Here is a 140,288-nt window from a genome sequence, read left to right as displayed (position 1 = left end):
TGTTCTGTTTTGACACATTCTGTCTTTTATTTCGCATTGCCTCTTTTGCTATGTTGGATGAATTTCTTTGATCCATTAATGTCCAGTAGCTTTATGCAATGTCCAGAAGTGTTAAGAATGATTGTGTCACCTCTGAACATGTGAATTTTTATTATGCACTAACCCTCTAATGAGTTGTTTCGAGTTTGGTGTGGAGGAAGTTTTCAAAGATCAAGAGAGGAGTATGATGCAATATGATTAAGGAGAGTGAAAGCTCTAAGCTTGGGGATGCCCCGGTGGTTCACCCCTGCATATATTAAGAAGACTCAAGCGTCTAAGCTTGGGGATGCCCAAGGCATCCCCTTCTTCATCGACAACATTATCGGGTTCCTCCCCTGAAACTATATTTTTATTCGGCCACATCTTATGTACTTTGCTTGGAGCGTCGGTTTGTTTTTGTTTTTTGTTTTGTTTGAATAAAATGGATCCTAGCATTCACTTTATGGGAGAGAGACACGCTCCGCTGTTGCATATGGACAAATATGTCCTTAGGTTCTACTCATAGTATTCATGGCGAAGTTTCTCCTTCGTTAAATTGTTATATGGTTGGAATTGGAAAATGCTACATGTAGTAACTCTAAAATGTCTTGGATAATTTGATACTTGGCAATTGTTGTGCTCATGTTTAAGCTCTTGCATCATATACTTTGCACCCATTAATGAAGAAATACTTAGAGCTTGTTAATTTGGTTTGCATATTTGGTTTCTCTAGAGTCTAGATAACATCTAGTATTGAGTTTTGAACAACAAGGAAGACGGTATGGAGTCTTATAATGTTTACCATATGTCTTTTATGTGAGTTTTGCTGTACCGTTCATCCTTGTGTTTGTTTCAAATAACCTTGCTAGCCTAAACCTTGTATCGAGAGGGAATACTTCTCATGCATCCAAAATACTTGAGCCAACCACTATGCCATTTGTGTCCACCATACCTACCTACTACATGGTATTTATCCGCCATTCCAAAGTAAATTGCTTGAGTGCTACCTTTAAAACTCCATCATTCACCTTTGCAATATATAGCTCATGGGACAAATAGCTTAAAAACTATTGTGGTATTGAATATGTACTTATGCACTTTATCTCTTATTAAGTTGCTTGTTGGGCGATAACCATGTTTCTGGGGACGCCATCAACTATTCTTTGTTGGATATCATGTGAGTTGCTATGCATGTCCGTCTTGTCTGAAGCAAGAGAGATCTACCACCTTCATGGTTGGAGCATGCATGTTGTTAGAGAAGAACTTTGGGCCGCTAACTAAAGCCATGATTCATGGTGGAAGTTTCAGTTTGGACATATATCCTCAATCTCATATGAGAATAATAATTGTTGCCACATGCTTATGCATTAAAGAGGAGTCCATTATCATGTTGTCCATGTTGTCCCGGTATGGATGTCTAAGTTGAGAATAATCAAAAGCGAGAAATCCAAAATGCGAGCTTTCTCCTTAGACCTTTGTACAGGCGGCATGGAGGTACCCCATTGTGACACTTGGTCAAAACATGTGCATTGCAAAGATCCGGTAGTCCAAGTTAATTAGGACAAGGTGCGGGCACTATTAGTATACTATGCATGAGACTTGCAACTTGTAAGATATAATGTACATAACTCATATGCTTTATTACTACCGTTGACAAAATTGTTTCATGTTTTCAAAATAAAAGCTCTAGCACAAATATAGCAATCGATGCTTTCCTCTTTGAAGGACCATTCTCTTTACTTTTATGTTGAGTCGGTTCACCTATCTCTCTCCACCTCAAGAAGCAAACACTTGTGTGAACTGTGCATTGATTCTTACATATTTGCATATTGTACTTGTTATATTACTCTATGTTGACTATTATCCATGAGATATACATGTTACAAGTTGAAAGCAACCGCTGAAACTTAATCTTCCTTTGTGTTGCTTCAATACCTTTACTTTGATTTATTGCTTTATGAGTTAACTCTTATGCAAGACTTATTAATACTTGTCTTGAAGTACTATTCATGAAAAGTCTTTGCTATATGATTCACTTGTTTACTCATGTCATCACCATTGTTATGATCGTTGCATCCACTACATATGTTTACAAATAGTATGATCAAGGTTATGATGGCATATCACTTCAGAAATTATCTTTGTTATCGTTTTACCTGCTCGGGACGAGCAGAACTAAGCTTGGGGATGCTTGATACGTCTCCAATGTATCGATAATTTCTTATGTTCTATGCCATATTATTGATGATACCTACATGTTTTATGCACACTTTATGTCATATTCGTGCATTTTACGGAACTAACCTATTAACAAGATGCGGAAGTGCCGAGTTCTGTTTTCTGCTGTTTTTGGTTTCAGAAATCCTAGTAACGAAATATTCTCGGAATTGGACGAAATCAAAGCCCGGGGCCTATTTTCTCACGAAGCTTCCAGAAGTCCGAAGGAGAGACGAAGAGGGGCCACGGAGGGGCCACACCATAGGGCGGCGCGCCCCCCCTTGGCCGCGCGGCCCTGTGGTGTGGGGCCCCCGTGCCGCCTCTTGACCTACCCTTCCGCCTACAAATAGCCTCCGTGACGAAACCCCCAGTACCGAGAGCCACGATACGGAAAACCTTCCAGAGACGCCGTCGCCGCCGATCCCATCTCGGGGGATCCAGGAGATCGCCTCCGGCACCCTGCCGGAGAGGGGAATCATCCCCGGAGGACTCTACGCCGCCATGGTCGCCTCCGGTGTGATGAGTGAGTAGTCTACCCCTGGACTATGGGTCCATAGCGGTAGCTAGATGGTTGTCTTCTCCCCATTGTGCTATCATTGTTGGATCTTGTGAGCTGCCTAACATGATCAAGATCATCTATCCGTAATTCTATATGTTGTGTTTGTCGGGATCCGATGGATAGAGAATACTATGTCATGTTAATTATCAAGTTATTATACATGTGTTGTTTATGATCTTGCATGCTCTCCGTTTCTAGTAGAGGCTCTGGCCAAGTTTTTACTTTTAACTCCAAGAGGGAGTACTTATGCTCGATAGTGGGTTCATGCTCGCATTGACACCGGGACGATGATGAGAAAGTTCTAAGGTTGTGTTGTGCTTGTTGCCACTAGGGATAAAACATTGGCGCTATGTCCGAGGATGTAGTTGTTGATTACATTACGCACCATACTTAATGCAATTGTCCGTTGTTTAGCAACTTAATGCTTGGAGGGGTTCGGATGATAACTCTGAAGGTGGACTTTTTAGGCATAGATGCGGTTGGATGGCGGTCTATGTACTTTGTCGTAATGCCCAATTAAATCTCACTATACTTATCATGTCATGTATGTGCATTGTTATGCTCTCTCTATTTGTCAATTGCCCGACTGTAATTTGTTCACCCAACATGCTTTTATCTTATGGGAGAGACACCTCTAGTGAACTGTGGACCCCGGTCCATTCTTTAATACTTGAAATACAAATCTGTCTGCAATACTTGTTTTTACTATTTTCTCTGCAAACAATCATCTTCCACACAATACGGTTAATCCTTTGTTACAGCAAGCCGGTGAGATTGACAACCTCACTTGTTTCGTTGGGGCAAAGTACTTTGGTTGTGTTGTGCGGGTTCCACGTTGGCGCCGGAATCTCCGGTGTTGCGCCGCACTACATCCCGCCGCCATCAACCTTCAACGTGCTTCTTGGCTCCTCCTGGTTCGATAAACCTTGGTTTCTTTCTGAGGGAAAACTTGCTGCTGTGCGCATCATACCTTCCTCTTGGGGTTGCCCAACGAACGTGTGAAATACACGCCATCACTGTGCGCATCATACCTTCCTCTTGGGGTTCCCCAACGAACGTGTGAAATACACGCCATCATGCACCTATACATCTGACAAGTGTATTAGGTGTGTTGGGGACACAAGAGACTTCTTGTATCGTAATTGCATGGTTGCTTGAGAGGGATATCGATCTTTGACATCTACCTCCCTGAGTTCGATAAACCTTGGGTGATTCACTTAAGGGAAACTTGCTACTGTTCTACAAACCTCTGCTCTTGGAGGCCCAACACAGTCTACATGAATAGAAGCGTGCGTAGACATCACTGCTGTTCAACAAACCTCTGCTCTTGGAAGCCCAACACTGTCTACAGGAATAGAAGCGTGCGTAGACATCAAGCTATTTTCTGGCGCTGTTGCCGGGGAGGTAAGGTAAAAGGTATTCACATCCCCCGACTACTAAGCTATTTCCTAGCACTGTTGCCGGTGTGTGAGTGCTCGAAGCTATCTCCTTTAGATTCTGCAATTGCATCTTTTTGTTTCTTGTTTTTATTTTCACTAGTTAGGCTTAATGGAAAACAACAAAAAAATTAGAGATCTTTATGAACTTTATATTGAATTAGGACATGATGTGTTTGAAGAGAGAATTAAAAAACCCATGGAACTTTGTTTGCAAAATAGTTGTAGCAATGTTATTAGCATGAACTCTTTGAAAACTATTATTGCTAATGCTATGGAAGAATTTAAGCTTGGGGAAGCTGGTTGTGATATTTTTAGTCCCCCAAGCATGGAGGATAAAATTTTCTTTGATAATACTTTGCCTCCCATTTATGATGATTATAATGATAGTGGTATTTTGGTGCCACCTACTATGGAGGATAAAGTTTATTATGATTACACCATGCCTGCAATTTATGATGATTACAATGATGGTTGTGATAGTTTTACTCCCACTATTACTAATAAAACTGATTATGCTTATGTGGAGAGTAATGATACTTACATGTGAATAAGAATGTTTTATGTGATAGTTATATTGTTGAGTTTGTTCATGATGCCACTGAAAGTTATTATGAGAGAGGGAAACATGGTTATATGCATCTTAATAATATTAAGTTTCCCCTCTTTATGTTGAGAATCTTGAAGTTGCGCTTGTGTTGCCCTTCTATGCTTGTTGCTTTGTGCTTACATGACTTGTTTATTTACAAGATTCCTTTTCATAGGAAGTGGGTTAGACTTAAAAGTGTTTCATACTTGCTTTTTGATGCTCTCTTTTGCTTCAACTCTTATTTCTTGCGAGAGCACCATTAAAATTACTGAGCCCATCTTAATGGCTATAAAGAAAGCACTTCTTAGGAGATAACCCATATTTTTATTTTGCTACTGTTTTGTTGTGTCTTGGAAGTTGTTACTACTGTAGCAACCTCTCCTTATCTTTATTTTATTGCATTGTTGTGCCAAGTAAAGTCTTTGATAGTAAGGTTGATACTAGATTTGGATTGCTGCGCAGAAACAGATTTCTTGCTGTCACGAATTTGAGTAGACCTCTCTGTAGGTAACTCAGAAAAATCTGCCAATTTTCGTGTGTGATCCTCAGATATGTACGCAACTTTCATTCAATTTGAGATTTTTCATCTGAGCAAGTTAAGTGCCCCTGAAAAATTCGTCTTTACGGACTGTTCTGTTTTGACAGATTCTGCCTTTTATTTTGCATTGCCTCTTTTGCTATGTTGAATGGATTTCTTTGTTCCATTAACTTTCAGTAGCTTTGTGCAATGTCCAGAAGTGTTAAGAATGATTATGTAACCTCTGAATATGTGATTTTTTGATTATGCACTAACCCTCTAATGAGTTTGTTTTGAGTTTGGTGTGGAGGAAGTTTTCAAAGATCAAGAGAGGAGGATGATACAATATGATCAAGAAGAGTGAAAAGTCTAAGCTTGGGGATTCCCCCGTGGTTCATCCCTGCATATTTCAAGAAGACTCAAGCATCTAAGCTTGGGGATGCCCAAGGCATCCCCTTCTTCATCGACAACTTATCAGGTCACCTCTAGTGAAACTATATTTTTATTCCGTCACATCTTATGTGCTTTACTTGGAGCGTCTGTACGTTTTTGTTTTGTTTTTGTTTGAATAAAATCGGATCCTAGCATTCTTTATGTGGGAGAGAGACACGCTCCGCTCGTTCATATGAACACTGGTGTTCTTAGCTCTACATTTAATGTTCATGGCGAAGGTTGAAACTGCTTCGTTCATTGTTATATGGTTGGAAACAGAAAATGCTTCATGTGGTAATTGGTATATTATCTTGAATAATTTGATACTTGGCAATTGTTGTGCTCAAATAGATCATGTTTAAGCTCTTGCATCATGTACTTTGTACCTATTAATGAAGAACTACCATAGAGCTTGTTGAAATTTGGTTTGGATGATTGGTCTCTCTAAAGTCTAGATATTTTCTGGTGAAGTGTTTGAACAACAAGGAGATAGTGTAGAGTCTTATAATGCTTGCAATATGTTCTTATGTAAGTTTTGTTGTACCGGTTCATACTTGTGTTTGCTTCAAACAACCTTGCTAGCCAAAGCCTTGTACTGAGAGGGAATACTTCTCGTGCATCCAAATCCTTGAGCCAAAAACAATTCCATTTGTGTCCACCATACCTACCTACTACGTGGTATTTCTCCGCCATTCCAAAGTAAATTGCTTGAGGGCTACCTTTCAAAATTTCATTCCTTGTCTTTGCAATACATAGCTCATGAGAAAATAGCTTAAAAAACTATTGTGGTATTGAATATGTTACTTATGTATCTTATTTCTTATAAGTTGCTTGTTGAGCGGTAACCATGTTTCTGGGGACGCCATCAACTATTACACCTTTATTGAATATCATGTGAGTTGCTATGCATGTTCGTCTTGTCTGAAGTAAGGGTGATTTATCATGATCAAATGGTTTGAGTATGCATATTATTAGAGAAAAACATTGGGCCGCTAACTAACGCCATGAATCATGGTGGAAGTTTCAGTTTGGACATTAATCCTCAAATCTCTTATGAGAATATTATCTGTTGGTGAATGCTTAAGCATTAAAGAGGAATCCATTATCTGTTGTCTATGTTGTCCCGGTATGGATGTCCTTAGTTGAGATCTATCAAAAAAGAGAAATCAAATGCGATCTATCTCCTTGGACCTTTGTATATGTGACATAGAGGTACCCCTTTGTGACACTTGGTTGAAACATATGTTATGCAATGATAATCCATGTAAATCCAAGCTAATTAGGACAAGGTGCGAGCACTATTGGTATTCTATGCATGAGGCTCGCAACTTATAGGATGTCTTATGCATAACACATATGAATTATTACTACCGTTGACAAAATTGTTTCTATGTTTTCAAAATGAAAAGCTCTAGCACAAAAATAGCAATCCATGCTTCCCTCTGCGAAGGGCCCATTCTTTTACTTTATGTTGAGTCAGTTTACCTATTTCCTCCTATCTTAGAAGCAAACACTTGTGTCAACTGTGTGCATTGATTCCTACATACTTGCTTATTTGCATTCATCATATTACTTTGAGTTGACAATTATCCATGAGATATATCCATGATATAAACATGTTGAAGTTGAAAGCAATCGTTGAAACTTATATCTTCCTTTGCGTTGCTTCAAAATTTTCTACTAAGAATCTATTGCTTTATGAGTTAACTCCTGTGCAAGTCTTATAGATGCTTGTCTTGAAAGTACTATTCATGAAAAGTCTTTGCTATATGATTCAGTTGTTTAAGTCATTGTCTTTACCATTGCTTCGAATCACTTCATTCATCTCATATGCTTTACAATAGTATTGATCAAGATTATGATAGCATGTCACTTCGGAAATTATCCTTGTTATCGTTTACCTACTCGAGGGCGAGTAGGAACTAAGCTTGGGGATGCTTGACACGTCTCAAACGTATCTATAATTTCTTATGTTCCATGCTAGTTTTATGACAATACCTACATGTTTTGCTCACACTTTATAATGATTTTATGCATTTTCCGGAACTAACCTATTAACAAGATGCCACGGTGCCGGTTCTCGTTTTTCGTTGTTTTTGGTTCCTGAAAGGCTGTTCGGGCAATATTCTCGGAATTCGACGAAACAAAGGCCAAACATCATATTTCACCGAGACGGACCAGGACACCGAAGGGGAGCCGGAGAGGAGGCCCAGGGCCCCTAGACCATAGGGCGGCGCGGCCTGGAGGGGAGGGGGGCGCCAGCCTATGAGGAGGGAGCCCCCTGGCCCCTCCGACTCCGCCTCTTCGCCTATTTAACCCCTCGTGACCTAAAAAATCGACACCAATTGACGAAACTCCAAAAAGACTCTAGGGACGCCGCCGCCATCGCGAAACTCCGTTTCGGGGGACAGAAGTCTCTGTTTCGGCACGCCGCCGGGACGGGGAATGGCCCCCGGAGTCATCTCCATCGACACCGCCGCCATCTTCATCGCCATTGCTGTCTCCCATGATGAGGAGGGAGTAGTTCTCCCCCGAGGCTGAGGGCTCTACCGGTAGCTATGTGGTTCATCTCTCTCTACCATGGTGTGATCTTTATGTGATCATGAGCTTTGTATCACTATTAATCTATGTGCTACTCTAGTGATGTTATTAAAGTAGTCTATTCCTCCTCCATGATGTAATGTTGACAGTGTGTGCATCATGTAGTACTTGGCGTAGGTTATGATTGTAATCTCTTGTAGATTATGAAGTTAACTATTACTATGATAGTACTGGTGCGATCTATTCCCCCTTTCATAGCTATTGTTGACAGTGTGTATGCTATGTTAGTACTCGGTCTAAATTGCAACGGTCTATTATGAACTCTAGAGGTTACTTTAATATGAACTCCGGAATTACTCTCCACGGTGTGACGGTGACAGTGTGCGCATTGTGTGTGATTCCTTTATGAAGTTGTGGAGCTTGTTTACTTCGGCTTGAGGGTGCTCTTGTAGCCCTACACAATGAATGGTGTTTGTTATCCAAAAAGAGAGTGTTTGAAGTAGCACAAGTGAAGAGAAGTTATTTATTTATGTGATCATTGTTGAGAGTGTCCACTAGTGAAAGTATTATCCCTAGGCCTTGTTTCTAAGCATTGAAACACCGTTTCCAACAAGTTCTGTTACATGTTTGCTTGCTGCCATCTTTATTTCAGATTGCAATTACTACTTACAATTATCCATATTACTTGTATTTCACTATCTCTTCGCCGAAGTAGTGCACCTATACATCTGACAAGTGTATTGGGTGTGTTGGGGACGCAAGAGACTTCTTGTATCTTAATTGCAGGGTTGCTTGAGAGGGATATCTTTGACCTCTACCTCCCAGAGTTCGATAAACCTTGGGTGATTCACTTAAGGGAAACTTGCTGCTGTTCTACAAACCTCTACTCTCGGAGGCCCAACACTGTCTACAGGAATAGAAGCGTGCGTAGACATCACCGGGCAGGTATGAAGTTATGTTCGATGAAGATGACGTTAGCAAGGTTACCCTTCCGACTTGGCCTGGGCAGGGTTATCGACGCCATCGTTTATCTTCGGGACTCTTAGTCCAATTTGTATCTTGTCCGTACTCGGACGTATTTGATCTTCTGTATGATTTGAATATTTTGTATGTATCTATTTGTATGTTGACTTGTTGGAGTCGTTGTTGTAATATATATTTCTTGTGGGCTTTATTGTAAACCTGTTGTAATGTTACTGCTCGTGGTAATTCCTCTGGCATCACGTGTGTGCTTCGTCGCGCACGTCGTGTCGGAGGGCGTCTCTGAATCGATATCGTGCGGATTTTGGCGGGATCGCTGGAATCCTCATTCTTCCGGTTCCGGGGCATCACAGCGCGCGGGTCAACGCGCTAGTGGAGACGAGCGAGGCGTGCATCAGCGATCGAGCGGCAGCGATGCGGCTGGGCTAGGCGTGAAGCGGCAAGCTGGCGTGGGGGCAGCCAGCAGGCGAGGCCCGGGAGCGGGTGGAGTGGGGCGCGGGATGGGCCAGCAAGGCAGCGATCCAAGGCGGGCTGAGCAACAGCTAGGTTGGAGGAGGGAGAAAACCAGGCCAGCCGGTACTACCGGGCCCGATACCGGTCTGGTACCAGAATAGGCCCCTGGACATGCAGATGTTCAGCCGGTACTGGGCCGGAACCCAAGTGGTAGTACCGGCCCCTTTTTCTTTTTCTTTCTTTATTAAACCGCAATACGGAAAAAGCAATAACTCAAGATAGGAAACTCCGATTGCAGTGAAACCAATTATGCTAGAAAGATGACGACAAGAGATACCTCCACACATGGTGAAAACATGAAAAAGAGTGGATGATGATTTTATTATGGTCATAGAGGTGTAACCTCTCAATATGGTAAAACGGGGAAATCATCACCCTCGAACATGCAACATGCAATGCATCCGGAATCTGTTTCCGATGAGCTAGAGCTTGTCATGAGAATGAACACAAGCTCTAAAACATCTCAAGGATAAGAACCAAGAACAACCAATAAATATGATGCAATGCATGAAAGGTTTGATCTCTCTCCGATGATGCGACACAACTATCCTACCGAGCACAAACCTTGACCTTGCGCGTTCCACTCGAGCTGGCAAGCTCCGTCTTCAGCCTCTTCAACCTTATACATGCCACCGTCTTCATCCAAAATATACGTCACATTTTTCATCCATCTTCTACGCACATCACCATCATCATCTCTTCTACATCGTCTTCGTCCCCCTTCATCTTCTACACCGTCTTCAACACCGTCTTCATCCGTCCTCTACATCGAACTCGATCTTCTTCATTGCAACCTTGAGACCAACATATGGCTATGGACACGACCTAAGATAGATTCTCAATACAACCATTAGTCCATAGGGATTGTCATCAATTACCAAAACCACACATGGGGGCTCCATGTCCTTTCAAGCGAGTCGAGCCCAACTTGGAGCGAGCCGGGAAAAGCTCGGGCCAAGCTAAAAACTCGGCCCATACATCCACCCTTAGTAAGACCCGATTAACACACACTTGGCGTCATTGTTTTCTGGTAGACCCACAACATCATCGACAACATCGCCATCGCCTTAGATCTGCGCGTCGTCCAAGCCATGGCGCGTACAGCGTCGCTGTCGGTCTGATCAGCTGATAGCGCGCACATCTGCCAAGCAATTCCCGAGCACGTGCCTACCATCGATTGAGCTACAGTTCACCGATGCATCGCCCCTTCGGGCCGCAGCGCCGCCGCCTTTTGTCCATGCTGCCGGCCCCCGCCACGCCTTCCGAGGCGTGTACGTTGCTGGTGGCCTCCAGCAGTTGCCTCAACTCGCGCCATGCAGCAGCACTGCCCATTCGGGTCGTGACGTCGCCGCAGGCAGTCTACTTCGCCGCCCCGCGCAACGACGTTCCAGGCCACTGTCGCGCCACCTCCCTAGGCGCGGGTCGCCACCTTCCGCTCATCGTCTTCTTCACATCGCCTGGTTCGTCTTCGCCTACTTCGAGACCGCACCCGCACTTCCACATGTAACTTGCATGGCCACTCCTGGCCGTCGCAGGTCTCGCCGACTACCTCTACGACAGTCTAGGCGCCCGGCATGACCACTCTAGGCAGCCGTTGGTTTCGCCACCTTCTACGTCTTCGTCCACCACGACCTCGTCGCCAGTGTCGTCATCTCGTCCCCGACTACTTCGTCTAATACGACAACCGCGGACTGCATCGAAATCTCTCCCTCTTCGCCACTCAGCGACTTGCCACCATCCTGGAGACCTCCTCTGCTTGTCCCCCTGACACTGACGCATGGTCCATGATGGTCCCTGCCCTCGCACGCCCGGTATTGGCAACACTGGTACGTTCATTTGCCCCCGACGCGTCCTCGGGCCTAGCAAGCTCGGATCGGTGCCTCGTCCTCATCGGCTTCGACAACGTCTTTCTCAGCATCGACTCTTCTACGACTGCCTCGACCGCGTCGCCGACTTCATCTTTGCGTACTCGGTTCTGGCAAAACCGGAGTATGCTTCGTCCCCGACGTGCAGCTAGTTCTGGCAAAACTAGGGCCGCACCTCGTCCTCGATAACTCCGACTGCATCGACTTCGGCAACGACAACCCTCTTCAACGACTGCCTCAACGCATCTCCGTCTCTCTCCATGCGCACCATGCGCCTGCGACTTCATGTGTGGCTACCTCGACACCGGCACCCGACTACGACATCGACCACAACATCCCCTCGTGTGGCTACCTCGACCTAGGTTGCAGCACCCACGCTCTCGGCTACCTCGACATCGGCACAAAGGACTATCACCTCGCATGAGCACCTCGGCTTCCTCTACAGTCCAAGCATCCGCGACATCGTCCACGACGCTACCGCTACGACTGTTGGGGAGTGTCATCCCGTTGGTTCCTACCTTCGGTTTCTCTCCAGTCTGTCCGTCCACGATGCTTTCATTGTTCACCTCTACCGCTACGACTGCGGGAGAGTGTTAGAAATATATTCGGTACATGTATATTTAGCAGTATATAATTTGTAATCATCTTCTGCCTTATCTCTAGGATAGCCTTCTTGGTCTCCATGTTCTCCTATATATACTCGCCCGAGAGACTCAATACAACATCCATCATATTTCGTATATCCCTCTCTATCGTTCTACAGAAAGTACTAACCATTTCTTACAGAATTTTTTTCCTACTACTCATTGTATGATCGAGTTCCGAGTCATTATCTTTTATCTGATTATGCAAAGAAAGCAGGAAACACTAACTGTGTTGTTATGCTAACACATGTGTAGTTGTTTGTGCTTGAATTTAATTAGTAGCTTCCTAATGGTCAGACATAATAAACTCAGTTATTGGTATGCCCCTGTTCAAAAGATTTTGGCATGAACTATTCTATATGTGCAAAATATATCGTGGTTTAGATATTAGGTATAATCTCACTTTCTTGACGATAGCTACCCTTCATTCTTCATGCAGGTTAAAAGGAAAAGACCAATAGATGACTTGGTTATACCACAACCTCATCCGACAATGTTTATTCTGATTTGTATTGTGGAACCACTTTGAGCGTCGACTACAACATTATGTAGTGTTGGTTGGATTGAAATGTTTATCACGCTTGCCGTGCAATGATCTTCAAAGCATTATTATTTAATCTTCCGCCAGTTTTTCTCTTTTATTAGATGGGAGTAACATGGTCTATCTGGGATTTTTTTGTATCTAGCAAAGTATCTTCAATTGCTGTATCTAAAACCCAATTATTAGCAATGCATGGTAGAAAAATTAGATAGGAGATATGCAACTTTTTTTTTTGGAGAGCAACCACATATTTCATTAATAGAAAATCAAGTTACATGAAGCAACACATGTGGAAACTAAAAGACAAACCGGGATAAAATGATTATCCTGAATTTGCAGATAAAATCCTAAAAGATCGAAAAATACAAAACGATCCCTAGGGTTTCCTGCAACCACCGTAGCCAGCGGCCGCCGTCCAATTCCAACACCGCCGAGACGAACGCAAGAAGAGACGCCGAGCCTCCACCATTGCAAGATCCAAAAGAGCACCATCGCCAACGAGGCTTTGTGAGTCGATGAACAGGCCTGCTGTAAGCAGCGAGGCACATGTCGCTGTGGCACGTCGACCGGGGGACGTCCCCGTGCTGTCTTGGACCAAGATACGCCGCCTCCCATCGACGAAGTCGGAGAAGAACGGCATATCCACCACCTCCGGACCAACATATTTGTTCCAGAAGAACCACCTCGCCCCGGCCCCCAGCGCCGTCGTGGACAACGACAAACGCCAGTGACACGTCGAGAAACAGATCTCGCCAGATCTGAAGAACGGCGAGAAGACCAAGCTGCCGACCTGAAAGATCGATAAGCACACGTTGCCAACAACTCCGAGACGCCGCCGTGAAGGTCGCCGCCGGTGTGGGAGTGGAGTTGAGGCAGATTTATTTGCCCGGGCGCCGCTCCCACCACCCCAACGACGCACCACAGCAGCCAAGCCCAAACTACAAAACGGAGGAGAAACGAGGTCCCCTCCCCCTCCTGCCGCCGGAGCGGCAAGCGGAGGGAGAGGGGCCCAGAGCTCACGCCGGTGGAGATGGGATCTGGCCGCCGCCGCCTGGGAGAGAGGAGCGGGGACGAAACGTTTCGCGTGTGCTCGCTCTCGTTCCTTACTTCCTTACTTCCTTTGAGATATGCAACTAAGGCTGGCTCAAATAGAATATGGTATTTTGGGAATAGTGTTCTTTTTCTCTACTACTTAAAAAAAGGAAAATGCTTAGTATCACCCGGGGATGAGTCCTCCCGATCCCCCGCTTTCTTTGCCCGCCGCGTGTCCACGTACGTGGAGAGATAACAAGGGGGCCCACCTTATCGTTCTGCCCAGAGTAGTCTACCGGCGCTCGTCGGCGGCTTCTTCGCGCACTGGAAAACTACTCCAGTTTTCGTCCCCTTCGACGCGCCTCCCTCTCAGATCTCCTCTCTGCTAGCGTAGCTCCGTTCGCCGGCCGCCAGCGCTGCTACTGAAGCACCCCGCTGCTCGACGCCCTCCTCCAGGCGCGAGATTGCTGCTGCTCCCAGCCAGAGCCATGCGCCAGCCGCAGCTCCGGCCGCCGCCTCGTGGCCAAGCAAGGTCGTAGCCAGGACGACGGTGAGATCGGCCGCCTCGAGGTCTAGATCGACGCCGGCAAGCCCATACCGGAGGCCTGCTGCGCTAGACGTCCGTCGAGGCACCCCCGCTGCTACTAGCGGCGCTCCCCGTTGGGCATTGCTACAATCGGCCGACGATTCTGCTACAACCACTCGCCGGCTCTGCTACAACCCGCCGGCTTCTCTGCTACAATCTGACGCCGGCTCTGCTACAACCTGGCGGTAGCTCTGCTACAAGCCGCCGCCGTCTTTGCTACAATCGTCCGACGGCTCTGCTACAACCCGCCGGCGTCCCTGCTACAACCACTCGCCGGCTCTGCTACAACCTGCTGGCAGCTCTGCTACAAGCCGCCGCCGGCTCTGCTACAACCCGCCGGCGACGGCCATGCTACGACCGAGGACGATGTTGCTGCGAACGTCGACGACATTTGCTGTCAAGGGCGGCAATGGCGATAGAAGTTTCTCTGCGTGAGTGGCGGCGATGCTACCGGGAGCCTCAACGTCGCCGGCGTTGCTTCAAGCGGGGGTCGCGGGCTCTGCCTAGATCCCCTCTTGTTCCTCAGGGGGCGGGAGGAGGGAGGAGGAAGACGATCCGCATTTTTTCCCTTTTCTTTTTTGTGGGTTGTGGCTGAGCCCGTTGACCCAAATCTGACGGTTAGCCCCATTTCAATCGGACGGCTCCCGACCCGGGGGATCGGAGGATTTGATCCCCCGGGGGACGCTCAGCGCTTTCCTTAAAAAAACTAAACATAATCCCTATTCTCCCCACTTTCGTCCGTTTCAACATTTTGGTCGTCCGCCGGTCCATCAAAACAGGGAAAGTCAACCTGAATTTAAGCAATCCAGCAATCAATTAGCCCAATCAGCTGGGACATATAAAGAATCAGCAGCACATATCAGGGAAAGAGAAAATGCTGGAACAGACGCATAAGGGAAAGCAATCAATCAGCCTAATCAATGCTGCAACGGACAAAAGTGGGGGAGAATAGGGATTAAGGAATCAGCCGAGACGTATAACGAATCAGCGCTTCATAGGAAAGAAGCAGATTGCTGCCATGGACGCGGACGGGACGGCGGACACGCTGGAGTACGGCACAGGGATGGCCTCTCGGGGATGCGGTCTTGTCGCAAAGTTGTTGCCTGATGTTGCCTTGACGTGCTTCGGTAGTGTTGAGCGGCTGCAGAAGGAGCTCTCCATGCCTCTATCGATCTGATATTTTTTGCTTCCAGGATTTGGAAAATTGTGATGCTAATTTTGATTTTGACAGGGTCAATGTTGAGTTGGTGGCCACCACCATATTCCCCACCGCTGGAAGCCCTGCCCTTACCACCACGCGATAGAGTGAACGAGAATCGAATCATGGTAGTCAGCGCTGCTGCCAAGTAGTCTCCATGGGGATGGAGAGCTGGACTGGATTTGGATTCAATGGTGATTCGATTTGTTGCAGTAGCCATACGCGTGATTGTTGATAGCGCTCCATTACAATACCAACACCTGTGGTGGTACTTTTATCTTCGCCTGAATCACGGTTTCTCTGATTCTTTGAATTATTTGACAGTTGAAAAAGCTCACAGTACGCTCTCATAATTCCTTACATAGAACAGTCCTGAAGGTTTGTTTTGTTTTTATAAATATGCAGTTGGTTTCTGCTAAGTAAATTATGTCGAAAAAATGTAGATAAATGCAAATTAGATAATTTGAGATATCATTTCTTTTGTAGATGGAGAGAGTACTGATAATATATTACTGTGGAGTGCATTATATTCGGTTCAAATTTAGATAGAGGTGTCATAAGAATCTGTATGGAGCACTTTATACACTTATCTTTTACAAGAGTCAAGAGGGAAACCATGTTGAGAAATATGTCTAATCAGGCCCTCTTGCAAGGTCATCATCAATTTACATATCGTCATGCCGAAGCACGGTTAGTCCTAAATTGCATATTCTATTTTGTTGATGCTGTTGGAGAATCTTTGCCTGACTCTTTTTTCGTTTATATAGGGTACACCAGTGAGTTTGAGTATGTTGGCGAACATGGGTCTGGCGAAATCGTGGTCGAATTGAATAGCAAGCTGAACAAGGTTTTGTCATTAGTCGTTGATTTCATGTTGGTGTCAAGGAGATTGTGGGATGGACTTTGAGGCTTCTTCCATGTCGACAGGTCAGTTGCTTGATTTATTTTACTACTGTTCGCATTGTGTATGGAACCTGTCGTCCCAAACTGTTCTGTACAGCATCTTAGATATTTTGATCTTTGATATTTAACTGGAATTCTTATCACGTCTTAAAAACTATCTCGTCAACACTTCGAGTGTGAAATACATGAGTAAGCATCTTGTCTATGAGCTTGGACTTTATCATGTCTTAAAACTAACTTCCCATCACTATCAACGTAAACAACATGAATATGTTTACTGTCTACTGTTCAGATATTTATAAATCCTCATCTTAGTATTATGAACTCTGCCGCAGGTTCTTTTTGTTGCCTGTTGTAATATGTGGCTGTTTTGTTTTATTTCAGCAATCGATTTGGTTGATAAATGAGCTGTAAGTTTTTCATATGGAGATAACATTAAAATTGAATGCTCTGGAGGAGATTGGCCATTCTCTTCTAAACTGAGGCTATGTCAAGCTGGAGGAGAAGGTGCAAGTAAAAGACATGGTCCTGATGTGGGAGTGGAGGGGTGTTCGCAACAAGGCCAATGCGGGTGAGGCTATGGGGAGTGTGTCACCCTGTGGAGAGACATATTATGGACTTCTTGTCAACCCGACAAGCCACCAAAACCACCGGATATACAGAAATGGTTCAAACTTCCTAAGAACTTCTTGAAGGTCAACTTTGATGGGGCTTTTGACAGCAAGAAAGGAGATATAGACTGGGAATACATCATATGAGATCCTGAAGGCAAATTTTCAGCAACATGAGTGGGGAAATCAATTCTCTCCGAATCTCTTTACACTCTGAAGCGGTCGCCTATCTCCCTGCTGTCGAAGGAGCTACAAGGCTGGGGGTGAAATGTGTTGTTTCAAATCTGATACCTCCCAACTTGGTTAAGGCTCTCAATTCCTGTGAGTATGATTGGTCCACAATTGGGGTGTTGGTGAACGAAGCCAAGATGAGTTGGAGTCTGAACTTTGATGGGTTTGTTGCTTCCTTCAACTATTTGTCCTGTATAAAATTGAACATTATCCATCATGGTTTATTTAAACCTTGCTGGTTTGTAAGGAATGACGTACTTGCTGGGTCTTGGAGCTAATGTCAAATGAGTTGTAAGAAATGATAATGGCTGATGTCCTGGTGTCGTTGCCTATTCGACGGTACCTCGGAGGAGGGATCCTCACGAGGGGGAGAAGAAGTAGGGGCCATAGGGCGGAGTGTCCTCAGGACGGTGGTTCGCGATTTACCAAGCTTCGGAACACCTGCACGATGATAGGGCCTATTGCTGCTTGTCTGAAATTATCTGGGCGCTTTCGCGTTGTTACAATGAGTTGTGGTTGTGCCTCTAGGCCTCCCAGGATCCGGCTTATAAATGCGCACGGATCTAGGGTTTACACGGAGAGTCCTAGCCGAAATACAAGTTGCCTAACTACGGAATATTACATTGCATGCACGTCAAGGATCCGCCTTCCATCAGTGTCGCACTGGATCCGGATACTTCATGGGCTTTCACAGATCCGGCCTCCTCCGTAGGTCGGTTAAGATCCGGCTCCTTGCTCCTGGGCTGGACCTCATCCACCATGATCTACAGCAACTGGGCCGCCCGATGGACCGCATGTCACATCACCACCTTTGGGCCACCCGGGCCTGCCGGATCTAGGCCATGCTGCTGATATACCCATAAAGTATACCCACAACACCTGGAAGCCGCGAAGACGCTGAAGGAATGCAATGCTGCTAGCTTATTCTGAGTTTCAGCCAATGGACGTGTCTTATTTCTTGAGGATAACTAATTAAAATTTTAGAAATCTGTTTGTCTTCGTTGATGATGATATAACATATCACCCCATATGGTTTGAATCTGTTCCAGAATAAAATTACAGTTGTTACAGGAAATGGCAATTTTTATGAAAGTCATGTCCTTTTGCAGGTTAATCATTGGTTTACAATAAGAAATAGTGCTATTATTATGGCATTATTATTATCCAATGATGGATTGCTTTTCTGTTTGAGCAATATTCTCTTCTAGAAACGATTATTCAGTTTATTATTTGTCATGGTTCGGAGCAGATTCTTGAAGATAAAAAAAAGCATGTTTTGGTTGTAGATTGCAGTAAGATGGAACCCTTGGTAGAGAAGAGCAACAAAACCTAAGGGGTGTTCGGTTATCATCTGAGAGTGGTAAAACAAAGAGAAATTATATCGCAAACTCACTTATTGTCAATTAAATGAGGCCTGAATTGTGCTCAGGATGTTTACCCGGACGATCTTCAACCTACGGAGTTACCATGTCGGTACAATTTTGCCTTGGATGCGCCTACTCAAAGAGGATAATGGCAGCAAGACTGAACCCTCGCTTCGCCTGGAATCCCCCCTTGTAACTTCTTCTTTTCTAACTGCATCAAAGATACACTTGTATGTCAGCACATTATGCAAATCACTAACACATGTGTTCCTCTCATTTCTCAGACGTATTAGTTTCAGATTTGTTAAAGACATGCACATATACGTCGATGGTTGGGTGACGATGGCGAAAATTGTCACCGCCCGAATTAAATTGACTCAGATGGAAGTTCTTATTTACCGTGCCATCATAGCTGATTATGTGGACTATATAAGGATTTTTTGGACTGTACTTATTTTAACTTCACGGCTGAGATTAATTCGTAAATCATGTTCAAATAAAATGTACCTAATGATGTTTTCTTATCATAAGAATGCTTTATTAATTTCAATGTTGCAAATTTATATTAATAATATAAAATATTTCACTATCGTTGAATGTTGTGGGACGAAGAGTTTAGGTGTACGTGCACCTCCTGTAATGATTCATAAATGTGTTGTGTAAACTCTATGACATCTTTCTAGGGATGTTTTCTGATGATTGATGTTTATATTTTAACTATTTTTTATTTCTTTATTTATTTTTTTACCTGTGGCAACGCACGGGAATTTTACTAGTCTTCTTAAATACTTCTACAAATAATTTTATTTCTAATGTCTTATATATACTCTTGGGTCTAATGGAACATGCTTAATATAGACAATTCAACACACCCGCTTTTTGCCCGATGATCCACAGCTAGGAAGATGCTCTTCAACATTCCGACTCTATGTTTTTTCGTCATAGGTCGCCATTAATAACAATAAACTTTATGGTGCTATTAGACCATCATTTCGTGGAGCAACATGATTCTCTGCTGCAACGCGGGGCGTCATCTAGTTAGATCTATAACAAAAGCAATTTTAGAAACTTGTCAATAAAGCAGGAATTAGCATCCGCGCCGTAATGACAAACTACCAACGTTGAGACTGGCAAACAGTCTTTAGAAACGAGTACATGAACACGCACGCATGAATTGGAGAAAGTCAGCGAATGACAAGATCCACTCCATAAAATAATTAAGAGCTCCTTATTTATAGAAGTATAACCTCGTGCTGACTGGAGGTGCAAGGTTACGATTTGATGTGACACCCCTCTAGCTACAAGTGTATTACAGTTTAATCAAGTTGAATCCTTTATCTCTTCTTACGTACGGCCGGTTCTGAGTCCTGACTTCGTCAAGATTCCCAGCAACAAGCACGAGGTCTTGGGGATACAGACGGGAGAGCATACCAACCGAAGCAGCACGTACGTACGTACGCGCTCCCCGGCTATATAATCATCATGCATCCGTTCCATGGTTCAACGTACTCAGCCACTGCCAGCAATTAACCGAGCTAGCCTTCTTCTTTCTACTACTCGATCATTTCTGAAATTTCTCCGTTTCTCAGCTTCACCGTAGTTCCCTGCAGGCTGCTGCAACCTGCAAGCGCTTGATCGAGATTGGCGTTTCTTTCCACAACAAGATATGGCTGGTTCTTGGGTCGCACTTACCCTTCTCCTCTATGCTGCTCTTGTGTCCACCGCCAATGGCGACCACAAGCTCTCGGCCAGGTACTACGATAAGACGTGCCCCAACGTACAGCGAGTCGTGCGGACGGTCATGGCGAACAAGGTCGCTGGCGATCCGACGGTGGCACCCGCCATCCTCCGGCTCTTCTTTCACGACTGCTTCGCCAACGTACGTACCTAAATACGTATTACCATCACGTACGACCTCTACTCATGGTAATGCCTAGCTTGCTAATTACAGTGTGCGAAATGTCAGGGATGTGACGCCTCCATTCTCCTGGATAGCACGCCCTTCTTCGAGAGCGAGAAGGATGCGGTGCCCAACACTTCCGTCCGCGGATACGAGGTGATCGACGAGATCAAATCTGTTTTGGAGCACGACTGCCCGGCCACCGTATCCTGCTCCGACATAATCGCCCTCGCTTCCCGCGACGCCGTCGGCATGCTCGGAGGACCCAGCTGGAGAATGCCACTCGGCCGCAAGGACTCACGCACGGCGGACATGTACGGCGCCGAGAACCTCCCGACCCCACATGACAACTTCACCGCGCTCGTCTCCACGTTCAGAGACAAGATAATTGCCGTATCCCAGTTCCGTCTTTTGCAGTGGTCACTAGGACACATAAAATGACGCCACGCGGCTCCGCTCGATTTTTTGGCTCCGTTTGCTTTGCCAACTGCGCAAAACGGGGCCGCCGGGATCCTGGATTTTACCAAGTGTTAGCCCATGTATGCGGAAATCGTCAACAACGGGTACATCCAAGGTTAGCCAAACCTTACATCACACTTGTACACATATGTTATGGGCATATGCAAGTTTTCCAGCGATTCCGACGATCCGATAGTCTGTATCTTGGGAAACCCTAGGGCGGGGACCCCGCAGATCTACCCCTATAGCTTTTTCCGTGCGAGGGTTTACCAATGGATTTTTTTATTTTCTTTGCTTTGTTTAGGACATATGCACATGGAAACCATAGGTTTGGAATAAAATAGGCCACAGATGAGCCGTAGCAGGGAGTTTCCACATACAAATCCCGGATTTTACCAAGCGTCGGCCCATGTATGCGGAAATCGTCAACGCGGGGTACATGCAAGGTTAGACAAACCTTACATCACACTTGTACACATATGTTAGGGACAAATGCAAGTTTTCAAGCGATTCCGACGCTCCGGTGATCCGTATCTTGGGAAACCCTAGGGCGGGGACCCCTGCAGATCTACCCCTATAGCTTTCTCCGTGCGAGGGTTTACCAATGGATTTTTTTATTTGCTTTGCTTTGTTTAGGACATATGCACATGGAAACCATAGGTTTGGAATGAAATAGGCCCCGGATGAGCCGTAGCAGGAGTTTCCACATACAAATCCTGGATTTTACCAAGTGTCGGCCCATGTATGCGGAAATCGTCAACGCGGGGTACATGCAAGGTTAGACAAACCTTACATCACACTTGTACACATATGTTAGGGACAAATGCAAGTTTTCAAGCGATTCCGACGCTCCGGTGATCCGTATCTTGGGAAACCCTAGGCCGGGGACCTTGCAGATCTACCCCTATAGCTTTTTTGGTGCGAGGGTTCACCAATGGATTTTTTTAATTTCTTTGCTTTGTTTAGGACATATGCACATGGAAACCATAGGTTTGGAATGAAATAGGCCCCGGATGAGCCGTAGCAGGAGTTTCCAGCGATTCGGACGCTCCGGTGGTTTGTATCTAGGGAAACCCTAGGGGGCGGGGACCCCGCAAATCTACCCCTAGGGTTAGGGTTAGGGTTAGAGTTAGGGTTAGCAATGGACTTTTTTCCTTTGTTTTAGGTCATGTGGTGGCAAGTATGGATCCATGCTATCTAAGGTTTTCCTCCGGTTCACCCCACCGGTGAGTTCTGCCCTATACGTCCAGGACATGCCTAAGTGCTGTCAGCGCATGTGCGTGTAGCCGAAAGACCCCGGGGGTACAACATTAGACAAACAACACCACACCATGCTGGTGGTGGTGTTTTGTTGGAGAAGAACACATGGGTATATATAGGGAGGCGAGGGGCTGAAACGGCGAGAAAAGCTGGCGGGAGAAAATGGCGGGAAAGATTGGGCGGGAGAAATGGGCGGGAAAAAGGAAAAAAAAGATGGATGCTAAGCCGACGGTGCCCCTCGGCATAGGCTAGACAGCTGACGTCATTTTGGCGGGAGGGGCGGGAGGATTCGGCGGGAGAAATTGGCTTCAGCTACGCCGACGGTGGCCCTCGGCATAGGCTTCACGCCGTCAAGGTTCAGTTAGGGCATGGCCGCGGGGCGATGGGACGGGGTCGCACCCTCAACCTATGCCGAGGGCCGCCGATATGCCGAGGGCCACCCTCGGCATAGCCTGCCATACGCCGAGGGTGGCTGTACGCCGAGGGGCGCTTCGAGCAGCTGGGCTGACCGGGCAGTACGCCGACGGCCCCGACATTTGGCCGTCGGCGTACGCCACGGCCGTCGGCGCAGCGCGCCATTCCTGTAGTGAATGCTCGCGACATGACTGCGCTCTCCGGCGCGCACACGGTCGGGATGGCCAACTGCGAGAATTATAGAGATCGCGTCAACGATAATGTCGACATCGACGCCTCCTTCGCTGAGACCAGGCGGAAGACGTGTCCAGCCAATGAGAGTTATGGTGGCATGGCGCCTTTTGACGAACAGACTCCCATGAGATTTGACAACGCCTATTACAAGGATTTGATAGCGCGGCGTGGCCTTCTCAGCTCTGACCAGGCGCTCTACGGCGCGGGTGGGCGGCAAGATGCTCTCGTAGAGATGTACAGCAAGAAGGGTGAGATGTTCACGAGGGACTTTGCCAAGGCCATGGTAAAGATGGGTAACATATCGCCATCCGAGAAGACACCGGTGGAGGTTAGACTCAACTGCATGATGGTCAACTGGTGATGATTAATGACCGACGTTAAGGAACACAGTCGAGTCATGGTTGTAACACTCATTCGTTAGTGAGGATTTCGCCTTGGCATGATATGTTTGTAACCGTTTATTCATTTATTTGTTTATTATGTTGTTCTGTACGTATTAATTCCTATTAATGAAGAGATATATTGGGTACATGTATATTTAGCAGTATATAATTTGTAATCATCTCTTAACTTATCTCTAGGATAGCCTTCTTGGTATCCAAGTCTGTTCTCCTATATATACTCGCCCGAGAGACTCAATACAACATCCATCATATTACGTATATCCCTCTGTATCGTTCTACAGAAAGTAATAACCATTTCTTACAGAATTTTTTTCCTACTACTAATTGTATGATCGAGTTCCATGTTTTTATCTTTTATCTGATTATGCAAAAAAAAAAGCACGAAACACTAACTGTGTTGTTATGCTAACACATGTGTAGTTGTTTGTGCTTGAATTTAATTAGTAGCTTCCTAATGGTCAGACATAATAAACTCAGTTATTGGTATGCCCATCTTCACAAGATTTTGGCATGAACTATTCTATATGTGCAAAATATATCGTGGTTTAGATATTAGGTATAGTCTCACTTTCTTGACGATAGCTACCCTTCATTCGTCATGCAGGTTAAAAGGAAAAGACCAATAGATGACTTGGTTATACCACAACCTCATCCGACAATGTTTATTCTGATTTGTATTATGGAACTACTTTGACCGTCGACTACAACATTATGTATTGTTGGTTGGATTGAAATGTTTATCACACTTGCCGTGCAATGATCTTCAAAGCATTATTATTTAATCTTGCGCCAGTTTTTCTCTTTTATTAGATGGGAGTAACATGCATGGTCTATCTGGGATTTTTTTTGTATCTAGCAAAGTATCTTCAATTGATGTATCTAAAACCCAATTATTAGCAATGCATGGTAGAAAATTTAGATAGGATATGCAACTAAGGCTGGCTCAAATAGAATATGGTGTTTTGGGAATAGTGTTCTTTTTCTTCTTAAATACTTCTACAAATAATTTTATTTCTAATGTCTTATACCCTTGGGTCTAATGGAATATGCTTAATATAGACAATTCAACACACCCGCTTTTTGCCCGATGATCCACAGCTAGGAAGATGCTCTTCAACATTCTGACTCTATGTTTTTTCGTCATAGGCCGCCATTAAGAATAATAACTTTATGGTTCTATTAGACCATCATTTCGTGGAGCAACATGATTCTCTGCTGCAATGCGGGGCGTCATCTAGTTAGATCTATAACAAAAGCAATTTTAGAAACTTATCAATAAAGCAGGAATTAGCATCCGCACCGTAATGACAAACTATGAACGTTGACACTAGCAAACAGTCTTTAGAAACGAGTACATGAACACGCACGCATGAATTGGAGAAAGTCAGCGAATGACAAGATCCACTCCATAAAATAATTAAGAGCTCCTTATTTATAGAAGAATAACCTCGTGCTGACTGGAGGTGCAAGGTTACGATTTGATGTGACACCCCTCTAGCTACAAGTGTATTACAGTTTAATCAAGTTGAATCCTTTATTCTCTTCTTACGGCCGGTTCTGAGTCCTGACTTCGTCAAGATTCCCAGCAACAAGCACGAGGTCTTGGGGATACAGACGGGAGAGCATACCAACCGAAGCAGCACGTACGTACGTACGCGCGCTCCCAGGCTATATAATCAGCATGCATCCGTTCCATGGTTCAACGTACTCAGCCACTGCCAGCAATTAACCGAGCTAGCCTGCTTCTTTCTACTACTCGATCATTTCTGAAATTTCTCCGTTTCTCAGCTTTACCGTAGTTCCCTGCTGCAACCTGCAAGCGCTTGATCAATCGAGATTGGCGTTTCTTTCCACAACAAGACATGGCTGGTTCTTGGGTCGCACTTGCCCTTCTCCTCTTTGCTGCTCTTGTGTCCACCGCCAATGGCGACCACAAGCTCTCGGCCAGGTACTACGATAAGACGTGCCCCAACGTACAGCGAGTCGTGCGGAAGGTCATGGTGAACAAGGTCGCTGGCGATCGGACGGTGCCACCTGTTGTATGTGATCCAAATTCATATACTAAAGGGAGGCTAACTTCTGACGAGCGGAGCGAGGCCCGCGGTACGGTACGGATCGTTTGCACCGCCTATATATACATCTTGTAAGCCGCCGGCTAGGGTTTATCAGATTATAAGATAACCCACGGCGTTTGTAAACACCTCCCGATATAGTGAAGTTTTGCTGGCTGGCGCCCGTGGTTTTTTCCCCTTCTTTGTTGGAAGGGGTTTTCCACGTTAAATCTTGTGTCCCCTGCGTGTGTTCTTGTTTCGTTCTTCGTTATTTGCTTGTCGCTTTTATAACAGCACCCGCCATCCTCCGGCTCTTCTTTCACGACTGCTTCGCCAACGTACGTACCTAAATACGTGCTACCATCACGACCTCTGCTCATGGTAATGCCTAGCTTGCTAATTACACTGTGCAAAATGTCAGGGATGTGACGCCTCCATTCTCCTGGATAGTACGCCCTTCTCTGAGAGCGAGAAGGATGCGGTGCCCAACACTTCCGTCCGCGGATACGAGGTGATCGACAAGATCAAATCTGTGTTGGAGCATGACTGCCCGGCCACCGTCTCCTGCTCCGACATAATCGCCCTCGCTTCCCGCGACGCCGTCGGCATGCTCGGAGGGCCCAGCTGGAGAATGCCACTCGGACGCAAGGACTCACGCACGGCGGACATGTACGGCGCCGAGAACCTCCCGACCCCACATGACAACTTCACCGTGCTCGTCTCCACGTTCAGAGAGCGCGGCCTCAACGCCCGCGACATGACCGCGCTCTCCGGTGCGCACACAGTCGGGATGGCCAACTGCGAGAATTATAGAGATCGTGTTAACGACAATGTCAACATCGACGCCTCCTTCGCCGAGACAAGGCGGAAGACATGTCCGGCTGGTGATAGTGAAGGTGGCATGGCGCCGTTTGACGAACAAACGCCCTTGACATTTGACAATGCCTATTACAAGGATTTGATAGCGCGACGTGGCCTTCTTAGCTCTGACCAGGCGCTCTACGGCGCGGGTGGGCGGCAAGATGCTCTCGTGGAGATGTACAGCAAAAAGGGTGAGATGTTCACGAGGGACTTTGCCAAGGCCATGGTAAAGATGGGTAACATATCGCCATCCGAGAAGACACCGGTGGAGGTTAGACTCAACTGCAGGATGGTCAACTGGTGATGATTAATGACCGGTGTTAAGGAACAGAGCCGAGTCATGGTTATAACACTCATTCGTTAGTGAGGATTTCGCCTTGGCATGACAAATTTGTAACCGTTTATTCATTTATTTGTTTATGTTGTTCTGTATGTATTAAATCTTCCTATTAATGAAGGGCCAACACATTTTTTTCTTACATTCATTAATTAAGTCAGTCACGCATATTTTTCTTTAAAAAAATTGCCACAACCTTGCTAGACATGTTCATCTTCCGGCTATCAACTTTCTTCTGTTCATGTCTCCACAATCCCCATAACTGAGGTCAACCCGCTTCAAATATCAAATATGGATTCTGGTAATGCAAGGGAGTTGGGTTGTCATATCGATCGATCCGAATGAACTAGCCTTTCTACAGAGGTAAATTTGTGTCTGCACCCTCTCTAACACATGCAGCTTTTGCTTGACAAGTACGTGTCTTAAGACTGACGAATTAAGTGCTTATGGTTGATGTGTGACACGTAGGCTACTTCAGAACCTACTATATTTTGGTATATGTGTAGCTATCATCAATATATGGGTATGTGCTCGAAAATCTCTTAGACTAGTCACAATGGGAAGTATCATACACTAGTATCATGCACATGATACTAGTTTATGATACTACCCCACAATGCATAGTATCATAATATAGTATTATAGTATCATCATATTTAATGTTTTGTAGAATCTCAATGCAAATTGGTGTACATGATGTGTTTGCTATTGAGTTTCTAGTTTTACGTGCTATGATACGGTATCATATTATGATACCAATCTCATCTCTCATCCCATTAATTGGTGTGCCACATCAGATTTTTGCCAACATGGCATGCGTGATACTACTTATGATACTCCCATTGTGGCTAATCTTAATATCGATTTGCTCAGAAGCATCTATGTTCCGTTGTATGTTGTGTAATAAAAAGTTAAAACTATAATTACTACTAGCTCATACATATATCCATAGCTGCGCGATGACTTAGATCGAGCTCTATGACCTGGCCAAATTCCTGCAAGAAGAACAAACACCGTGTTGAAAAAGTACCACACATCACTTGTACTAAAAAAGCAGTGAGAAACGGTAGAATGGACGCCTCGCTACTTGTCGGTCCTAACTGGCAACGGGTTTTAAATCCGCATTTCACATATATACACAAAGTCGCGACAGACAAGTAGACAGAGATGTCGCGAGTTTTTGAATCCACGCAGACACCTACGGACACGAGCCAGCTCGGGCTGGGCTCGGGTCGAGCCAGCGTTTAGCTCGCTACAAATTGACTCGGTTCGGGCTGGCTCGTTTGCCTCTCGGTCCCGAAAAATGGGCTCGGCTAGAGCCTTGCACAAACTCGGTGCAGCTCCGAGCAGCTCGCGAGCCAACCATGGTTGTGTCACTGCCATGTCTGCAGCGGAGAAGCATGGCAGAGGTGGCCGGACGTCGAGTGCGAGCACAACACCTAAGCAGGGAGGGTGCAAAGGCAGGGAGAAGCATGGCAGAAGCAGCAGGGATACAAAAAGAATTTCGTCGAATAATTTATCTGCAACTATTCGGAGAAGACAATGACATATTCAGTACTAGGAAACTGCATATCTGTGGCGCATGTTTTTGGAATTCCGTGGCGCATATTCCATGAAGTCACGACACTAAATTTTATTTCTTTGACGCCCATATCTATATGCGGCACAGAATTCTCACATTTCTGTGGCGCATATCACCACAGAATTCTCTAAATTTTCAAAATTTTAAAAATATAAAAAATCAGGAAAAATAAAAATGAAATAGTGTTGAAAAAATTAAATAGTTTCCGCTAGGTCATCCATCCTCAAACTCGTCCAACCTAAGCACATTTAACTTTTGAGTTCTATTTGATTGACCTCCCCTTGTAATGCTAAAGTTCTTATTGATATTAATATCATATCAACCCTCTTAAGACTTATTTGTGTATATGTGTGTAGATGTGTGTGTAGTTTATGTTGGTATTTGTATATATATGTGTGTTTTAAATTTCTCAAAAAATCCAAAATTTCAAAAGCATTGACAAATTTCAAACAAATCGAATTTCAAAAATTCAGAAGATTTCAAAAAAATACAAATTTCAAAAGAAATAAAAATTAAAAGAAATTATAAATTTCACAAAAAAATCACATTTAAAAATGTACAAATTTCATGAAATTCCAAAAAACAAATTAGAAAATTTCAAAGAAACAATTTTTTCCATAAAAACAAAACAATCCTTAAAGTTCAAAAAATGGAAAAGAATCTAAAAATTTCTAAAGCTTCAAAAAAGTCTAAAATTTTAAAATAAAAAGACCATTTAAAAAAATTATAAATCAGAAAAATTATAAAATCAGGAAAAATACGGAAATGCATTTGTACACGCACGTATGGGTGCACGAGGTATCTTGTCCATCCACAGAGAGAGCTTGCTTTGAGATCAGGAAAAAGTATCAGTTGTTGAAAGTTCTAAAATATTGATGTGACTAGGAGACATGACATAAAGTGACTGTTCGTGGACTGGAAAGCGTAATGTTTTCACCCATTCTTCTCGTCCATGGGCAAAAGCTGCTGCTGCTAATGGCCGAGCGGGTTGACTCCACCTTCACCGCAACATGCAGGATGGAGTAGCCGCGCGCCCGCATCTCGACAACGTGCTGGAGGAGCTGTTGCCGGCAGGAGGAGGGCGCCTCGCTCGACCTCCACTTCCTAGCGCGCGCCAACATGAGGTGCCGGAACTCGTGCTTGAGTGGCCTCCAACATGGCTCGCTGCGCCTCCTCCCGCTCCTACCGGTCCAAGACCAAGCCGCCGCCGCCAGCTCGTCACCTTCGCACGCGCGCTCCTCCCTGTTGCCCGCTCCTCACCGACCCCGCTCGTTCATCACCCGCCCCAGCAGCACGCCTTGGGCCCCTTGGCTCAGCTGCCAGCGCACGCTCCGCCCGTGCCTCGCCTCGACGCTCCTGCTCGTGCTCGCCCCGACCGTCCAGACCAACAGCTCCGCCTGTCACCTCGCGTGTGGCCCATCGCACCCACGCGCCGTCGGCACACCACATAGCGGCGCTCGCGCCACAGGTGCCCACAGGCTCCCGCCTCGCTGGCGCGCCCCACCGTGCCTCGCTCGGCCACCTTACGCTCATGCGCTTGCGCAAGGCGCGTCGTCGTCTCCCTGTTCGGCTGCCAAGTCCCGCCTCCCCGCGCGGCTTCAGGCACCATGAACTCCGCGTGCCGGCGCCTCCCATCAGACAATCGTCGGCAATGCCGCTGCTCGTCCGGGCCGTGGAGTCATGGGCGAGGCCGGGGAGGCGACGGCCGTGGCGGGGAGTCACGGGTACGGCCGGGGAAACGGCCTGCGGGCTGCACGAGCGTCGCCAGGCCGAAGCGATGGGCTAGGCTGCACGAGCGCGGCCAGTCCGGAGCGACGTGCGTGGCCAGGCCGGAGCGGCGACGAGCGCGGCCAGGCCGGAGCGATGAGCGCGGACGGGCTAGGGAGGCGATGGGTGCGACCGGGGCGGGGAGTCGCACGTGGGGGACCAGATCAGGGGCCTCCTCGCACCGCCCGCCGCGGGGCATGATCTCGTTGGCCAGCGACCCGCGGGGCTCCATCAACAGGTCGTATCTGGCGCTCCCGTCCGCCGACACGCATGATGTAGGGCGAGCTGAGGCCGCGGAGGATGCTCTGCTCCTTCTTCAGCTCGGCCAGCCATGTTGGTGGAGCAGCCGCACCAGCGTCGCAAGCTGGCGGCGCATGCGGGGGCGGACAGAATTGCGGCGAGTCTGAGGATGCCGTCACAATAATTTGGGGAGAGGGGAAATTGCGAGACGGTTCTCTTCTGGGGACTGCTGAGCGTCCCCCGGGGATCAAATCCCAGATCCCCCGGGTCCCCAGCCCTACGATGGGTGTGATCGGACCGTCTAATCACGGGTCAACGTTTGAAGCTAGGAAAAAAACACAGCCCACGGGCCATGGGTCAGCGTCATCTTCCCCAGATTTCTGTCGCCCGCACACACAACAACCGCTGTCGATGGTCTTTCAGCCTTGGCCTTGCGTCGCCGGAGACCAAGCCCTGCCGTCGCCGGAGAACCACGCCATGGCTTCTCCAGAGAAATCCCGCCGTGCCATCGCCGGAGAACTCCCGTCGTGCCTTCGCGGGAGAACCAGCCATGGCGTCACCGATGCAGCAGCCACATTCACCTCACCGCTCTGCCTTCGTCGGCCACGGACATCGCCGGAGTGCCTAAGACGGCATCGCCGATGCAGCAGCAACACATATGGTATAGGGTAGCGGCTCCGATGTACCTTTGTAGCAGTCCTGGCAGCAACGCCGCCGCACCATGGTAGCAAGTCAGATGCACCTTGGTAGCAGCCCCGCCGTGGATTTGTAGCAACACCGACAGCTGCTAGCAGCAATGTCGCCACGCCTTGGTAGCAACCCCGACATGGATGGGTAGCAACGCCGGCGGTCATTGGTAGCAAAGGCGCCGCACCGTGGTAGCAACCCTGCCATGGATTGGTAGCAACGTCGACCGTCGTTGGCAGCAACGGCGCCACGCCTTGGTAGCAGCCCTGACGTGGACTGGTAGCAACGCCAGCGGCGGTTGGCAGCAACGCCGTGCCATTGTAGCAAGTCCGGCCGCCCCCTCGTAGCAAACCCGTACACCTCTGGTAGCACGTCCATCCCTGCAGCCCACCGCCCAGCTCTGCAGCAAGATTCATGGCGGCAAAGGCCTTCACGAGCTGAGCGCGGGAGCTGGTGAGCCCGGGAATGGAGCACGCGACCGCTCACGAGGAGAGGTAGCGGCGACCTGGTTCCCGCCGTTTGCCAAGCGCGAGCTCTGTGTGGCGAGGCGAGCGAGCTCTGGACTGGGAACGTGCGGCGAGGCCGACGAGCTTCAGGAGTAGGAAGCGCGCGGAGGTGGGCGACGCAGAGCGGAGTTGGGCGGCGCGCGCGGGCTGGGTTGGGCGGCGCGGGGCGGAGTTGGGTGGCGTGCGGCGGCGAAGATGGCCGATGTGCTAGATGCTCTCGGGGCAGATGGAGGAGACACGATGGGGAGAGGATAAGATTCGATGAGAATGTGGTGGGCCCTATTCTCTCTCTCTCTCGTTCGGTTCAATAGCCAGAGGGACACGTACGTGGTAGCCTGGCCAGCTGTCGACCCGGACGATCAAACGCTTGATCCCCCGGGGGAATAGGAGCGTTTCCCTTCTCTTCTTTTCCTCTTCTTTCCGGTGCAGAGACGGAATCTCCGTGTCGGGCGGAGCAAATGACGGGACCAGCAGATTGGCCGTGACACGTACGGGTGAGGAATCTATCTGTACCGTTCAGACTACCACGGATGGTACAGATTACTCACACACCCATCCGTGGGTGTACAAAATCCACACTCGGAAAAATATATAATATATTTTTTAAAACTTTCAAAAAGAACTAATTTTAAAAATAAAAAAAATCCTAGAAGTTGAAAAATTGGAAAAGATTCTATAATATCATAAAATTCGAAAATTTTAAAAAATTTAGATTTTTTTAAAAAAATTGGTGGCGCATATAAAAATATATGCGCCAGAAAATTGTGTATTTCTGTGGCGCATATCAATATGCGCAACAGAAATGTGCATTTATATCAATATGCGCCATCGAATTGCACATTTCTGTGGCAGTTTGCATGCGCCACAGAATTCCAACAATAATTCTGTGAAGCACATTTTTTCATGCTCCAGAGAAATATTTTTGTGGAGTACACTTTTTTAAATACGTCACAAAATACATTCCTACCTATAAGGGGTTTTTCTAGCAGTGATTTACCTTCATCATTTGTTTAATGTAACACCACACCCATATTTTAAACTGTTATGAACATGCAATAGCGCAATATTTTGTCATAAGGAGGTGTAGGTTGCTCGGAACCGAGCGGCATGCCTTCTGCTGTGGTCCCTGAGTTCTCACAGAGAATAGAAAGGACCATCTTTCGGGTTGAACCGAGCCAAGCTTGCCGAGCCACAATCTCGCGGCCGTCAAGATTGTTGGGCTCGACTCGGCCACCTTCAACAACGATGAATGTACAAGGATATCGCCTAGAGGGGGAGGGGAATAGACGGGTTGTAAAAACTTCTACTTGAGCGCTAAACAAGGCGGAATAAAACTACTTAAGGTTTACTTGTTTAGCTCAAAGCCTATCAACTAGGGTTTGCCTATGTGTACCAACAACCTATGCTAGCATGATGAGCAACAAGGTGATAGCTAACTAGATATAGCACATAAAGCATGAAGGCTATCACAATGTAAAGAGCATAAGTAAAGGAGCACGGGTTGAGAAGTAACCGGTGCACGAGGAGACGATGATCTACTCCGAAGTTCACACCCTTGGGTGCTACGTCTCCGTTGGAGCGGTGTAGAGGCACAAGGCACTCTAATGAGCCACTAGAGCCACAGTATTCTCCTCGAGCCTTTCCACCAAAGGGAAAGCCTCGATACACTAAGAGACTGATACGTCTCCGACGTATCGATAATTTCTTATGTTCCATGCCATATTATTGATGATACCTACATGTTTTATGCACACTTTATGTCATATTCGTGCATTTTCTGGAACTAACCTATTAACAAGATGCCGAAGTGCCGCTTCCTGTTTTCTCGCTGTTTTTGGTTTCAGAAATCCTAGTAACGAAATATTCTCGGAATCGGACGAAATCAACGCCCGTGTTCCTATTTTACCCGAAGCATCCAGAACACACGAGAACCGCCGGAGAAGGGGAGCAGGGCCACCACACCACACCCCGGCGCGGCCAAGGGGGGGGGCCGCCCTAGGGTGTGGGCCCCCGGAAGCCCTCCCGCGCCGCCTCTCCGCCTATATAAAGCCCCCGACCTAAAAACCTCGGGGCGTTCGACGAAAACCACGTAAACCTTCCAGAGCCGCCGCCATCGCGAAGCCAAGATCCGGGGGACAGGAGTCTCCGTTCCGGCACCCTGCCGGAGCGGGGAAGTGCCCCCGGAAGGCTTCTCCATCGACACCGCTGCCATCTCCACCGCCATCTTCATCACCGCTGCTGCTCCCATGAGGAGGGAGTAGTTCTCCATCGAGGCTCGGGGCTGTACCGGTAGCTATGTGGTTCATCTCTCTCCTATGTGCTTCAATACAATAATCTCATGAGCTGCCTTACATGATTGAGATTCATATGATGATGCTTGTAATCTAGATGTCACTATGCTAGTCAAGAGAGTTTTACTTATGTGATCTCCGGAGACTCCTTGTCCCACGTGTGTAAAGGTGACAAGTGTGTGCACCGTGTGGGTCTCTTAGGCTATATTTCACGTAATACTTACTCACTGTTATGAATGGCGTAGTGAAGTGCTTATTTATATCTCTTTATGATTGCAATGTGTTTGTATCACAATTTATCTATGTGCTACTCTAGTGATGTGTTATTAAAGTAGTTTATTCCTCCTGCACGGTGTAATGGTGACAGTGTGTGCATCCGTGTTAGTACTTGGCGTATGTTATGATCACGATCTCTTGTAGATTGTGAAGTTAACTATTGCTATGATTGTATTGATATGATCTATTCCTCCTACTTGGCGTGAAGGTGACAGTGTGCATGCTATGTTAGTACTTGGTTTAGTCGTGTTGATCTATCTTACACTAAAGGTTACTAAAATATGAGCATTATTGTGGAGCTTGTTAACTCCGGCATTGAGGGTTCGTGTAATCCTACGCAATGTGTTCATCATCCAACAAGAGTGTAGAGTATGCATTTATCTGTTCTGTTATGTGATCAATGTTGAGAGTGTCCACTAGTGAAAGTCTAATCCCTAGGCCTTGTTCCTAAATATCGCTATCGCTGCTTGTTTACCGTTTTACTCGCGTTACTACCGCTGCGTTACTACCGCTTGTTTACTCGTCCCGGGCAAAGCACTTTTCCGGTGCCGTTGCTACTACTTATTCATACCACCTGTATTTCACTATCTCTTCGCCGAACTAGTGCACCTATTAGGTGTGTTGGGGACACAAGAGACTTCTTGCTTTGTGGTTGCAGTGGTTGCATGAGAGGGATATCTTTGACCTCTTCCTCCCCGATTTCGATAAACCTTGGGTGATCCACTTAAGGGAAACTTGCTGCTGTTCTACAAACCTCTCGCTCTTGGAGGCCCAACACTGTCTACAAGAATAGAAGCTCCCGTAGACATCAAGCACTTTTCTGGCGCCGTTGCCGGGGAGGAAAGGTAAAAGGCACTCATACTACGGTCCCAGGTAAAGTATTTTTCTGTTGCCGTCGTGTGTGTGCTCAAAGCTATTTCCTTTAGATCCTGCAATTGCATCTTGTTGTTTCTTGTTTACACTAGTTTGGCATAATGTACAAGAGTGAGCTTCTTATTCTATTTCCTGATTTAAAACATGGATTGTTTGATGCGAAAATTAAAAAACCTATGAAATCTTATTTGCATGCTCGGTAGTAATATTAGTATGAACGTTTCGAACACCATTGTTGATAATGATATAGAAAGTTCTAAGCTTGGGGAAGCTGGTTTTCATGATATTTTTAGTCCCCCAAGCATTGAGGAGAAAATTTTCTTTGATGATACTTTGCCTCCTATTTGTGATGATTATAATAATGGTCTTTTGATGCCACCTACTATGGAGAGTAAATTTTGTTGTGATTATACTATGCCTCCTACACTTGATGAGAATAATAATGATAGCTACTTTGTTGAATTTGCTCCCACTACAACTAATAAAATTGATTATGCCTATGTGGAGAGTAATAATTTTATGCATGAGACTCATGATAAGAATGCTTTATGTGATAGTTATATTGTTGAGTTTGCTCATGATGCTACTGAAAGTTATTATGAGAGAGGAAAATATGGTTGTAGAAATTTTCATGTTACTAAAATTCCTCTCTATGTGCTGAAATTTTTGAAGCTACACTTGTTTTATCTTCCTATGCTTGTTACTTTGCTCCTCATGAACTTGTTTATTTACAAGATTCCTATGCATAGGAAGCATGTTAGACTTAAATATGTTTTGAATTTGCCTCTTGATGCTCTCTTTTGCTTCAAATACTATTTCTTGCAAGTGCATCATTAAAACTGCTGAGCCCATCTTAACGGCTATAAAGAAAGAACTTCTTGGGAGATAACCCATGTGATATTTTGCTACAGTACTTTGTTTTATATTTGTGTCTTGGAAGTTGTTTACTACTGTAGCAACCTCTCCTTATCTTAGTTTTGTGTTTTGTTGTGCCAAGTAAAGTCTTTGATAGTAAAGTGAATACTAGATTTGGATTACTGCGCAGAAACAGATTTCTTTGCTGTCACGAATCTGGGTCTAATTCTCTGTAGGTAACTCAGAAAATTAAGCCAATTTACGTGAGTGATCCTCAGATATGTACGCAACTTTCATTCAATTTGAGCATTTTCATTTGAGCAAGTCTGGTGCCCTTTTAAAATTCGTATTTACGGACTGTTCTGTTTTGACAGATTCTGCTTTTTATTTCGCATTGCCTCTTTTGCTATGTTGGATGAATTTCTTGGATCCATTAATGTCCAGTAGCTTTATGCAATGTCCAGAAGTGTTAAGAATGATTGTGTCACCTCTGAACATGTTAATTTTTATTGTGCACTAACCCTCTAATGAGTTGTTTCGAGTTTGGTGTGGAGGAAGTTTTCAAGGATCAAGAGAGGAGTATGATGCAATATGATCAAGGAGAGTGAAAGCTCTAAGCTTGGGGATGCCCCGGTGGTTCACCCCTGCATATTCTAAGAAGACTCAAGCGTCTAAGCTTGGGGATGCCCAAGGCATCCCCTTCTTCATCGACAACATTATCAGGTTCCTCCCCTGAAACTATATTTTTATTCCGTCACATCTTATGCACTTTGCTTGGAGTGTCGGTTTGTTTTTGTTTTTTGTTTTGTTTGAATAAAATGGATCCTAGCATTCACTTTATGGGAGAGAGACACGCTCCGCTGTAGCATATGGACAAATATGTCCTTAGGCTCTACTCATAGTATTCATGGCGAAGTTTCTTCTTCGTTAAATTGTTATATGGTTGGAATTGGAAAATGCTACATGTAGTAACTCTAAAATGTCTTGGATAATTTGATACTTGGCAATTGTTGTGCTCATGTTTAAGCTCTTGCATCATATACTTTGCACCCATTAATGAAGAAATACTTAGAGCTTGCTAATTTGGTTTGCATATTTGGTTTCTCTAGAGTCTAGATAACATCTAGTATTGAGTTTTGAACAACAAGGAAGACGGTATGGAGTCTTATAATGTTTACCATATGTCTTTTATGTGAGTTTTGCTGTACCGTTCATCCTTGTGTTTGTTTCAAATAACCTTGCTAGCCTAAACCTTGTATCGAGAGGGAATACTTCTCATGCATCCAAAATACTTGAGCCAACCACTATGCCATTCGTGTCCACCATACCTACCTACTACATGGTATTTATCCGCCATTCCAAAGTAAATTGCTTGAGTGCTACCTTTAAAATTCCATCATTCACCTTTGCAATATATAGCTCATGGGACAAATAGCTTAAAAACTATTGTGGTATTGAATATGTACTTATGCACTTTATCTCTTATTAAGTTGCTTGTTGTGCGATAACCATGTTTCGGGGACGCCATCAACTATTCTTTGTTGGATATCATGTGAGTTGCTATGCATGTCCGTCTTGTCCGAAGCAAGAGAGATCTACCACCTTCATGGTTGGAGCATGCATATTGTTAGAGAAGAACTTTGGGCCGCTAACTAAAGCCATGATTCATGGTGGAAGTTTCAGTTTGGACATATATCCTCAATCTCATATGAGAATAATAATTGTTGCCACATGCTTATGCATTAAAGAGGAGTCCATTATCTGTTGTCCATGCTGTCCCGGTATGGATGTCTAAGTTGAGAATAATCAAAAGCGAGAAATCCAAAATGCGAGCTTTCTCCTTAGACCTTTGTACAGAGCGGCATGGAGGTACCCCATTGTGACACTTGGTCAAAACATGTGCATTGCAAAGATCCGGTAGTCCAAGTTAATTAGGACAAGGTGCGGGCACTATTAGTATACTATGCATGAGACTTGCAACTTGTAAGATATAATGTACATAACTCATATGCTTTATTACTACCGTTGACAAAATTGTTTCATGTTTTCAAAATAAAAGCTCTAGCACAAATATAGCAATCGATGCTTTCCTCTTTGAAGGACCATTCTCTTTACTTTTATGTTGAGTCAGTTCACCTATCTCTCTCCACCTCAAGAAGCAAACACTTGTGTGAACTCGTGCATTGATTCCTACATACTTGCATATTGTACTTGTTATATTACTCTATGTTGACAATTATCCATGAGATATACATGTTATAAGTTGAAAGCAACCGCTGAAACTTAATCTTCCTTTGTGTTGCTTCAATACCTTTACTTTGATTTATTGCTTTATGAGTTAACTCTTATGCAAGACTTATTAATACTTGTCTTGAAGTACTATTCATGAAAAGTCTTTGCTTTATGATTCACTTGTTTACTCATGTCATTACCATTGTTTTGATCGCTGCATCCACTACATATGTTTACAAATAGTATGCTCAAGGTTATGATGGCATGTCACTTCAGAAATTATCTTTGTTATCGTTTTACCTGCTCGGGACGAGCAGAACTAAGCTTGGGGATGCTTGATACGTCTCCGACGTATCGATAATTTCTTATGTTCCATGCCATATTATTGATGATACCTACATGTTTTATGCACACTTTATGTCATATTCGTGCATTTTCTCGGAACTAACCTATTAACAAGATGCCGAAGTGCCGTTCCTCGTTTTCTGCTGTTTTTGGTTTCAGAAATCCTAGTAACGAAATATTCTCGCAATCGGACGAAATCAACGCCCAGGTTCCTATTTTACCCGGAAGCATCCAGAACACACGAGAACCGCCAGAGAAGGGGAGCAGGGCCACCACACCACACCCCGGCGCGGCCAAGGGGGGGCGCCCCCCTAGGGTGTGGGCCCCCGTAAGCCCTCCTGCGCCGCCTCTCCGCCTATATAAAGCCCCCGACCTAAAAACCTCGGGCGTTCGACGAAAACCACGAAACCTTCCAGAGCCGCCGCCATCGCGAAGCCAAGATCCGGGGGACAGGAGTCTCGTTCCGGCACCCCGCCGGAGCGGGGAAGTGCCCCGGAAGGCTTCTCCATCGACACCGCTGCCATCTCCACCGCCATCTTCATCACCGCTGCTGCTCCCATGAGGAGGGAGTAGTTCTCCATCGAGGCTCGGGGCTGTACCGGTAGCTATGTGGTTCATCTCTCTCCTATGTGCTTCAATACAATAATCTCATGAGCTGCCTTACATGATTGAGATTCATATGATGATGCTTGTAATCTAGATGTCACTATGCTAGTCAAGAGAGTTTTACTTATGTGATCTCCGGAGACTCCTTGTCCCACGTGTGTAAAGGTGACAAGTGTGTGCACCGTGTGGGTCTCTTAGGCTATATTTCACAGAATACTTACTCACTGTTATGAATGGCGTAGTGAAGTGCTTATTTATATCTCTTTATGATTGCAATGTGTTTGTATCACAATTTATCTATGTGCTACTCTAGTGATGTGTTATTAAAGTAGTTTATTCCTCCTGCACGGTGTAATGGTGACGAGTGTGTGCATCCGTGTTAGTACTTGGCGTATGCTATGATCACGATCTCTTGTAGATTGTGAAGTTAACTATTGCTATGATTGTATTGATATGATCTATTCCTCCTACTTGGCGTGAAGGTGACAAGTGTGCATGCTATGTTAGTACTTGGTTTAGTCGTGTTGATCTATCTTACACTAAAGGTTACTAAAATATGAGCATTATTGTGGAGCTTGTTAACTCCGGCATTGAGGGTTCGTGTAATCCTACGCAATGTGTTCATCATCCAACAAGAGTGTAGAGTATGCATTTATCTGTTCGTTATGTGATCAATGTTGAGAGTGTCCACTAGTGAAAGTCAAATCCCTAGGCCTTGTTCCTAAATATCGCTATCGCTGCTTGTTTACTCGTTTCTTACCGCGTTACTACTCGCTGCGTTACTACTGCTTGTTTACTCGTCCTGGGCAAAGCACTTTTCTCGGTGCCGTTGCTACTACTTATTCATACCACCCGTATTTCACTATCTCTTCGCCGAACTAGTGCACCTATTAGGTGTGTTGGGGACACAAGAGACTTCTTGCTTTGTGGTTGCAGTGGTTGCATGAGAGGGATATCTTTGACCTCTTCCTCCCCGAGTTCGATAAACCTTGGGTGATCCACTTAAGGGAAACTTGCTGCTGTTCTACAAACCTCTGCTCTTGGAGGCCCAACACTGTCTACAAGAATAGAAGCTCCCGTAGACATCAGAGACCCTTGAGGTGGTCACCGAACTCGTACAAGCTTGGGGCAAACACCCAAGTATCAAGCTTGAGGCAAACTACACAACACCAGAGGCTCTCAAGTACAAGGCCACAAAGGCTACAACACGCCACACACGGCAACAAGGCCACACAGGGTTCAACGCACCACAACCGCTCCAAGACCACAAAGGCTACCACACTCCACAAAGGCAACAATGCCACAAAGGCTACCACACCACAAAGGCGACAAGACCACAAAGGCAACAAGGCCAGAAAGGCTACGACGCCACAAAGGCGACAAGGCCACGAAGGCAACAACACCACACGAACTCACACGAACTCACACGAACTCACACGAGACCGAAACCCCGGAGAGAACCCAAACCGATGTACCTAATATATGCAATGGCTAAGAACACCACCATGATGTCCAAGTCCTTCTCTCCCAAATTCCAACAAAGCTACAAAAACTATTGGGGGAATAAGGGAGGAAGAACAAAATAGGAGGATGAACACCAAATTACTCCAAGATCTAGATCTAGCAAGATCCCCTCACTAGGAGGGGGATTCACTTGGTGGAGCACTAGATCTAGATCTCCTCTCTCCTTTCCCCCAAAAAGATGCAAGAAATAGTGGGAGGATCATGAGGAGGATAAAGCTCTTCAAGGTTATCAATAAAGTAGCATGGAACATAAGAAATTATAGATACGTTTGGGACGTATCACCTATCATGATCAAGATCGTTTATTTGTAATGCTACATGTTGTGTTTGTTGGGATCCGATGAATATGGAATACTATGTCAAGTTGATTATTGATCTATCATATATGTGTTGTTTATGATCTTGCATGCTCTCCTTTGCTAGTAGAGGCTCTGGCCAAGTTGATACTTGTGACTCCAAGAGGGAGTATTTATGCTCGATAGTGGGTTCATGCCTCCACTGAATCTGGGACAGTGCCAGAAAGTTCTAAGGTTGTGGATATGCTGTTGCCACTAGGGATAAAACATCGATGCTTTGTCTAAGGATATTTGTGTTGATTACATTACGCACCATACTTAATGCAATTGTCTCGTTGTTTGCAACTTAATACTGGAAGGGGTGCGGATGCTAACCCGAAGGTGGACTTTTTAGGCATAGATGCATGCTGGATAGCGGTCTATGTTCTTTGTCGTAATGCCCTAAGTAAATCTCATAGTAGTCATCATGATATGTATGTGCATTGTTATGCCCTCTCTATTTGTCAATTGCCCAACCGTAATTTGTTCACCCAACATGCTATTTATCTTATTGGAGAGACACCACTAGTGAACTGTGGACCCCGGTCCATTCTTTTACATCTGAAATACAATCTACCGCAAACTCTGTTCTCTCGTTGTTCTTCACAAGCAAACATCATTCTCCACACCATACGTTTAATCCTTTGTTTACAGCAAGCCGGTGAGATTGACAACCTCACTCGTTAAGTTGGGGCAAAGTATTTTGATTGTGTTGTGCAGGTTCCACGTTGGCGCCGGAATCCCTGGTGTTGCGCCGCACTACACTCCTTCACCAACAACCTTCACGTGGCCTTCATCTCCTACTGGTTCGATAAACCTTGGTTTCGTACTGAGGGAAACTTGCCGCTATACGCATCACACCTTCCTCTTGGGGTTCCCAACGGACGTGTGCTTCACGCGTTATCAGTAGACTGTGAGGCCTTGTTCTTCCCATCAAATCTTCCTTTGCCATCATACTTGTTCTTGTTCTTTGACTTGTAGGATTGGAAGTTCTTCTTCTGTACCAAGTTGGCACTAGAACCTCCCTCCCTCGAGCACATGTGTCTTTTGCCCTTGCCTTTTCTTCCATGTCAAGAGACCCAATGAGATCTGTAGTGGAGAACTCTTGTCTCTTGTGCTTCAGAGAAGTAGCAAAATTCCTCCATGAAGGAGTAAGCTTGGCAATGATGCCTCCAGCAATAAACTTGTCCGGTAACACACAAGTAAACTGCTCAAGTTCCTTTGCAATGTACTGTATCTCATGAGCCTGCTCAACGATGGAGCGCTCATTAGTCATCTTGAAGTCATAAAATTGTTCCATGACATACAGTTCAGTGCCCGCATACGAGACCCCAAACTTGGCCTCGATTGCGTCCCACATATCCTTGCCCGTAGAGATGGACAAATACGAGTCAACAATGTTCTCACCAAGAACGCTGATGATAGCACCCCTCAGAAGGGTGTCGGCATCCTCAAAAGCTTTCTCCTCGAGGGGAGTAAGCTCTCCTTCAGGCTTGCCTATAGTGGCGTCAAAGCATCTCATGGTTGTTAGCTAGAGAATAGCTCTCGCACGCCACCTCTTGTAATTCACGCCGTCGAAAGAGGAGGCTTAAGAGATGAAGCAAAGCTAACCGGGGAATAATGCCTATAAAGTTTTTGGATTGTTGGATATATTAGCAATTTTCCCATGATTTAATCAAAGAAAACAGTACATAAAACATGACTAAAAAGTTTGAGATTAAACTAGTCATGCAAATCACCATAGAGTAAAGGAGCAACAAGTCTAAACCGATTGATAAGAGCAATATGTTTCTTGACAATGATCCTGAACATGTTGGTAGGAGAAGGAAGAGCATCATGATCTCGTAAAAAGAAGGCAAGAACACATACGGTCCAGAAGAGAAACTAGCATTGGCGTTGTCGCTGTTGAGAGCCATGTCGCTGAAGAGGTTGCTGATGTCGGGGAAGAAGTCGTTGTTGGGGAAGCAGTCGTCGGCCTCCGTGTCGATGTCGATGCCAGCAGTCGCGCTAGAGCGCTCCCTAAAAACCTTATCGCCTCTCGCCCGTACAAGATCTCAAGAGACGGGGTTCCGGAGGCCTGCTGTCCCGTCCAGCGGTGCACGCCGGTAGACGGGATGGAGAAGTCTTGAGCGGCAGTGCAAAGCTCTGGAACCGAGTGGTAGGCGCATATGGTGTTGTGTCTCATAGTGTGTCTCTGGAGAGGAGCGACCTCTTTTATAGGCACAGAGAGAGGAGCCGAACAAGTCACGCGAGGAGATGAAACGAAGGGTCAGGGAGGTGAACCGAACAGGTAGCAGCCGAAGCTGAACAACCTTCGTATTCAAAACCCACTTAAAAAACGTTTCAGATTCTTGCGTCTCTTCATATACCCGTTCATGAGTGGCAAAAAGAAAAAGAGAGAGAGGCTCTTGGCTCTAGGCATTCCCGCAACCCGCGGCACGATCGATGTGTCGTGTCGTGATGAGTAGCGCGCGTGTGGTCAGCTCCTATTTCCTCCTATTATTTCTCTCTTACAAATGGTATGAATAGCTCTCTTTATAAACTGTTCCAACTCTTCTTCAACTAGCAATGTGGGACTAAACTTTTGTTTCACCCCCTGCCATGCATGAATGAGCCAAGTGGATATGATTTATTAGGAATTTATGAAATATTTATTGTGCTGATCCAATATGGGCCAAAATTCCAACATAAGGTATCAAATGGGTATGAAGAAAAATGGTTAAGAAGTGACTTCGGTTTTTTTTTTCGGAAACGGTCATCAACATTGGCAACCACAACGTACCAAGCAGTCTTTAGAAACGAGTTCATATGAACACGCACGCATGCGTGATTTGAGAAAGTCAGAATGACAGGATCGATCCACTCCATAAAATAATCAAGAGCTCCTTGTTTGGAGAGGAAGAACCTCGTGCCGACTGCAGCTGCAAGTGTACGATGTGACGCACGGTCGTATGACCCAAATTAACGAACCCCGCTAGCTGCGAGTGTATTACAACTAATTTGTACTAGTATCATGTTTTGTTCTCTTCTTCCGGCCGGTCGTGAGTCCTGACTTCGTCAGAATTCCCAGCAACAAGCACGAGGTAGCACAAAGACCGTAAGACCATGCCAAGCGCGAAGCACTACGTATGTACTCCCAAACTATATAAGCATGCATCCCTTCCACTGGCAGCAATTAACCAAGCTAGCCAGCTTCTTCTACACTCGACCATATCTGAAATTTCTCGGTTTCTCAGCTTCGCCTTAGTTCCCGGCTTCAAGCACTTGATCAATCGAGTGATCAGCGTCTTGGCATCATAAGAGTATAAGACATGTCCTTCTCCAAGGGCTCTTGGGTCGCGCTTGGCTTGGTCCTCTTCGCTGCTCTCGTGTCCTCCGTCAATGGCGACCACAAGCTCTCGGCCAGGTACTACGACAAGACGTGCCCCAACGTCCAGCGAGTAGTGCGGACGGTCATGGCGAACAAGGTCGCTGGCGATCCGACGGTGGCACCCGCCCTCCTCCGGCTCTTCTTTCACGACTGCTTCGCCAACGTACGTACATAAATACGTATTACCATCACGTACGACCTCTACTCATGGTAATGCCTAGCTTACTAATTACAGTGTGCGAAATGTTACATATGGGCAGGGATGTGACGCCTCCATTCTCCTGGATAGCACGCCCTTCTCCGAGAGCGAGAAGGATGCGGTGCCCAACAATTCCGTCCGCGGCTACGAGGTGATCGACGAGATCAAATCCGTGTTGGAGCACGACTGCCCGGCCACCGTCTCCTGCTCCGACATAATCGCCCTCGCTTCCCGCGACGCCGTCGGCATGCTCGGAGGACCCAGCTGGATAATGCCACTCGGCCGCAAGGACTCACGCACGGCGGACATGTACGGCGCCGAGAACCTCCCGACCCCACATGACAACTTCACCGCGCTCGTCTCCACGTTCAGAGAGCGTGGCCTCAATGCTCGCGACATGACTGCGCTCTCCGGTGCGCACACGGTCGGGATGGCCAACTGCGAGAATTATAGAGATCGCGTCAACGACAATGTCGACATCGACGCCTCCTTCGCTGAGACCAGGCGGAAGACGTGTCCACCCAATGAGAGTTACGGTGGCATGGCCCCTTTTGACGAACAGACTCCCATGAGATTTGACAACGCCTATTACAAGGATCTGATAGCGCGACGTGGCCTTCTCAGCTCGGACCAGGCGCTCTATGGCTCGGGTGGGCTGATCTCGTGGAGATGTACAGCAGAAAAGGTGAGATGTTTGCGAAGGACTTTGCCAAGGCCATGGTAAAGATGGGTAACATATCGCCATCCGAGAAGACACCGGTGGAGGTTAGACTCAATTGCAGGATGGTCAACTGGTGATGATTCATGACTGGTGTTAAGGAAAACAGCCGAGTCATGGTTGTAACACTCATTCGTTAGTGAGGATTTCGCCTTGGCATGACAAATTTGTAACCGTTTATTCATTTATTTGTTTATTATGTTGTTCTGTACGTATTAATCTTCCTTTTAATGAAGGGCCAAAATATTTTTTTCTTACATTCATTAATTAAGTCAGTCACGCATATTTGTTTTTAAAAAGTTGTCACAACCTTGCTAGATATTTTCATCTCCCGGCTATCAACTTTCTTCTGTTCATGTCTCCACAATCCCCATAACTGAGGTCAACGCGCTTTAAATATCAAACATGGATTCTGGCAATGCAAAGGAGTTGGATTCTCATATCGATCTGATCCGACTGAATCAGTTTTTCTACACAGGTAAATTTGTGCATGCACCCTCTCTAACACATGTAGCTTCTGCTTGACGAGTACATGTCTTAAGGCTGGCTAATTAAGTAATTATGGTTGATGTGTGACACGTTGAGTACTTCAGAACCTAGTATATTTTAGTGTATGTATAGCTATCATCAATCTATGTGCATATGTTATTGCCATTTGGGTTCCACCATCTATGTACAGCAGCGGAGAAGCATGGCAGAGGTAGCCGGATGTCGAGTGCGAGCACATCACCTGAGCAGGAAGGGTGTAGAGGTAGGGATAATCATGGCATAAGCGAGAAGCATGGCAGCAGGGATATGAAAAACATTTCGTCAAACAGTTTATCTGCAGCTATTTAGAGAAGACAATGACATATTTACCTTGATCATTTGCTGGATCCAATACCACATTTTAAACTGTTATGAAAACACTATGACGCAATATTGTGTCATAAGGGGTCGTAGGTTGCTGGGAACGCGAACGGCATGCTGCCGTGGTCACCGTTCTGACAGAGAAGGGCGAGCTTTCGGACTGAACCGAGCCGAGCCGAGCCGACCAAGCCACGAGCTCGTGGCGGTCCAGATTATTGGGCTCGACTCGGTCACCTTCAACAGCGAGCCGGGAAAAGCTCGGGCTTAGCTAAAAATTCAGCCCGTACATCCACCCTTAGCGACACCCGATTAATACACACTTGGCGTCATTGCTTTCTGGTGCCACTGACACTCGCAAATATTTCACTATCACTCACTACGGGAGAGGCGGCGTGTGCCGACGGCCAGCCTATGTGCCGACGGCCAAATGTCGGGGCCGTCGGCACATAGGACCTCGTCGACCGGCGACGGAGATGACCGTCGGCGCAGGTCGGCCGTCGGCACACTGCTGGCTACACCGACGGTCACCGTCGGCGCAAAGTGGACCGTCGGCACAGGTAGTTGGCGGCCGAAGGTCACCGTCGGCACAGCGTCGACCGTCGGTACACGCGCTAACAGGCGGGTCCAGCCGTTGGACTGTCACGGCGCCGTCTACTCTGTGCCGACGGTAGCCCACGGCACAACCGCGGCCGTCGGCACAGGGACTGAAAACTGGGTCCCCCTTCTGATGTGCCGACGGTGACCCACGGCACAACCACGGCCGTCGGCACAAACATTTTTTTGTTTTTCCATTTTTTTTGCATCAAAGAGATAATTATTAGTCCCAATCATTTTTTTTGTTTATTTATTTCTCACTGCTATTTTGGCGAACCCCTTTGCGGGAAACCTATATATATGTATAAGGGCGGTATAGAACCCCTTCGCCAGAAATCGAACCTCGGAGGGGGTGAATGGCCCACACACGATACAAAATACTTAAGACCCACATACGAAAAAAGGGCGGGAGAGAAGCAGCGGGAAAAGGGTGGGCGGGAAAAAAAGGGCAGGAGAGATTCTGCATGTATAGGGGGGAACTCCCTCGGAGGTGAACCGTAGAGAACCTTGGGATCATATGGGATGATACTTGTTTCCACATGTACCTATGACCTAAGCAAGCTCAAACGTAGGCATACGCCCACCGGGGGACCCCCATGGGATGCGAGTCAAAGGGGTAGACGGCGCGGTCAACGGAACTAGGGTTTCGTCGGAAATCGAGCATCGGACCTAGGGAATGGCCCCAAAACTTGTGTGTGTCCACATGGCATGCACAAAAGTGATTTGAGATGGTTCTATATCCAATGCAACCCCCCCCCCCCGGGTGTGTCCGGCTTCTCGGACATGGGGTTCCTACACTTAGGCAGATTCTGCATGTATAGAGGGGAACTCCCTCGGAGGTGAACCGGAGAGAACCTTGGGATCATATGGGATGATCCTTGTTTCCAATGTACCTATGACCTAACCAAGCTAAAATGGAGGCACACGCCCACCGGGGGACCCCCGATGGGATGCAGTCAAAGGGGTAGACGGCGTGGTCAACAGAACTAGGGTTTCGTCGAATCGAGCATCGGGTCCAGGGAATGGCCCCAAAAGTTGTGTGTGTCCACATGGCATGCACAAAGTGATTTGTGATGGTTCTCATCCAATGCTACCGTGTGTGTCGGGACATGCTCTGCATGGGGGTTCCCTCATGGCGGTGACGCATAGGGAACCTTGCTGATCTATGCCGGAGGAGCCTGCTCACATGTGATGATCTAGCGTCCACATGCGTACCTCCGGGATGATGTCACGTGTCTAGCGACTGGTCCCGGACAGGTTCGCGTATCGACATCAGTCATGAATGGCCCAGTGTATGTATCACTGGCATGCACAGGAGTGATCTCCACATCGCAGGTGCAACCGGAGTATCGAACCTTGGGGATCCTATATGGGATGATCCTTGTTTGTCATAGGTGAACTCCTATGAGCTGAAGCGGAAGAACTAAGATCATGGGTATGATCCTTGTTTCACATGTACCATGACCTAACCAGCTCAGCGTAGGCATGCGCCGCGGACTAGATGGGATGCGATCAAAGGGGTAGACGGCGCGGTCAACGAGACTAGGGTTTCGTCGAAATCGAGCATCGGACCTAGGGAATGGCCCCAAAAGTTGTGTGTGTCCACATGGCATGCACAAAAGTGATTTGTGATGGTTCTACATCCAATGCTACCCTCCGGTGTGTCCGGCTTCTCGGACAGGGGTTCCTACACTTAGGCAGATTCTGCATGTATAGGAGGGAACTCCCTCGGAGGTGAACCGGAGAGAACCTTGGGATCATAGGGTATGATCCTTGTTTCCACATGTACCTATGAGCTAACCAAGCTCAAACGTAGGCATACGCCCAGCGAGAACCCCGATGGGATGCAATCAAAGGGGTAGACGGCGCGGTCAACAGAACTAGGGTTTCGTCAGAAATCGAGCATCGGACCTAGGGAATGGCCCCAAAAGTTGTGTGTGTCCACATGGCATGCACAAAAGTGATTTGAGATGGTTCTATATCCAATGCTACCCTCCGGGTGTGTCCGGCTTCTCGGACGAGGGGTTCCTACACTTAGGCGGATTCGCATGTATAGGGGGAACTCCCTCGGAGGTGAACCGGAGAGAACCTTGGGATCATATGGGTATGATCCTTGTTTCCACATGTACCTATGACGCTAACCAAGCTCAAACGGAGGCACACGCCCACCGGGGACCCCGATGGGATGCGATCAAAGGGGTAGACGGCGCGGTCAACAGAACTAGGGTTTCGTCAGAAATCGAGCATCGGATCTAGGGAATGGCCCCAAAACTTGTGTGTGTCCACATGGCATGCACAAAAGTGATTTGTGATGGGTCTACATCCAATGCTACCCCCCGGGTGTGTCCGGCTTCTCGGACAGGGGGTTCCTACACTTAGGCAGATTCTGCATGTATAGGGGGATCTCCCTCGGAGGTGAACCGGAGAGAACCTTGGGATCATATGGGATGATCCTTGTTTCCACATGTATCTATGACCTAACCAAGCTAAAATGGAGGCACACGCCCACCGGGGGACCCCCGATGGGATGCGATCAAAGGGTAGACGGCGCGGTCAACGGAACTAGGGTTTCGTCGGAAATCGAGCATCGGATCTAGGGAATGGCCCCAAAACTTGTGTGTGTCCACATGGCATGCACAAAAGTGATTTGTGATGGTTCTACATCCAATGCTACCCCCGGGTGTGTCCGGCTTCTCGGACGGGGGTTCCTACACTTAGGCGGATTCGCATGTATAGGGGGATCTCCTCGGAGGTGAACCGGAGAGAACCTTGGGATCATATGGGATGATCCTTGTTTCCACATGTACCTATGACCTAACCAAGCTAAAATGGAGGCACACGCCCACCGAGGACCCCGATGGGATGCGATCAAAGGGGTAGACGGCGCGGTCAACGGAACTAGGGTTTCGTCGGAAATCGAGCATCGGATCTAGGGAATGGCCCCAAAACTTGTGTGTGTCCACATGGCATGCACAAAAGTGATTTGTGATGGTTCTACATCCAATGCTACCCCCGGGTGTGTCCGGCTTCTCGGACAGGGGTTCCTACACTTAGGCGGATTCCGCATGTATAGGGGGATCTCCTCGGAGGTGAACCGGAGAGAACCTTGGGATCATATGGGATGATCCTTGTTTCCACATGTACCTATGACCTAACCAAGCTCAAATGGAGGCACACGCCCACCGGGGGAACCCCGATGGGATGCAGTCAAAGGGGTAGACGGCGCGGTCAACAGAACTAGGGTTTCGTCAGAAATCGAGCATCGGATCTAGGGAATGGCCCCAAAAGTTGTGTGTGTCCACATGGCATGCACAAAAGTGATTTGTGATGGTTCTACATCCAATGCTACCCCTCGGGTGTGTCGGCTTCTCGGACAGGGGTTCCTACACTTAGGCGGATTACTGCATGTATAGGGGGAACTCCTCGGAGGTGAACCGGAGAGAACCTTGGGATCATATGGGATGATCCTTGTTTCCACATGTACCTATGACCTAACCAAGCTCAAATGGAGGCACACGCCCACAGGGGACCCCGATGGGATGCGATCAAAGGGGTAGACGGCGCGGTCAACAGAACTAGGGTTTCGTCAGAAATCGAGCATCGGATCTAGGGAATGGCCCCAAAAGTTGTGTGTGTCCACATGGCATGCACAAAAGTGATTTGTGATGGTTCTACATCCAATGCTACCCCCCGGGTGTGTCCGGCTTCTCGGACAGGGGGGTCCTACACTTAGGCAGGTTATGCATGTATAGGGGAACTCCCTCGGAGGTGAACCGGAGAGAACCTTGGGATCATATGGGATGATCCTTGTTTCCACATGTACCTATGACCTAACCAAGCTCAAATGGAGGCACACGCCCACCGAGGGACCCCGATGGGATGCGGTCAAAGGGGTAGACGGCGCGGTCAACGGAGCTAGGGTTTCGTCGGAAATCGAGCATCGGATCTAGGGAATGGCCCCAAAAGTTGTGTGTGTCCACATGGCATGCACAAAAGTGATTTGTGATGGTTCTACATCCAATGCTACCCCCAGGTGTGTCCGGCTTCTCGGACGAGGGGTTCCTACACTTAGGCAGTATTCCGCATGTATAGGGGGGAACTCCCTCGGAGGTGGACGGTGACGTCGGAAACCCACCGGCGGGCGAGAGACGGGCAACACCGTAGAGCCGGGAACAACTAGGGCTGCGGCTGGCCCTAGTCCCTCCGAGCGACGGCCCGCAAAGCCTCCCCGGTCGCACGCACCGATGTTTATCACAAGGGCGTGCCACCTGACCTATACCTGGTCGAGGAAGGTGTGGATGATGCCTCGCTTAGTTTCCTGCAGGGCACACACGTAAACGTTAAATACGAGCCTCGATCGGCTCTCGGGTTATCCTGTGAATCGGCTCAAAGAGCCGATCCACCCATGATTCGGACGAGGTGTCCGAATATATGGTGGTCCTGCTTGATCAAGGTAAAGCTAATGAGATCTACGACGATGTGGGGTTTTCACCGCATAATCGGATCATCCTACTCCGAAGTTGGGCCTCGCGGCCACGCACGGTGATCGTAAGCCGATCCTAAACAAGGCCTAAAAACCAACACGAGGTTGATCCTCGGAACATCCTCGCTTAGGGCCAACGAACGACACCCTACGTGCCGCTGGATCCTCCCCTTCGTAAGGCCTAACTATTGCAGTATATTAAACTAATCCTTGTAGAACAAGGAGCAATCGTAACGGATCAGATCTACTAAACTATGATCAAGCGGGGTGCCGCCCCTACGCCTAAGATAGGCGTAAGGGCGGCTAGACATGCAAGGGTTGCACTACGAAAGCATGTAACATGAAGAACAATGCTAACCCTAACATGTCTAAGATAACTACGTTGCTCGCCATCAAAAAGGCTTCCGTACGAGCAACGCGTGAACAACGTAGGCAGGCTTGTGCTGCCTAGATCGCAAGATGCGATCTAGGCAGCATGATGCTTACCGGTAGAAACCCTCGAGACGAAGGAGTTGGCGATGCGCCGAGATTTGTTTGTGGTTGAACGTTGGTTGTTGTTTATTCCATAAACCCTAGATACATATTTATAGTCCAGCGGACTTTCTAATGCGGGCGTGCACTAAACCGTGCACGAGATAAACTCTAACTTTTAATCTAGATACAATCTACTATAATTAAAGATACATGGGCAATCTGGCCCAACTCCACCGAACAGGGCCGCTTCACAGATCTTCCACGTGTAATCTTCCAAGCCCATCTTGTTCGCGGCCCACCTCCTGATTTAGCCAAAATCTGGTGATAACACATGCCCCCCTGGTTTTGGAAATGACATTTCCAAAATCATTATGCTCTTCTCTCGTCGGGTCATGTCGTGGCATCACCGTTGCAGTATCCTTTGTCTCCTCATATTTTGCAGTGAGGAGGAGTTCTCCAGAAGTAGCGCTGGTGACAGCTATGATGCCGATAATGAGGGCAGCGAGGATTAGTGACATGGCATCAGTGGTATGCAAGCAATCGGCTCTCCTTGAGCAATCGGTTCTTTATTAAAAACCCTCCTTTGTTACTGAAGAAGCGTTTCCAGTCAGTCGTTTTGCCGATAGTCAAAGTCACACGATCTTCAAAAAAAGAACCGATGGCGTCGCATCGGTCTCTCTCATAAACACACTGGGTAACGTCGAGCTAGCCGCCCTTCCAAACGGTAACCCGCGACCTCCATCTGAAAAGATAGAGTCAGATCCCCAAATCGCCGCCTGAGCAGTCCCAATCCACCACCACCTACACAGATCTCGACCGCGCTGTTCCCAATTTCTTCAACGCATCTCATGGCGGAATCATCCAATACCGATACCACGGTTTCCGGACTGAAGGTAATCCTCAACCTCTTCTCGCCGTTTGACTTGACATGGGATTAATGCAAACACCTGAATTAATGCCTCGCTCCGCTACTAATTTAGGTTTCAGACATTCTTCTACCACATCCTTCTCTCGCAAATTCGATGTGCCTCGGTCCTCGTTCTTCTGAGAGCCCTGCCCCGTTAATTTCGTGCGAAGCTAACAGAATCCCCTTTGTGAGCCAGAACCTAGATCTGACTTCCTGGGCCGACTGCCTGCGAGCCTGGCCTAATCCCCCTGAAGGTTGGGTGGCATGGTACAATAGGGTATCAAAATCCCACTATGCCACTTGGGAAACCATAGGAATAGCCGATGCCCTGTCATTATCGCTATCTCCTCTTGAGAAGAATGAGAACATCCTGAAAACCATCGGCTACTTCTGGTCTGATGCACTGAACTGTTTCATGTTTGGTCATGGCCCTATGACTCCGACCCTGCTGGATGTGGCCATGATCACAGGGCTAGACATTGCATCCCCCGACCCTTCTGCATTCAAGCTGCCAAAAGTCCCTTTCACTCTCTCCTCTAAAAAAGAGTGTACCAGCTGGGGTGCCTATCTCAATCGCTATATGAAAACCAAAGGCCCCGTGACAGAGAGGGAGCACACAGCCTTCCCTGAATTTCCGGCCGGAGCACTTCATATTCTGCGGTCCATCACTTGCTCCCACCAAGAATTACCTCTCCATGGCCTATGAACTCGCTAAAGGCACCCAACTCGGCCTAGGCAAACTATTCCTTGGAGAGATTTATCGATCCCTTCAACTGATGTCAGTCAAACTGCTCTCTCGCAAGACAGTTAAAACTGGCGGCCCCTGGTGGTTCATTCAGTTGTGGGCCCAACTATACTTCCAAAGCCAAATCCCAGACTTCCCATCGCTGACCACCTGCACCTTTCCGGATGAAAATGGAAAGGAAATTCGATGCACCAGCTACGGCCAAGCCCTGTATGGTCTCCCGGGCAGCAGGCTGATCCCCAAGGAAGCAGCAGGGTGGTTTAAGATTTTCTTCCAAGGTTTGGACAACCCCCTGTTCCACCCTTACACTGAATCGGCAAATTTTGAAAACCCCGTCTCTTTCCGATTGGATGACTTTGCCGATGACGCCAGCACACAGCACTTGTACTCCCTCATGATTCGTCCTTGCTTCCTCCCTGTTGGCATGAGTACCTCGAACCGGATCATCAAGCCCGGTTATGAGTGTTATCAACCAGTAGTAGCGGCTCGACAGCTTGGTCTCGGACAGGTGCCTCCACACTTCTTCCTACACCACCTGACAGCAAGTAGAGCTGAACTGCCTGACATCCTCACCGCCCACAGGTGCTATACCTTCTTTGATGCTTTGGCCATACCAATTCCCCATGACCTCCGTTTCTCCTTCACCACCGATGGTTTTGAAACTTGGTGGTCTATGTGGAAGACCCACGTCTTCAGGAGGGCCCTAGGACCGCTCGCTGAAGGAGCTTGACGCCGAATATGATCCCCCGTGCACCAGTGCATCGTCACTCAAGCATTTCTTGTAACTCGCCTTATGGTGATTGTTCGTGACCCGACTCTTTCTCCTAGCAAGCAACAAGATGGCCCGGCTCCCACACAAGCCGACGGTTCCCCTTTCGTATTTCTTCCTCCGGCACCGCGTGGTTCTCTTCTGCCGCAGCTCGCCACCCCCGAAGAAAGTCATAATGCAGAGTCGACCGATTTCACCGAAATCGGCTCCCAGGAGCAGAGCATCTTCGGGGCCGCTTGCCCCCGAGCCTCAACTCGGGCGAGGACGGCGGTGAGGAAGGTAGCGGCCAGGAAAACCCCGAAGCGTAAAGCTCCGGCCCAGGAAAGCTTGCGTGTAAGTTGGTTCAGACCCTGTAGGCGCTTGTCCGCTTTCAAAAAATTTGTTTATAACACGCTTGTATCCTTTCCTACAGGCCTCCACTGAAGGATCCTCCAGCGGGGCCGAAGAAACCAGCCAGGGAGACTCGAGCTCGGGTGATTCCGAGAGGTCCACTACCCGTAGTCGACGGCTCGCCGCCGCCGGCTTCCAAGAAAAGGTCGATCACCGAACCCCCGCTCCCCAGGCCCCGACCAGATCGGGGTTACGCACGAAGCACCGCTGTGTCAAAAGGGCTCGTAAGAACCCACGAGCCTCTTCATCAAGCCAGGAGGTCTCAAATGTAATTATCTTCTTGGTCACGCTTTCATGCTGTCCCGTTATCATTTGGATCGGCTAATCACTTCCTCTTGCAGGCTGCGGAAACTTCTAGCGGAGATGTTGAGGAGGTACCGAGGCCGTCCGCTACTCTGGATCTAGCTACCTCGACGATAGCGGCTGCCCAAGTGGCTGACCCACCCGAGTCCACGGAGAAGCCGATTGTTACGGCGTCGGCCGTTCCTCCTTCCTTGGGAGAGGTATGTTTCCCCTCCTTGGCTCCATCAATTTCCCCATTGCCTCGCTAAACTCACTTTGTTTACCCTATCGTGGTTGTGATCTCGTCGAGCTTGCTTACGTTCGACCCAGAATCCATCGAACCAGCTTCTTCCAAGGCAAGTGGAGAGCCGAACCCTAGTACGGTCCGTGGCCCACTCCAACGTCTCAAAGACTTGCTTTCTGCCTCAACTGAGACTCTGATTGAAAATTCCGAGGAAGCCAAAGGCATCTTCGAGGATATCCGGCCTCATCTCCCTATGACCCTGCAAGTGAAGCTCTGGCCCGCCGTTACCTTGTCGGCCTTCAAGTCAAGGGTGCAAACGGCTCGCCAAAGGATTACTCTTCGCCACTCCCAACTTCCGCCGAGAGCCGACATTGCCGAAAAGTGTCGACGGCTCAATGAGAAGAAGGCTGCTCCGGACGCCAAGACGGACACTTCCGCCACTCGCGCCGAACTCGAGACCCCGCGCAAGGAGCCGGAGAATCTTGAAGAGAAGGTAAGGGTGACCAAACAGCTCATCCAAGACAAGGAAGCCCTTGTTGCCCGTTCTCAAGACGAAGCAAGAGGCCTCACAGCCCGATCCGAAGACCGATCCGGCTGAAATCCGTACCCCGAGCAATCAGCCGGTGACGGTAAGGACGAGGATGACCAGGCTGAGGTTGCTGAGGCAGATCGCATCCGCGTTGACGCCGTTCTTGCCCTCGGCGTGTTTCTTCAGTAGGGCCGTCAGAGACAGATGATGTTTCGCCAGACTGGGTCTTGCTGTACTTGCTGCACTTGTGCTTGCTAATAAATTTTTTTTATTATTATTTTTTTTTTTACTGGCCGATGACTTTCCATCGGCTCCTGATATTTCCTCACCTATGCGTCTGTTTGCTGGTCATATGCCTCCCCCGAGCCGAATCTGTCAGGTGACTGCATATATTGGCTTTGCATTATACCAAGGGGCTGTACTCGTACGCCGGCTCCGTTGGGATTCGTGTAGCCGACGTGGCTGCTGTTCGTTAGATCACCATTGAACCCAAGCAAATCGTGCGGTGAGACTAACCTTGGTCGACTCGCTAGATCAAAGCGCTCCATGAAGGTTTCGTAATATCCCTCGTGTAATCCTGGAGCACTAGGCCCCGTCGGGAGAACGAGCCTCGTGTTCGTACCAGCCGATGTATCATTTGTGCTTGGGTATCCCTTCAATAGAGCGATCATCTTACTCTTGAGCTGTGGATCCACCTTCTTGCTGATAAAAGTTGGTCGCGGCTTGTCCCTATGGCCGATGTCGACTTCCTCCAGCTCATCGGCTGAAGTGAATCCATACCCCAGCTTTCCGTCCCCTGTGAGGTCGACGCCAAATACTGGGAGAGCGGGTGGCGCGGATAACACGGTCCGATCGCTAGAATCGGCTTCCACCTTGATCATCACTAGGACTTGGTGGCAGTGTCGGAGCCGATTGCGTGGGTCGGCTCCTTCTTCATTCTTGCTATGAGAGCAGCTGCCCTCATCATTACCCTTACCAGGGCGGTACCCAAGTTCTACCATGTTGATGTTGAACAAGTGTCCTGGTTGACCCTGGGAACGGGTTCTGTGGAAAGAGCCGATGAGCTCGGCTTCGAGGACTGCCTTGATTTCGTCATGCTTCTTCTTGAGCTCATTAGGCAGATCCGCGTACGTGACCGGAGTATCTTCCGCCATCTCGGATGTAGATGGCGATGTCGTGGATGTCGTCGAGTGTCCCACCGGGCGTGCCAGAATGTGTTGACGTCAGAAACCCACTGGCGGGCAGAGACGGGCAACACCGTAGAGCCGGGAACAACTAGGGCTGCGGCTGGCCCTAGTCCCTCTGAGCGACGGCCCGCAAAGCCTCCCGGTCGCACGCACCGATGTTTATCACAAGGGCGTGCCACCTGACCTATACCCGGTCGGGAAGGTGTGGATGATGCCTCGCTTAGTTTCCTGCAGGGCACACACGTAAACGTTAAATACGAGCCTCGATCGGCTCTCGGGTTATCCCGTGAATCGGCTCAAAGAGCCGATCCACCCATGATTCGGACGAGGTGTCCGAATATATGGTGGTCCTGCTTGATCAAGGTAAAGCTAATGAGATCTACGACGATGTGGGGTTTTCACCGCATAATCGGATCATCCTACTCCAGGTTGGGCCTCGCGGCCACGCACGGTGATCGTAAGCCGATCCTAAACAAGGCCTAAAAACCAACACGAGGTTGATCCTCGGAACATCCCGCTTAGGGCCAACGAACGACACCCTACGTGCCGCTGGATCCTCCCCCCCTTCGTAAGGCCTAACTATTGCGAGATATTAAACTAATCCTTGTAGAACAAGGAGCAATCGTAACGGATCAGATCTACCAAACTATGATCAAGCGGGGTGCCGCCCCTACGCCTAAGATAGGCGTAAGGGCGGCTAGACATGCAAGGGTTGCACTACGAAAGCATGTAACATGAAGAACAATGCTAACCCTAACATGTCTAAGATAACTACGTTGCTCGCCATCAAAAAGGCTTCGATGACGAGCAACGCGTGAACAACGTAGGCAGGCTTAGTGCTGCCTAGATCGCAAGATGCGATCTAGGCAGCATGATGCTTACCGGTAGAAACCCTCGAGACGAAGGAGTTGGCGATGCGCCGAGATTTGTTTGTGGTTGAACGTTGGTTGTTGTTTATTCCATAAACCCTAGATACATATTTATAGTCCAGCGGACTTTCTAATGCGGGCGGGCACTAAACCGTGCACGAGATAAACTCTAACTTTTAATCTAGATACAATCTACTATAATTAAAGATACATGGGCAATCTGGCCCAACTCCACCGAACAGGGCCGCTTCACAGATCTTCCACGTGTAATCTTCCAAGCCCATCTTGTTCGCGGCCCACCTCCTGATTTAGCCAAAATCTGGTGATAACAGTCGCAAGGAAGGTTTGAGTCGGTTACAGATAGCCCACGGTTCAGAAGTGATCTGAACCGACTAACTGCGACGCGTTCGTCTAGGACTCTGTTCGTTTTCCTGAACTGCAAAAAGAAAGAAAAGTCTCGGCTCGAGGCTCAATCCACTCACCACGAGCGCGGCGCGCGCGTCGAGTCGAGTCGAGCGAGGAGGAGGAGGAGGAGCACGCGTGTACCACTCCTCTTCTCACCCACTTACTAGTGGTGGAACAACCCACCTTATAAGGTGGTCTAACTTTCTCCCAACTTTTTATGTGGAACTAAAGTTCCCACCTCTTACCACTCCCAAGTGAGCTGCCACCAACTTGGATTCAAACTCACATGGGTTGCCACAATGTGAGCTTTGAGATTTATAGGAAAATCTAAAATCTAATTTGGACCACTTCATATGGGACCAATATTTCAACAGTTGCATTGTTGATTGCAACAAGTGTCCTGGCGCAAAATTGCCACCTGATCATTTTGTTTCCCGGATCAGACTTATGTATCTCTGCCTTTGATCTGCCACTTCTTTTTGGATCTAATTTTGCTTATCTGGAAGCTTCATATTATGAGAAGCAAGGAACCGTGAGAAGGAAGAGGAAGGAGAAAATGATGTCCCATTTTAGTGCCAAACTGATAAGATGAGTTGCTTTTAACTTCAGAACTAAGTAGCTGCAGCAAGTAGTAACAAAGCAGAGGAGGAATTGGTTTTGTGTGGTAGATATTGATGGAAAACTAAGCTCGAAGATATGGCCGAAGCAAAGGGATATACCTGCAAAAAAAAGAAGCAAAGAGATACAACCCCGGGAAGGAATTATGTGGATTATCACTGTCGCTACGACTAGAGGTAGAATATCCCCCTCCAATCCTTACACACAAGCGCACAAACCCTGTTGTTTTTCAACTCATACTCCGTACATACCAATTTGGTTGTCCAAACCATCATGGTGTTTGCCCTACAATACTAGTCCGCACTGATATGTAAGCACTACTACGGTGTACTACCTACCTACTCCACCACTGACATAAGAATGAAGTTATTGGCACAGGCTAGCCTTGATGTCACGAAAAATCAAGATGTGTAAATATTTTAATCTAACAGCGAAGCCTCATTATTCGCTCAACTGAATTGCGTCCTCCATTTTGTCCACCTCATCTACAAACTCAGCTGACAACTGATGAACGTCTCTGGGTTACACCCTTTGCAGCCCATTTCGTTCAACACAACTCAAAGGATATTTTCATCCTAGCAGTTTCGACAAACCTGTCTACTGGTGTGTGGTAAGTGATCGAATCATTTGCTTAAGCTAGTAATCATACACGTTTCACGGCAAGTCGTTCCCAGTAAAAAGAAGTAGTTTCGTAGTACTACTAACTTTCTCTAATAAAGCTTGAAGGAGTTTGCTTGGACTTAGCTTGAGTGCACTTACATTTTTCCAAGTCTCCAATCATAGCTAGCTCTGCCACCCACTTTGTGTAATGTAACAAATGGCAAAAGATAAACACATTCATCTTGTCCTTTTTTGTATAGAAGACGCCTGTCATATTTCTTAACAATTTTTTGCAGGCTTCTAATCCATAGGATTCACAGCATTCATCAGCAGGCACAAATATTTCAGGTACTTGATCCCTAGACTTAGTCCCAGGCACTTAGCTACTTTTTTTTTTTGAGCTGAAAACTGTAGGGGAGGCCCCGACAGTAAATTTTATTTAAAAAATAAACAATATGTACAAGATTAGAGGGAAGGAATGTACAAAAGGGCTTAGCACAGGGCATAACCCAAAGGAACTACAGATCGTCTAGCCAGGCTAAAAGGGGGATTTGAGATCATCCTTCATTCTATAAGAAAGGAGGAAGAGGTCCCTTTTGAAAGAAAAGGTCCAAGCTCTAACAGAAGGTGCTTCATTATCAAAGATAAGACCATTCCTACGCTTCCAAATATTCCAGCAAGCTGTAGCAAAAACTTCAAAGAAGAAAGTTTTTCCCAAGTTGCATCTAGCTGCTGTAATCATCTGGGGGAATTCAAGGCTGCCATTGATCATGATGTTATTTTTACCCAACATTGCCTACTGAAAGCACAGCTCCAGAAAAGATGATCCCTGGTTTTCAATAATTTGTTTTCACAAATTTGACATAGACCATTGTTTACTAAGTTACTATCAGTTAACTTGCTTGTTTTCAACGTGGTTTGTTTAATGCTATTGACTTAGTATTTCCAAACTCCCCTCAAAGATACTGTCTTAGAAACATTTATGTCAGTTTCCAAACAGCTGGGTTCAGAGGAGAAGAACTAAAGACAATGTACTCCAGTATGTTGGCAATTTTGGCTGGTCGTAATTGCAATTATGTACTTTTAACAAAATATCAGTGTTCGCTGGAATGCAAATATGATACTACGAATTTCAGATAAATCTAAGAAATCCTTTATGGGACGGAGGGAGTGCAATAAACCATCTAACCAAATAAAAGGATATTTCACAACGATAATATGAAAGCTACTATCAAACAACTCAAAGAAAAATAACCCAGTGCTAGCAACTACATTAGTAGCCATTCAAGCATATGTTTCATTGGGGCCCATGGCCGTGAAATCGAAACCCCGCTCTCAGGTTAGTACGCCCATGGCAAAACCTCGAATTTCATATAATAGGGAAACATCGACCGAGCCGGAGTAGGAGTCGGATCGGGTTTGATTGTCTTCATGATTCATGAATGGAAGATGTATATCGGGATCAGGGAAGAAGAAACCATATAACGCTACAGGTAAATGATTCTCCACTCCAAAAATCGCAATCTTCTCCAGCCGCGTGGCGCCATCATCAGGACCCTGCGAGCTACGACTCTGTCATTCAATCCAAGACCATTCCGCCATTGCTGCTGGAGTTGTCCAATCGTCATCCAGCACTACGGTTCTGCCTTGTCGATTATAAAGATGCCATCGGATTAAAAACGAAAAAAAAAACATTAATGCAATACCACTACAAGCAACAAAAGTACTTGCATATTCATACATATGTTATATGCTTCACACTAGAAATCAGAAGTAATGCCATGTCGTACCACTTTGACATTCCAAGAGACTGAAATTCTGTAACTCCAAACTATCCATAGAAACTACAGTTACAACCAGCCAAGACTGAAGGATATCTAAGTGGATTGTAAAAAAAAACGACTTGAAACAGAGACCTCGAGAAATAAGTTCTAAGCTACAATTTGACAGAAGAAAACATAACATACATATCACAATGATACGGCATTATCAGTGAAGTAGGTAGTTTTCCAGTCTTTCACGGTAAGACTTCCACAGCAAGCTTTTACTCCTCGACTTTCAGTGCCTCCAAAAAAAAGAATCTGACTTGCAGGCTAGGTACAAACCAGACTGCACGCCCTAGCTGCGGGAATTATGTGGATGATGTTATTCCGCGCCGCTGCTTGCCTTTAATTTTAAGAAGCACGGCAAGACCAAGGGTGCGTGATTTGAGAGCACGCGCCAAACTGAATTCAGAAGGAGAAAGGTGACTATGGTCTTGGCCTCTTGGGCAGTGTCTAGCTGCAAGATGAGATCCTCAGCAATTCCAAGGTGCAGCTGGATATCACCAATGTGGAGCTTGCTCCAAAGCTTCAACGCTTTCCTAGTTGCTCTAAGTTTCATATCAATTGCACCTAAAGGGCATTTGTCCCCAACATCTACCGCCCAGACCTGTGCCACCACGTCACTGAAAACAGAGATGAACTGCCAATAGCTTTCAAAACGGAAGCGCTTGCCACTTTTAACAAGACCATCATTGACCAGCAGAAGGGGGTAGTGATCCGAGAAACTTGTAGATTGGGGCAAGACCTTTACGGATGCAAAATGCAGTTCCCAGTCAGCATTGCAAAAGGCGCGGTCAAGGCGAACAAGAGTTGGCGGGTCTTTTTCATTGGACCAGGTAAATTTGCGCCCAATAAGCAGGATTTCGTGCAGGCTAGAGGAATTAAGGGCAGCTCTAAACAGAGTCATCCATCTTCTGTCAAAGTTTCGGTTGTTCTTACCTCTTGCTTCTTTTATAAGATTATAAAACCACCACTAATTAGCCAAGGGCCAATAATGGCTCTGTTAATGTCAATGATCTCATTTAGGAAGCCTTGTTTTCTGGGATCATCATGCGGTCCATAAACTACTGTGATTGTCCAAGGTAGTGGCTCCGCCCATGACTGTAAGTGATTGAATTGTTTGCTTAAACTGGCAATCATGCAAGTTGCAAGGCAATTCTTTCCTAATAAAAAAGAACTCCAGTTTAAAGCTCAGAACTATAATATTTTACATACTAGTTTTGAACCCTGAACTATGAAACCTGCATTATGAAAACTTAAACTTCATATTAAACCATAGACCTTCTATGAAACTCTGACTTCAAAACCCTAAACTATTATAGCCCTGAACTATGACTTGAACCATGTACCCTGAACCTCCTGAACTATTTAACCCTAAACCTTCGAAGATAGCAGTCTGACTTGAACTCTGAACTATGAAACGTCCTTATTAAACTTTAAAATATCTTGAACCATTTAAACCAAACTCTAGCCCGTTATTAGACAGTAGTATTGCGTTTCGAGTTTTCCAAAAAAAAGGACGGAAATATGGAGAGACGGTGCATTGGTGCATCCATGCATGCCATGAGATTATTTAACTTGCATAGGTCATACGAAAATATGACTACTTTCTGTCGTATAAAAAGTAGCAAGAGATAAACATTTTCTTCGTGTCTTTTTTTGTACAGAAAACAGATTGTCATATTTAAAGACAAATCATAGGTTTCTAATCCATAGATCCACTACGTTCATCAGCAGGCACACAACATTCCCTAGGTTTAGTCCGAGACGGTTAGGTACCAAAACAACTCAAGGAAAAATAACACAATAGTAGCAACTAAATTACTAGCTATTGAAGCATATGTTTCATACTATAAGTCTTAAATATCCTATTCTGTGGTATGTGGTTAGATGGTTTATTATATCATATTGGTTTCCAGCGCACACTGATATTTTGTTAAAAGCCCGTGAAAATTGCAATTAAGACCAGCCAAAATTGCATGATATTGGAGTACACTGTTACACAACAATCTGCAGAACAAGGAGAACTAATCTCTAAGCTACGATACAGCTAGCAGAAGCAAAGAGAACTTACTTACCAACAAAACTGAAGCAGTGTGTAAGCACTATCCTACCCAATTGCTATGACATGCCACAGTCAAAACAGCAAGCTAGCCTTGATCTCATCAGCGCTCAAGAAGTGTGAATATTTTGATCTAACAACAAACCATTATTCTTGATCAAACTGTCAATGAGCACATCTTTAGAACTCAACTTGCTTAACAATTCTCTCGCCTGCTTCATATAGCCCTCATGTGCCAAACCTTCAATGAGTATAATGTAAGTCGATTCATCAGGCATGCAACCATCAGACACCATATTAGCCAAAATATCAATACCATGATCTGTTTTGCCATTTCTACAAAGCCCTAATAGTATTGTATTGTAGAGAGCAGTGTGGGGTGCTGTGCCTTTATCTTGCAGTTTATGAACCATCTGAATTGCCTCCTCAATTTTAGCCTCGTCATGCAGATACTCAGCTAACAGCTTATAATTTATGTCTGAGTTGAATCCTTTGTTGCCCATTTCATTCAACAGCTCAAGGGACTGGTCCATATTGCCACTTTTGGCAAGCCCGTCTATTAGTGTACTGTAAGTGGTTGAATCAGGAGCACAGCCTTTCTTGGGCATTTGCTTGAATACTTCAATGGCCTGCACCGTCAACCCTCTCTGACACAATAAACCAATGAGTGTATTGAACGGAGAAATATTAACCGTTAGCTCCTCGGTATGGTCCCAACGATCAACACTGCACAAACCCTTCACTAGAATTTCAAAGGTAAAAGTATTAGGCTCACAACCGCAGGATTGCATCTTCCTCAGTAACTCCAAGGCATTAGCCACATGGCCTTGCTCGCAGAGACCGCCGATGACAGCATTGTAAGTAGCAACACTTGCCGTGCACTCATGCTTGGACATCTTCTCGAGAAGCCGAACCGCCTGCTGGAGCAACCCTTGTTGACACAGCTGACTGATGACGATGCTGAGAGTCGCTTCGCTCGGGGGACAGTTCTCGCTGAACATCTCGTCAATAAGCTCCTCAACATCCCCCCAGCGCCCGGCGGTGCGCAAGCCCTTCAAGACGGTGTTGTAGTTGACGGTGTTGGCCTTGCACCCGTAAGAAGGTAGGCTGTTGAGAAGCTCGCGGGCGGCGTCCACGTCGCCTTCCCTGCACATCCCGTCCATGATGACGTTGTAGGTGACGTTGGTGGGCGCGCACCCCTCGTCGCGCATGAGGTCGATCAGCTCCAGGTGTACTTCCGCGAAACCCAAGTCTACAACTTGTAGGCATTGACAAGTTAATACCTTGTCACCAGCTGTTTGGAAACTGACATAAATGTTTCTAAGACAATATCTTTGAGTGGTGTTTGGAAAGACTAAGTTAATATCATTAAGCAAACCCCGTTGAAAATAAGCAAGTTAACTGATAGTAACTTAATAAACAAGGAACTAATGGACAAAATATTTTCTTGCAATTCAAGTTTCCTAAAATAATATATCTAACTGATAATAACTTAGAAAACAAATAAGTAATGGAGAAAATATCTTCTTGCAACTTAGATGTTTCTAAAATAATATATCTGGTCCCATATTTTCCTAGGAAGATACACCTAGTCACTATTCTGAACTTTGTTCACTTATTTCCCTAGTAAGTATAAACTAGCCAAAATGACATAAAGTAGTTTAAATAATTACCTTCCGCGTATCTAAAATTATAATATATTTTTCAAAGTTTCCTTCTTGTCCACCAATAGCATATTTCCGCTAAGTAAGGAACCAACTCCAACTTGGAGTGTCATCCTTGTCAACAATGCCAAATGAAATAGGAAATATGTTATTGTTAATTTCCATCCCTTACAGAAGTTGTAAGGATTTTTTGTCTTGTGGTAAGCTTTACGAAGCATCCATCCAAACCTGATTAATTAAATAAAATTTTAGATAATGAAATACACAAGTAATTAACAACACATATTTCAATTTCTAGTAATTTACGAATGAATGATCTACACCCTTTAAGAGATCCTTCTTTTGATGCATTTAGACAAATTGAATCCAGGATTAGGACTTCGATGCTCTCATAGAACCTTGATAGTCACAGAGAACCTACTACCATGGTGAGTGTCAAGCACTACCTGGAAATAGTCTCTAATCCTAGTGCACTGCTTCACTTGATCACCAATCACAACTTGTAGTGTTGCATTCCTAGCTCTGTAAACCATCACTATTCGTACATCAACACCGTAACTTTCCTTTGCACTGTACCCACACTTTCCCTAGGACCCACCTATATGTTCTTCTCAATTAGCTTGACAACCCATTTTCCAGTAACTTCGCAATCTTCACCTGAAGTTGCACATGTCCCTTAGTTGCTACTCCATGTGTTCTCCAGAGAAGGAATTTTTTGACCTTAAATAGTTAGTACTACTCTTTTGCAGCATTTGTGAAATTACCCTCTATGTCAGGTTTTCTCTTTGTATGTTATGCTACACTTTTGTTTTACTCTGAAACGGAATGTTGTATGCAAGAGTAATCTAGTCTTTTGTTTCACCAAACTTGATTTCGTTGTGGGTGAACATCTCAAGCATCACCAAGGTCAGTAGGTGTAAAATGATCGTTGCCAACACTGTGTCAGCCTCCTCGTAAGTTCGTGTGTCTATTCTTTCCTTTGGCTGTAATACACTAGCATTTAAGTACACCACGTGGATTATTTATAATAGTATACTTCTCACTGATAGCTCATTTCATTTCTTATAATCGTATATTCATGTGCCTTGCATTAAATATTAGGCGTCAACACAATAACAAGTGATGTTGTATATGGAACATGTGCTGGTATTTATGGATCAAATAGGGATATTTTGATCATTGATTTCAGCATTAGGTAAGCATTGGTCATTGATCATTTCTTGATAAGTGAACACATCCTGCAAGTATCTATATTTCACTATATCATATGTTGAGAACCCCAAAGTATTTACTAGCATATTTTTTTACTACTCTTTTCCAATGTCTTTTGCAGGTTTTAGTGCACACTTCACACCGGGATGTGATCAAGGCAAGACTACAAGGTCAAGGATCAAAAACTAGGTACATGGAAAATCTAATTATGTAACGAGTGAAAAGAGTTCTCCAGTGCAGCACCAGTGTCGTGAAGGTCTTCTTCCACTGCACTTGATACATCACCCAGCACAAACTCTGAAGCTATTTGCTTTCTTCTGTTGCTTCACAACTGTTTTTAGAGATTGAAGGTGCTTCATATTAGAATTAATCGTGTGCTTAGTCTCATACATTGGTTCATAATGTTGTAATAATTAGCCAATATCCGTGGCCTGACCACTATTGCCCCCTTGAGTTGAAGTGATAACCAGATCACTGCTGCATATTGGATGCTTGAGCACTGTTGCTGATTGATGGAAATCTGATACTGTAAGTTGTAACTTGATGGTTCACTAGTCAGTACTGTTGTGCACTTGGTTTTATTCTATATCACCAAGTCCCTATATTTCCCATCGATCAGCTAGCAGTTCCCATCGACCAGCCAGCTAGCAAGTGCTCTAAAGCGTGCTAATGCAGATTGTCGCAGTGTCCGGCGCTACGTCTAGCGGTATGTAGTGGCAAGCTGCCAGCGTCCGCAAACCTTCCTCTGTCCCGCTCTGTTCTGTAGCGGCTAGCCACAACCCGCCCCGCCTGCAACCTGACCCCGGGGGACGCTCAGAGCTGCCCTTACCCGATGGGTTCGGGAATGGGCATGATTCATCACCCACGGGTAGAGTCATGGGTGAGAGCTCAACCTGATAAGGTTCGGGAATGGGCATGATTCATCACCCACGGGTAGTCATGGGTGAGAGCTCAACCTGATAAGGGTTCCAGGCATGGGTTTGGTTCAGGTTGACCCCAAAGAAGACAACAGACAGAGTGATAGAATATACTACCTCCGGTCGATAATAATCGACGCGCCCCGACGCACCCACACCCTAATCAACCTGCATACTCGTGAACAACTCCACATCAATTAAAAACGGACCAGACTGAGAACTTATTTCTGAATATCTAACCGTAATTGGTAGGTTAGACTAGCCAACACGCATTTTTTATTGTTGCAGGAGAGATAATCGCAGGCACTTAGCCATGAGTAACCTCAGCCAACACCAGCTCTAGGTAAACTCTCGTGCAAACAAGGCAGGGTATATAGTCAAAAGGCTCGCAAGCAAATGGGTCACAAAATATTTACATCCCTTGTCACTAAATATGGAAAATATCACCAGCCAACTTTTGTATAAATTATCTCAATAATGCAGATAGTTCACGGCGATGAGAGGTAACACATTGATGGCGATGGCAGTAAGCAGTTATACATCTCCTTCAGACGTGAAAGAACAACCAGCCTGTTTGGCATGTGGCTTTGCTAGGTCAACAATGTCTTGTCTCACTCTGCAACAAAACAACTTATTTAGTACAAAGACCATACGTATGAAACGAATTGAATCCAAGATTTTGAGATGAGACTGACCTTACCACTCGCGATGGCAATGGCGATGGTGATGGCAGTAAGCAGTAATACATCTGCTTCAGACGTGAAAGAACAACCAGCCTGTCTGGCATCCGCATATGAGGATTTGCTAGGTCAGCAATGTCTTGTCTCACTCTGCAACAAAACGAACTGATTTGGTACAAAGACCCTACATATAATTATCAATGAAACAAGTCAAAGATTTTGAGATGAGACTGACCTTGACCACTCGCCTGACTTTTTCGCATGGAACTGAACAACTTGGTATAATCTGTCAAGGTCGCACAACATCAACCCAAACTTGGAGTCTGCATTTTCCTTCTGTAAAGTACAAGCATTAGGAAATCACTATTTGGGTGTGTATAATCCAAGTATTCTGGAAATTTCTGGAAAACGGCTTTTTAATCAATGGAATTTCGTTTCAGATATAATCTTGAAAAAGGGCAGTTCTGGCTAGCCATCTCACAATGAACAAAGCCCTACACCTTGAAAGGAGCTAGCCCACATCTAAACAAACATGCCATGCTAGAAATATCTAGTAGATAAATTTACCATTCCATTAGTCATGCATTCCTCGAACTCCATAAGCCTTAGCTCTGCATCACGAAGAAGTAGCCTTTGCGGAAGCCTTGACATCTTGTCTCTTTCCTCTTCGTCTTGGTCCTAGTTATAAGTAATCCCAATGATAGTTAGAAATACTTGTCAAGTTTTCACAATTGTCCACGTGAACATTGCTAACAAGTCTAGACCTAGAACAAATAGTTCAAAATGCCCCAGTTGTGATACTGTAATCAACAAGATAATGCAAAGTCCATCTACATACATGAGAAACCGATGCTCGCAATAGTAGTAGCAGCAGAAGGCAAGGACCAAATGCAGGCCAGATGGCACAAAGGGCAAACTTCATCTCATTTCCCAGAAGAATCTGCATCAGCTCCAGCATTGCACTGTGCACAAATAAACAAATTATCTCTAGTTGGGAATATTATTATCCACGAAAAAATATCTATGCATATATACTAAGTAATCTAGCTAGGGGTGGGAATTCAGGTAATAGAGCATTTGTTTTCCTTCAATCAATTAGGGTTTCAAACAATCGGGTTTGTCAAAGTGAAAACCAAACTCACCCTTACAAAGCCTAATGGCCAAACAAACCCATACAGATCAAAACTACAGTTTGGTCTAATTGGTTACCCATAAAACCAAACCAGCTCAAAGACAATCAATTAATGCAGCTGAACAAACATACATATTTTCAATTCAACAGCTACAAAAATTAACAGACAAAGCAATAAGGACGAGAAATATCAGAACCATAGATTTATGTATGAAGCAACCACCATCAGCGATACACGTGAAAGAGACCAATAACAGAGACCTAGCATAGCTTATGCGACCCTGCAGTGCAATCCTTCCCTGTGAATGCCAACATCATGGTGGAGGAGTTGAATGCAAATATTGGATACTCCGGTCTAATAGGACCGAGACAAAGACAGACCAACTTAATACCTCACAACCAAACCGGAAAACCATGTACCCAACAATTCGGTGAAGTCGGAGTTGTTCAGGTTCAATTTTCTATTGATGTGCCCACCCCTAAATCTAGCCAAGGCCACAAAATAGTATAACTTACTCCTGACCCAACTTCTTTTCCTTCAGCGTACGATCCAGTGCCAGTAATTTCCTGTGTAAGAACAGTCCAATTATCTCTGCTCAGGAATATTAGGCAGGAAAAATATATGTGTTTTTTAATCAATACTGTGATGCGACAATAGTTCTAACTCACTTCAGAAGATCATGTGCGAAGCCCTGGATCTGAAATTTCAAAGTTTAAAGTTCAGAAAATTGTAATTTACTTGAATAGAATGAGCACCCAAACACAGAAAATAACTGAACCTTGTCAGTAGGCATGGCAAGTGCTAATTCTCTACTGGGCGATTTTTGAGGTAGGTGCATCAACTCTTTTTGACATCTGCATTGCTCAAATAAGTAGATCCGATGAAATCCAATGGCCAATCATTTTGGATGATTAAAATCGGTAAATGCCAATTCAGCTTTAAATGAAAGATGCACCACCAATATTATTCCACCAACAAAGTTAGGCACCAACTAAGCAGATGTAAAAGCAGCAATGAAGATATCAATAACACGAGTAAACTGGATGCAGAGCAGGCTCAATACAGAACTGCCCTTATCCAGGTGCCATTGCGATGTATCAGATGGTAAATTCCTTGTTCTAGGAAAGGAGCACCATGTAATTGTCTAGAAGTAAGAATGAACGCAAGAAACGTAGGCACTAGTCAATAAAGGGTGACCGCTAATCTGAGTTGTGGAAGCCAACATTCTATTGAACTGACAAGTCCATTTCTGAAACCAGGACAAACCATATGGCAACCGATTTCCAATATCTGGCAAAGCACCCACACCCAACTACAAAACTACACGCATATTCCTTTGAACCACTTCAATATTTTCCCCATCATACAACTTCAGAGAGAAGTCTCCCTTTGCACTGAAACCATCTTCCTCAGCTCAGTGCCACCCATCAGCATTCTCTTCCACCGAAGGAAAATAATCGAATTCCTCACACTAGGAGCACCACCGGCACCAAGGACTCCATTCCAGCCATTTGTTTGGCCAACCAGCACTGTTTTGTGGATTCATAGGATTTGTATGGGAATAGTGTAGGATTTGGATCCTATGGGAAAATTTCCTACACAAGTTGTTTGAATCCTATAGGACTCTTTTAGTGCAAATCCTATGGGAAAAAAACATTAGGTCATAACCTCATGGAAAATTTTCTTTGCTACAATCAAACACACTTCATCTTCCCATAGGATTCAAGTAGCCATGACATCTCAATCCTATGCTTTTCCTATTCCTATACTTTGCCTATCCTATGAATCAAAGGAGCCCTAAAAGGGCCCTCGCTGTTGCAGATACATTTGCATGTCCTCAAGATATCACTAAATAACTCAAGCATTGAAACCCCCAGTCCCCCACCACAAGTAGGAGTTCACATGTTCCCAAGATTCTGTTTCTTATATAGCAATCTTGAAATCAGAATATTAGCATCTATTCATATTATTTGGGTAAGCATGTGTAACTCAAGCTAATGCAATATATACTATGGTTAAGTAAGGATAATGTATATGGTAGAATAAAGAAAGAACCATGGGTAAAACGTGTATTCGAGAGATAGACTTAGAGAATAACCTGTGCAAAGATGCTTCAGTCTGATGGACATCCTGTTTTGTCGATATAAGTTTATTTGTCCCCTTGAATGTCCTGTAGAGGCCATCTCTAATGGAAATGATCTAGTGATTGCAAAATTAGAAAAAAAAAATGTCAATGACAGTAAGCATATTATGTGTTTTGACGATATAAGTTTAGTTGTTCGCTTGAATGTCTCGTAGAGCCCATATCTAATGGAAATGATCTACACATCTAGTGGTTGCAAAAAATAGAACAAATTGTCATGATGTAAGCATATTAATACAGATTAAAAATTTAAAGAAAGATAGAGGTGCTTGTAGTAATGGTGTTGCATGAAAAATGAACTATCTAGATCACTACTCTACGTCTGCAGGAGCACAATAACAGTTTCATGGAATATATATATTCATCAGCAGTTTAACGGTAAAAAGTGCGAGCACTTTAGTTAATATACATAGTTCACTTCTCTATGATATGCTAACTGTAACAAGAGGGGTTACATCTAGAATGCACAAAGCAACATGTAATTTTTTTTTTTCGCATCTGGAACCTCACAAAGTAGGGAAGAAAATGTAGACATGGCCAGAGAGTCCATAGAATAGCTTCACTTCTAGTTACTTCAGAATCATCCAACACAAATAACATATGCAGGAAGTATCTTACTAGTTTCACAGCATGCTGGTCCCAATATCCAGTCACCACCTCCTTAGCATCTCCAATCGAGCCGTCCATGTCAGAACTACCCATGAAGCTACTATGGCGTAAAAGCCACAGAGAGCATGCAGAGAGGCCAATTGCTCCACACGTATAGGGTAGCCAGTATATCGTCTTATTTCTTGGTTTCTGATGGACTTCAAGCTACCAATGTAGAAAATTTTGCTTCAGATAAATTAAGCAGCTAACTGGTCGATACAGTGGAACCATACAGAACATGCAGTGAGATACATGCTTGAGTTTCAACATGTCATTACTAAGTTATCAATGTATTGGTATCGTAAAGCAATCACAGCAATGATTTATAGCAAGAAAGCTTGTCTGCAACAAACCCTTTTGTCCAAAGCAAGAAAGCTTCCTGCATGGAAAAATATTTGCGGATTTGCATATACGTATAAATATTTCTATGAGAAGCATATAATCAAGCAACCTTAGTATAAAATGGAGCCATTAATGCCCCCCTCTAGGAACACATTTGAACTGGCGAAAATTTTGCTTCAGATAAATTAAGCAGCTAACTGGTCGATACAGTGGAACCATACGGAACATGCAGTGAGATACATGCTTGAGTTTCAACATGTCATTACTAAGTTATCAATGTATTGGTATCGTAAAGCAATCACAGCAATGATTTATAACAAGAAAGCTTGTCTGCAACAAACCCTTTTGTCCAAAGCAAGAAAGCTTCCTGCATGGAAAAATATTTGCGGATTTGCATATACGTATAAATATTTCTATGAGAAGCATATAATCAAGCAACCTTAGTATAAAATGAAGCCATTAATGCCCCCCTCTAGGAACACATTTGAACTGGCGCTACCTAGCGAACCTCTAAAAGGTGTTTACCCGTATATGATCAAAGGTAGTGATACTGAAAAGATAAGTAGAAGATTATCACATATGTCCTCAATGAAAGTAGAGTTGCTTACTTTATTGGAGATAAAAATATCTATCATCAAAAGGTTTTCATAGATATTCTTTACTGCACTTGGACCATCAAGATTAGCTCCTGGTAATGTTTGAAAGATAGGCTGAGTGAAGCTTGCCGTTTGCTTCTGAAAACATGTAAATATAACATCAAACAAGCAAGCATGTTACAATTACTATTGGATTTTTTGAAAAGTAAAGATGCATACCTCAACAAGAGTTCTGAGTGATAGCTCCAACTTGGAGAAGAGTGGGTTCAAAACAAATAATAGGCCACTCGGAGATTCCTCAGGCCATTCCTGTTTATCAACTTCTGAGTAAACCTATAGAAAATGCAAATTAGAGTTAAGTTCATAAGGGATCCATTATCAAGTAGCAAAAACAATGTTATTCAGACAACAAAGGTGTGCTTAGAATTTTGACTGTAGTAGTAGTAAGTACAGTAGCCTGTGTGCAAGAGTGCAACTACCAAGTTGATATCAGCAACCACTATAGCCAAAAGATTTGATGCTATTGAGAAACTTGTGCTCTACTTAGCAAAAGCACAGTATAAGCAACATAGCATCGTTGCTACTTCGTCATGGTAAAAACATTAGACTAGCATACCTCTGCGAGAAAAGCAGACAAGCAATCTTGCATACTTGTCAAGGCATCAAGTTTTGGCAAGACCATATTAGCGGCTGAGTCTAAAATGTACTGGGATGGACTTGTGCTGCGGAGTCCAGCAAGTGTTTGCCATGTTGTTTCAAGGAAGGCTCTTGGGCCTCTTTCAAAGATCATGAAATACATCTGCTGTAAATCTGTTCCCTAAAAAGTTCAGAAACAAAAACAGGTAAGTAGAATAAATAAAAAAGATAACACTCTATGCAGCAGTGTAAAAATAACTAACTAAATACCTCGGCTATGGACTCCCAATAGAGCAAGCTTTTCTGAATATTGCGTAAAGTAGACAGAGTGTAATGAACAATATCATTCAAGATAATATGTACAAGTGAGAGGGCACGAGCATTCCTGCAAATCACATAGTCAAAATAATCCACAAGTAAATTTCCCTCATCACAGAACAATAGTCGAAAACAAGACCTGTTACATAATAGCTGAAGCGAAGGGGTAAGTTGCCTGTATTACTACACACACTGACCAATTCCCGAACACATACGAGTTACGAGATATTCATGGCGGGTGCTAAACAACTGTGGAGTGCAAGGGCGCCGCTAAAACATAAGTTGCATCTTTGGCTGGTACTGAGAGATCGCCTGTGGACTGCGGATAGGCTCGCTCGGAGGAGTTTACAGCACTCGCCGCTTTGCCCGCTCTGCTGTCAGGAGCCAGAGACGATCGAGCATTTGACGGTTCAATGCTCGTATGCGAGGGAGGTTTGGTATCACTTGCTTTTGGCCAGGAGATTGCATCGCTACACTCCATCAGCGCAGGAGGATCTCCCTAGTTGGTGGGGAAGATTGCAAGGGGGCACGCCTAGAGCTAGCAGAAAGGAGATCAACGCCTTGGTCCTCCTGGTCGCCAGGGAGCTTTGGTTGCAGCGGAATGCCAGAACTTTCGACAAGGTGGCTGTGTTGCCATTGGAGCTTTGCAGGCGGATCGCGGTGGAATTTGATCGCTGGAGGCGCGCTGGTTTGGCGGGGGGTGTGGTTCATAGTGGAGTTTCGCGAGATGTAACTTAGGGGGTCTTCCTGTACGGCGGTGGAGAGCCAGATCGACTTGTGATCTGGGCTCGTTTCTTGTACATCAAAACTCCTTTCTATCTTAATGAATGAAGACATGCGCAGCTTGTGCATGTTCTTGAAAAAAAAAAGTTACGAGATATTCGCCCAACACCACTCAACGTGTTAGCAAAAAAAAATCCGCACCAATTTAATTGTTTTGAACGAGGTCGACAAAAGAGCGCTGCACGGCAATTCGAGAAGAAGTTTCTCACCGGTCAGAGAACGTGGTGGTGCAATCGATTGGCAGCGGGAGACCAGCGCGTCTGCAGCGTCTGCGGCCACCAAAGAGACGGCGGCGGAGGTCGGAGGAGGCAGACATAGGATCCGCCTCGGGGGGTAGGTCCGAGGTGTAATCTAGGGGAAGACGGAGAGTGAGCCTGGAGGGTTTTGGCCTTTGTGTATATCCGTGGAGGTCGGAGGTGTGTGATCTAGGGTACGAAGGCCTTCGGTTAACAAATCAAGTTCGCTGTCCAGATCAAGAGCGAGAGGCTGCGTATCAGGGCCGGAAACGCGCGTAGATGCCCAGCCATAGCATCCGCCATGGAGTACGTACGGGGTAGATCGGGGAAGTTGCAGCGATGCCGGACACGGAGAGGTTGTCGGGCATGATAATCCCGTGACGTGGCATCTTAGGGCGTCCTTAGGGCGAATGGCGAAAACCCTCCCTGGCGAACGACCGCGCTGCGCGGTCGATCACTCTGGCGTGAAGCCTCGTGCTCGCCCGACCTCAGTTTCCTTAATTTTTTCGCACCGAATCCCCTTTCCCTTTTCGGCAAGCCCCGCCCGCCTAGTGATTCCGGCGCCGCGTCAACCTACTCCTCGTCAGCCATGACCGACGAACCTCCCAACGTCCTCCTCCCCACCTCGAGGCGGGCCTCTCCAGACCAAGAGGAGGAGGAGGAGCGGAGATCTGGTTGCTGCCCCGGCGACCCCTTCGACGACCGCCTTCCCCTCTGATCCGACCTCGTCGAGAGGCCGCAGGTCCATCCTGTCGATTTCCTCGGCAGCCGGGAGGGCGCCTTCCGCCGCGGTGGTGGATGCGTCCGACCGTGAGAGATAGTGCATGCGCCATGGGCATGGGCGCTGCCACCGCCGCCATGCTCCTCCCGAGGCCCAACACCGCCTCGCCACATCCTCCTACCCCTATTCTTCGGCAGCTCACGGGAAGAGCCGCCTCCTCCCCGTCAGGTACGGAAGCCATCCCCTGCCTTTCACAGTTTCAGTCCACGCATCTGCTTACCCGGCCGTGGCGCTGATGCTCTTCGATCGATTGTCACTACACGACTGCACCACCAGTCCTGCTAGGCATCGTTTGCTCTTACTAGATGTTTAAATGAAGTAACTGCCAATTTCACTAACTGGCTGCCGGATGGAGGTAGCCACGGAGCACACCTGCGTATGGCAAAATGATACGTACATGCATAGCTATCAGTAGCAGCTCACCCGCGTCTGCAGAACCACAGCATACTCGTCAGCGCTGCTACTATACTCATTAATTCATCATTCTTCCTAGTACCAAAAGAAATTATGCATAAACTCGATTATTATCGATCCAGATTCTTTTGGTAAAGGAACAGCGAGAAAAAGAAATATCGATTGGTTAAATGGAGTATAATTTGTAGTCCCAAAGATCAAGGAGAGCTTGGAGTTCATGATCTGGAGGTCAAGAATTCAGCCCTACTAGGTAAATGGCTATTTAAGCTTCTTACTGAGGATGGGATTTGGCAAACTATTCTTAGAAGAAAGTATATGGGCTCGAAGACGTTATCTCAAGTGGTTTGGAAACAGGGAATTCACACTTCTGGGCTGGTCTCATAGCGATAAAGAATGTCTTCTTCCGCCAGTTCTGGGAGAACATTTGGTTAGACAATGCACCCTTAAGTGAACAGTATCATGCCTTGAATAGTATTATTCGTCGCAAAAGTGATACCATTGCCACGGTAATGGCTACCTCACCTCCGAATGTGACGTTCAGACGAGGGCAAAGGCTGTTGGCATGGAATTCCCCGATTCACCGGCTAGGAGATATACAACTATCGCCTGAACTGGACGAATTTAGGTAGAATCTTAATGTAGATGGTTCTTTCTCGGTAAAATCACTATACAATGTGATCCTTCATTCTGGCATACCAGTTGATAATAATAACAAAATTTGGAAGATGAAGATACCATTAAAAATTAAAAAAAAATGGATGGTACTTTTATCGAGGAGTTATTCTCACCAAAGACAATCTTGTTAAGCGAAACTGGCATGAAAGTACACGGTGTGTTTTCTGTCAACAGGACGAAACGATTAAACACCTTTTCTTCCAGTGCCAATTTGCGAGATCTATATGGTCAGTCATCCAAGTAGCGTCTACCCTGTATCCCCCGACTAGTGTGGCCAATGTCTTTGACAATTGGCTTCATGGTGTCAATTCAAAGTTCAAGTTGCTTTTTAGGGTGGGGGCGCTAGCAGTTATCTGGGCGCTTTGACTAAGTAGAAATGATAAGATTCTTAACGATAAAAATTGCTCCCTTTTGCAGGTTATCTACAGATGTACATGTATTCTCCGTTTGTGGTTACCTCTTTAGCGAGTGGAAAACCGAGACCTATTTACGGAGGTCTGTAAACGGTTGGAGGCTACGGCGATGGATACTTTTTCCCTACATGGGTGGCAGCATAGTCTACGGATTGAAACCCCACCCACACCTTAGGCATCTTATAATTCATCGTTTCGATATGTATTTCACCTAGTTTGTTTTATCAGACATTCCATTTGAACCTATAAACGGTTGTGTGCATCCTGATTATACAGAGGCTGGATGTAATTGCTTATCAAAGTAATAAAGCATCCTTTATCGAAAAAGTATCAAGGAGGATTGGGTTTCAGGGATATGAGGTTATTCAATCAGGCACTTCTCGCGCGTCAAGCATGGCGTTTGATAAATTTCGCTGATAGTTTGGTGACTCATGTTCTTAAAGCCCGCTACTACCGTAATGGTGAGCTCGTTGATACAGTATTCACAGGGAACCCATCTTCTACGTGGAATGCAATCACCTTTGGGCTAGAGTTGCTTAAAAAAGGATTAGTTTGGAGGGTCGGCAACGGCAGGACCATCCGTATATGGAGGGATAGCTGGGTCCCTCGTTTGTCATACCATAAAATATTGACTTCGCGCCGTAATCGTCGTATCCATCGAGTTTCGGAGCTGTTGGATGAACATGGTAATATTTTCTTTTTTTGGAGAAAAGCGTGATCTCTATTAAATCAGAAACATAGAATTACAATCAGCCCTGAGGCTGTGAACTAAAAACTGAGGACTCGCCCCTTGCCAAGCCTGCGACGCCACGTTGTTGCATGCAAATTTTGCGCAACTGTGGGCCACGTTGTTGGCATTACGGCGGACTAAGCTAATGCTAAAACCTTCAAACGATAAAACTAGCTCACGGATTTCATCTAAAATTGGTGAAATAACAGAATGGTCTCTTCTTCCTTCCTTTCATAGGCGTACCAGCTCGGCACAGTCTACCTCGAACACTACTCGGTGAAAATCCTTCGACACCGCGAAAGTCACCGCATCTCGCAGAGCTAAAGCTTCGATGGTCAGAGGATCAGCCAAACCTGGATATACTTTGCACCAGGCTCCCAAAAACTGCTCAGTGTCCCGTGCGACCCCGCCACCTCCTGCTACTCCTTCTTCAGCAGATATAGCCCCATCCGAGTTGATCTTGATGGTTCCTGCTATAGGTAGTTTCCAGCTGCACGCTGGGCTCCTACAAACCGGACTCGTTTGGACCGGCGGCAGCTCGGATGAACATGGTAATTGGAAAAAGGACTTGATTCGGGAAAAATTTCTGCCAATCGATGTGGAGGCTATCTTGAAAATTTAGCCATCACGTCGCCTGGAGGAGGACATCCTGGCGTGGCAACCAGAGCCTTCTGGTGTGTTTACAGTGAGAAGTGCGTACAAATTAGGTATCGTTGATCATCCCGCTCAGCAGGCCTTTGCTACCTCTAGCGATCAACCTGATGGTGATATATAGTGCTTGCTGGCAAAAAAAATTGGCACTCTCCAGTCCCACCCAAGGTTAAAATGTTCGCTTGAAAAGCAGCCACTAATTGCTTGCCCACAGAACAGAATAAGCTTAGACGTGGCTTACGTGTAACAGGAAAATGCAATATCTGTTATGCAGAGACACAGGACGTGGCACATGCTTTATTTGTGTGTCCGCATGCATATAACCTTTGGACCTCCATGAGTTCGATGTGGAGCTTGAATTTTTGTCAAAAGAGACCACCTGCTTCAATTCATTGACAAAAAGGATCACCTATGACTGAAATTGGCAAAAAGGACCACCTGCTTGGTGGCGGCAGGGCCCCCAGCCGACACGAGGCGCTTGCCGCCAGGGGCTGTGGCGGCACGTTAGCCGGCCCAGCTCGCCGTCCGGCCGCCGTTTGCCATTGTGGGCCATGCCGCCCCACGGTGCGGCGGCAAGGTGACGTGGAGGCTGCCTCCAACGCCGGTGGCGGCACGCCCCGCCATGCACTGACGGCCGACGACCGCGCGCAGATTTTTTGCCCGGCCGACATCAGCTGGTGACACTGACTAAAGAAGCTGACTGCACTGATTTCAAGGCATGCTGTAACTGTCGGAGATTCCCGCTCGATACAGGAAATTAACCACCGAAAGCGCCCTATATGCGTAGGAATTCTGTGCTGATACAGCAATTAGAGCACCGACAGCCGATACGCACTAATTTTTGGGTACTGCTCACACTAATTGAAGGCTATATAAGTCGGCTTCCCCGCATAAAAATCGAAACAGCAGGATCAAGTTTGCCTTCTCCGCGTCTCTGTTTCGTGCGCAAAATATTGGAGTGAGTATGAGTGTGCCTTGCTCGGACCGGGATTTTAGGCCGATGAAGGGGAAGAATGCAAGCTTGCCACCGGGGGTGAGAGCAGAGAGGTGTTGGTGCGGCCGCCTTGCGAAGGTGAAGGAGGTGGTTGATTTTTCTGATAAGTTCGGCATGAAATATTTCATGTGCGCGAGCTATGATCATGATCCACCCAGGCAAACAAGTTCATCGTCCTCGAGGCCTGCGGTATGTTCTAACAGCATGATTAAAAAAATTATTTGTATATCATTAATTTTCGTTGATTAACCGTACTATTTGTGTTGCAGTCTCCCCCACCCCTTTGCATGTGGTTTCACTGGATAGACCAGGAGCAGTCGGAGTGGGCACGCCACGAGGTGGAGGAGAAACAACGGCGTGCATGGGCAAGGTTCCATGAGGAGGAGCGTTTCGAAAGGCTATTGCTAATGATAAAGCAGAAAGAGAGAGACAGATACAAAAATTAAGGGCGGAGCAAGCTCGAAATCGTGAGGTGAATCAGAAGAGGATGGATGATGAGGCTGCACGTAGGTATGCCGAGGAAGAGGTGCGCAGAGAGGCCCGTGAAGCGGAGAGGAAGAGATTAAGGGAAAAAGCTGCCGAGGCGCAAGCGGCAGAAGAACGCGGAGACAAGTCCGGAAAATGGCCACGCTGGACGCAGGGAAAGTAGAGTGATATATTTGTACTAACTACGTATGTTAAATTCCGTTTTACTTTGTAGTTGTATCTTAAATTCCGTTGTAGTAAGTAGCCGTATTTTAATTGTAGTAACTTAATTGTATGTTGTATTTTTGCATGTTCATGTATCTTATTTTGAAGTACTTGTTGAATAATTATTCGAAGTTATAGAAATATGTCTCATACATAGGTCATACATAGATAGAAATAATAGTAAAATGCCGACGACGGCGACATAGGTCATACATAGATAGAGTCGTCAACATATCACGCTTGTCGACGACGGCGTGGTGGTCTCTGCCTACCACCAGAAGGCGACCATGGATTTGGTACACGATGTTGGCGCAAACCTCGGCCGTACTGATTTTCCTCATTCTCTGTATGTGTCTCATTTGGTGGTGATGGAGTCTGAAATACGAATTGAGATTCTTGATTTGGGGGAATCAAACTAGCATCTGTGCTGAAAATAGAACCTCCAAAGAATTCTTCAACTATCCCGGTAACATCATTGCGAGGTTGTTGGGAAGTGCTGCCGTAGTATTGTGGTTCCATCTGCATCCTATCAGGCCATGTCGGGACTGAAGATTCCTGCGTATCGAACGGCTCCGTCGGAAACATGCACGGACTAATCATGTTCTGTAATTAACATGCATTAACCTGAGTTGGTTATTGCGATTGCATGTGGTCACGACCCCGCAGTGGGGGCATATTGTGGCCTAAACCAGCTCCCATGTTGGACCACATAGGGTCAACAGATTCCTGCGAACGTCAACGACATGTCATTAGTACGCATGTAAATAATCACGTGTTGGTAGGTAATATTAAATATGAGCATACCTGAGTGTTGAATCTTTGCGAGTATTCGCCTTCTGTGTAGGAGAATCGTTGTTCAGATGGATATGACGGAAAATGATCGTCCTACTAATACAATTGGAAAAAAATATGTCATTGCTGTAAGTTCAGGAGGAATGTATGTACGCAAGTTGATTACATGTGTGGCGCCATGGCTTTGAGATATGTGTGCGGACTGTGATCGGTCTAGTAGAGATGAGTCGCGTCGTGGATTAGATGTATGCGAGGTAGAGGGAACTGGTACGGTCGGTGTGGCGGATGGCTGGCTCACACATACCATACTCGGTCTGTTCGACGGTGCCTCCGGCATGTCGAATGCTCGATCGACAACATCATCATGGCGGCTGCAACCAAGACGCCTAAGCCCTTTAATGGCAGTATTAAAAATACGTTTTACCATGGATTTTCCCTCCGTACTATCCATGTTGCGCAAGTTCAAAGTGTCCTGGACGTCCTGTGCGATCTGCCTGAACTCGTCAATCTGAATGGAATAAAAAAATTAATATTGCCTATAAACACATATTTTCTTAATTACAATTATATAACAAGTACCGAAGTGTCACGGTGGTAAGCTGAGGCCCATGTGAGGTGTGTCGGACTCGATGGTGGGGGACCGGTGAGGAGAGTCCGTGTGCTAGCGCGATACCATTCATTATACGTTGGCAGTATCTCACCGTTGTACCGTCTGCATCAGTGATAAATTACATTAGAAGGTACATGATGATAAGATGAATTAAAATATGTAATTACCTATTTTCGCGTACTCCATCGGATTCTGCTTCATCAATCCATTTCGTAATCCATGTTTGATTACGCTGACTCCAGTCGAAACAACTCATGCCTTTATTGTCTTGTCTACAATTCAATAAATTTTATTAAATAATGAAATAGATTAATTGAAGTGCAATTCATTGTTTATATTACAGTGACCAAACTTACGTATGAACATCAGCAACAAGGCGTCTTGGTGATGGTGGGGGAATATCCTGATGCATAGCAAACTGCCGCATGACACGCTCTGGGTTGTATGGCTCAACCATCCAAATAAAGAGTAGGTTGCATCGTGTGAACCACAACCGTAGGTCTCGCAGCATATCTAGTGGTGGTTTAACAAGACCCCAGACAATGTACACGTCATGTGCCGTATATGGGTCTCATTTGACCATGGTCTCCTGCAGCTCCTCAAACTGTTGGTGGTATTCGGGGTAGCAACCGTGTGCCACATTATTTGACCACCGTTTTTTAGCATGTACCCATCGACTTCCAAAAGTAAGAGGGCCATATTGTTCGGTCTGACCGCCGTAGGGGTGAATTGGTTTCAGGATGTGGGGATGCCCAACTGGTAGGTACTCCCACGACCATAACTGAAGAAACTCTGCGCTTACAGCAAGTATATGTCCCTTTGAAGATGCATTGGTTTTCTTTGTTGAATCACACAACCCCCTGTAGGTATATGTGAGCATTGCAGAACCAAAGCTGTATATAGGGCTGGGTGGTGGAGGCGAATCTACTATGTTCTCGGCTATCTTAATAAGACCCGGGAGAACAATATCACCATGGGACGAAGGAAACATTATACCAAATACGTACAGTAAATACGCAAAAAGATGTCGCCTCATGATCGCATCATCTGCTTCAGCTGGCAACTCTTGAAAATTATTGACCAACCAGCTTAGAGGGACCCCCCTAGGACGTGATCCTCTGCGGCTCCTAGCAGGCATTGCCACGCCAAGACGGTCCTGTACCTCCATCGGCCAAATACTAGAATAAGCGGCAGGGACCAAAGGAGTACCCTTGATTGGCAAACAAGTGATCATGGAAACATCTTTCAGTGTAGGAGTCAGCTCCCCACAACTTAAGTGGAAGGTGTGGGTTTCAGGTCTCCAACGATCAACAAGGGCCGATAGAAGAGATGGGTCTAACGTGAACTTCTCCCTGCTAGATGTCAGCTTAGAAAATGGCAGAAGTCCATGGGCCCTGAGATGTTCCTCATAAACATTGTTAACAAGAAACCTGTTCTTAATGGTTCGTACCCTGAAGGTCGGAGGTGGGTTTGAGTGGGCATCCGGGTTCAACCAGAGGTGGCAACGGTGTCCGGCATCGCAGGATCTTCGCAAAAGGTCTGGCAAATCCGACGTCATAACCTGCATCCATCGATGGTATAATCATACATTAATACATTAATCAGTCTATAATCATAATTTAAATATGTATGCATGCAACGATGCGATAATCATACAATAATACATTAATACATGTCTCTTTATTACAGCACGCCAGACATACAATTATTTGAAAACAAAAAAAATTACGTCACGCAGGGTTATTGTTGGTGCGGTAAGGGCATTCCCTTCGCGCATGACCGGGGCATCTGCAAAGGCGACAACGACGAGGTTCTCCTGCCTGGCTATGATCCATGTCATTCATGTGACGTCGAGATTGGCGCCGTCTGACATGGGCATACCCTTCGGGTACCGATTATTAGTATACCTGGCTCGGCCCAATATGGAGAAGACCCAATATGGAGAAGGCCCAACAAGGCAACCCGAAGAAATAGTCGACTAGGACTCTTGTAAAACCCTAGGCTGGTTGCATATATAAAGCTAGCCAGGGCACCCGATAGAAGAGAGGCCAACAGATAGACAACATAGCTCCGCCTACGGCGGCACCCTGTAAACATACTTATGCTCATATACTGGATTGCTAGCAGCACGTAGGGATCCTCCACCGAGGGGACCCGAAGCTGGGTACGTCGTGTGCCTAATCTCGCTCCCGGAATCTCCATCGTCGCTCTCTCCCGAAACCCAAGTCTACAATACGTAGGCATTGCCGAGGTGATCCCTCGTCAATTGGCGCCGACCGCGGGGAATCGCGACGCTGGATTTTGTTATCCGGGCAGGATCCATCATCATCAACAACGGTCAGATCACATCTGACCGGCGGCACGTTCAACAACTTCGTCGACAAAGCATGGCGATTCCATCCTCATCAACAGTGGCGTTTTCTCCATTGCCGCGCCAAGCCAGAAAACATGGATTTCCGATCTGATCTACAATGGTCTATGTGGATTTGGCTATGAAGCACCAAGTACAATGGCCGTCTTTCTCATTCTTCGACTACACGTCGGGGCAGCTCCCTCAGTGAATCTCTGCAGGAATTTATTGTTGTTTGAGCACGTTGTCTGAGGCACCCAACGTATCATCAATCCATCAAGTTCCAAGAAGCTGCTGCAACCCACGTGGTTTGATCTAAAAAAAAACTCAAGATTGATTCAATTACTCTTTGCCAGCGGTACCTTACAAGCAAAATAAAAGGAAAAAGACTACGGAGCAGGAATTCAATCCTACGAGTCGGGCGTGAACAAGGTGCTTGCCGCTACGATGTTGCGGAAAAGGAAAAAAAAGTCTGCGAGAGGAATCCGGGGCAATTCTCTGTCGACTGTCAATCAAGAAAAGTCTACGAACCCGAAACAGTCTAAAAGAAATCGGAGAGTACAAAGTCGAAGAATCCTTCAAGTATTCCGTTTATCCGCCAGCGAGACGCACACTCGCCAATTCGTCATCCGGCACAAAGACTACAAGCTTTGCTTTCACGTCCATGATCAAGGACTCCGCCACCGCGCCTCCATCCGCATCGACTGCGTCGCATCATCTTCCGGCCAAACGCCGCATCATACCCTAGTACTCGGAGCTCGTCCTTGGAAGACTCACCCGTCGCGAACTTATCATCCGTCAGAAGGACCATCAGGTGCTATATTTGCAATTACGCAAAATTTATTTTAGCCAAATATTATCAGCTCGTGCTATTATCTGCGCGCGAATTTGCGCACTATAATACAATTGCGGATTGAAAAAAGAGTTGACTACTCTACTCGCTCGACCGCGCCTGCCATTGCGCACCCGCCATGTGCTCGGGGGCTCGCCTGTCGTGGACCCGACATTGCGGACTCGATATACTTAGGTGTTCGCCAGTTGTATATCCGCCATATCGGTTGCGTTCTCTTCATCGACTACTTCTGGCCAGGCGCCGCGCGACTACATCAACTGTGTCCGCCACATGACTTGCTTCCACGTTGGCTACACCGCAGCCGATAAAAAAACTAAGTGTTCTTTTTCCAAGAGTCAATTATTATTTACTTTCGCCACACCCAAATACTTGGGGGATTACAATATTACAACAAATTCACCCAACCACTTGGGGCTGCGCCATCACTTCGTTACCACAAAGATAATCGGTTACTTGGTGAATTTCTTTTCTTCGGCTCTGGATATATCTTCTCCGGCTCAGTGAAATTATTTTTTTCGGCTCAGTGGAATTATTTTATTCGGCTTAGTGGATTTCTTCGGCTCAGTGGATTTATTTTCTGCGGCTTACTGGATTGGTTTTCTTCGGGTTATCATTAGTTTCCTCTAATATAATACTACCGGGTGGATTTTCGGGACAGTGGATCTATAATCGATGACTATTACTAGATTTATTTCTTCAGCGGATTCATCTTCTATGATTATTACTGGATTCTTCGGACCAATGAATTCATCCTCTATGATATCGACGGATTTATCTTCAGTATATGCTCTATATTTAATGGCGTAATCTTCAATATGGATTCATCTCAAATACTTCATCTGGGATTCATCTTCATATATTATTGTCTATGACTTCATCCTAAATGGCTTCATCTTCATATATTATTGTCTATGACTTCATCCTAAATGGCTTCACCTTGTATGACGCCGCGATTCCGTCAACTTCTTTCGACATCATGGCTAAACACTCGGGGGCTCGATCATGACTTCGCCTCGAGTAACAACTGTGGCACGGCATCTAAGCAACAATCATGACATCACCCCAGCAGTGCTCGGGGGCTTGGCTATTTCTTTGTCAATAATATGGCGGCATCTACTTTCGTTATTTGGTGGTTTCTACTTTGGCTAGATTTCTTATCTACACTCGAAGACTTCATCATGCATCGACTTCGTCGTGTCCAAAAAGCTAAGTGTTCTTTTATTTTGCACAAAGTTGATTATCGTTTACTTTCGCCGCACCCGACACTTGGGGGCTGCGCCATACTTCTTCACTTTACATCTCAGGTCGACAAAAAGAATAATTGCGCCTACAAAAAAGTCTTCAAGGATGAACTCGACGAAATTGTCTTCAAGAAAGAACATGACCCGACGAAGAATTGTCCTCAGGGAGGACCCGAAGAATTATATTCAAGGAAGACCCGAATAATTATCTTCAAGGAGGTCCCGAAGAATTGTCCTCATGGAGGACCTGAAGAATTATCTTCAAGGAGGACCCGAAAAATTATCCTCAAGGAGGACCCGAAGAATTTTCCTCAGGGAGGACCCGAAGAATTGTCCTCGAGGAGGACCCGAAGAAATTTTCTTCAAGGAGGAACCCGAAGAAATTTTCACCAAGGAGGAACCCAAAAAAAAAGGTGGACAAATCTTCGGGTCCATTGACTCGTCATATTGTTCCGAGCAAGAGCATCGGTGATGTACCCGACGATATAGAAGAACCAATATATTCGGCTGTCTCATTAGGCCCGAGAGAAAAATAGAAGAACCCGCAAAATGGGTCATTGCATCAGCTGAACAAGGCACTTGACAAAATATTCTCAGAGCGCCAAAGTCGCGAATAATCTCTGAATGCCGCAAAACTATGCGAAGGTAAGACCCCGGGTCCGTCCTGAGCGGCGTGGCACCGTCTCTGACGTCGGTTTGCTACTTTTTTCCGTATCAACAGATACGAAGAAAAATCCTAACAGACGCGTTAGGTACCCGATAAAACTTGACTGGGACTCGACAGATGGTAAGACCTTAAGCAACACATGTCGAGTTAACACTAGTATCCCGAGATCATGTCTAGGGACGTGATCTTGAAGTAGGTTCTTGCGGGATTGCCACAAGAGCGGTTAACTGGTACCTGATCCGTCAGATGAACCAGCCCCATTTACCATTATCCCTAAACAACATAGATAGCAACGGCCTGGAGTCAATAAAACGAGGGGCTGCGCCCAGAAATATAGTCAAGTTCTTTATCGAGTAGTACAACTTGAGTCTATGTCCAGGTGCAAGCACCTGCCAATAGGCTCGGTGGCTACTCTTATCGAGAGTATTGTTCACCCTCCCGATAAGATACAAGAAAGAGGAAAAATTGTGGTGTCGATTAAAAGCAAGTTGAGCCTACACCCAAGTGCAAACACTTGGCTGTAGCCTCGGGGGCTACTCCCATCGGGAGCGCTGGCCGCGCACCCGATAGAAAGATAACTTCGACAGCATCTACGGCAATTAAGGTTTGTAGACTCAACTCGATTCTACGACTCGAGTGGAGCCTACTCCCATCGCACTACAAGAAATGTGTTAACTAGTGACCTTGTTACTATGACCACAGATAAATTAGTCATAGCTCTATGACCATTTCACAACAATTGGTCGTAAGGCGTTTGGGAGGGTCTAAATCCTAATTGATTACGACCATCTTAGTTAGTAAAGTCATAATTTTCTTACGTGAAATGGTCATAGAGAAGATGAAACAGTTCACGAACTTATATTTAGCTTGTTAAGACCAATTTCAATGGTCGTAACGGCTAGCCCGTGATGCCTTAAAATGACTGTCCGACCAACACCGCAATGTCGTTGATGTGTTGTGTCTACGTGGAAACTTCCGCTTAGATGTCTCGATAGCACCAGGTTTAAATATACATCTAATTGGTGGAACCCACACATTAGCTATTGATCAAGAGGTCCAACTAGGCAGCCTATCAAGTGACCTGTGGGCTACATGGGCCTACCTACTAGTCATGTGGGCCCACTAAACTGGCAGGACGGTCCCACCCGCACACAGGCCCACCAAACTGAGACATGTTCGTTCGTGGGAAATAATTAAGGGAAAAAGTTGGCCTAGTGGGTCGAACCCACGACTTTCAACCTATTCCACCTGGTCGTCTATATTGCAGACCAACGGACCAACACTACACCCAAAAGCCACTGCAATATAGAGAAGCTCCAGCTGGATCCTCCAACTTGCAGGTGAAAAGTTAGAGAAGCTACAGTACTCTAACTTTGGCAACAGAACCAAATCACCAAGGCAGTAGTGGCGTCGGATCTGGAGTTCTAGGCGACGAAGGCCTTCGTCGATAACAATTTTGAGCACGCCCACTCGCCCAGCTCTACACCAAGGCCATCGTGACCCGCGACCCCAACCTCTATGCCGCTCGATCCAGCCGCCCATGTCCGCTCCATTCTTCCACCTCTCTTTCTCTCTCTCGAATTATCTCTCAATATCTCTCCCTCTCTCTCTCTGCAGGCACCCCGGATGGGATCGAGAATCAGCCACGGGGGAGGAGGCCATGGAGTCGCAGACCATCCGACGACAGGTCGTCCACCCAGTACCCCACGGAGGACCTCAACAGTTGGGACGTCGAGTTCAGCAAGGTCGACTAGGCTACCCTCTTTGACCACATCCTGGTATAATCCGTGATGACTCATGTCTCCCTTCATCTAGATCTACAGTATTTCGTTGCATGCCTCACTGCACGGGGATAACTAAATCGATTGCTTTGCGTCCTTAGAGATAATAACCATACTGCGCGTGTGGGGAATTTTGCACGAATATTGCGGGTCTAGGTTCCGCCGGAATCTTTTCCTGCAAGTGTGTTCGATTCATAGGAATGGGCCTTGTCCATTCCAACGAAAAATTTGGCTTCCTATACTTTTTACGGGAAACAAATCATGTATGCGAACCAAAGTTAACATCTCGGTGTATTGGTTCTTTGGATGGCCAAGGCGAGATTCCCTGCCATCTCACATACTGTATATGGGAACTAAATAAAGCTTCTATGTACCATAGACCAGGTTATGAGTAGCAGATTTTGCTAGAGTCCGAATAAAATAATACTAAATAGTGATATATTATTGCTCCAAGTCTTCTTCCAAACCAAATGTTTCCTCCGTACACAACAGCTCAAATGTTATATTCCTGCGTTTCAGAAAGGATAATGCTCTGTTTCCGTCGGAGGCTGCGTGGCTCGGTGCCTCCGGCTGGCGCGTCGTTGGATTCCTTTCCATCGCGAGCTGAGCGCGTGACACGCGTCCTTCCGCGTGTGAGACAGCGACAGCGGACCCACCACGTTGCGGGGCGATGGCTTATCTCCTCTGAACGATTCTTCTCCACTAATTCCCCTTTTGTCTCTGTCTGTAGAAAACTTCGCTTTCCATAGCCTGCTCTCTCTGAGAGCTCGACCACGCCGGCGAGCTGCCGCCCCGTCCCTCCGGCCCGTGCGCCTCCGGTGAGATCCCAGCCGTTGTCGCCGTTGTTTTCTCGCCCAACACTGCTACTGCTGAGCTCTGTCTCTCCCCGTCTAAACCTGCAAGGTGCGAGATGGCGAGCACCTCCACGGTGGCGCCATGGTGTGGGCTCTCCACCAGAAGGGGGGCGCGGTGGTGCAGTGCTGCGACGCGCGCGAACACGCTTGCAAAAGTCGTTGGCCAGAGCTGCAACCGGTCTATAGGGGAGCTGCAAGCCGCCGCCGGCGGAGCTGCAAGGAGCTTCACTGATTGCTCCGAGCGCCTACCGTCGAGCTGCAAGGGGACGCCGCCGATGCTTCAAGCGCCGACCACCGGAGCTGCAACCGGTCAACAGGGGAGCTGCAAGCCGCCGCCGGCGAAGCTGCAAGGAGCATCACCGATTGCTCCGAGCGCCTACAATCGAGCTACAAGGGGGCGCCGGCGATGCTTCAAACGCCTACCACCGGAGCTGCAACCGGTCAATAGGGGAGCTGCAAGCCGGTGGGGGCGGAGCTGCAACCGGTCAATAGGGGAGCTGCAAGCCGGCGGGGGCGGAGCTGCAAGGAGCGTCGTCGATTGCTCCGAGCGCCTACCGCCGGAGCTGCAAGGGGAGCTCCGCCGATGCGTCGAGCGCCTACCGCCGGAGCTGCAACCGGTCAATGGGGAAGCTGCAACCCGCCGCCAGCGGAGCTGCAAGGAGCGTCGCTCATTGCTCTGAGCGCCTGCTGCCGGAGCTTCGAGGGGCCTGCGTAGGAGCTCCAATGGATTTTTCGCTGGTGCTGCTGGCGGTGTTGAGGGAGCACGCGACGGTGCTGCTCGCCGGAGTCTGTCGGGATGCTACAAGTTAGGCGGTAGTGCTTCTCAGGGGACGTGCTTCCATAAGAGGGAGGCACTGCGACCGCACGAGTCGTTTGCTACGAGGTGGTGTGGAGGCTGACCTCGCCGGAGCTGGACACCAACGTCGCCGGAGGTGCCGGTCAAGGGCGGAAGGGCCAAGCTACCGCTCCATGGCGATAGTGCTGCTTGCTTCGAGGGAGGACACGAGGGTGCTGTGTGGCCCTTTTTTTTCCTGGAGCGTGGAAGGTCTGCGTGTGGCTGAGTGGACCCTGTGGGACACGTGTCGATCGCTGGATCCGGAGGTTCGGGACGTTTGAGCCTCCGGAGGATTATCAGCAATGTCCTTTCAGAAACCTGTAGGTTCACAGTTTACTCGGACTCCTAGTCCTATACAGTTTTCTGTTACTATGTTTTGGATTCCCACAAACCAAACGGGGTCTAATTGGCTACTGTCTCCAACTATTTGGCGGTAAGATGAGGCAGATAGCTGTGGGTAGCTAGTGACTTTACAAGCCAGAATTTGACACATATAGTTAGCCTTCACCCCTTCATGGCTTAGCTATCCCAAATATAGTGTGGCAGAACAGTTTGGTTCACTTTCCCATAGCTCATGTCTTGTTTATTTTTGTTAGCATGTAAGATATATAGGAAACATGATTGTAAAGTATTTAAATGACCTTGTGGTTAAGCTTAATCAGTCAGCTTCTAAGTTTGCTCTATTTAGCTATTATATATGCATCAATCATAAATCATTAGATGCACTAGTACAACTATTTCACGAAATCTGATGTGCCACTCTATGATCATTCATTTTCCTGTACCACCCTTTATGCTTGCTCCCCTTTTATTACCTTATGTTCTCTCTTACCCATTTTCATGTACTGTACACGCACATGAACGTCTAGATGCAGAATTGGAAGGTAATAGTAGGATGGTTAATAATATAGTTCTTTTATTTATCATGACTTGTTGTATCTAACTTGTAAGTAGGCTGACCTTTCGATTTAAATTTACTATAGATGTATGCTACAGAGAGGGGAAGGGGTTCAAGAAGGACACCAAGGACGAGCACCCCAACACCAAGCAGGTCTGTATGGTAAGCACTAAGCACATTCCTGTGCCTCTTCATCTCATGGTTTGTTTGAACTGCTGTGATGGTTTTTGTGTTGTGATTTACTTGAAGGATGCATCAAATCTGATTAATCTGTGCAGATTAGCTGAACCATCAAGAATCCCTTTTAGTTTGTTTGCTTATTTGATGTGAACTCTTTTGTGCCTATATACATCACATTCAGTAGTTATAATTTACGATGCAGCAGGAGAGGATCAAGGAGGGACATGACAAAAGCTCAAGATCACGCACATCCTTGTGAAGCCCACAACTGCAAACGCACCAAGAAGCTCCCTCCCACGTGGAAGCAGTAAGGCACTCGCCTTCTGTCCAAAAATAATTCTAATATACCTTTGGTAAAGTATGCTGTAGTAATCAGCTTAGTTGTTATTATTCTGTACATTGAAAATTTTGTTTTATATTTGCCAATTGATACATATGAGCCGTAGGATGTGTGCGACCTATAGTTTGTTGAGTAGTAGTTTGTGTTTGGTGCTCTTTGAATGTGTCAAACGTTTTCTTTGTAATGTGCAAGGTTCAAGAAAGCGTTAAGCGTAATCGGTGCGGTGACCTTCCGCTTAGCGCTTCAGCGTGCATAACCTTTCCGCTTTCCTTAACCTTGGTAATGGGACAAATTTATGTTTCCATTTACTTTGTGTTCATGCAATCTAGTTGGTCCCAATGTGTATTATGTTCATATGAAGTTACAATAGAAGTCTGGTAATCAACTAATGCCTTGCTGTTAGTGGTATCTGTATTACTGTTGATGCTCTGTTTATAAAACTTACTAACATGCATGATTAACTATTTGTGCAGAAAACTGAACACGAGAAGTTGCAGAAGCTTGCAGCAAGGTATGCAAACATACAGTTCCTTGAACCATTGAACTGGGTAGTGTCTATTGATGTTTTATTTACACAAGTCCTCTCAGAGGCTACCATTATGTGTACGAAGTACCTGTTTTTGATGGAGTTGCAACTTTGGGTCTAATAGTACTCTGGAAACCACATGGCGGTCAGTGCTGCAAATGTTTCATTCTACTGGTCAATATTTTTTGTTGTTTTACATCAGTTTATTAAAACACACGCTTCTTGATTGCCTAACATCTCAAGCAAGAACTTGGTTTAGAAAGTTATGCGCATCTCAAATGTAGTCCCATACTCCTATGTAATGTTTTTTGCACTGTCCACTCACGGTCATACCTCGGCATATAATACTTGCTTGCACTTCATGCAAATAGATTTGAACTGTTGTACTTTTCTATGTTTGCTCCCAGATTTTTGTTCAAATACACCACATTTCTTTGAAAATTGGAGCCTCAACTAATCTCATCTTCCTGCATCACCAATAGTCTATTTTCTATAGTACATGTTAGATTTCATATTTCATTTCTTCTTCAGTAGGTATTTTCCCCTTCAAATGATCAGTCTTTTAAAGAGCAACATCAGTATCCTGATGCTATGTGTTTACTGCTTGCTTGTTGAAGCTTGTACATCACTGCTACTGAGGTTTTTTCATTGGACTGAACAGCGTGCAGGTAAAGGTTCTAGGAACTAATGGTTGGGAGATGGTACACAACTGCATTTGCTGGGAGAGACATGTATGAAAGTTGTGATGTGTTTACATGGATGATGTTGTATGTAATGATGGTGTTACGTAATGGTGGAGTTATATTTTATGTTACTCGAATGTTGTGAATCAAACATTTGATGTTATTCAGGTCTTATGATGTTTCATAGAAAAATGCCTGGACACTACTGTTATTTAATATATGTGTAGATGTGTTATTGGGCTTCACTAAAAAGGTTGTGGCCCAAATATGTCTGGACATGGATACAAGATAAAAGCTTATACTAATAAAGAGGCCGAAGCCCAAAAAAATAAATGGATGGCAAAGCTGCCACGGCCCAAAAATGAAGAACACTAAAGTTTTGGACTTGGCCCAGATCTTGATCACCAACACCGACAAAGAAAAAACTACATAGGCCGAATAGTTGGGCTTGGCCCATGTAAAACATTGAATTGGACTGGGTTGATTTTGATCCACGACCATTCGGTTTGGTCACACATCTGCCACGTAGGATTTGCCACGTCAGACATGAGGTGGATAGTGAAGATTGCCAATGACTAATACACTTTGGTCATAGAATCTATGACTATCAATCTTGGTCATTACCCTTTATGACCATTAGAAAAAAAGGTCCTTGTGATCCGTCAGTGACGCTCAACTGGCGACCAACAGTTATTGGTCACATCGTGGTCATAGATGGCGCACAATGACCTTCCAGTGACCAATATGGATGGTCGCAAGTCACCATATTTCTTGTAGTGTCGGGAGCACATGGATTTCATCAAGTCTTCCAGAAATATAGTTAAGTTCTTCATCGAGTAGTACAACTTGAGTCTATGCCTAAGTGCAAGCACTTGCCCATAGACTCGGGGGCTACTCCCATCGGGAGCGCTGCCGCGCACACGATAATTTCAAGAATCATCGACATCATCTACGCTACACATGATCTACGACATGGACCTCGCCTTGTATTTCTTTGACTTCGGAGATGGTTATGCTTGGAGTTTCTACGCAAGTCTTCAACTTCCCTATAAACTCGGGGCTACCGACATGGGCATACCCTTCGGGTACCCATTATTAGTATACTCCGGCTCGGCCCAATATGGAGAAGACCCAATATGGAGAAGGCCCAACAAGGCAACCCGAAGAAGTAGTCGACTAGGACTCTTGTAAAACCCTAGGCTGGTTGCATATATAAAGCTAGCCAGGGCACCCGATAGAAGAGAGGCCAACAGATAGACAACATAGCTCCGCCTACGGCGGCACCCTGTAAACATATTTATGCTCATATACTGGATTGCTAGCAGCACGTAGGGATCCTCCACCGAGGGGACCCGAAGCTGGGTACGTCGTGTGCCTAATCTCGCTCCCGGAATCTCCATCGTCGCTCTCTCCTGAAACCCAAGTCTACAATACGTAGGCATTGCCGAGGTGATCCCTCGTCACCGTCCCCTCGCGGTTCTCTTCAATGTCGGGTCCGGAACCCATTTGGTAGTTCTTTCTAGAAACTCGTACCTATAGTGTCCGTCGAGTCCCCAGCTCCAGAACTCACCGTTCTAAGTTCCGGGTAGGTTCTGGATGTTGAAGTAGGGAGATATGTAGTTCTCCACGCTGATGTTCTGCGCTGCTGCCGCTCTCAGGACATGACTACATGGGTATCCTAAAAGCTTGGGCTTGTTGCAAGTACATTCACACGTGTTGGGGCCGAGTTGAACAGCTTGCTTTCTCGATCCTCTATGGTGGCTTCTCACAAATTTGGCTCGTACGTGGATTTCCCACTTATTATTAAGTGCATCAATTTGACGAAACCCATGACTTTTGGATTTTTCAGCTTTCTCATCCAAATGCTGTTGCATCTTTTCAGACCATTGCTTGTTCATCACGTAACGTGTGTTTGCGACCTGCACTCTGTCTGCAAAGTATGACAGAGTCCGGTGATAACCCACAAGTATAGGGGATCGCAACAGTCTTCGAGGGAAGTAAAACACAAATTTATTGATTCGACACAAGGGGAGGTAAAGAATACTTATAAGCCTTAACAACTGAGTTGTCAATTCAGCTGCACCTGGAAAAGCACTAGTAACAGGGGTGATGTGAAAGTAGCAGTGATATGAGAGCAATAGTAATAGTAACATAGCAGCAGTAGTAGCAATATGAGAGCAATGGCACCAGAAAATAGTTGATACTACTTCCAATGACATGTAGAACGAGTATATGATGATGAAAGATGGACCGGGGTTCCCAGCTATCTACACTAGTGGTAACTCTCCAATAACAAGTGTTGGGTGAACAAATTACAGTTGGGCAATTGATAGGATTGAAATAGCATTAAGACAGAACATCAAGATCATTAATCATGTAGGCATGTTTTCCATATATAGTCATACGTGCTCGCAATGAGAAACTTGTACAACATCTTTTGTCCTACCAGCCGGTGGCAGCCGGGCCTCTAGGGAATCTACTGGATATTAAGGCACTCCTTTTAATAGAGCACCGGAGCAAAGCATTAACACTCCGTGAAAACATGTGATCCTCATATCTAAGCCTTTCCCTCCAGTTGTCCCAATTTCTGTCACTTTGGGGCCTTTGGTTCCGGACATAGACATGTGCATACAACTTGTAGATACAATCTAAGCAATAAATATAGAGCTTAAATCTAAGATCATGCCACTCGGGCCCTAGTGACAAGCATTAAGCATAACAAGATTGCAGAAACAATAACTTCATAAACTTTGTAGATAGACAATCATAATGTAACAATCCATCGGATCCCGACAAACACAACACCGATTACATCAGATGAATCTCAATCATGTAAGGCAGCTCATGAGATCATTGTATTGAAGTACATGGGGGAGAGAATACCAACTAGCTACAGCTAGAACCCGTAGTCCATGGGGGAACTACTCACGGAGCATGATGGAGGCGGTGGCGTTGATGGAGATGGCTTCCGGGGGCACTTCCCCGTCCCGGCAGGGTGCCGGAACAGAGACTTCTGTCCCCCGAATTGGAGTTTCACGATGGTGGCGGCGCCCCTGGAGTCTTTCTGGAGTTTCGTCAATTGGTCTTGCGTTTTTAGGTCGAAAGGGCTTAAATAGGCGAAGAGGCGGCGCAGGAGGGGCGACAGGGTGGCCCCACACCAGGCCTGCGCGGCCAGGGTTTAGGCCGCGCGGCCCACATGTGTGGTGGCCCCCTGGCTCTCCTCCGACTCCCCTTCGGTGTTCTGGGTGCTTCCGGGAAAAATAGGATGTTTGGTCTTCGTTTCGTCGAATTTCGAGAATATTGCCCGAACAGCCTTTCTGGAACCAAAAACAGCAGAAAACAGGAACTGGCACTGTGGCATCTTGTTAATAGGTTAGTTCCGGAAAACGCATAAAATCATCATAAAGTGCAAGCAAAACATGTAAGTATTGTCATAAAACAAGCATGGAACATCAGAAATTATAGGTACGTTGGAGACGTATCGGCATCCCCAAGCTTAGTTCCCTGCTCGTCCTCGAGTAGGTAAACGATAAAAAGAGTAATTTCTGTAGTGACATGCTACTTACATAACCTTGATCATACTATTACAAAGCACATGAGATGAATGAAGTGACTCAAGGCAATAATCTATAGTTGCTAACAAATAGATAACATATAGCAAAACTTTTCATGAAGAGTACTTTCAAGACAAGCATCAAAAGTCTTGCACAAGAGTTAACTCATAAAGCAATAGATTCAAAGTAAAGGCATCGAAGCAACATGATGTCTACGGGAGCTTCTATTCTTGTAGACAGTGTTGGGCCTCCAAGAGCAGAGGTTTGTAGAACAGCAGCAAGTTTCCCTTAAGTGGATCACCCAAGGTTTATCGAACTCAGGGAGGAAGAGGTCAAAGATATCCCTCTCATGCAACCCTGCAACCACAAAGCAAGAAGTCTCTTGTGTCCCCAACACACCTAATAGGTGCACTAGTTCGGCGAAGAGATAGTGAAATACAGGTGGTATAAATAAGCAGTAGCAACGACACCAGAAAAGTGCTTTGCCCAGGACAGTAAACAAGCGATAGTAACGCGAGCAGTAGTAACGCAGAGAAAACGAGAAACAAGCAGCGATAGCAGATATTTAGGAACAAGGCCTAGGGATTACACTTTCACTAGTGGACACTCTCAACATTGATCACATAACGAATAGATAAATGCATACTCTACACTTTTGTTGGATGATGAACACATTGCGTAGGATTACACGAACCCTCAATGCCGGAGTTAACAAGCTCCACAATAATGCTCATATTTTAGTAACCTTTAGTGTAAGATAGATCAAAAGACTAAACCAAGTACTAGCATAGCATGCACACTGTCACCTTCATGCATATGTAGGAGGAATAGATCACATCAATATTATCATAGCAATAGTTAACTTCGCAATCTACAAGAGATCATGATCATAGCATAAACCAAGTACTAACACGGTGCACACACTGTCACCGTTACACACGTGCAGGAGGAATAGAACTACTTTAATAACTTTGCTAGAGTAGCACATAGATAAATTGTGATACAAACACATTGCAATCATAAAGAGATATAAATAAGCACCTCACTATGCCATTCAACAGTGAATAAGTATTCTGTGAAATATAGCCTAAGAGACCCACACGGTGCACACACTCTGTCACCTTTACACACGTGGGACAAGGAGTCTCCGGAGATCACATAAGTAAAACTCACTTGACTAGCACAATGACATCTAGATTACAAGCATCATCATATGAATCTCAATCATGTAAGGCAGCTCATGAGATTATTGTATTGAAGCACATAGGAGAGAGATGAACCACATAGCTACCGGTACAGCCCCGAGCCTCGATGGAGAACTACTCCCCCCTCATGGGAGCAGCAGCGGTGATGAAGATGGCGGTGGAGATGGCAGCGGTGTCGATGGAGAAGCCTTCCGGGGGCACTTCCCCGCTCCGGCAGGGTGCCGGAACAGAGACTCCTGTCCCCAGATCTTGGCTTCGCGATGGCGGCGGCTCTGGAAGGTTTTCCGTATCGTGGTTTTTCGCATCAGGGGTTTCGCGACGGAGACTTTATATAGGCGAAGAGGCGGCGCAGGAGGGTCGAAGGGGTGCCCACACCATATGGCGGCGCGGCCAGGGCCTGGGCCGCGCCGGCCTATGGTCTGGGGGCCGGTGCCCCCCTCCGGTCCTTCCCGGTGTTCCGGATGCTTCCGGTGAAAATAGGAACCCGGGTCTTCGTTTCGTCCAATTCCGAGAATATTTCGTTACTAGGATTTCGAAACCAAAAACAGCAGAAAACGAGAACCGGCACTTCGGCATCTTGTTAATAGGTTAGTTCCATAAAATGCACGAATATGACATAAAGTGTGCATAAAACATGTAGGTATCATCAATAATATGGCATAGAACATAAGAAATTATCGATACGTCGGAGACGTATCAAGCATCCCCAAGCTTAGTTCTGCTCGTCCCGAGCGAGTAAAACGATAACAAAGATAATTTCTGAAGTGATATGCCATCATAACCTTGATCATACTATTTGTAAACATATGTAGTGAATGCAGCGATCAAAACAATGGTAATGACATGAGTAAACAAGTGAATCATAAAGCAAAGACTTTTCATGAATAGTACTTCAAGACAAGTATTAATAAGTCTTGCATAAGAGTTAACTCATAAAGCAATAAATCAAAGTAAAGGCATTGAAGCAACACAAAGGAAGATTAAGTTTCAGTGGTTGCTTTCAACTTGTAACATGTATATCTCATGGATAATTGTCAACATAGAGTAATATAACAAGTGCAATATGCAAGTATGTAGGAATCAATGCACAGTTCACACAAGTGTTTGCTTCTTGAGGTGGAGAGAGATAGGTGAACTGACTCAACATAAAAGTAAAAAGAATGGTCCTTCAAAGAAGAAAGCATCGATTGCTATATTTGTGCTAGAGCTTTTATTTTGAAAACATAAAGAGAGCATAAAAGTAAAATTTTGAGAGGTGTTTGTTGTTGTCAACGAATGGTAGTGGGTACTCTAACTACCTCATCAACCAGACTTTCAAGAGCGGCTCCCATGAAGGACGTTATCTCTACCGAGCAAGGTAGATCATCCCTCTTCTCTTTTGTTTACACATGTACTTTAGTTTAGTTTTTCTTTATTTATGGATGACACTCCTCCCAACCTTTTGCTTACACAAGCCATGGCTAACCGAATCCTCGGGTGCATTCCAACAATCACATACCATGAAGGAGTGTCTATTTGCAAAATTAAGTTGCTTACTGATGAATCGAGCAAAACATGTGAAGAGAATTATTAATGCAAGTTAATTAATCGGGGCTGGGAACCCCATTGCCAGCTCTTTTTGCAAAATTATTGGATAAGCGGATGTGCCACTAGTCCATTGTGAAAGTCCGTCGAAGTAAATGACAAGATCGAAAGATAAAACACCACATACTTCCTCATGAGCTATAAAACATTGACACAAATCGAGAGGTGATAAATTTTGAATTATTTAAAGGTAGCACTCAAGCAATTTACTTTGGAATGGCGGAGAAATACCATGTAGTAGGTAGGTATGGTGGACACAAATGGCATAGTAGTTGGCTCAAGGATTTTGGATGCATGAGAAGTATTCCCTCTCGATACAAGGTTTAGGCTAGCAAGGTTATTTGAAACAAACACAAGGATGAACGGTACAGACAAAACTCACATAAAAGACATATGGTAAACATTATAAGACTCTACACCGTCTTCCTTGTTGTTCAAAACTCAATACTAGATGTTATCTAGACTCTAGAGAAACCAAATATGCAAACCAAATTAGCAAGCTCTAAGTATTTCTTCATTAATGGGTACAAAGTATATGATGCAAGAGCTTAAACATGAGCACAACAATTTCCAAGTATCACATTACCCAAGACATTATAGCAAATTACTACATGTATCATTTTCCAATTCCAACCATATAACAAATTAACGAAGAAGAAACTTCGCCATGAAAATTAAAAAAGCTAAGAACACATGTGTTCATATGAACCAGTGGAGCGTGTCTCTCTCCCACACAAGCATTTATTCAAACAAAAACAAAAACAAAAGCACACAGACGCTCCAAGTAAAGTACATAAGATGTGGCCGAATAAAAATATAGTTTCAAGAGAAGGAACCTGATAATTTGTCGATGAAGAAGGGGATGCCTTGGGCATCCCCAAGCTTAGACGCTTGAGTCTTCTTAGAATATGCAGGGGTGAACCACCGGGGCATCCCCAAGCTTAGAGTTTTCACTCTCCTTGATCATAGTATATCATCCTCCTCTCTTGACCCTTGAAAACTTCCTCCACACCAAACTCGAAACAAACTCATTAGAGGGTTAGTGCATAATCAAAAACTCACATGTTCAGAGGTGACACAATCATTCTTAACACTTCGGACATTGCTCAAAGCTACTTGGAAGGTAATGGAACAAAGAAATCCACCCAACACAGCGAAAGAAGCAATGCGAAATAAAAGGCAGAATCTGTCAAAACAGAACAGTCCGTAAAGACGAATTTTAAAAGGGCACCAGACTTGCTCAAATGAAAATGCTCAAATTGAATGAAAGTTGCGTACATATCTGAGGATCACTCACGTAAATTGGCATAATTTTCTGAGTTACCTACAGAGAATTAGACCCAGATTCGTGACAGCAAAGAAATCTGGAACTGCGCAGTAATCCAAATCTAGTATTTACTTTACTATCAAAGACTTTACTTGGCACAACAAAACATAAAACTAAGATAAGGAGAGGTTTCTACAGTAGTAAACAACTTCCAAGTCACAAATATAAAACAAAATACTGTAGCAAAATAACACATGGGTTATCTCCCAAGAAGTTCTTTCTTTATAGCCATTAAGATGGGCTCAGCAGTTTTAATGATGCACTCGCAAGAAATAGTATTTGAAGCAAAAGAGAGCATCAAGAGGCAAATTCAAAGCACATTTAAGTCTAACATGCTTCCTATGAAGAGGCATCTTGTACACAAATGAATTCATGAAGAACAAAGTGACAAGCATAGGAAGATAAAACAAGTGTAGCTTCAAAAATTTCAGCACATAGAGAGGCATTTTAGTAACATGAAAATTTCTACAACCATATTTTCCTCTCTCATAATAATTTTCAGTAGCATCATGAGCAAACTCAACAATATAACTATCACATAAAGCATTCTTATCATGAGTCTCATGCGTAAAATTATTAATCTCCACATAAGCATAATCAATTTTATTAGTAATAGTGGGAGCAAATTCAACAAAGTAGCTATCATCATTATTCTCATCATCAAATATAGGAGGCATAGTATCGTCAAAGTAAATTTTCTCCTCAATGCTTGGGGGACTAAAAAGATCATGAAAACCAGCTTCCCCAAGCTTAGAACTTTCTATATCATTATTATCAACAATGGTGTTCAAAGCGTTCATACTAATATTACTACCAGCATGCAAATAAGATTCCATAGGTTTTTTAATTTTCGCATCAAACAATCCATGTTTTAAATTAGGAAATAGAATAAGAAGCTCATTGTTGTCCATTATGCCAAACTAGTGTAAACAAGAAACAAAAAGATGCAATTGCAGGATCTAAAGGAAATAGCTTCGAGCACACACACAACGGTAACAGAAAAGTACTTTACCTGAGACCGGAGTATGAGAGCCTTTTTACCTTTCCTCCCCGGCAACGGCGCCAGAAAAGTGCTTGGCGCGTAGTTGACGAGGGAGGAAAAGTGCTTAGTTGCCGGGCTTGCCAATGTGTGAGTGCCGTTTACCTTCCCTCCCCGGCAACGGCGCCAGAAAAGTGCTTGATGTCTACGGGAGCTTCTATTCTTGTAGACGGTGTTGGGCCTCCAAGAGCAGAGGTTTGTAGAACAGCAGACAAGTTTCCCTTAAGTGGATCACCCAAGGTTTATCGAACTCAGGGAGGAAGAGGTGAAAGATATCCCTCTCATGCAACCCTGCAACCACAAAGCAAGAAGTCTCTTGTGTCCCCAACACACCTAATAGGTGCACTAGTTCGGCGAAGAGATAGTGAAATACGAGGTGGTATAAATAAGCAGTAGCAACGGCACCGGAAAAGTGCTTTGCCCGGGACGATAAACAAGCAGTAGTAACGCAGCGAGTAGTAACGCGAGTAAAACAGGTAAACAAGCAGCGATAGCGATATTTAGGAACAAGGCCTAGGGATTACACTTTCACTAGTGGACACTCTCAACATTGATCACATAACAGAATAGATAAATGCATACTCTACACTTTTGTTGGATGATGAACACATTGCGTAGGATTACACGAACCCTCAATGCCGGAGTTAACAAGCTCCACAATAATGCTCATATTTTAGTAACCTTTAGTGTAAGATAGATCAAAAGACTAAACCAAGTACTAGCATAGCATGCACACTGTCACCTTCATGCATATGTAGGAGGAATAGATCACATCAATATTATCATAGCAATAGTTAACTTCGCAATCTACAAGAGATCATGATCATAGCATAAACCAAGTACTAACACGGTGCACACACTGTCACCGTTACACACGTGCAGGAGGAATAGAACTACTTTAATAACTTTGCTAGAGTAGCACATAGATAAATTGTGATACAAACACATTGCAATCATAAAAAGATATAAATAAGCACCTCACTATGCCATTCAACAGTGAATAAGTATTCTGTGAAATATAGCCTAAGAGACCCACACGGTGCACACACTGTCACCTTTACACACGTGGGACAAGGAGTCTCCGGAGATCACATAAGTAAAACTCACTTGACTAGCACAATGACATCTAGATTACAAGCATCATCATATGAATCTCAATCATGTAAGGCAGCTCATGAGATTATTGTATTGAAGCACATAGGAGAGAGATGAACCACATAGCTACCGGTACAGCCCCGAGCCTCGATGGAGAACTACTCCCCTCTCATGGGAGCAACGGCGGTGATGAAGATGGCGGTGGAGATGGCAGCGGTGTCGATGGAGAAGCCTTCCGGGGGCACTTCCCCGCTCCGGCGGGGTGCCGGAACAGAGACTCCTGTCCCCCAGATCTTGGCTTCGCGATGGCAGCGGCTCTGGAAGGTTTTCCGTATCGTGGTTTTTCGCATCAGGGGTTTCGCGATGGAGACTTTATATAGGCGAAGAGGCGGCGCAGGAGGGTCGAAGGGGTGCCCACACCATATGGCGGCGCGGCCAGGGCCTGGGCCGCGCCGGCCTATGGTCTGGGGGCCCAGTGCCCCCCCTCTGGTCCTTCCCGGGTGTTCTGGATGCTTCCGGTGAAAATAGGAACCGGGGTCTTCGTTTCGTCCAATTCCGAGAATATTTCGTTACTAGGATTTCTGAAACCAAAAACAGCAGAAAACAGGAACTGGCACTTCGGCATCTTGTTAATAGGTTAGTTCCAGAAAATGCACGAATATGACATAAAGTGTGCATAAAACATGTAGGTATTATCAATAATATGGCATAGAACATAAGAAATTATCGATACGTCGGAGACGTATCACAACACAAAGGAAGATATAAGTTTCATCAGTTGCCTTCAACTTTCAACATGCATATCTCATGGATAATTGTCAACACAAAGTAATATGATGAATGCAAATAAGCAAGTATGTAAGAATCAATGCACAGTTGACACAAGTGTTTGCTTCTAAGATGGAAGGAAGTAGGTAAACTGACTTAACATAAAGTAAAAGAATGGCCCTTCGCAGAGGGAAGCGAGGGATTAAATCATGTGCTAGAGCTTTTTAAGTTTTGAAATCATATAGAGAGCATAAAAGTAAAGTTTTGAGAGGTGTTTGTTGTTGTCAACGAATGGTAGTGGGCACTCTAACCCCCTTGCCAAACAGACTTTCAAAGAGCGGCTCCCATGAAGGACGTTATCTCTACCAGCAAGGTAGATCATCCCTCTTCTCTTTTGTTTACACATGTACTTTAGTTTTAGTTTTATGGTTGACACTCCTCCCAACCTTTTGCTTACACAAGCCATGGCTAACCGAATCCTCGGGTGCCTTCCAACATTCACATACCATGAAGGAGTGTCTATTTGCAAAATTAAGTTGCTTACTGATGAATCAGAGCAAAACATGTGAAGAGAATTATTAATGAAGGTTGATTAATTGGGGTTGGGAACCCCGCGCCAGCTCTTTTTGCAAAATTATTGGATAAGCGGATGAAGCCACTAGTCCATTGGTGAAAGCTGCCCAACAAGATTGAAAGATAAAACACCACATACTTCCTCATGAGCTATAAAACATTGACACAAATAGGAGATAATAAATTTTGAATTGTTTAAAGGTAGCACATGAAGTATTTATTTGGAATGGCAGAAAATACCACATAGTAGGTAGATATGGTAGACACAAATGGCATAGTGGTTGGCTCAAGGTTTTGGATGCACGAGAAGCATTTCCTCTCAGTACAAGGCTTTGGATAGCAAGGTTGTTTGAAGCAAACACAAGTATGAACCAGTACAGCAAAACTTACATAAGAACATATTGCAAGCATTATAATACTCTACACTGTCTTCCTTGTTTCTCAAACACTTTTACCATAAAATATCTAGACCTTAAGAGAGACCAATCATGCAAACCAATTTCAACAAGCTCTACAGTAGTTCTCCACTAATAGGTTTAAACTACATGAAAAAACTTAATCATGATCTACTTGAGAGCTCAAAACAATTGCCAAGTGTCAAATTATCCAAGACATGATGAGGCATTTTCTGTTTTCAACCAAATATAAATAAGTGCAATAGCTTCCAACTTTTATCATTGAACATTAAAAGTAAAACGAAGAACACGAGTGTTCATATGAAAAAGCGGAGCGTGTCTCTCTCCCACACAAGGATTGCTAGGATCCGAATTTATTCAAACATAAACAAAAATAAAACACACAGACGCTCCAAGTGAAGAACATAAGATGTGACCGAATAAAAATATAGTTTCAATAGAAGGAACCTGATAAGTTGATGAAGAAGGGGATGCCTTGGGCATCCCCAAGCTTAGACGCTTGAGTCTTCTTGAAATATGCAGGGATGAACCACGGGGGCATCCCCAAGCTTAGACTTTTCACTCTTCTTGATCATATATCATCCTCCTCTCTTGACCCTTGAAAACTTCTTTCACACCAAACTTCTCATAAACTTCATTAGAGGGGTTAGTACTCAAAAAACTTGAATCCACCTTGGTCCTGTAGTGACATATTGCAAGAACTCAATAAAACATTAGCTACAGCTCTCCACGTGTAGAAAGCCTTGCTTAAAGTCCGCAAGAGACAATGCAAAAAACAGAGACAGAATCTGCCAAAACAGAACAGCCAGTAAAGACGAATTTTAACGAGGTACTTACGTTGCTCAAATCAGAAAACTCAAAACTAACGAAAGTTGCGTACATATCTGAGGAACACGCACGTAAGTTGGCATAATTTTCTGAGTTACCTACAGAGAAAACAGCCCAGATTCGTGACAGATAGAAATTTGTTTCTGCGCAGAAATCCAAATCTAGTATCAACCTTCGATTAGAGGCTTCACTTGGCACAACATTGCAATAAAATAAAGATAAGGAGAGGTTGCTACAGTAGTAACAACTTCCAATACACAAATATAAAATAGAGGTACTGTAGCAAAATAAACACATGGGTTATCTCCCAAGAAGTTCTTTCTTTATAGCCATTAAGATGGGCTCAGCAATTTTGATGATGCACTCGCAAGAAATAAGAGTTGAAGCAAAAGAGAGCATCAAAAAGCAAATTCAAAACACATTTAAGTCTAACCCACTTCCTATGCATAGAAATCTTGTACACAAATAAATTCATGAAGAACAAAGTGACAAGCATAAGAAGGTAAAACAAGAGTAACTTCAAAATTTTAAGCATATAGAGAGGTGTTTTAGTACCATGCAAATTTCTACAACCATATTTTCCTCTCTCATAATAATTTTCAGTAGCTTCATGAACAAACTCAACAATATAACTATCACATAAAGCATGTTTCTCATGATCCATAAACACATAATTTTTATCAAGCTCAAACATAATAGGGTTAAAACTTTCAAACCCACTTTTATCAATAATATAACAGGATGGTTGATCAATCTCAAGAGATATGGGACTCATAGATAATGTCAAGAACTCTCCAATCCCATTTTCATTAGTAGTACAATTAATATTATCAAGTAACATAGGACCATCATCAAGAGCTTTATCATAAACATTTGCTACGCAAAATTCTTTAGTACCATGCATTTCGACATCGAGCACAAACAAAGCATTATCATAAGATTTATCAAAGTAGCATGGATTATCATAAATAACAGTAGCATAATTATTCTCACAAGTTTTACTCATAGGGAATATTTCAAGAGAATCCACAGGAACATAACATTCAACCTCTTTCGGTAAGCATGGAGGACAATCAAATAGTGTAAGAGATAAAGAGTTACTCTCATTAGAAGGTTGGCATGGGTAGCTAATCCATTCTTCCTCCTTTTGTTCATCACTCTCCTCTTCTTTTTCATCCAATGAGCTTTCGGGTTCATCAATTTCCTCCTCTTTTTCATCCAATGAGCTTTCGAGTTCATCAATCTCTTCTTCCACAGGTCCCCGCAAATTGTGAGTGCATTCTTGTGCATTAATGAGTCTCTCTTTATAATCAATGATATAAGGATTATCAATGTAACTTTCATTGCAAAAATTAAGGATAGAAGAGACATAATCTTTAAGGTCCTTACAAACAACACAAGTTTCATAATTTTTAGCTATGAAGGATTCTATCTCAGAGGCTCCCATAAATATGACAAATTGTTCTACCTCTTCAAACCCAAAATGAATATAGCTATTCCGATTATAGTTCTTAATTAAAAATTCCTCACTAAAGCCACATTGAAATTTAAGATGTTTAGTGTCCTGTTGAGAGCAACAGTTTATATCATGGCGTTTAAGCAAGATTTTAGCAATTGTATTCAATTTTTCTATCACAACACTCATCACTTTTCCCGCTCTTGATTCTCTATAATTATTATAATATTCTATAAGCTCCAAGTAGGTTGTAGGTTCTCCCATAATAGCAGTTTTTAATTTTTAGAATTTTCAAATTTTTATGGATTTTTGGGTATATGAGGAAAATAAAACAAGACAAAAAGAAACTAGACAAAAGTAAACTAAGAAAAATAAAACAAGACAGAAATAAACTAAGCACAAATAAACTAGACAAAAATAAACTAAAAAAAACAAAGTAAAATAAAATAGAGAGAGAGGTGGAGTGTACTCCCCAGGTGAACTTATGAGTAGAGCTATGCCTCCCCGGCAACGACGCCAGAAAACAGTCTTGATAACCCACAAGTATAGGGGATCGCAACAGTCTTCGAGGGAAGTAAAACCCAAATTTACTGATTCGACACAAGGGGAGGTAAAGAATACTTATAAGCCTTAACAACTGAGTTGTCAATTCAGCTCGCACTCGGAAAAGCACTAGTAACAGGGGTGATGTGAAAGTAGCGGTGATATGAGAGCAATAGTAATAGTAACACAGCAGCGAGTAGTAGCAATATGAGAGCAATGGCACCAGTAAAATAGTTGATACTACTTCCAATGACATGTAGAACGAGTATATGATGATGAAAGATGGACCGGGGTTCCCGACTATCTACACTAGTGGTAACTCTCCAATAACAAGTGTTGGGTGGACAAATTACAGTTGGGCAATTGATAGGATTGAAATAGTATTAAGACAGAACATCAAGATCATTAATCATGTAGGCATGTTTTCCATATATAGTCATACGTGCTCGCAATGAGAAACTTGTACAACATCTTTTGTCCTACCAGCCGGTGGCAGTCGAGCCTCTAGGGAATCTACTGGATATTAAGGCACTCCTTTTAATAGAGCACCGGAGCAAAGCATTAACACTCCGTGAAAACATGTGATCCTCATATCTAAGCCTTTCCCTCCAGCTTGTCCCACTTCTGTCACTTTGGGGCCTTTGGTTCCGGACATAGACATGTGCATACAACTTGTAGATACAATCTAAGCAATAAGTATAGAGCTTAAATCTAAGATCATGCCACTCGGGCCCTAGTGACAAGAATTAAGCATAACAAGATTGCAGCAACAATAACTTCATAAACTTTGTAGATAGACAATCATAATGTAACAATCCATCGGATCCCAACAAACACAACACCGATTACATCAGATGAATCTCAATCATGTAAGGCAGCTCATGAGATCATTGTATTGAAGTACATGGGGGAGAGAATACCAACTAGTGATGTCTACGGGAGCTTCTATTCTTGTAGACAGTGTTGGGCCTCCAAGAGCAGAGGTTTGTAGAACAGCAGCAAGTTTCCCTTAAGTGGATCCCCCAAGGTTTATCGATCTCAGGGAGGAAGAGGTCAAAGATATCTCTCTCATGCAACCCTGCAACCACAAAGCAAGAAGTCTCTTGTGTCCCCAACACACCTAATAGGTGCACTAGTTCGGCGAAGAGATAGTGAAATACAGGTGGTATGAATAAGTAGTAGCAACGGCACCGGAAAAGTGCTTTGCCCGGGACGAGTAAACAAGCAGTAGTAATGCAGCAAGTAGTAACGCGATAAAACAAGTAAACAAGCAGCGATAGCGATATTTAGGAACAAGGCCTAGGGATTAGACTTTCACTAGTGGATACTCTCAACTTTGATCACATAACAGAATAGATAAATGCATACTCTACACTCTTGTTGGATGATGAACACATTGCGTAGGATTACACGAACCCTCAATGCCGGAGTTAACAAGCTCCACAATTCAATGTTCATATTTAAATAACCTTAGAGTGCAAGAAAGATCAATAAGACTAAACCAAGTACTAACACAGCATGCACACTGTCACCTTCACGCTATGTAGGAGGAATAGATCACATCAATACTATCATAATGATAATTAACTCCACAATCTACAAGAGATCGTGATCATAGCATAAGCCAAGTACTAACACGGATGCACACACTGTCACCATTACACCGTGCAGGAGGAATAAACTACTTTAATAACATCACTAGAGTAGCACATAGATAAATTGTGATACAAAACACATTGCAATCATAAAGAGATATAAATAAGCACTTCACTACGCCATTCATAACAGTGAGTAAGTATTCTGTGAAATATAGCCTAAGAGACCCACACGGTGCACACACTGTCACCTTTACACGTACACGTGGGACAAGGAGTCTCTGGAGATCACATAAGTAAAACTCACTTGACTAGCACAATGACATCTAGATTACAAGCATCATCATATGAATCTCAATCATGTAAGGCAGCTCATGAGATTATTGTATTGAAGTACATAGGAGAGAGATGAACCACATAGCTACCGGTACAGCCCCGAGCCTCGATGGAGAACTACTCCCTCCTCATGGGAGCAGCAGAGGTGATGAAGATGGCGGTGGAGATGGCAGCGGTGTCGATGGAGAAGCCTTCCGGGGGCACTTCCCCGCTCCGGCAGGTGCCGGAACAGAGACTCCTGTCCCCCAGATCTTGGCTTCGCGATGGCGGCGGCTCTGGAAGGTTTCTGTGGGTTTCGTTCTTCGTAATAGGGTTTTCGCGACGGAGGCTTTAAATAGGCGGAAGGGCAGCCTCGGAGGGGGCCTGAGGGCCACCACACCATAGGGCGGCGCGGCCCCTCTCCGGCCGCGCCGGGTGTGGTGTGGGGCCCCCAGGGCTTCCCTCCGGCGGCTCTCGGGTGTTCGGATGGTTCCGGGAAAAATAGGAACCCGGGTCTTGATTTCGTCCGATTCCAAGAATATTTCGTTACTAGGATTTCCGAAACCAAAAACAGCGAGAACAACGAAGCGGCCTTTCGGCATCTCGTCAATAGGTTAGTTCCGAAAAAGCATAAATATGACATAAAATGTGCATATAACATGTAGATATCATCAATAATGTGGCATGGAACATAAGAAATTATCGATACGTCGGAGACGTATCGGCATCCCTAAGCTTAGTTACGCTCGTCCCGAGCAGGTAAAACGATAACAAAGATAATTTCTGAAGTGACATGCCATCATAACCTTGATCATATTGTAAACATATGTAATGAATGCAGCGATCAAAACAATGGTAATGACATGAGTAAACAACTGAATCATAAAGCAAAGACTTTTCATGAATAGTACTTAAAGACAAGCATCAATAAGTCTTGCATAAGAGTTAACTCATAAAGCAATAATTCAAAGTAGAGGTATTGAAGCAACACAAAGGAAGATGAAGTTTCAGCGGTTGCTTTCAACTTGTAACATGTATATCTCATGGATAATTGTCAACATAGAGTAATATAACAAGTGCAATATGCAAGTATGTAAGAATCAATGCACAGTTCACACAAGTGTTTGCTTCTTGAGGTGGAGAGATATAGGTGAACTGACTCAACATAAAAGTAAAAGAAAGGTCCTTCAATGAGGAAAGCATTGATTGCTATATTTGTGCTAGAGCTTTTATTTTGAAAACATGAAACAATTTTGTCAACGGTAGTAATAAAGCATATGAGTTATGTAAATTATATCTTACAAGTTGCAAGCCTCATGCATAGTATACTAGTAGTGCCCGCACCTTGTCCTAATTAGCTTGGACTACCGGATCATTGCAATGCACATGTTTTAACCAAGTGTCACAATGGGGTACCTCCATGCCGCCTGTACAAAGGTCTAAGGAGAAAGCTCGCATTTTGGATTTCTCGCTTTTGATTATTCTCAACTTAGACATCCATACCGGGACAACATGGACAACAGATAATGGACTCCTCTTTAATGCATAAGCATGTGACAACAATTATTATTCTCATATGAGATTGAGGATATATGTCCAAAACTGAAACTTCCACCATGAATCATGGCTTTAGTTAGCGGCCCAATGTTCTTCTCTAACAATATGCATGCTCCAACCATTAAGGTGGTAGATCTCTCTTACTTCGGACAAGACGGACATGCATAGCAACTCACATGATATTCAACAAAGAATAGTTGATGGCGTCCCAGAAGCATGGTTATCGCACAACAAGCAACTTAATAAGAGATAAAGTGCATAAGTACATATTCAATACCACAATAGTTTTTAAGCTATTTGTCCCATGAGCTATATATTGCAAAGGCGAATGATGGAATTTTAAAGGTAGCACTCAAGCAATTTACTTTGGAATGGCGGATAAATACCATGTAGTAGGTAGGTATGGTGGACACAAATGGCATAGTGGTTGGCTCAAGTATTTTGGATGCATGAGAAGTATTCCCTCTCGATACAAGGTTTAGGCTAGCAAGGTTATTTGAAAAAAACACAAGGATGAACGATACAGCAAAACTCACATAAAAGACATATTGTAAACATTATAAGACTCTATACCGTCTTCCTTGTTGTTCAAAACTCAATACTAGATATTATCTAGACTCTAGAGAAACCAAATATGCAAACCAAATTAGCAAGCTCCAAGTGTTTCTTCATTAATGGGTGCAAAGTATATGATGCAAGAGCTTAAACATGAGCACAACAATTGCCAAGTATCAAATTATCCAAGACATTTTAGAGTTACTACATGTATCATTTTCCAATTCCAACCATATAACAATTTAACGAAGAAGAAACTTCACCATGAATACTATGAGTAGAACCTAAGGACATACTTGTCCATATGCTACAGCGGAGCGTGTCTCTCTCCCACACAAGCATTTATTCAAACAAAAACAAGAAACATACAGACGCTCCAAGTAAAGTACATAAGATGTGACGGAATAAAAATATAGTTTCAGGGGAGGAACCTGATAATGTTGTCGATGAAGAAGGGGATGCCTTGGGCATCCCCAAGCTTAGATGCTTGAGTCTTCTTGAAATATCCAGGGATGAACCACGGGGGCATCCCCAAGCTTAGACTCTTCACTCTTCTTGATCATAGTATATCATCCTCCTCTCTTGACCCTTGAAAACTTCCTCCACACCAAACTCGAAACAAACTCATTAGAGGGTTAGTGCATAATCAAAAATTCACATGTTCAGAGGTGACACAATCATTCTTAACACTTCTGGACATTGCTCAAAGCTACTGGAAGTCAATGGAACAAAGGAATCCACCCAACACAGCGAAAGAAGCAATGCGAAATAAAAGGCAGAATCTGTCAAAACAGAATAGTCCGTAAAGATGGATTTTATTAGGGCACCAGACTTACTCAAATGAAAATGCCCAAATTGAATGAAAGTTGCGTACATATCTGAGGATTATGCACGTAAATTGGCTTAATTTTCTGAGCTACCTACAGGGAGGTAGACCCAGATTCGTGACAGCAAAGAAATCTGTTTCTGCGCAGTAATCCAAATCTAGTACTTACTTTACTATCAAAGACTTTACTTGGCACAACAAAACACAAAACTAAGATAAGGAGAGGTTGCTACAGTAGTAAACAACTTCCAAGACTCAAAATAAAAACCAAGTACTGTAGCAAAATAACACATGGGTTATCTCCCAAGAAGTTCTTTCTTTATAGCCATTAAGATGGGCTCAGCAGTTTTTATGATGCACTCGCAAGAAATAGTGGTTGAAGCAAAAGAAAGCATCAAGAGGTAAATTCAAAACACATTTAAGTCTAACATGCTTCCTATGCATAGGAGTCTTGTAAATAAACAAGTTCATGAAGAGCAAAGTGACAAGCATAGGAAGATAAAACAAGTGTAGCTTCAAAAATTTCAGCACATGGAGAGGCATTTTAGTAACATGAAAATTTCTACAACCATATTTTCCTCTCTCATAATAACTTTCAGTAGTGTCATGAGAAAACTCAACAATATAACCATCACATAAAGCTTTCTTATCATGAGTCTCATGCATAAAATTATTACTCTCCACATAAGCATAATCAATTTTATTAGTAATAGTGGGAGAAAATTCAACAAAGTAGCTATCATTATTATTATCATCAAGTGTAGGAGGCATAGTATAATCACAACAAAATTTAGTCTCCATAGTAGGTTGTACCAAAAGACCACTATTATAATCATCATAAATAGGAGGCAAAGTATCATCAAAGAAAATTTTCTCCTCAATGCTTGGGGGACTAAAAAGATCATGAAAACCAGCTTCCCCAAGCTTAGAACTTTCTACATTATTATCAACAATGGTGTTCAAAGCGTTCATACTAATATTACTACCAGCATGCAAATAAGATTCCATAGGTTTTTTAATTTTCGCATCAAACAATCCATGTTTTAAATCAGGAAATAGAATAAGAAGCTCATTGTTGTCCATTATGCCAAACTAGTGTAAACAAGAAACAAAAAGATGCAATTGCAGGATCTAAAGGAAATAGCTTTGAGCACAAACACAATGGCGCCGGAAAAGTGCTTGTTACTCGGAACCGGAGTATGAGTGCCTTTTTACCTTTCCTCCCCGGCAACGGCGCCAGAAAAGTGCTTGATGTCTACGGGAGCTTCTATTCTTGTAGACAGTGTTGGGCCTCCAAGAGCAGAAGTTTGTAGAACAGCAGCAAGTTTCCCTTAAGTGGATCCCCCAAGGTTTATCGATCTCAGGGAGGAAGAGGTCAAAGATATCCCTCTCATGCAACCACCGCAACCACAAAGCAAGAAGTCTCTTGTGTCCCCAACACACCTAATAGGTGCACTAGTTCGGCGAAGAGATAGTGAAATACAGGTGGTATGAATAAGTAGTAGCAACGGCACCAGAAAAGTGCTTTGCCCAGGATAGTAAACAAGCAGTAGTAATGCAGCAGTAGTAACGCAGTAAAACAGTAAACAAGCAGCGATAGCAATATTTAGGAACAAGGCCTAGGGATTAGACTTTCACTAGTGGACACTCTCAACTTTGATCACATAACAGAATAGATAAATGCATACTCTACACTCTTGTTGGATGATGAACACATTGCGTAGGATTACACGAACCCTCAATGCCGGAGTTAACAAGCTCCACAATTCAATGTTCATATTTAAATAACCTTAGAGTGCAAGAAAGATCAATAAGACTAAACCAAGTACTAACACAGCGCATGCACACTCGTCACCTTCACGCTATGTAGGAGGAATAGATCACATCAATACTATCATAATGATAATTAACTCCACAATCTACAAGAGATCGTGATCATAGCATAAGCCAAGTACTAACACGGATGCACACACTCGTCACCATTACACCGTGCAGGAGGAATAAACTACTTTAATAACATCACTAGAGTAGCACATAGATAAATTTTGATACAAAACACATTGCAATCATAAAGAGATATAAATAAGCACTTCACTACGCCATTCATAACAGTGAGTAAGTATTCTGTGAAATATAGCCTAAGAGACCCGCACGGTGCACACACTGTCACCTTTACACACGTGGGACAAGGAGTCTCCGGAGATCACATAATTAAAACTCACTTGACTAGCACAATGACATCTAGATTACAAGCATCATCATATGAATCTCAATCATGTAAGGCAGCTCATGAGATTATTGTATTGAAGTACATAGGAGAGAGATGAACCACATAGCTACCGGTACGGACCCGAGCCTCGATGGAGAACTACTCCCTCCTCATGGGAGCAAGCAGCGGTGATGAAGATGGCGGTGGAGATGGCAGCGGTGTCGATGGAGAAGCCTTCCGGGGCACTTCCCCGCTCCGGCAGGGTGCCGGAACGAGAGACTCTGTCCCCCGGATCTTGGCTTCGCGATGGCGGCGGCTCGGGAAGGTTTCGTGGGTTTCGTTCTTCGTAATAGGGTTTTCGCGACGGAGGCTTTAAATAGGCGGAAGGGCAGCCTCGGAGGGGCCCGGGGCCACCACACCATAGGGCGGCGCGGCCCCCCTCCGGCCGCGCCGGGTGTGGTGTGGGGCCCCCGGGGCTTCCCTCTGGCGGCTCTCGGGTGTTCTGGATGGTTCCGGGAAAAATAGGAACCTGGGTCTTGATTTCGTCCGATTCCGAGAATATTTCGTTACTAGGATTTCTGAAACCAAAAACAGCAGAAAACAACAACTGGCCTTTCGGCATCTCGTCAATAGGTTAGTTCCAGGTGCATATAACATGTAGATATCATCAATAATGTGGCATGGAACATAAGAAATTATCGATACGTCGGAGACGTATCAACTAGCTACGACTAGAACCCGTAGTCCATGGGGGAACTACTCACGGAGCATGATGGAGGCGGTGGCGTTGATGGAGATGGCTTCCGGGGCACTTCCCCGTCCCGAACAGGGTGCCGGAACGGAGACTTCGTCCCCCGAATTGGAGTTTCGCGATGGTGGCGGCGCCCGGAGTCTTTCCGGAGTTTCATTAATTGGTCTCGCGTTTTTAGGTCGAAAGGGCTTAAATAGGCGAAGAGGCGGCGCAGGAGGGGCGACAGGGTGGCCCCACACCAGGCCGGCGCGGCCAGGGTGTAGGCCGCGCGGCCCACATGTGTGGTGGCCCCCTGGCTCTCCTCCGACTCCCCTTCGGTGTTCTGGGTGCTTCCGGGAAAAATAGGATGTTTGGTCTTCGTTTCGTCGAATTCCGAGAATATTGCCCGAACAGCCTTTCTGGAACCAAAAATAGCAAAAAACAGGAACTGGCACTGTGGCATCTTGTTAATAGGTTAGCTCCGGAAAAGGCATAAAATCATCATAAAGTGCAAGCAAAACATGTAAGTATTGTCATAAAACAAGCATGGAACATCAGAAATTATAGGTACGTTGGAGACGTATCATCCGGTTCCAAGTTTCAGTAATCAGGGCTGTGATAGGGAGGGCTCGCACACCTTTCAGCACGCCATTGTAAACCTCTGACATGTTGCTGGTCATTATGCCGTACCGAGCCCCTGAGTCGTGAGCTTGCGCCCACTTACTTTAATCCGGGCAGTTCTGATTAATCCATGTACTCAAATTTATTTCAGTCCTCCGGCCCCTCCGGTCTTCTCTCGGCGGCAAGGCAGCTTTCTCGATTTCTTTGTTGATTCCAGCCCAAATAGCATTCATCTTCGCTTCTGTCTTCTGCGTGCACATCCTCTTAAATAGCTTGAACCAGTCTTTGTTCTTGAACTTTGAGTAAAAATTGGCTGCCAAGTGCCTCATGCACCACCTTGTCTCCAGGTCGGGCCACCCCCAGTCAGGGTCCGATGAATTCTTGATTAATTTGAGAGCACTCAAAAGGCATGTGTTGCGATCTGATATGATGCAAACATCGGGCCGATCTCTCACGACTCCCATCTTCAAGCAGCTGAGGAACCATAACCAGCTATCTTTGTTTTCACTCTCGAAAAGTGCATAGGCAATAGGCAAGAGCTGATTATTTGCGTCGACTGCGATCGCCACCAAGAGTGTGCCCTTGTACTTTCCGGTGAGAAAGGTACCATCTATTGACAAGCACCGGGCGGCGAGTGATGGAATGCCCTTATAGTCTGGGGGAATGCCCAGAATAAACGATCAAGGATTTCTTGGTTTTCCTCCAGAGGGTGTTGACGAGCTCTCCTGACCGCTTGAGTCCCCTGGTTAGTTGTTGCTATCTGATGGATTAGTCTCGGGGCAAGGTCATATGCCTCGTCATAGGTGCCATACAATCTCTGGAAAATCTCCTCCTTCGCCCGCCTTGCCTTACTAAAGCTGACCGGGAAGCCAATCAGATCTTCCGCGGTTTTTTGCAGCTTCTTTGTACCAAGGGTTATATCTTCTTCCACCGCCACTTGCATGATATGTGATACATATTTTGCAGTGACGTTGCGGTGGTTGTCAAGAGCCCTCAATTTCTCGCAGCTATGGGGTTCTATTTTTGAGATATGCCATGGCTGACATACCCCTGGGCTCACCCGAGCGATAACTCCCCCCTGCAACCCTCATTCAATTTGACGCATATGACTTTCAGCTGCCTTCGATCAGACTGCTTCACTCTGTGTTGCCGAGATATGGCCAACGCATACCTCTTGATTGCTTGGTCAGCCGATTCCTTGTCTGGGAAAGTTTGCCCAACCTGCGGACTCGCCTCCCTAGGCCTGGAACAGAGCGGAATTCATTGCTCGATGGTCATTGTTTTTAAGAACTCAGGGTCCATTGGTGCCGCAACCGCCCTCCGGGAAGGACCGACGCCTTCTTCGTCCGAGGAGGATTCAGACGAAGAAGAACGAGCGTCATCGTCCAACGCCTCTGGCAGTCCCTCCACACGCTCGCTAATGTCAACGAACACGGACCAGTATCCTGGCTCGGCAACAGAACCGGGCGACCATCCGCTCCGATGGGCCGGTGCTATGGCTCGCAGTCGGTGCCTCATGCTCGATTGGCCTATCATGCCTCGCTGCAGTCGGGGCCAAATGCTTCGATTGAACGGTGCTCGGTCCTGTGACGATGGCCATCTCCTCTTCACCGGTGCCGGTACTACTTCCGGCACCATCATCACTGATATAAACTGAACATACACCATGGGCTCTCCGTACATAGCAGCACCAGGTGTGCTTGCAAACCTCATGTACGTACCCCAATTTCTATCACTCTTTACCTCCCGCAAACCCCAACGGGCAGGTGTCCCATCATTCCCTCCTACGACGATGAGAGCCTCAACGGTCATCTTCTTCCCACGCATGTCGCGCCCAAACTGTGCTCGGATGCATCTTCTAACATCCAAAAAATCTCTATTGACCATATCTGTCACTACAACTTTCATCGACTCGCAGCGCGACACATCGACACCAGAAAATTCGCCGCGTACGACGTCTCCATAAAACACTAACACAGTTTCCATCGTACCTACCGCACAACCATATTTTTAAAATTATATTAGATTACAACACAACAATATTTAACATGTGATTAACATTTTTAAATAATCATAACACAACACCATATTTAATATTTTTAACAGCATTCCATAATAAGTACGGACGGATTTTAGTACCTCAACTTTAGCCTGTGCTCCACTTCTAATTATATCTTAAAATAGTTCCACCTTATTGCAATCAAAGCACTTCGTCCGAATATGCACCATCACTTAATCTAATTAGAAGTTGATCATTCCTACGTGATATATTTCTACGCACATAAAATCATATTCTATATGTTTTCAGCATGTTGCATACATAAAACATATATTCTAGTTCGCAAATTCAATTAGCTATGTACGTTCTAATTACATGTTGCATGTCCTAATATATTACTCAATAATGACTACAGTCGTTCTAATATTTTCATTCTACCTATGCATGCAAATTCTGCATGCAACTACAGAACATGCATTAATCAAACTAATTATAGTACACAATTAATTAGGTTCTAACTACATAAATTAAATAGATCATGCTTTCTTGTTTAAATCCTTACCTTGATATCACAGATTGAGCAAACACTTGAGCAAACAATGAATCAGCTAAGAATTCTTGGGCAGCGAACAGGAGACATCAACTACGTGAGCAAAAACTAAAGTGCACGAAGAGAAAGAGTATGCTGATAGTGAGAGTGCACGGACAGTGAAAGTGCAGATACTGAGCAGACAGTAAGAGCCTTGTATAGAATCAGCTCACCTCGACAGAATCCACAATTAGCAAAAGTTAGACCACCGAAAGCAGGCAATTTGCAACAGTTCAGCATCGAAAGCAGGAAAAAGCAGGTCAATTTGCAATAGTACACACAGCATAAAAATCAGTGCTGCATCAAAGTGTGTGCAGCTAGATGCTGCCGGGCTATCGGCGGAGAATCTCCCGCGCGCTCCCGCGCGAGGCGGCCGGCCGGCCAGCCTGGTGTGCATGCACTACCTGCCGTCAGGGAGAGTGTAGACTGATTTCCCGCTCAGACCTGCCTCAAAGTCAGTGCCGGTTAGAGCTGGGCCGGGCCCTGCCGCCACCTGCCCTCGAGGCGTCGCCACGTCAACCTGCCGCCGCATGCTCCGGCGGCATGGCCCGCGACGGTCGACGGCGGCTGACGGCGCGGAGCAACGGCTAACGTGCCGCCAGCCAGCTCGGCGGCGGACCCCTTCCGCCACACACCCCGGCGGCATCCTCCACGTGTCGCTTGGAGGCTCTGCCGCCGCACCCAGGGTGGTCCGTTTTGTCAAATTGATTCGCAGGTGGTCTTTTTTGTCAATGAATTGGGGAGGGTGATCCGTTTTGTCAAAATTTCGTGGAGCTTGCCATTGCTTGACGATCTCCGTCAGCCTTCAGATCGCTGGTTCCAAGCAGTTCTCCTACAAATCCTAGATCACATGATTGTGAATACACTGCTACTTGTTTGGCGTGTTTGGTTTGCAAGGAACGAAGTCACACATGATAAACCCTTACCTTCGGTGGAGGGATCGAAAATGTTGTTGTGTAGCTACAGACGATTAATCCGTGACATCAAAGTACAAACTGTTGATGATGCACTCAAAGGGAAGCAACCCCTGGTTAGTGGTGGTTCTACTACGATTCGTCGGAGAGTTAAAGTGCCTGACAAATCATGGTGTAAACCCCTTGGCTCAGAATTTATCAATCGCTCTGCCTGTTATTTATCAGCGGTAAATGTGAAAAGTTATTGATCGAAAAGCTAATTTTTTATATAATACTTCAGGAACATTTTTAGCTAATAATTTATCAACCCCTCTTTTCGTTATTTAGCAATGAAAAATGTGAAGAGTTATCGACCCGAAAAGTTAATTTCATTTAGAATAACTTACAAAACATTTTAGCTCACAATTTATCAACCCCTCCGTCCGTTATTTATCAACGGCAAATGTGAAAAGTTATCAATTTGAAAAATTATTTTAATTTAGAATATTATGAGAATATTTTTAGCTCACAAATTATCAAATGCATGTTATTTATCAACGGCAAAATGTAAAAAGTTACCGATCCCAAAAGCTAATATCATTTAGAATATTTTGGTGACTATTTTAGCTCACAAGTTATGAACCCTCTGCCCGTTATTTATCAACGGTAAATGTGAAAATGTACCGATCTTATTTTATTTAGAATATTTTAGATACTTAATTTGAGTAGCAAATGGTAGTTTATTCGAGTAGCAAGTGATTCTCCCACCCGTTATTTCCCCCCTAAAAAACCATTAGCCCGAAAAGGGGAATTATATAAGTTGGTCAAAAGAAAAATAGATTAACGTATCAAATAACTACAACAAAAGGGAATTGTAAAAAGGGAATTGCAAAAATAAAAATGCATCGTCACAACTTGACACCCTTTCACTTGTTTGTGGCCTTGCAAGCTCTAAGGCAGGAGTGCAGCTGCCCGGCGTCGGAGCTGCCGCGGCGCATCCATCGGCACCCACGCGAGCGCGAGATCCGGAGGACAAGCGAGGCGGGAGGAGGGCCGGCACAGGGAGCCCTTGGCGTCGCGCAGCCTCTGCCTCCTCAGTATCGGCGCGCCCTGGCGAGCAGCACGGGGAGGGCTATGGCGCCGAACGCCGGAGCACATTCCCGCCTTGTTGCTCGTCCGTCCTACCTCCCCAGGTGAGTTTTTCCTTCTCATTTCTTCCCCCTACTTCAATCTCCTATTTCACACAACCAGGAAGGTGGATCTGCCCAGCCATGGACGTGAGCAGAAAAAACCATTACCCCGTCTCTTCCTCTCTGCCCCTCCGCTCAGGATGCAGATGTTTGTACTAATAGTCTTTTGCAATTTGTGTGGATTTGGCAGTGACCCGTTTCGATTTCCTGTGAGACTGATGAAGATGTTCCTAGGCTGAATATCTCTGCTATTTGGGTGCCAGGTGACATGGTTTGAATGGGGCATCTTGGGTAATGATCTAATTACTAAAGATTTTGGTTTGCTGCGAAGGGCTCAATTATTTGAGCACGGAGGGTAAGAAAATGTGCATGGTCTCATGAAGAGGGCATTCTTTTATGTGAGGCCAGATCTGAATTGATTATGACTGATGAATATTCATTTGACTTTTGAGCTTAAAGGGTCTACAATTATTTATGTGAGGTGCATTCCCAAGGGTGCATTTGAGCAGTGACGATGATCTTGTTGATTCAGTCCGCTGGCGAGTCTAATACTAGGTGTTGTTGTTATTCTTGCAGGCTTGGTCCAGACGTCTCGCCATCCTTGATGTCTGCGTGGCACAAGCTTGTTCAAATTATTCTCTCACAGATTAACATCTCTGTTTATGCCTAGACCTGTCTTTTTTCAGAATATGGATGAGAATTTTTCGTAGTATGACGCATTATCAATATTTACCATTGAGGGTGTCCAGTTGCCATCTTTACATAGGTCTGGGATTTTTTTTTGTAGAATGCAGTTTCTTTTCCATATGGTCGTTGAGTTGCGTATGGAAAATATGGTGATACAATGCGTAGATGCTTACTAATATTTAACAGGAAGGTCTTGTTGAGTGTGATTTGTTGATTCTTGTACAAATTAAATTGCTGAGAATTTTAAACACATATGTCGGTCTTGCAATTAATAACCATTTTTGTCATATTATCGATTCGCTTAGAATCCATCTACAGCCATCAAAGGCAAAAAAAGAAGTTAGTGCACGATTCTCTTAGAATCCATCTACAGCCATCAAAGGCAAAAAAAAGAAGTTAGTGCATTAGAGGATTGGTACGGAGTTCTAAAGAAAATCCTTTTCGTCATGATGCCCCCACATTGTGGCTATTGCATTGGAGGATAGTTGTTTCCTTAATTAGTTATCCGTTGTGAGTTATTAGACTCTGTTCAATCAATGGTTTTTAGTATATATTTGAATATGATAACACATGTCAGGTACATCCTCATAATTTCAGTTTTCACCAATCTACAAAGATTAGGCCAGCCGGCAGTACCCAGTTGTTGTGGGGTCGATGGTGCGAATTTTGTGGAGGAAGGCCAACCAGAATGAAATTGCTCTCTGCTCCAAGCACAGGTTCCTTCGATGGCATGAGTACTTAGAAGTAGGTTTCTAACTCAGTCAAAAGTCACGCCGCCACTCTGAGACAGGCTGCAATGTACCCATTAATTTTGGTTGAACCAGAGTATTGATGCAGCTATAAAAATGTGAATTCTGCCATTAGTTTCCCACATTTTTCCATAGGTTGTAAATCATGGATGAACTGGCCCTGGTTGATTTCCATGTTTGTTAGCATTGTTGATATTCCACAAAAAGAAGACATTTCCTGCTTTGCATGGCTGCACCAGTGTAATGTTAAGCTCAATATTAGTAAATACGTCTCCCTTTTGCCTTTGCGCTGGGCGCAGCGGGTCATCTAGTTTTCCCTAACCAACCAGCTGATGCGCTCTACAAACTATCAATGTATCATGTTTGGAGGCCAGTGGCTAGGAGACAGGACCGGACGATGATCAAGCTGATGATTCACAAGATCAGAGCGTTGTATTCTTCTATCAGGGATCCTACCTAGAAGACCCCAGGGCTTGTGGGTCGGCTTTGTGTGTGTCTACGTTGGGGCGTAGATATGTTGTTATGTTTTTCTTTATACTTTGTGCTTGTATCTGGTGGATGTGCCTATCTGTTGTCCGTGTTGTGCGTGTACTGTGTGTGGGTTCTTATGGTTGTATTCGGTGTTGTTGGTACTTTGTTTGGATGCTGTCGATGTGGCTTTATTAATTTAAAGTCGGGCTCTTCTCGAGCTTATTGTGTAAAAAAGCCACATTTCTAAGCTTTTGGCTCGGTAAATCTCATGCAAAATAGTCACCCTCTGTTCCACATTAATTGATTTAGTTTAGTACAACTTTGTACTCCGTACTAAATTAGAGTCAATTAATAGAAAAGGGAGGGAGTATATATAATCTATGAAACGAAGTTGCAATTGATTTTGCTGAAGATTTGCGCACTTCACACAAATTTTAGGCGTTTGAGAATTTTTATAAATTTGTTATTTGAGGTTCAGCTGTTCTGACTGTGCTCGGATTTTCTGTGGGGGACTCCTCCTTGGATGATGAGCGGCCACATACACGGCTCATCCTCTGTCCGAAACAAGGAAATCCAGACACGATGCTCTCGTCGCCATCTCCTCCCACCCTTTGCAGCAGCAGCCTCCTCCCCTCCCCTCCCTCCTGCTCCGGCAACCACCACCACCACCACCGCTCCCCAAGCCGCCACCGCACGCGCCTACGCAGCTCCAATCCCGACGCCCCGACCTTCCCAAAGCCCAACCCCGACCCACCTCGCCGTCTGCTCGGGGAAGACCGCCGCCTCAGCTCGCTCGTCCACCGCGGCGACCTCGACGCGGCGCTCCGCATTATCGACTCCTCCCCCTGCCCGCCCGACGTCCAGCTCGCCAACAAGCTCGTCCGCGACCTCTGCCGCCGGGGCCGGCCCGCGGACGCCGCGCGCGTCGTCGACGCGTGCGGCCCCGCGGCCACCGCCGTCACCTACAGCGCGCTGGCCGACGGGTACTGCCGCGCGGGGAGGCTCGACGAGGCGCGCCGCGTCGTCGACAGCATGCCCGTGCCGCCCACCGCGTACGCCTACAACCCGCTCATGCACGCGCTCTGCGTGCGCGGCCAGGTCCGGGACGCGCTCCTGCTGCTCGACGGTATGCTCTGCCGCGGCTGCGCCCCCGACGTCGTCACCTACAACATCCTCCTCGAGGCCGCCTGCAAGGGTGGCGGGTACCGGCAGGCCCTGGAGCTGGTCGACCTGATGCGCGACGAGGGGTGCACGCCCACCAACGTCACCTACAACGTCATCATGGACGGGATGTGCAGGGAAGGCGACGTCGACGGCGCCCGCGTGCTGCTCAACAGCCTGCCTTCTTACGGGTGCAAGGCCAACACCGTCAACTACAACACCGTCTTGAAGGGCCTGCGTACCGCCGGGAGCTGGGGGGATGTTGAGGAGCTTATTGACGAGATGTTCAGCGAGGATTGTCCCCCGAGCGAAGCGACTCTCAGCGTGGTCATCAGTCAGCTGTGTCAAGAAGGATTGCTCCAGCAGGCGGTTCGGCTTCTCGAGAAGATGTCCAAGCATGAGTGCACGGCAAGTGTTGCTACTTACAATGCCGTCATCGGCGGTCTTTGCGAGCAAGGTCATGTGGCTAATGCCTTGGAGTTACTGAGGAAGATGCAATCCTGCGGTTGTGAGCCTAATACTTTTACCTTTGAAATTATAGTGAAGGGTTTGTGCAGTGTTGATCGTTGGGACGATACCACCGAGGGTTTGTGCAGCCCTGATATTTCACCGCTCAATACACTGATTGGTTTATTGTGTCAGAGAGGGTTGACGGTGCAGGCCATTGAAGTATTTAAGCAAATGCCCAAGAAAGGCTGCACCCCTGATTCAACCACTTACAGTACACTAATAGACGGGCTTGCCAAAAGTGGCAATATGGACCAGTCCCTTGAGCTGTTGAATGAAATGGGCAACAAAGGATTCAACTCAGACATAAACTATAAGCTGTTAGCTGAGTATCTGCATGACGAGGCTAAAATTGAGGAGGCAATTCAGATGGTTCATAAACTGCAAGATAAAGGCATATCACCCCACACTGCTCTCTACAATACAATACTATTAGGGCTTTGTAGAAATGGCAAAACAGATCGTGGTATTGATATTTTGGCTCATATGGTGTCTGACGGTTGCATGCCTGATGAGTCAACTTACATTATACTCATCGAAGGCTTGGCACATGAGGGCTATATGAAGCAGGCAAGAGAATTGTTAAGCAAGTTGAGTTCTAAAGATGTTCTCATTGACAGTTTGATCAAGAACGACGGTTTGTTGTTAGATCAAAATATTCATATTTCTTGAGCGATGATGAGTAGCAATGGGGTAGGATAGTGCTTACACACTGCTTCAGTTTTGTTGGTAAGTAAGTTCTCTTTGCTTCTGCTAGCTGTATCGTAGCTTAGAGATTAGTTCTCCTTCTTCTTCAGATTGTTGTGTAACAATGTACTCCAGTATCATGCAATTTTGGCTGGTCTTAATTGCAATCTTCACGGGCTTTTAACAAAATATCAGTGTGCGCTGGAATGCAATATGATATAATAAACCATCTAACCACATACCACATAATAGGATATTTAAGACTTATACTATGAAACATATGCTTCAATAGCTAGTAATTTAGTTGCTACTATTGTGTTATTTTTCCTTGAGTTGTTTTGATACCTAACTGTCTCGGACTAAACCTAGGGAATGTTGTGTGCCTGCTGATGAACGTAGTGGATCTATGGATTAGAAACCTATGATTTTTCTGTAAATATGACAGTCTGTTTTCTGTACAAAAAAGACACGAAGAAAATGTTTATCTCTTGCTACTTTTTATACGACAGAAAGTAGTCATATTTTCGTATGAACTATGCAAGTTAAATAATCTCATGGCATGCATGGATGAACCAATGCACCGTCTCTCCATATTTCCGTACTTTTTTTTTTGGAAAACTCGAAACGCAATACTACTGTCTAATAACGGGCTACAGTTTGGTTTAAATGGTTCAAGATATTTTAAAGTTTAATAAGGACGTTTCATAGTTCAGAGTTCAAGTCAGACTGCTATCATCGAAGGTTTAGGGTTAAATAGTTCAGGAGGTTCAGGGTACATGGTTCAAGTCAGGGTTTCATAGTTCAGGGCTATAATAGTTTAGGGTTTGAAGTCAGTTTCATAGAAGGTCTATGGTTTAATATGAGGTTTAAGTTTTCATAATGCAGGTTTCATAGTTCAGGGTTCAAAACTAGTATGTAAAATATTATAGTTCTGAGCTTTAAACTGGAGTTCTTTTTTATTAGGAAAGAATTGCCTTGGAACTTGCATGATTGCCAGTTTAAGCAAACAATTCAATCACTTACAGTCATGGGCGGAGCCACTACCTTGGACAATCACGGTAGTTTATGGACCGCATGATGATCCCAGAAAATAAGGCTTCCTAAATGAGATCATTGGCATTCACAGAGCCTTTCTTGGCCCTTGGCTAATTAGTGGTGATTTTATAATCTTATAAAAGAAGCAAGAGGTAAGAACAACCGAAACTTTGACAGAAGATGGATGACTCTGTTTAGAGCTGCCCTTAATTCCTCTAGCCTGCACGAAATCCCGCTTATTGGGCGCAAATTTACCTGGTCCAATGAAAAAGACCCGCCAACTCTTGTTCGCCTTGACCGCGCCTTTTGCAATGCTGACTGGGAACTGCATTTTGCATCTGCAAAGGTCTTGCCCCAATCTACAGGTTTCTCGGATCACTACCCCCTTCTGCTGGTCAATGATGGTCTTGTTAAAACTGGCAAGCGCTTCCATTTTGAAAGCTATTGGCAGTTCATCTCGATTTTCAGTGACGTGGTGGCACAGGTCTGGGCGGTAGATGTTGGGGACAAATGCCCTTTAGCTGCAATTGATATGAAACATAGAGCAACTAGGAAAGCGTTGAAGCTTTGGAGCAAGCTCCACATTGGTGATATCCAGCTGCACCTTGGAATTGCTGAGGATCTCATCTTGCAACTAGACACTGCCCAAGAGGCCAAGACCATAGTCAGCTTTCTCCTTCTGAATTCAGTTTGACGCGTGCTCTCAAATCGCGCACCCTTGGTCTTGCGGTGCTTCTTAAAATTAAAGGCAAGCAGCGGCGCGGAATAACGCCATCCACATAATTCCCGCGGCTAGGGCGTGCGGTTTGGTTTGTACCTAGCCTGCAAGTTAGATTCTTTTTTTGGAGGCACCGAAAGTCGAGGGGTAAAGCTTTTGCTGTGGAAGTCTTACCGTGAAAGACTGGAAAACTACCTACTTCACTGATAACGCCGCACCATTGTGATATGTATGTTATGTTTTCTTCTGTCAAATTGTAGCTTAGAACTTATTTCTCGAGGTCTCTGTCTCCATTCGTTTTTTTTACAATGCACTTAGATATCCTTCAGTCTTGGCTGGTTGTAACTGTAGTCTCTATGGATAGTTTGGAGTTACAGAATTTCAGTCTCTTGGAATGTCAAAGTGGTACGACATGGCATTACTTCTGATTTCTAGTGTGAAGCATATAACATATGTATGAGTATGCCAGTACTTTTGTTGCTTGTAGTGGTATTGCATTAATGTTTTTTTTTCCTTTTTAATCCGATGGCCAATTGTCGTGGCAATTCAAACATGTCATCTTTATAATCGACAAGGCAGAACCGTGGTGCTGGATGACGATTGGACAACTCCAGCAGCAATGGCGGAATACTTGGATTGAATGGCAGAGTCAATGGTGGAATACTTGGATTGAATGGCAGAGTCGCAGCTCGCAGGGGTCCTGACGATGGCGCCGTGCGGCTGGAGAAGATTGCGATTCTTGGAGCGGAGAATCATTTACCTGTACCGTTATATGGTTTCTTCTTCCCTGATCCCGATATACACCTTCCATTCATGAATCATGAAGACGATCAAACCCGATCCGACTCCTACTCCGGCTCGATTGATGTTTCCCTATTATATGAAATTTGAGGTTTTGCCATGGGCATACTAACCTGAGAGCGGGGTTTCGATTTCACGGCCATGGGCCCCAATGAAACATATGCTTGAATGGCTACTAATGTAGTTGCTAACACTCGGATATTTTTCTTTGAGTTGTTTGATAGTAGCTTTCATATTATCATTGTGAAATATCCTTTTATTTGGTTAGATGGTTTATTGCACTCCCTCCGTCCCATAAAGAATTTCTTAGATTTGTCTGAAATTCGTTGTATCATATTTGCATTCCAGCGAATACTGATATTTTGTTAAAAGTCCATGATTGCAATTACGACCAGCCAAAATTGCCAACATATTGGAGTACATTGTCTTCAGTTCTTCTCCTCTGAACCCAGCTGTTTGGAAACTGACATAAATGTTTCTAAGATAATATCTTTGAGGGGAGTTTGGAAATACTAAGTTAATAGCATTAAACAAACCACGTTGAAAACAAGCAAGTTAACTGATAGTAACTTAGTAAACAATGGTCTATGTCAAATTTGTGACAAAAGATTATTGGAAACCAGGGATCATCTTTTCTGGAGATGTACTTTCAGTAGGCAATGTTGGGTAAAAATAACATCGTGATCTTGAATTCCCCCAGATGATTACATCAGCTAGATGTAACTTTGGAAAACCTTTCTTGTTTGAAGTTTTTGCCACAGCTTGCTGGAATATTTGGAAGCGTAGGAATGGTCTTATCTTTGATAATGAAGCACCTTCTGTTAGAGTTTGGACCTTTTCTTTCAAAAGGGACATCTTCCTCCTTTCCTACAGAATGAAGGATGATCTCACATCCCCTTTTAGCCTGGCTAGACGCTCTGTAGTTCCTTTGGGCTATGCCCTGGGCTAAGCCCTTTTGTACATTCCTTCCCTCTATCTTGTACATATTGTTCTTTTTTAATAAAATTTACTGTCAGGCCCTCTCCTACAGTTTTCAGCTCAAAAAAAAAGTAGCTAAGTGCCTGGGACTAAATCTAGGGATCAAGTACCTGAAATATTTGTGCCTGCTAATGAATGCAGTGAATCCTATGGATTAGAAGCCTGCAAAAAATAGTTGAAAAATATGACAGACGTCTTCTATATAAAAAAGGACAAGATGAATGTGTTTATCTTTTGCCATTTTTTTACATGACACAAAGTGGGTGGCAGAGCTAGCTATGATTGGAGACTTGGAAAAATGTAAGTGCAGTCAAGCTAAGTCCAAGCAAACTCCTTCAAGCTTTATTAGAGAAAGTTAGTACTACGAAACTACTTCGTGAAGCACTACAGTTCAGGGTTCAAACTGGACTTCTTTTTACTGGGAACGACTTGCCTTGAAACGTGTATAATTACTAGCTTAAGCAAATGATTCGATCACTTACCACACACTAGTAGACAGGTTTGTCGAAACTGCCAGGATGGAAATATCCTTTGAGTTGTGTTGAAGGAAATGGGCTGCAAAGGGTGTAACCCAGATACGTTCATCAGTTGTCAGCTGAGTTTGTAGATGAGGTAGTCAAAATGGAGGACGCAATTCAGTTGAGCGAACAATGAGGCTTCGCTGTTAGATCAAAATATTTACACATCTTGATTTTTCGTGACGTCAAGGCTAGCCTGTGGCTATAACTTCATTATTATGTCAGTGGTGGAGTAGGCAGGTAGTAGTGCTTACATATCAGTGCGGACTAGTACTGCAGGGCAAACACCATGATGGTTTGGACAACCAAATTGGCATGTACGGAGTATAAGTTGGAAAACAACAGGGTTTGTGCGCTTGTGCGTAAGGATTTAGGGTGATATGCTACCTCTAGTCGCAGCGTGATGCAACAGGGATAATCCACATAATTCCTTCCCGGGGTTGTATCTCTTTGCTTCTTTTTTGCGGGTGTATCCCTTTGCTTCGGCCATATCTTTGAGCTTAGTTCTCCATCAATATCTACCACACAAAACCAATTCAGTGGCTCCCCTCTGCTTTGTTACTACTTGCTGCAGCTACTCAGTTCTGAAGTTAAAAGCGACGCATCTTGTCAATTTGGCGGCAAAATGGGACATCATTTTCTTCTTCCTCTTCCTTCTCACTGTACCTTGCTTCTCATAATATGAAGCTTCCAGATAAGCAAAATCAGATCCAAAAAGAAGTGGCAGATCAAAGGTAGAGATACATAAGTCTGATCCGGGAAACAAAATGATCAGGTGGCACCCGGTCACTTGTTGCAATCAACGATGCAACTGTTCAAATATTGGTCTTATATGAAGTGGCCCAAATTAGATTTCAGATTTTTCTATAAATCTCAAAGCCCACATTGTGGCAACCCATGTGAGTTTGAGCCTAAGTTGGTGGCAGCTCACTAGGGAGTGGCAAGAGGTGGGAAGTTTAGTTCCACAAGGAAAGTTGGGAGTAAGTTAGACCACCTTATAAGGTGGATTATTCCACCACTAGTAAGTGAGTGGGAAGGGGAGTGGTACAAGCGCTCCTCCTCCTCCTCCTCCTCCTCCTCCTCCTCCTCCTCCTCCTCCTCCTCCAGTCCTCCTCCTCCTCGCTCGTCTCGACGCGACACGCGCGCCGCGCTCATGGTGAGTGGATTGAGCCGAGACTCTCCGGAACCACTCGTCTTTGTGATCCTGTACGGGAGAGGGCGAATTAGGTTTTTGGGAAGCGCTCAAGCTCTTAAACACGGGTCGTCTTCCGTCCAAATCGAGCGGTGCTGCCTACTGTCGTCTTCAACGTTGTCTACTTTGACCTGTTGTCATCAACAACGTTACTGCTGCGACGTTATCTGCTACACCTCCACCAAATCGGTATGTGCGACATATCTCGATCTGTTTAGCGATGGATGTTCTACCGCTTGTCCTGCTACTGTTCATGTTGATTAATGCATTTACTATGTCCGAGTTTCACATGTTAGTAGTTGATGTCGTCATGTTTAATATTCTGGAATTAATCATGGAAATTGTGCCTAATTATCCAACAATCCAAAAACCTAATTGTAGGCAATTTCCTGAGTTAACAATGGCTGGTTTTGCTGATGCACTGAGGCCGGATAAGTTTACCGGTGTGCACTTTAAGAGGTGGAAGATTAAGTCCAGGCTCTGGCTTACTCATCTGAAAGTGTTCGAATTTAGTAATGGCTTACCTGTGACCAAGATCAGAAAAAGTTCAAGGAAGACAATACACTCTTCGTCGGATGCGTTCTGAGTATTCTTGTTGATCGTCCGTGTGATGTGTATATGCACATAACAGATGGCAAAGAGCTCTGGGATGCACTGAATGCTAAATTCGGTGCAACCGATGCAGGCAGTAACTATACATCATGGAGCGCTTCCATGACATCAGGATGGTGAACAACCGTTCTGTAGTCGAACAAGCTCATGAGATTTAGTGCATTGCGAAAGATCTTGAACTCCTTAAGTGTGCCTTACCTAACAAGTATGTGGTTGGATGCATTATCGCTAAGTTGCCCCCTTCATGGAGGAACTTTGCCACAACTCTCAAACACAGGAGACAGGAGATATCAGTTGAAAATCTGATAGCGTCTCTTCATGTTGAGGAGAAAGCTCGGGCTAAAGATACTACTGAGAAAGGAGAGGGTCAGTCTAGCGCCAACATGGTGCAAAAGAAACTCTACAGCAAGAATAAAGGGAATAACAAGCCCTTCTTCAATAAGCTTATGAAGACTACAACCTTCAAGAAGAAGAAGATGATAAACAAAGCAGATATGAGCTGCTTTACCTGTGGAAATGCGGACCACTTTTCCAGGGACTGTCTAGAGCGGGCAGACCGCAAGAAAAAGGCGAAACATGTCAACACGGTGACCGCTAGCAATGCTGATGGGTACGTTAATCTTTTTGCTGTTCTTTCGGTATTTCAATCTCCATGCTGGTGGATTGATACATGTGCTAATGTTCATGTGTGTGCTGACATATCCATGTTCACTTCTTACCAGGTCGCCCGGGATTCTTCCGTCTTGATGGGAAATGGGTCACATGCTACTGTTCATGGTGTTGGTACGGTAGATCTGAAGTTCACTTCGGGGAAGATCGTGCAGTTGAGGAACGTCCAACATATCCCTACTATGAACAAGAATCTCGTTAGAGGCTACCTTCTACGCAGAGATGGGTTTAAGGTTGTTTTAGAGTCTAATAAAGTAGTTATTTCCAAGTTTGGACAATTTATTGGTAAAGGCTATGAGTGCGGAGGCTTGTTCTGCTTTTCGCTTTCTGATTTCAGTAATAAGTCTGTGAACCATATTTGTGGCAATGTTAGTGATGATACCAGTGTTTGGCATTCTCGTTTATGTCTCATTAATTTTGGTTTAATGTCTCGGCTATCCAGTTTAAGTTTAATTCCAAATTTCACCATTGCTGAAGGTTCTAAGTGTCATATTTATGTGCAATCAAAACAACCTCGGAAGCCTCACAAGGCGGCCGAGGAGAGAAACTTGGTACCTCTAGAACTCATACATTCTGATCTATGTGAGATGAATGGTGTGTTGACAAAAGGTGGAAAGAGATATTTCATGACATTGATTGATGATGCAACTAGATTTTGCTATGTTTATTTTTTGCGAACTAAAGATGAAGCTTTAGACTACTTTAAAATTTATAAGGGCGAAGTTGAAAATCAAATAGAGAGAAATATCAAGCGTCTTAGGTCGGATCGTGGTGGTGAATATTTCCCTGAAATCTTTGATGAATTCCGTGAGGAACATGGTATTATTCATGAGAGGATGCCTCCCTATTCGCCCCAATCAAACGGGGTTGCCGAGTGGAAAAACCGCACGCTGACTTGGTGAATTCCATGTTAGCCATTGTTGGTTTGTCAAAGGCATGGTGGGGGAGGCTTTGTTGACTTCATGTCATGTCCTGAATAGAGTTCCTAACAAGAACAAAGATAAAACCCCTTACAAGGAGTGGTTGGGAGAAAACCATCACTTTCGTATTTGCGCAGATGAGAATGTTTGGCGAAAGTCAATATTCCAATTATTAAGAAACGCAAACTCGGACCAAAGATAGTGGATTGTATTTTTCTAGGTTATGCTCCGCGGAGTGTAGGCTATAGATTTTTAATAGTTCAATCTGAGGTACCGGATATGCATGTTGATACTATTATGAAATCTCATGATGCAACATTTTTTGGGAATATGTTTCCTATGAAAGATATGCATAGCATTGCTAGAATTTATACTGAGATAATTCCTGAATCTAGTACATCTCATGAGTATTTTGAGCAATCACATGAGAATGTTACTGAGAAAGATGACAATGAAGCTCCTATACAGAGCAAGAGATAGATGATTGCAAAATCCTTTAGTGATGATTTCATTGTGTACTTTGTGGATGATACTTCCACGTCCATTGCAGAGGCATATGCATCTCCAGATGCAGATGACTGGAAAGAAGTTGTCCATAATGAGATGGACTCGGTTCTTTCTAATGTAACTTGGGAGCTATCAGAACGATCCCATGAATGCAAGTCTGTGAGCTGCAAATGGGTGTTCAAGAAGAAGCTAAAGCCTGATGGTACTATTGAGAAGTACAATGCGCGGCTTGTAGCGAAAGGCTACACATAGAGAGAAGGTGAAGATTACTTCGACACCTATTCACCTATCGCTATACCTACCACCATTCGAGTACTACTGTCCAAGGTTGCCTCATATGGTCTTATCGTTCATCAAATGAACGCAAAGACAACTTTTCTTAATGGAGAGTTGGAAGAGAAAATCTATATAGATCAACCTGATGGGTTTGTAGTAAAAGGTGAAAAAAGAAAGGTGTGCAAGTTGCTGAAATATTTATATGGCCTGAAACAAGCACCTAAGCAATGGCATGAGGAGTTTAATACTCCCTCCGATTCATATTAATTGACTCCAATATGGATGTATCTAGAACTAAAATATGTCTAGATATATCTATATTAGAGTCAATTAATATGAACCGGAGGGAGTAGAACTTTAACTTTTGTAGACTTTGCTGTTAATGAGGCTGACAAGCGCATGTACTATCGCCATGGTGGGGGCGAAGAGGTTATAATATGTTTGTATGTGGATGATATTCTGATCCTTGGTACAAACATGGAAGTAATAAACAAAGTCAAGTCTTTTTATCAAATAGCTTTGATATGAAAGATCCGGAAGAATCTGATGTGACCCTGAACATCGATGACTGCTACCACCTAGCCACAGAATTCTCAAATATTCGCTTTGAGCATAATTTCCCTGAAGTAAATTCTGTGGCTCACGAAATTGCTAGGAATGCCCGGAATAATGATCAGCAAGTGTGGCTTGAGGAGCCACCCGATTTTATTTTGCCTTTTCTAGTTAAAGATGTAATTTTGGGTTTAAATGAATAAAAAGAGGTTTTACCGTCAAAAAGAAGAGCGGTGCTTGAATAAAAAATGCAGTAACTACTAGACTAGTTATACGACAGTTTATAACTTGTAACTAATCATTCACTCATTCATTCGAAAGAAACAAATCACGATCTCAGAAGAATGTCAAAAACGGGCGGGCCACACAACCATCACGGTGATAAGTTGACTTGCAAAGCCAGGCAAATGTTCCGGAGGTGGTCGCACCTCCATCTTCTTCTTCTCCGATCCCTAATCCTCGCATCGCATGGCCGCATCGGCCACCGCCCTTACCAAGAAATCATCCAAGCCGTTTGCCATAAAGACCACCGCTGAATCCACTGCCGTCGTTGCCCCCTGAAACCACCGCGCCGCCCATCCCCGCACCTCCGCGCTCGAAAACCGCCGCCGCCGGCTTGCTCCGCAGCGCGAGCTCCACTTCTAGAACCCAACGCCATCTCCTCGCGCGCGGCTGCCTCCATCTACTCACGCGCATGGCCGCCGCCTACATCCTCGAAGCGTGTCGCCACTGGTGGCCTCACATGCCCCACCTCCAGTCTACTCGTCGTCCCCTACCCCTGCCCGACAGACGCATTGAGGGTTCTTCTTGCTGGTTTCCTCCATGGATTCGATTGGTGGGGGTGGATTTACATCTCTGGAGGCGGTTCTGCGCGGCGGAGATTCCAGTTTCGGTGGCGCTGCCTGCTGTTGGGTTGCTCCTCGGCTCATGTTACATCTTCTCTCAACTTTCCATCATTTCCCCTGATGCGGCGGCAGAGGCGGAAGCTACAGCGGAGCATCGAGCAAATGGAGCAGCGACCAGGGCATCCTCTTATATCTCTCTCCCCCTGATGGTATCTACTCTCCTCTGTCGCCCTCCCCTTTCTTTCTTTTTAGTGGCCGCGCTGAAGGCGAGTGCTGGCTGCGTGGAACAACGAGCAGGCTACATTGCGAAATGGTGCACTCTCTCTTCTAATTCCGCGGTGCAAATTTCATCTGGCCAGCCGGCGGTCGGCCGTCGTGCCCCGTATGTTCACCTTTGGTGGCTTACTTGCCTGCATCTGCTTCTTTGAGTCCCAGTGGAGGAAGAACTATGATTTATTTCCATGTGGTATGTGTACCTATCTTGGCAAAATCTCCCTTGTTTGATTTTACTTGCTTGGGAATTTGGAGTAGTATACAAGATACCCAGTGCAATATTCCATCGAGTTAGCATGCGATAGTTGCGTTTGGTCGTGACAAGTTGGTACAAGATTCCGTTTGTAGCAGTATACAATATTTGCAATAGTATATAAAATTTTGTTTCATGGATTTGGCATAAGAAAGGTCTATGATGTTACGAAGGTCAAATGCCCTTTTTGTTACCTGTTTAAGCAGTAATTGAAAAAAAAATTGTATAGCAGATATCTTCCAAGAAGAAACATAGGTCGATTTGGTTCAAGATTTTTTAATGCCTAGCGGTGTGCCGAATTTCGAAGTCCGCTACTGCTGATATAACTAAGCTGTAAGTTGGGTTAGCAGGCGCTCTCTACCTCTACGTCGGTCTTGTGATCCTTTAGCTGGTGGTTGATGGGCCTGCACGATGGGGGTGGTTCCTTTGCAATGCAACGACACATCAGTTTGTAGGACAACATAGACTAACACATTGTCCTCCCGCCTCCCACACCTTACTGCTATGACAGACTTATGATGCATAAGATGGCAGGGAAAGGCTTGGACGAGTGATTTTGTGGTCACATAATGTAGAGACTTTGCCGAGCACACATTTCCATGGTTCAGTTTTTTTTAGGTGACCTTTTTTCCATCAAGGCACTCTCCTGGAAATTTTATGATGGGAGAGACATAGAAGGTACTGTTGCTTTTTGTGCCATTTTTTGTTTCCATCCGCCTCATTAACGCAATACATTTGTTGGTCACAAGCTTGCAATTTAACTATGTATGGAATGGAGTAGTAGAATCAAAAACAATTATTTATTATGATGGTAGAATTGGTTCTATGTTTCTTTTCGTCCCGAGGTAGGGAAATTGTTTGAAACATTTTGTTCAAAATTAACTGAGCGAGGATGTGTCTTCATGGTAATGGGGACTATGTGCAGGTAATTTGTGATACGAGTCTGCCCTGGGGTCGGTTCTTGCTTTTGTGTGGGAGGGTTTCAGGGAGACTGTGAAATTTTTGCTTCCGGCGTGTTGGGGTGCTTCTGTTCTGGTCGTGGGCTGGGAGATGGGTCCTGCAGGGCTGCTGGATTTGGGAGCTGTAGGGTGCCATGGTGGATGGCGGTGACCATGGTGGCACGACTCAATTGGCATGTATCTTTTACCAGGCAGATGCCTTGTTCTGTGTGTCTTGACTTTCTTCACCCGTGCATACTTGCTTGGCTTCTTCCTTGAAATCCAGTGCAGTCTTGCATTACCTTTACTTTGGTCCCATGTTGATCTTCCAGGTGAGGTAGCGTCCTCTGCTGTGTGTTGCTGTTCATTCCCATATCATCCTCTCAAATATTATGATGTTTCTTCATTATTCAATTTGTAAAGTTTCTACGGGCCGAGAACAGATGGACAAAAACATTATTTAGTCATGCGTTTATGCTGATTAGAAGTATGCATAGGCTGCTGGATACTGACTAGAAGCATGTGCATGCTGCACAAGGTATGCCTAAAAAAGGATCATTTGAACATATGTGTTTTCATTGGACATATACTTTTGTTTACTTCAAGGCGTTTTTAGCTTCTATTGATTTTTGTGTTTTTAGCTTCTATTGATTTTTATGTGTATTCTCTTGCATATTATTAACCCATTTTCTGGAAATAAAGCAGCAGCAAATGCTATGCACTTTTTACGTGGACTATTTCTTTATTATTGAGTTGTCATGTTGCAAGTATAGAAGACATTATTAGTTAGATTACCTTTTTTATGTCACCGCCAGTTTTTCTACAAGTGATGTTTGGATGAGCATCTCAAGGGCTGTCCAGGTTGCTAGATTTTATGTTTATCTCATGTTTGATCACTTCATGATTAGATAGACATGCAACAATATCACAATTTGATGCATATGGTGTTTTTGCAGGGCGAGCACAAACCAGTTCAGTGAACTGCTACTGGCTAATGATGTCCTGCTACCTATATACTATTTGCTTTGCTTAAGGATAAATTCTAATTTTTCTCCGCACCTTACCTACTATCATACATTCAGACTTGAGACCTATGAAAAAGACATGCAATACAATTTCTGTTAAAGTAGAGGCTATCCATAACTTCTACCTCCTGATTGTACAGTTCTTGATTAAACCTTCTGTGTAAACAAGATCAGTGAAAAAAAAAAGATACTTATATACCATTTTCCCCAAATATCAGGTTGACTATTATACTTATTACATTGCCCATGCTTTGAAGGATTTAGGTCTGATTTAAATCAAATTATTCTTTCCATCTATATTGTAAAATAATTTAATACTACTCTGGTGGTACATGCTTAGAGCTTCTTTAGTTTTCAAACTTTTTTGAAGTATAGTAAAATCAAATTTCAAACTATATCAGTGTTTCTCATCTCTCTTTTTTTTTTAGGAAAGCCATGTTGCTCATCTTTGTTGAAAATCCTTGCGCTCATTATTTTCCAGTTTTTGCCACATGGAGGTATTTAGTGAACTAAATAATGAAGCATGAGAAGTATGTTGAATCAACTATTGATAAATTCTCTATTTTGTACTGAGATGTAGCTACTGACAACTTTTATATAGGAATTCAGTTAGTTGATATAGTAAGTAACTAATTATAGAGGTATTCAATCATATTTGTACTGGCATGTTGCAACTTTTGGTGCCTTCAGTGGTGCACACGTACTTCACATGTTCATTGAATGCTTGTTTTATTTCCGTCTCCCTTTTGCAGGAGGTGCACACTTTCTATTGAAAGATGCTAATGACGGTGTGCTGAACTGAGTTTTCGCGCAATGATTGCTTGCTTCAGGAGCATCATCGCTCCAGGAATCACAATCAAGTTCTTCCTGTTGTACTAAAGTTATGTGCATCTTTACAACAAACCTGTTATGAGCTGGTGTTTGTTCTCATTTCTATGACGTCAATGGTCACTACTCACTAGGTTATCTTAAGAAGGTTCAAGCTGCCAATCATATTTGCTCTTCAAGAGGCAACTACAGGGATGATTGTCTAGGAGATTTTGCAGAATATTGGTTGGCCAGTGTGTTGACTTTTTGGTTTTTGAATATTACCGCTTGGCCGCAAGCAGGAGCATTGCTACTAGAATATGAAATTTTTATTTGGAGGTCTTATGTTGTGGATATTACCATACGGATCACATATTTCCGTTCACTGAGATGACATTTTGTTTGGAGTTATAAAGGTTTATCTGAAAGGCGGTGTTGTTTTCGTGAATTTCTTCAAAGAACCTATGTCGCCATCATCAAGTCCTGGAGGAAATAAGACTGATTGTGCATGCACGTTCTAAGAAATGGTTTTAGCTATAAGATTGTACAAATCGTGAGCACTATGGAGGGACTAATGTTTAGTCCTTTTCAGCACTACTATTTTGGAATCACACACATACAATTGATTTTATGTTGGTATAATTCACTTAAGCCTGAAAGGATGAAACAATTGACGAGCCGTCGAACAACCATGGCTCATTGGCTCCATGCCAGTGCATTTGTCTACAACTCTACATATTGGTCATCGTCTATTTCTGATAGACTACGGTTTCACAATCTTTGTGATAAAAATATCTTGTCGGCAAATGTATGCTGATTTTTTTAAAATTTTCATGTTCTCAATGTAGGTACATGTGTCGGTTAAGTTCAGGTTTGTAATTTTGGGTGAAAAGATCATACAATCAATCGCAAAAGAATATTTCAGTTCAGACTAATTATTTAATCTTTAATTAGTAAACAATCCTTTGCAAAATTATTGCTGTTTTGCTATCCCTAATTGGTGGTTTGCTTGGATATTCCTTTTATTTTACGGGCATTACGAATAATAAAACAAAAAATCATACTACAACCAATAGCTCCATGAAGACACGCAACGCTTACCACCAAATGTCAAAACTGCCTATCCACCTACTAGTATAGTACAACTGACGTGACGGGAGCGTCACCAAACAAGTACCACTCTAGATCTGCGTGGAAAGGTAAGCACATGCTGGAGGTGTAGTAGTTCACACCGCAGACAAGTCAAAAAAAAAAAGTAGTTCACACCGCAGAGAGTGATGTTCCCCGGCTATTGACTTCTAAGCCAGCAGTTTCCTCCTGCCTCCTGCCCCCTACCCTCCCTTGAACTCCATGAATAGTTATAACTTAGAACACTGAGATAGTTAGATCGGGGGAATTCAAGATGGAGCTTGCCATATCTGCAGTAACAGGTGAACTCGTGAACCGATTCATCTCCTTTCTCGTCAACAAGTACCACTCCAGCCGCGCATGCTCTGAAGAGAAGCAGCTGAAAAGGCTACAACAACTCTTGCTGAGAATTGGCATGGTCGTCGAGGAGGCGGACTCGCGATACATCACCAACTCATGTATGATCATACAGCTGAAGAAGCTAGCGGCAGCCATGTACCGAGGCCACCATGTGCTTGACACCATCAGGAACATGAAACACAAGAAGTTCTCGGAGGAACTGGTATGCGACTCGTCCGCCTTATCTGTTTATACTCCTTACAAGCGTTCTCGCACAATCGGTAGTAGCAGAGCAACAAACATGGTTATCAACTCCGAGTTACAGAGTGCACTGCAAAACCTAGAGGCTGGTGTTGCTAACATGGCAGAGTTTGTTGTGCTTTTGGGTGGATGCGAGCGCATCTCCTGCAGACCCTGTGACGCCTATCTTTACATTGACAACTTCATGTTTGGTCGGCATGTCGAAAAGCAGCAGCTCATGGGGTTCTTGCTGGAACACAACTCCCCTGGTCCTCCGGCCATACTTCCTGTGATTGGTGGCAATGGAGTTGGGAAGAAAACTCTTGTCGCCCATGTGTGCAACCACGAGAGGGTGCGCTCTCACTTTTCTATGATTTTGCACCTGAATGGAGATGATCTCTCCAGAATAACAGAGCATGAATGGACGTCAGGGAGGACATTGGTGGTTATCGAGTTTGTTTCAGATGTAAATGAAGATGAATGGGAGACATTTCATCGTTCTATCACGAACTTGGACAGAGGAAGCAAGGTGGTCATCTTAGGCCGAAGCACGGAACTTGGGAAGTTTGGTACAGTCAAGCCTATCTCTCTGGATTGCCTGGCATTCCAAGAGTACTGCTACCTGTTCAAGACGCTCGCGTTCGGAAGCGCGAACCCGAGGGACCATTCGCGGTTAGCGGCAATGGTGGAAGAGTTTGCCATGGTGCTGGGAGAGTCACTCATCTTAGGAAACTTGCTCGCAGATGCGTTGAGGAAAAACCTGAGCACCCGGTTTTGGATGTACAGATTGAACTGGGCCAGAGATACCGTCAGGAAGAACATGTCTAGTTTTGGCGCCCATCCGCATGAGCTTTTTATCCGAGGTTGCCCCGTGCACCTGATGGGTCGCCACATTTTGTATCCAGCTGCTCCATCAAGTATTGTAGGGTCTGCTAACGGTATGGCCAGTTTCCCAGATGAAGATCTGCCTAGGATTATGTTTGGGGACTTGATAGCAACAGCAGGTCACACCGTTTTTCCCAGAGGAGATTTTAGGCTAATTTCATGGGAATCAAGGCTACCACCTTACACTTCATTTTCTCACTTGGTGCGGTCTGCTTCAAGTTGCGTCGATGATAAGCCTGAAGCACCCTTGTCAGGGAAGAAGCGTCCGGGTCAATTTGCCTAGTGTTGTGGACTTGTGGTAGTACAACGTACGTATTTGGGTAGCACTTTGAGACTTTCAGAGTGGTGCTATAGTTTTTTTTTTTTTTTGACACAAGAGTGGTGCTATACTAATTACATAGAGTGCTAAAGATGTGTTTATCTCGCTACATTATCTCTCTTATTTAACAAAGATTGTCTATTGTAATCGGGATTCATTTGGGCAAATGAGTAAAGCACACAGTTTATTTTATCCAAACAAAAGGATCTTTCCTTGTACAGAAGCTTTACTAGTATTGATTAAAGCTGTAGCGCTGATGGAGGAAAATGGTGTTCTTGAACTTGTACTGCAGCCTCAGTTTGTCCTGATCCCTTTCAGTGACTCAGCCCCCTTCATTTTACGTTCATTAGCTCCACATCAAACACAAGAGTTGAGTTGGGCCGTATCTGCCCTGCCTTCTCCTTTCCATAGCTGCAAAGAAGATACAAATCAGAATCGAAGCAAGCAGCTTGTGATGAAAAAGCAATGCAACTGAACAGTAGATCTTTCCTACCCCATAGATGGTGGAATGGTTAGCCTTCTTGTCACC

At 45.0% G+C, this 140,288-nt stretch overlaps 5 protein-coding genes and 2 pseudogenes across 5 annotated transcripts; 5 read left to right on the top strand and 2 right to left on the bottom strand.

The window, feature by feature from the left end:
- Positions 1-20,444: 20,444 nt before the first annotated feature.
- LOC124671960 (peroxidase P7-like) lies at positions 20,445-23,406 on the top strand. The gene is made up of 3 exons (XM_047208271.1): positions 20,445-20,657; positions 20,745-21,084; positions 22,985-23,406. Exons 1-3 carry the CDS (start codon positions 20,445-20,447, stop codon positions 23,404-23,406), a joined length of 975 nt encoding a protein of 324 aa, XP_047064227.1.
- A 1,905-nt stretch (positions 23,407-25,311) lies between these two features.
- LOC124671959 (peroxidase 4-like) lies at positions 25,312-26,665 on the top strand. Its single transcript, XM_047208270.1, has 3 exons — positions 25,312-25,492; positions 25,795-25,838; positions 25,922-26,665. Exons 1-3 carry the CDS (start codon positions 25,312-25,314, stop codon positions 26,663-26,665), a joined length of 969 nt encoding a protein of 322 aa, XP_047064226.1.
- A 17,463-nt stretch (positions 26,666-44,128) lies between these two features.
- On the top strand, positions 44,129-45,184 carry LOC124671958 (annotated as a pseudogene).
- A 17,726-nt stretch (positions 45,185-62,910) lies between these two features.
- On the bottom strand, positions 62,911-69,333 carry LOC124671957 (pentatricopeptide repeat-containing protein At1g09900-like). The gene is made up of 10 exons (XM_047208269.1): positions 69,319-69,333; positions 69,209-69,237; positions 69,056-69,106; positions 68,246-68,369; positions 67,975-68,085; positions 67,643-67,743; positions 67,423-67,557; positions 67,268-67,343; positions 66,550-66,703; positions 62,911-64,186 (listed from the first exon to the last, which is right to left on the bottom strand). The coding sequence occupies exons 1-10, from the start codon at positions 69,331-69,333 to the stop codon at positions 63,045-63,047; spliced, it is 1,938 nt and encodes a 645-aa protein (XP_047064225.1). The 3' UTR covers positions 62,911-63,044.
- Positions 69,334-89,461: 20,128 nt separating this feature from the next.
- LOC124671956 (pentatricopeptide repeat-containing protein At1g09900-like) lies at positions 89,462-123,914 on the top strand. The gene is made up of 8 exons (XM_047208268.1): positions 89,462-89,543; positions 90,557-90,624; positions 91,465-91,539; positions 92,179-92,185; positions 119,427-119,670; positions 119,729-119,819; positions 119,931-119,985; positions 122,053-123,914. Exons 1-8 carry the CDS (start codon positions 89,462-89,464, stop codon positions 123,912-123,914), a joined length of 2,484 nt encoding a protein of 827 aa, XP_047064224.1.
- Positions 123,915-138,165: 14,251 nt separating this feature from the next.
- Positions 138,166-139,906, top strand: LOC124678669 (putative disease resistance protein RGA3). Its single transcript, XM_047214546.1, has one exon. The coding sequence runs from the start codon at positions 138,251-138,253 to the stop codon at positions 139,721-139,723; it is 1,473 nt and encodes a 490-aa protein (XP_047070502.1). The 5' UTR covers positions 138,166-138,250; the 3' UTR covers positions 139,724-139,906.
- Positions 139,907-140,091: 185 nt separating this feature from the next.
- LOC124671954 overlaps positions 140,092-140,288 on the bottom strand; it is a 1,006-nt pseudogene continuing 809 nt past the window's right edge.

The sequence above is a fragment of the Lolium rigidum genome, chromosome 7, assembly GCF_022539505.1.
Source record: "Lolium rigidum isolate FL_2022 chromosome 7, APGP_CSIRO_Lrig_0.1, whole genome shotgun sequence".
NCBI classification, from domain to species: Eukaryota; Viridiplantae; Streptophyta; class Magnoliopsida; order Poales; family Poaceae; genus Lolium; species Lolium rigidum.
The sequence above is the reverse complement of the archived record's forward strand: the minus strand, read 5'-3'. Positions and strand labels throughout refer to the sequence as shown.

Bases quoted from the DNA above. Each gene is read 5' to 3' on its own strand.
- LOC124678669 (XM_047214546.1), top strand. From the start codon at position 138,251: ATGGAGCTTGCCATATCTGCAGTAACAGGTGAACTCGTGAACCGATTC.
- LOC124671957 (XM_047208269.1), bottom strand. The intron at 68,370-69,055 runs GTAAGTTATACT...ATTTGTGCACAG, and splicing joins GAAAAGAAGTTGGGTCAGGA to TGCAATGCTGGAGCTGATGC. The intron at 68,086-68,245 runs GTATGTAGATGG...ACTTATAACTAG, and splicing joins TGCGAGCATCGGTTTCTCAT to GACCAAGACGAAGAGGAAAG.
- LOC124671959 (XM_047208270.1), top strand. From the start codon at position 25,312: ATGGCTGGTTCTTGGGTCGCACTTGCCCTTCTCCTCTTTGCTGCTCTT. The intron at 25,493-25,794 runs GTGATCCAAATT...CTTTTATAACAG, and splicing joins GACGGTGCCACCTGTTGTAT to CACCCGCCATCCTCCGGCTC. The intron at 25,839-25,921 runs GTACGTACCTAA...GCAAAATGTCAG, and splicing joins TTCACGACTGCTTCGCCAAC to GGATGTGACGCCTCCATTCT.
- LOC124671956 (XM_047208268.1), top strand. From the start codon at position 89,462: ATGGATTTTTCGCTGGTGCTGCTGGCGGTGTTGAGGGAGCACGCGACG. The intron at 89,544-90,556 runs GTTAGGCGGTAG...AATTTACTATAG, and splicing joins AGTCTGTCGGGATGCTACAA to ATGTATGCTACAGAGAGGGG. The intron at 90,625-91,464 runs GTCTGTATGGTA...CTATTTGTGCAG, and splicing joins AGCACCCCAACACCAAGCAG to AAAACTGAACACGAGAAGTT.
- LOC124671960 (XM_047208271.1), top strand. From the start codon at position 20,445: ATGGCTGGTTCTTGGGTCGCACTTACCCTTCTCCTCTATGCTGCTCTT. The intron at 20,658-20,744 runs GTACGTACCTAA...GCGAAATGTCAG, and splicing joins TTCACGACTGCTTCGCCAAC to GGATGTGACGCCTCCATTCT. The intron at 21,085-22,984 runs GTCTTTTGCAGT...CCATTCCTGTAG, and splicing joins AATTGCCGTATCCCAGTTCC to TGAATGCTCGCGACATGACT.